General features: G+C 45.4%; 1 protein-coding gene and 19 non-coding genes across 20 annotated transcripts; 1 reads left to right on the top strand and 19 right to left on the bottom strand.

The window, feature by feature from the left end:
* Positions 1–816: 816 nt before the first annotated feature.
* LOC130198359 (contactin-associated protein-like 4) lies at positions 817–75,235 on the bottom strand. The gene is given in 25 exon segments (XM_056421512.1): positions 817–1,540; positions 4,578–4,678; positions 7,160–7,231; positions 9,586–9,804; positions 10,942–11,029; positions 12,637–12,770; positions 15,463–15,687; positions 16,261–16,500; positions 22,987–23,205; positions 26,157–26,327; positions 27,441–27,568; positions 28,832–28,994; positions 29,108–29,311; positions 36,032–36,151; positions 39,296–39,402; positions 42,840–43,011; positions 43,121–43,270; positions 48,080–48,283; positions 48,286–48,352; positions 55,849–55,989; positions 56,115–56,270; positions 60,202–60,431; positions 61,647–61,794; positions 65,164–65,357; positions 75,088–75,235. Coding segments are annotated over 25 exon segments (3,804 nt in total). The 3' UTR covers positions 817–1,537.
* trnal-uaa (transfer RNA leucine (anticodon UAA)) lies at positions 45,736–45,818 on the top strand. Its single transcript has one exon. It is a non-coding gene; the product is annotated as a tRNA-Leu (tRNA).
* A 7,234-nt stretch (positions 75,236–82,469) lies between the features above and the next one.
* trnal-uaa (transfer RNA leucine (anticodon UAA)) lies at positions 82,470–82,552 on the bottom strand. Its single transcript has one exon. It is a non-coding gene; the product is annotated as a tRNA-Leu (tRNA).
* A 491-nt stretch (positions 82,553–83,043) lies between these two features.
* Positions 83,044–83,126, bottom strand: trnal-uaa (transfer RNA leucine (anticodon UAA)). The gene has a single exon. It is a non-coding gene; the product is annotated as a tRNA-Leu (tRNA).
* Positions 83,127–83,637: 511 nt separating this feature from the next.
* On the bottom strand, positions 83,638–83,720 carry trnal-uaa (transfer RNA leucine (anticodon UAA)). Its single transcript has one exon. It is a non-coding gene; the product is annotated as a tRNA-Leu (tRNA).
* Positions 83,721–83,892: 172 nt separating this feature from the next.
* On the bottom strand, positions 83,893–83,975 carry trnal-uaa (transfer RNA leucine (anticodon UAA)). Its single transcript has one exon. It is a non-coding gene; the product is annotated as a tRNA-Leu (tRNA).
* Positions 83,976–84,801: 826 nt separating this feature from the next.
* On the bottom strand, positions 84,802–84,884 carry trnal-uaa (transfer RNA leucine (anticodon UAA)). The gene has a single exon. It is a non-coding gene; the product is annotated as a tRNA-Leu (tRNA).
* Positions 84,885–86,976: 2,092 nt separating this feature from the next.
* On the bottom strand, positions 86,977–87,059 carry trnal-uaa (transfer RNA leucine (anticodon UAA)). The gene has a single exon. It is a non-coding gene; the product is annotated as a tRNA-Leu (tRNA).
* Positions 87,060–88,418: 1,359 nt separating this feature from the next.
* Positions 88,419–88,501, bottom strand: trnal-uaa (transfer RNA leucine (anticodon UAA)). The gene has a single exon. It is a non-coding gene; the product is annotated as a tRNA-Leu (tRNA).
* A 223-nt stretch (positions 88,502–88,724) lies between these two features.
* trnal-uaa (transfer RNA leucine (anticodon UAA)) lies at positions 88,725–88,807 on the bottom strand. The gene has a single exon. It is a non-coding gene; the product is annotated as a tRNA-Leu (tRNA).
* A 226-nt stretch (positions 88,808–89,033) lies between these two features.
* Positions 89,034–89,116, bottom strand: trnal-uaa (transfer RNA leucine (anticodon UAA)). The gene has a single exon. It is a non-coding gene; the product is annotated as a tRNA-Leu (tRNA).
* A 1,012-nt stretch (positions 89,117–90,128) lies between these two features.
* trnal-uaa (transfer RNA leucine (anticodon UAA)) lies at positions 90,129–90,211 on the bottom strand. The gene has a single exon. It is a non-coding gene; the product is annotated as a tRNA-Leu (tRNA).
* A 220-nt stretch (positions 90,212–90,431) lies between these two features.
* On the bottom strand, positions 90,432–90,514 carry trnal-uaa (transfer RNA leucine (anticodon UAA)). Its single transcript has one exon. It is a non-coding gene; the product is annotated as a tRNA-Leu (tRNA).
* A 172-nt stretch (positions 90,515–90,686) lies between these two features.
* Positions 90,687–90,769, bottom strand: trnal-uaa (transfer RNA leucine (anticodon UAA)). The gene has a single exon. It is a non-coding gene; the product is annotated as a tRNA-Leu (tRNA).
* A 918-nt stretch (positions 90,770–91,687) lies between these two features.
* Positions 91,688–91,770, bottom strand: trnal-uaa (transfer RNA leucine (anticodon UAA)). Its single transcript has one exon. It is a non-coding gene; the product is annotated as a tRNA-Leu (tRNA).
* A 226-nt stretch (positions 91,771–91,996) lies between these two features.
* trnal-uaa (transfer RNA leucine (anticodon UAA)) lies at positions 91,997–92,079 on the bottom strand. The gene has a single exon. It is a non-coding gene; the product is annotated as a tRNA-Leu (tRNA).
* A 354-nt stretch (positions 92,080–92,433) lies between these two features.
* Positions 92,434–92,516, bottom strand: trnal-uaa (transfer RNA leucine (anticodon UAA)). The gene has a single exon. It is a non-coding gene; the product is annotated as a tRNA-Leu (tRNA).
* A 1,628-nt stretch (positions 92,517–94,144) lies between these two features.
* trnal-uaa (transfer RNA leucine (anticodon UAA)) lies at positions 94,145–94,227 on the bottom strand. The gene has a single exon. It is a non-coding gene; the product is annotated as a tRNA-Leu (tRNA).
* A 606-nt stretch (positions 94,228–94,833) lies between these two features.
* trnal-uaa (transfer RNA leucine (anticodon UAA)) lies at positions 94,834–94,916 on the bottom strand. The gene has a single exon. It is a non-coding gene; the product is annotated as a tRNA-Leu (tRNA).
* Positions 94,917–95,717: 801 nt separating this feature from the next.
* trnal-uaa (transfer RNA leucine (anticodon UAA)) lies at positions 95,718–95,800 on the bottom strand. The gene has a single exon. It is a non-coding gene; the product is annotated as a tRNA-Leu (tRNA).
* Positions 95,801–119,710: the final 23,910 nt, after the last annotated feature.

Raw genomic sequence — 119,710 nt, 5'->3', positions numbered from 1 at the left:
TACACGATAATTATCCTCCAAATACAACCATGTTGAGCCTTTGGTACGATACTTCACCATCTCCAATCTGGCAACACTGAGCACCTTGCCGCCTCCACTAGTTCATTGTTGTTTGTGCTCTACACTACGACCAGCGACACCGCTCCCATAGCGCACTACGCGCTGTGCGTAGGGCACCACGTCCTGAGGGGGCTCCACAAAATAGGCAACTAAAAAATCCTCAGTTATAATAATTATAATGCCGATATTATTTCAGTCTAGAAATATTCGGCAGCTTTTAGGCATGTATAGTTAATTTTAGTTTAGTTCATATGGCAGAACATTTAAAATAGAAGTGCGCTATACACTACTTTTGAATTAATTATGGATTTTGCGGATACAAATGTGATTAATCGGGATTAATCGTGATTAATCAGGGAAATCATGCGATTAATCGCGATTAAATTTTTTGATCGTTGCCCAGCCCTAATATATATATTATATATATATTTACATATTCCCTTTATCCATGGTCTGCAGAATGTGACCACATTAAACATGGGAGCAACCCCCAGATAAGGTAATTATACTCACACACTCTGATTCACACACACACACACACACACACATATATATATACATACATATTTATAAAAATATTTAATATATATATATATATATATATATTTGTTTAAACACTGACGATTTATATTCAACGACAGAATGTGTCCCAATATCTTTCAGGTTTTTACAGCAAACTACATTTATTGTGTATTATCGCATGACTGCAAAACATTTTAATTTTGTATTCACCCAAGTTAAAAATCACACCCAGTCTCTGGAAAAAACAAACAATTTATTTCATTCAAAACAGGATTTAGACTGTAACGAAACAACCAGAATCATGATTAAAATGTTCTGGTCTTTTTTTTTTTGTCTCTCAAACCCACCGACATCAATGTTAATCACCAACACTAGAGACCATTACATCATCATTGCACATTGGCAGAAAAAAACTGTCTGCTAAATGTCCCAAGATATAATTTGAGGTGTACAGATCCAACAATGAAGCCGCGTTGACAACCAGGGTCTGCCAGAACACTGCATTACAAATAAATACACAATAAAAGGTCTTCCCATTGACTGCCATGATTTACTTTCTTAATTTTTTTAAGCTTCCTGGTGAGATCTGGGCGATTGTTGTCCTTTGTCCCCTGAAAGATGAACAAATACAACGTTTCCTGTCTGTTTTTTTTTTGTCAAATGTGAAACAACTTGATTGAGATTTATTTTAATACATGAACATGCTTCAATATAAATAAATAAAAAGGAATCGCTGCAGCAGAGATATCCAGAACGTAACACAAGCCGCCATCAGCTGCTCACTTCCTGCTGCTGTCGGGTTATAAAAATACAAACGCAGGCAGTTTAAGTGTTTTGAGGCCAACTTTGAATGTGACCAACTTTCCGTCGTTAGAGTTTGAAGAGCAGCTGCAGGCGACGCTCGTCCCGCCTCTATCGGCAGCACTCTTCACGCTCTCGGGTTATCCATCCCGTCTCACTGAGGAAACGAAAGCGGTGGAGTGAAGGAGACGAGCAAAAGGAGATAAGACGACGGACGAGGAGCTGAGTGCGAATGAAACAAAGTTGAGTTGGAACCACAGGAAGGGGAGGAGTCGCGTTTCTGTGGGAGGAATGTCTCGGAAAAGGTATTTCTCGGGCTGCGTTAGCTCATGAAATGGTTTAGATATCACTTTGTTGCTTCAGTTGTCAGTGCAGGGCTCAAGAGTTGCCTAGTGGTGGTGTGAGGGGGTCAAAGGTCAAAGGTGAGCTGGCAATCTCCCATCAGAGAGGCTTCTCCTTGTCATTTTCAAGATGAATCCAAAACTTTATTTAAGGACTTAAAAAAAAGAAAATGAAACCCGATCGACAGCGAGCTGTGATACCGTTTACGCAAAACATTTTGGTAAACTCTTCAATTACGTCGACCGGATATTCCATCAGATTTTCCATGAAAGCAAATGCATTTAGATTTTTTAATTATATATCTCTGGATTTAAATGACCTCCTTAATCTGTTATGCAATATGAATTAGTTTGGCTGCACGGAAACAACAAAGTACCAGGATGTTGAGCGTCAGCGTCACAATAAATCAATCGTGTGATATGTGGTCTCACATTATGGATTTCATATCTTAATACGGCATTGGTGATGGTTTTAAATGGCTGATGCACTTTTCTGAGCATCTTCCAGACTTTTTTTATTTTTTTAATAATCCAAAACATTAAAAAAACAATTGGATTTTCCCCACTGTTGCCCAGCCTTATTAAATGTAAAATAGCTGGTATTGTGTTGCCTTTAAGGATTTTTCTATTTAGTTTTTGTTTAATTGTTGTATTAATTTCAAGACATAATTAATAGCAATATGATTTTTCTGTTTCCGGTTAATCACTTCCGGTCTGGCCACTTCCAGATCCAGTTATTCTGGTTATTCCGGTTAAATAATTACCGACTGGGGGTGACCTTGAAAAAAAAGAAGAAAGAAGTATTGGCCGAAATAACACGATCACAATCAAGAGGCGTGACAACTGAGGATATACAGTGCATCCGGAAAGTATTCACAGCGCTTCACTTTTTCCACATTTTGTTATGTTACAGCCTTATTCCAAAATGGATTAAATTCATTATTTTCCTCAACATTCTACACACAACAACCCATAATGACAAAGTGAAAACAGTTTTTTGCAATTTTTTAAAAATCTGTTAAAAATAAAGAACGAAAACATAACATGTACATAAGTATTCACAGCCTTTGCCATGACACTCAAAATGTAGCTCAGGTGCATCTTGTTTCCACTGATCATCCTTGAGATGTTTGATTGGAGTCCACCTATGCTAAATTCAGTTGATTGGACATGATTGAGAAAGGCACACATCTGTCTATAGAAGGTATCACAGTTGACAGTGCATATCAGAGCATAAACCAAGCCATGAAGTTCAAGGAATTATCTATCGACCTCCGAGACAGAATTGAATCGAGGCACAGATCTGGCGAAGAGTAGAGAAAGATTTCTGCAGCATTGAAAGTCCCAATGAGCCCAGTGGCCTCCATCATCCGGACATGGAAGAAGTTTGGAACAACCAGGACTCTTACTAGAGCCGCCCAGCCAGACTGAGCGATCGGGGGAGAAGGGCCTTAGTCAGGGAGGTGACCAGGAACCCGATGGTCACTCTGACAGAGCTCCAGCGTTGTTCTATGAAGAGGAGAACCTTCCAGAAGGACAACCATCTCTACAGCACTCCACAAATCAGGCCTGTTTGGTAGAGTGGCCAGACGGAAGCCACTCCTCAGTAAAAACACATGACAGCCCGCCTAGAGTTGGCAAAAAAGCACCTGAAGGACTCTCAGACCATGAGAAACAAAATTCTCTGGTCTGATGAAACAAAGATTGAACTCTTTGGCCTGAATGCCAAGCGTCATGTCTGGAGGAAACCAGGCACTGCTCATCACCTGGCCAACACCATCCCTACAGTGAAGCATGGTGGTGGCAGCGCTCTGGACCTCAGACTGGGGCGACGGTTCATCTTCCAACAGGAGAACGACCCGAAGCACACAGCCGAGATAACAAAGGAGTGGCTTCAGGACGACTCTGTGAAGGTCCTGGAGTGGCCCAGCCAGAGCCCTGACTTGAACCCGATTGAACATCTCTGGAGAGATCTGAAAATGGCTATGCACCGACGCTCCCCATCCAACCTGATGGAACTTGACAGGTTCTGCAAAGAAGAATGGGAGGAACTGGCCAGAAATATGTGTGCCACGCTTTTGGAGTCATACCCAAGAAGACTTGAGGCTGTAATTGTTGCCAAAGGTGCTTCAACAAAGGCTGTGAATACTTATGTACATGTTATATTTTCGTTCTTTATTTGTAATAAATGTGCAAAAATGTGCAAAAAACAGTTTTTTGACTTTGTCATTATGGGTTGTTGTGTGTAGAATGTTGAGGAAAATAATGAATTTAATCCATTTTGGAATAAGGTTGTAACATAACAAAATGTGGAAAAAGCGAAGCGCTGTGAATACTTTCCGGATGCACTGTATATAAATGTAAATATATATATATATATGCCTCTAAATACAAGTAACCATCTCCTTCTACAGAACACCCAACCACAAGAGGGCCTATAGCTCCACACATTTTCTTCCCCACGGCCATCAAAATACTGACAGCTGCATTATTTTCAATATGACAAAAAGTGACATTCGGCAGATGTTACAAAGACGTGAATTCCACATTTACATTGTCGAGTACTTACAGTTGAAAGAAAGGATGTCTACACCTCATGAGTCTAACGCTGTTGCCCGTTTTGTTTCAGCGTATTCACAATGTACAGGAAAGTGTCCGAAGACAAAACTGATTGGTCCTTTTTATTTGAAATTTTTTTAAACAGCCTCTACCCCCCCCCCTCCGCCCCGTCTGTGCCCCGGGCCTCTCCGGTCAGATGAAGTACTCCTTTGGGTTTGCGGTAGAGGCGTTGTGGGAGTCCGTCCGGCCGTTGAAAGGGAACCCTTGGCCGTCCTCCCGCGTGGTTTCTCCTACCTTCGCTTCCCGGTTTCCGTACGTCTCTTTTCTGCGGTAGAGGAATCTGGCTGTTATCGCCAGGCCAGCCAAGGTCACAAAGATGGCCACCGCTATGACGCCTGCAAAAAGGCAAAGAGGACACTCACGGTCAGGTTTCAATATGCAGAAATATAAAATGTCTTCTCCCATTTACTGCCAACCTATTTTCCTTATGTTTTGCTAATCTAACTTTAAAGTACATTAAACCCAATTTTAAGTATTTTTTGGAAACTATCTCCTGCTCTGTTGAGCGCATTTGGGAATATGAGAGCAAGTTTCCTTTAATTGGAATTCTAAAATACGACTAAAATCAATTTAATACTCCATTGAGCGACAAAGAACCCAAGCTTATTTTCAAGATAAACGGCAAATAAGTTTTCCCATCAGCGAGCGATTCCTTTTACAGGTTTAATTAGGTGTGTCAGGCCAGTTTAATGGACAGTTTTAATTGACTTTTATTTTCTTTTTTTCGGGTCCTCACCTTTTCTATCCACACGGTAATATATCGAGCCTTTTCGGTCTTCTCTTGAAATCCATCGGCGCTGGCAGAGCAGCAACGTTTTAAATTAGTTTTCGTAGGAATCACTTCACTCCCTCTCTGAGCTCATCATCTAGCGTGTGTCATCCCGACGTGTAACCTTTATACTTAAAATCTTTGTCACTCAAAAAAAACTCATCAAACTATTGCAATAAAATTACTATGAAGACGTCTTTTTCCCCCATGTGGATTTTGGCCCCCCTGTGGACAAAGGCGGTAGTCTTTATGAGCGTGACACTTTTTTGGTTGAATTATATATTCTGTCGGCTTGATTTTTTAAAATCTAAATTGTTTCTTTCTTTTTTACTGCAGCATCTTTTACAGTGTATTGTACTTTTGCTCTTTTAACTGTTGACATGTTTTCTGCGCCTGTTTTTGCCAAATTGTTTTAATTCACCACTGAACTGCACTTTGTGACACTTTGTCTGTGATAAGTGCAAAATATAAATAAACTTTACTTACTTACTTTAGAAAAACTTAATTTTATTATGAGAGGCCTGGTTCTCATGGCACTAGCTCCCTTCTAGAGGGCCCAGAGAGGCAGCCGGAGGAGACTCTGGTGAGCCTGCATCATGTGGTCTGACTTTGCACAAAATCTAAGAGTTGTTCAGAATAAATGCGTCGCTCGTACAGAGGAACAAGTATTTAACTGAGATTGTTTTAGAACATTTAAAGTACGGTTGACTTGATTATCGTTTTTTTTTTTTTTTTTTTTTTTTTTTTTTTCTTTCTTCTTTGGCTCTCTTCGAAGGCGGTCGCTTTTTCTCTCCCTCTCCTCCCCATGACCTTCCCTTCCCTGCTTGGCTTCTCTCGTCATGTCTTGTCTTGTTTTATACTTGAGAGACTCTCTCCTCATCGCTCTTCGAACTAAAAACCATGGACCGATCAACTGATCATCTGATCAACTGGTCTCTCAACGCAATTGACACCGTCTTCTCGACGAGAAGCTTGGGTTCGGGGGAACCTGCCCGTCCTGCCGGGACGTTGCAGCTGGTTACACGATGGACGTGTCGTGTGTCTAGCAGCCCTTTCCGTGGAGGACGTAGATGACATCTACCTATTCGGAACTATGATTACAGGATTTCTGCTGTTTGGATTTGGCGTTGCCCTGGTTTATCGGAAAATTAAGGAAACGGGGACAGCCGTTAAAAGCCCCCCGACAAGGCTGCCCGACGAAATTGGATCGATTTGAATTTTTATGGGAGGAAAGTGGTGGAATAGCAGGTGCGCAAATTGGATGTAGCTGCTGGAAGACCAAACAATCCCAATCTTATCTGCTTTCGGCTCCCTCAACCAGAACGGGCCTTGGTCAAGGCCGTTACTGGAACAACAACTCCCCTGAAGATCGCTGAAGTGAGAACCTCTCTCATTCCCTTCCCCCTATCCACAGACACCTGTGGTTGTTTTTCTCCCAGGACCTTTCAAGGCTATCTCCATGGCAACGACCATCTTGCGGACTGAGAACTTTGTCTGTTGTGGCCTGGGGGAGGACGACATACCAGAACACGCACACACGAACTTTCAATAATACTGATTGCATTCACTACCCCCCTCCCCCCATCCCACGCCTTCGCCTGCTTTTAACCCCCAGTGTGACCGGACGGGCTGTGCTGGCGCTGCTGTGTTGGCGCGGACCGCTGGCTGCTTGTCGGTGCTGGTTACCTTCTGCCCCCAATGGATGGGCTTAGATCACCCAGTTGTTGGATTACCTCCCCTCCCCCCTTCCTACTCGTTGCAAGTTATGTCTAAATGTATGTGCTTATGTGCTAAGGTGTTTTTTTCCTGCTCCCACACTGTACCCCTCTCGGGGCATAGTCGGGGGGTTGGTGTTTTTTTCTCGCCTTCTTCTTCCCTCATGTTATGCTGTAATCTTTCATCCACCCTTTCTTGTAATTTCGATGCTTTTGTACCTGTACTCTGGCAAACGACAAATAAATATATCAATCAATCAATCAATCAATCAATCAATCAATCAATCAGAAGCCGGTCCTTGGTTCCCGTGCAGATGAAAAGGGTCCAGTACCTCCGATCAGAGCTGAGTCAGTCCTCATGGCGTTGACTAGAGGTTGACCTGAACCCACCGGACCAGACTGGTCTGCAGCAGAGAGAAGGAAGACAGGAGGAAAGAAACACATGAGAAGTCTAGAAGAAAGAAATGGAAAGACGAGAATCACAGCAACAAGATCTGAGAATCAGAGAAAAATGAAGGAATAAATACCCAAAAGAAAGAGAGAGAGAAACAACAAGATCAGAACATAATCATTCAGAGGAGACGGGGAACGGCAGCTCGTTAAGGCAACAGGAGACGTTAAGGCAAGAGGAGACGTTAAGGCAAGAGGAGGCGTTAAGGCAAGAGGAGGCGTTAAGGCAAGAGGAGACGTTAAGGCAAGAGGAGGCGTTAAGGCAAGAAGACGTTAAGGCAGGAGGAGGCGTTAAGGCAAGAGGAGACGTTAAGGCAAGAGGAGACGTTAAGGCAAGAGGAGACGTTGAGGCAAGAGGAGGCGTTAAGGCAAGAGGAGACGTTAAGGCAAGAGGAGGCGTTAAGGCAAGAGGAGACGTTAAGGCAAGAGGAGACGTTAAGGCAAGAGGAGGCGTTAAGGCAAGAAGACGTTAAGGCAGGAGGAGGCGTTAAGGCAAGAGGAGACGTTAAGGCAAGAGGAGACGTTAAGGCAAGAGGAGGCGTTAAGGCAAGAGGAGGCGTTAAGGGAAGAGGAGGCGTTAAGGGATGAGGAGACGTTAAGGGATGAGGAGACGTTAAGGCAAGAGGAGGCGTTAAGGGATGAAGAGACGTGAAGGCAAGAGGAGACGTTAAGGCAAGAGGAGGCATTAAGGGATGAAGAGACGTGAAGGCAAGAGGAGACGTTAAGGCAAGAGGAGGCATTAAGGCAAGAGGAGACGTTAAGGCAAGAGGAGGCGTTAAGGGATGAAGAGATGTGAAGGCAAGAGGAGACGTTAAGGCAAGAGGAGGCATTAAGGCAAGAGGAGACGTTAAGGCAAGAGGAGACGTTAAGGAAAGAGGAGGCGTTAAGGGATGAGGAGACGTTAAGGCAAGAGGAGGCTTTAAGGCAAGAGGAGACGTTAAGGCAACAGGAGACATTAAGGCAAGAGGAGGCGTTAAGGCAAGAGGAGACGTTAAGGCAAGAGGAGACGTTAAGGAAAGAGGAGACGTTAAGGCAAGAGGAGACGTTAAGGCAAGAGGAGGCGTTACGGCAAGAGGAGACGTTAAGGAAAGAGGAGACGTTAAGGAAAGAGGAGGCGTTAAGGGATGAGGAGACGTTAAGGCAAGAGGAGGCGTTAAGGCAAGAGGAGACGTTAAGGCAACAGGAGACATTAAGGCAAGAGGAGGCGTTAAGGCAAGAGGAGACGTTAAGGCAAGAGGAGACGTTAAGGCAAGAGGAGACGTTAAGGCAAGAGGAGGCGTTAAGGTAAGAGGAGACGTTAAGGGATGAGGAGACGTTAAGGCAAGAGGAGGCGTTAATGCAAGAGGAGACGTTAAGGGATGAGGAGGCGTTAAGGTAAGAGGAGACGTTAAGGCAAGAGGAGGCGTTTAGGCAACAGGAGACGTTAAGGCAAGAGGAGGCGTTAAGGCAAGAGGAGACGTTAAGGCAAGAGGAGACGTTAAGGCAACAGGAGACGTTAAGGCAAGAGGAGGCGTTAAGGCAAGAGGAGACGTTAAGGCAAGAGGAGACGTTAAGGCAAGAGGAGACATTAAGGAAAGAGGAGACGTTAAGGCAAGAGGAGACATTAAGGCAAGAGGAGACGTTAAGGCAATAGGAGACGTTAAGGCAAGAGGAGGCTTTTAGGCAAGAGGAGACGTTAAGGCAAGAGGAGACGTTAAGGCAATAGGAGACGTTAAGGCAAGAGGAGGCTTTTAGGCAAGAGGAGACGTTAAGGCAAGAGGAGACATTAAGGCAAGAGGAGACGTTAAGGCAATAGGAGACGTTAAGGCAAGAGGAGGCTTTTAGGCAAGAGGAGACGTTAAGGCAAGAGGAGACGTTAAGGCAATAGGAGACGTTAAGGCAAGAGGAGGCTTTTAGGCAAGAGGAGACGTTAAGGCAAGAGGAGACGTTAAGGCAAGAGGAGGCGTTAAGGGAAGAGGAGACGTTAAGGAATGAGGAGACGTTAAGGAATGAGGAGACGTTAAGGAAAGAGGAGGCGTTTCTGATGCTCTGTGGGATAAGACATTGGGGGCGTGGCGTCCTGTCGAGCTCTTTTCTGTAGGATCAGTTCATTTTTCCTTTTGTTCTTTATAATCTATAAAACGATCTCATCCTTTAACGACGTCGTCCAGTTCCTGAACTCCTATGTTTACGTGTGAAAGGGAATGTGAGTTTAATAATTACAATTGATTCATAATTTTTCTACGCTACGAATACTTGTGATTCTTCGCGTCTCGCTCTCATCCACATCACTGCATTAAACCGAGCTGGCTCCTCCCCCTTCCCATACCTGACAGGCGGCGCGTGTCCTCGGCCGCGTCGGGATCGGCCGCCGCCGAGGAGCCGCAGCCGGACCGGGCCAGCGGCCCCGAGACGACCACGGGGCCGGCGTGCGGGTGGAGCAGAGCGGCCTTCAGGGGGCTGATGGCATTGAAGCGCACCGCCGAGAGGCAACCGGTGAAGCCGAGGGACGCCAGCCGGGACAGCTCTGGGTCCGCCTCCTCGGAGCCTGGACGCGGAGGATAAAACAAAAAAAGATGATTAGCTCCGCCTCTAAAGCAGTGTGGGAGTTAACCTTTTACACCTCAGCTGATTTTGAGCCCTCGGGAAACACGATTCGTTCACCGGTCCGTACGGACGCTGACCGTTGCCACGGCGACGCCCCTCTGCGCTCTCACCCCCCGCGTGTCAGACCCCTCGATCGACTCACGCCCCGCCCGTCCTTCGTCCTTCGCCGCAGCTGTGAGAGCCGACGTTACCGCGGTAACCAGCCGCATCGGCCTTTTTAGATGAGAGGTGAGACGCATCTGTGTGTAGATGAGAGCAGCAGGAAACAAGCTCCTCCCCCTCCCCCTCTCTCCCTCTCTCCCTCTCTCCCCCTCTCCCTCTCTCTCTCCCCCTCTCCCCAACTCTCTATTCCTTCCCGGTCCATTAGTGAGGCTGATGGACGACGCGGTTGGCAGGTAAGCGACAGAACAATCCACTTTCCCTCCGCTCCTCTGGTCCTGATCCGACTCTCTTGCCTCCCTGACACGACAGAGAGGAGGAGCATAGACTTCTATACAACCAGAGGAGCCGCCCCGTGGTGGCCAGTTGAGAGAATGCAGCTTTAACTAATGAAGCATAGACTTCTATACAACCAGCAGAGCCGCCCCCTGGTGGTCAGGAGAGAGAATGCAGCTGTAACACATGAAGCATAGACTTCTATACAGCCAGAGGAGTCGCCCCCTGGTGGTCAGGAGAGAATGCAGCTGTAACACATGAAGCATAGACTTCTATACAGCCAGAGGAGTCGCCCCCTGGTGGTCAGGAGAGAGAATGCAGCTGTAACACATGAAGCATAGACTTCTATACAGCCAGAGGAGTCGCCCCCTGGTGGTCAGGAGAGAGAATGCAGCTGTAACACATGAAGCATAGACTTCTATACAGCCAGAGGAGTCGCCCCCTGGTGGTCAGGAGAGAGAATGCAGCTTTAAAACACAAATCATAGACTTCTATATGATCTGAAATATGTAAGCGACCGGAGGAGTCTCCCCCTGCTGGTCAGGTGAGAGAATGCACGTTTAAGTCATTTCTGCATCACTCAGTAGAACCGGAGTCTGCCGTCTTGAGTGTAACACAATAACAATACCCCCCCCCCGCTCACCGTGCACTCGGCCCAACACCAGCGACTTGATGGCGTTGAACTCTCCTCCAGATGTCAGGTTGAAGTCTTCTCTGGGATTCTGGTCAATCTGAAATAAAACAACGCATGTTTCATATTAACTGAGTAAAACGTATTTGTGTTGCTTCAAGAAGACGAATGAAATAACTTTATAACTCTTGTCTTTCGACGAGGGCCGCTCTCCAGTTTGGTCACGTGGCTGTGCAGAAGAAACCTCGACAGAACCTCAACTCAGGTTTAAACCCGAGCTTCATCCGTTCCACTGCCAGCCTGAAGAGATCGCGACCCACTCTAATATTTTAGTTTCGGCCTCATTTGACTTTTCGAGGCCTCGCTGGTGAAAGTACACAGCCGCACGCCTTAAGCATTAACCCATTAACCCATTAATGTCCCTCTAACACCCCCCCGTGTCAGTTGTGAAACTGAATCATCGAGCGAAAGGATGTTTTCGATGTATTGGTGTGTACTTCCTGTCATGTAATTGTGTGGTTTGAAATGATAGATGGAGATAAGTCACGAGAATATCTGTGACAGGAAGTGGCTAATTAAATTATGAGGTGGTGAAAAAAGTATTTGCACGTGTTTAAAAGATGACAACGTTTTTCCCTTGAGGCTAGAGACATTCTCTAGCCTAAATGTAGGCTTTGAGCTAAAACGTTAACATGCTGATGATCATAATTAGCTAATATTACAAAGAAAATACAAACTCCAGAGGAGGAGGGAGGGAATGGTATCGCTGTTGCCTTGGACAAAAAATGTATGCATTACTGTAATAAAGTTGTTTACGGGGGTTAGAAGGGGTTGTTAGAAACAAAGATGGACTTTCCATTTTCCAAGACGTGTAAATGTTCCGTGAGTTGTGGCTAACGGCTAATGTTAGCATTGAGCTAGTACCTAAAACAAGAAAGAAAGAAAAAAAGTCTACCCTGTGGATGGAAAGTGGCGCCAGGTCGCTGAGCCAGATAAACTCGAGTGATTTGGGATCCGGGGAGTCGTCTGTTCCCCGCGGCGCGGCGGGAAACGACGTAATGATGCGGGCGGCGGCGGAGCGAGAGTCTCCCAGCGTGGATCGGGAGGCCAGCTGCACCTTGTGCTGCACCTCGGGGCGTTGATGATGACACACAACGCTGATGGCGTTCAGCTCGTCCATCGCCCGGACGAGAGGAGGCAAGAGGATCCAGATGCGATTCCAGCGCCTCGTATTTCAGTCTGACGCTCGGGGAATGTGTGTCGTTTGTCCCCGACGCTCTGCCAGAGCGCCGCCGTCCCACCGGGGGACCTGATCATAATAAAACTGTCTGTCTGTGGTTCTGTGTGTGTGTGTGTGTGTGTGTGTGTCTGTGCGTGTATGTGTGTGTGTGTGCGGGTGTGTGTCTCTGTTTGTCTGTGTGTGTGTGTGTCTTTGTGTGTGTCTCTGTGTGTGTGTATGTGTCGCATGTGTATCTTTGTGCGTGTGTGTCTGTATGTGTGTCTGTGTGTATATGTGTGTGTATGTCTGTGTGTGTCTGTGTGTGTGGGTGCGTGTATGTTTGTCTCTGTGTATATGTGTGTGTGTGTGTGTGTGGGTGTCTGTATGTGTATATTTGTCTCTGTGTATATATGTGTGTGTCTTTGTGTCTGTGTGTGTCTGTGTATATGTGTGTGTGTGTGTGTGTGTGTGTGTGTGTGTGTGGTGACCTGCAGGGACACGGAGCCGCTCCGCCTCCTGACGGTGACGCTGTGCAGTCGCCCGTCGGCCAGACTCTTCACTCGGCTCCTCAACACGTCGGCGTCTCTGCCGCCGTCCAGCTTGTACCTCACCTCCAGCTTATCTACACACACACACACACACACACGCACACACACACACACACAAAAAGTTGTTCCATTTTCAATCTCATCTCAATTAACACAACTTTTTAATTTTCATAAAAATCTCTGGATTAAATGAAAATAAAATAAAAATGTAAAGCCGTGTGACGTATTTGTGTTTTTTAAAGATTATTACAAAGGCACAAAAAAAAAAACATTGCACGAAATAACATATTTTTTAAACTTTAAGTGTAGTACTCCCTTCCATAAAGACACACTGTGTTTCCAACACGCAGGAGCATGAACAAGATGACTGGTGTAATGTGTGTATCCTTGTGGCACATCTTGTCTAATCAGGCACATCTTGTCTCAAAAAGATGCAGAAAAATTGGTTCACGCGTTCGTTACTTCGAGACTGGATTACTGCAACTCCTTATTATCAGGCTGCTCTAATAAGTCTCTTAGGTCCCTCCAGTTGATCCAGAATGCTGCAGCTCGTGTTCTCACTAAAACTAAGAAAAGAGATCACATCACTCCTGCACTAGCTGCTCTGCACTGGCTCCCAGTCAAATCAAGAATCACTTTTAAAATTCTTCTCTTAACCTACAAAGCCTTGATTGGTGATGCACCATCATATCTTAAGGAGCTTGTAGTACCATATTGCCCCACTAGAGAGCTACGCTCACTAAATGCGGGACTACTTGTAGTTCCTAGAGTCTTAAAAAGTAGAATGGGAGCCAGAGCCTTTAGTTATCAAGCTCCTCTTTTATGGAACCAGCTTCCAATTTCAGTCCGGGAGGCAGACACAGTCACCTCGTTTAAGAGTAGACTTAAGACCTTCCTCTTTGACAGAGCTTATAGTTAGGGCTGAATCAGGTTCACCTGGTCCAGCCCCTTGATATGCTGCTATAGGCTTATAGCTGCTGGGGGACGTTTAGGATGCACTGAGTACCTATCTCCTCTTTTTTCTCTCCTTAAGGATGAATTTTCATCTCTCAATCACACGTTACTAACTCTGCTTTCTCCGCGGAGTCCTTTTGACTTCACGTCTCATGGGGTCATCGGACCCTATGAGACGGCATAGATCCTATCTGCCTGATGGATCATCGAGGTCTGGGTCGTGGAATATGCCTACTATGAACTATTCATACACTCTGTCATATTCATTGAATGTATTTAAACTCTAAATCTGTCCTTCTGTACACATTACATCTATTGCACCTGTCCATCCTGGAGAGGGATCCTCCTCTGTTGCTCTCCTGCAGGTTTCTTCCCTTTTTTTTTCCCCCTGAAGGGTTATTTGGGAGTTTTTCCTGGTCCGATGTGAGGTTTTGGGGCAGGGATGTCTATGTGTACCGACTCCTGACTATGTGGCCGACTCCTGACTGAATCATGATTATGATGTTTTAATGATTATTTCAGTTGGTTTTTTGAGTTGTGTTGAAATGGCTTTTCTGACTCTCATAGCCTAAGTTGTGTTCTTTAATTCGATGTACAACATGAATATATTTGCTCATGTTTATTATAATGTTTTGGACAGTTTAACCACAATGTACAACAAGTCCCCCAATTGGGGGACTTGGGGCTTAAGGGACGGACGTGGGTTTGAAGAGGTTTAACTGCAGCAGAGGAAATAAATAATAAATGAGCCGAGCGATAGAAAAGCTCTCGTTGGTTTAATTGAAGGCATCAGTTTCAGAGCATTTACCTGACGACTCCACGGTCAGCATGAACCCTTAACGCTCTGCTGTCCGTCAGCTTCTCAGAGGCATTAACACCAGAAGAAGAAGAAGATAAGATTGCTAATCAACCAGCAAAGTGCCAATTATATTGGACTTAAAAATGTAATCTTAAAGTCAAAGTGCCTCTTCCTGAAAAAGCCACAAGATAATGATGTCACACTACAGTTTATAAAACACATCAGCAACTTTTCTGCTGTTTCTGCTTCAGATTCAGCAAAGTCATCGGGTCTCGGAGGTTGAGTGGTGGATGGAGGAAGAAGAGATCACAGAAGGAGGAGGAGGAGGAGAGAGGGAGGAAGAAGGTATTGAGATTATGTCGATATCATGGAGAGGATGGCATGAGTGAGAGGAGGAGGAGGGAGAGGGAGGAAGAAGGTATAGAGTAGAGGAGGAGGAGAGAGAGGGAGGAAGAAGGTATAGAGGCGACATTGATACCGTGGAAAGGATGGCATGATTGAGAGGAGGAGGAGAGAAGAGGTGTAAGATGAGGAGGAAGGAGAGGAAAGTGGTTGAAAATGGTTGAGGGAGGAAGGTGAAGACGGGCGTGAAGGGTCTTGAGAAGAAGAATATAAAAGAATTAAGAGTGAGTAGAAAAGGAGAAGTAAAGAGACGTAATTAATGAGAATGGGAGCGATGGAGGGTGAGAAAGGATTTGAAAAAAAGGTGTGAAAGAGTGTGAAAGAAGAGGAGGACGAGGAGAGGAGGCGGAAAGGAGGGAAATAAGCTTGTGAGAAGATAGAGGACGTTCAACCTCAAGAGGAGAGAAGAAAGGAATGTGAAAAAGGCCTGAGAGAGAGAGAGAGAGAATAGGAGGCTTGTTGAAAATAAAAAAATAATCTAATTAAATAAACGCTGCAGGGAAGAGAAGTCGAGGTAGATGAGACGATAAAAAAAAACAAGACTTGAATCTTTTGCATCTGCCACGCACACACATCCCCTTCAAAATAAAAGTCCCCCCCCCCACACCCACCGAGCTTGTTGACGAGCAGGGCCAGGGACTGCCGGTGGGAGGAGCTGACGTAGAGCAGCAGAGCCGGACTCCGATTGGTCCTGAAGCTCAGGGACACGTTCTCGGCCCTCGGCGTGGCGTCGGAGGAGACGGAGGCCGGCCGGCCGCTGGCGTTCCCGCCCGACTCGTGCGGCCCCTTGAAGGTGTAGCTGACGGAGGTCCCCGGTGTGAAGCTGGCCGACACCTCTGGAGAAAAGAGAGGTGACAGCGACGGGCTCTTATTTTGGCGGTATCCAAAATGGTAAGAAAAAGAAGAAAAAAAGTGACCAAAACTACATTTTAATCTAAACCAAGGCTTTTCTTTTTACATTTTCAAATCAAGTATTTGTCTTTCTGGTTTCTACATTATCTTTTATATTCACTCCCTTTTTTATTTTAAAGACGATGTCATACCACAAATACACCACTGTTATAAATCTTTTTTTTTACTTGGTCTGAGGAAATATTAAAATTTTATGAGATAGGATTTTAGAGTTTTCTTAAGCTGTAAGCCATAATCAGCAATATTAAAAGAATAAAAGGCTTGCAATATTTCAGTTGATTTGTAATGAATCCAGAATGCATGACATTTTTGTTTTTTTAATTGCATTACAGAAAATAAAGAACTTCATCACAATATTCTAATTTTCTGAGACAGTCCTGTATACATATGATTATATATATTTATATATATAAATATATATATATTGATCTATTGTGTGCATGTGTATGTGTGTGTGTGTGTGTGTGTGTGTGTGTGTGTATCTACATATGGCCTACCTGTATGGCAGAAGACTCCGGTGTAGGCCGAGCGGCTGCAGTCGCAGTGGAAGCCGGCGGCTCGCTCCACGCAGCGGCCCCGGTTCCGGCACAGCGGCCCGTAGCTGCTGCAGTGCCCCGGGCAGCCGGGCCGGACCCCCGGCGTCACCGTGGCCCTCTCCTCCAGGTCCAGGGCCACGCCGTTCAGCTGCAGGGAGCGGATGCAGCCCCGGAAGCCCTTCTGCCGGGACGCCGTGCCTCCTGGAGACAACGGCAGACAGAGACGGACATTTGGTTTTAAGTGAGGTTAAAGCTTAAAAACTGTATCTTACAGAGAACTCAATCCCATCCACAACAACCACATGTTGGTATTTATGATGTGTTTTACACAAGAACACCGATGTGTTCAGGACATAGTGAACATATCATCATGGGAATTTTATGGTTACCCAACAAATCAGGAAAAGTCATGAAATATGAAGCAAAAAAAAAAGATGTCAATTATTTATTTCTTGATGTTAAACATTGAATGGGGGAGATGTCATGAAGGAATCAAAGATATCACTTCCAGAACAAAGACTGGTCCTTTGGTGGACATTATTTCTTCCATTTCTCCTCCTCCTTGTCTCCTCTCCTCCACCCTGAGGCTCTAAACTGTCACGACTCCTCTTAGAAAATGACACGATGGTGAAACGGCAGCGAGGAAAGAAGCTCTAGGTGGAAAGAAAAACCTTGAAAATCGAGAACAAACGTTTCCACGTCCTCCTCCGTCCAAAATGGCCACTTTCCTTCCCTTTCAATCACTTTCCCCTCGCAGCCTTTCACCGTCTCCAGCACCCGACGCGGCAATCTGTCAAGATGTCTTTTCATAGTAGCTGCAAACCTGAGCACGTAAAGATATATAGTAATGTCCACACACACACACACACACACACACACACACACACACACACATATAGATAGTCCTCATATGTGATGGCTCTTATCAGAGTTCAAATGTGTCAATGCTCCAAATGTCTCGCTGCAGTCGGCTTCCTGTCTGCCACGACGACAGCGGAGCAGCTCAAGGCGTCGCGTGAAAAAACTCATTTGGGCTCAAAAGTCGACTTTTAGAAGCTTGTGTGTCGACACGATGCTCAACTCACTGACTTCTCACTGCCAAGGCGTCAAGTCAGTGTCGAGTGTTTTATCCAAAAACTCCTCCGAGTTTAGGCAAGTCAGACCATGATACTAAAAAATATATTTGGATGACATTTCTTATAAAATAATATAATAATATATGTATACTGATATCATAATATATATAATCATATGTATATATATATTGATATATATATATATACTATTAATATATTATATATATATATATTATACATATAATGATATATAATATATATGCATAATACTTGTATATAATATATATATACTGTATATATAATTATGTATATATATTCTCATATCATATATAGAATCATATATATATTGATATATATGTATAATATTAATATATTATATATATTGATATATTATATATTTAATTATCTATAATATACAGTATATACATAATAATTATACATAATATATATAATATAATTACATATATATTCTAGAGAAAACAAAGAAGAAGAAGAAAAGCACAAGGGGTGTGTGTGTGTGGGGGGGGGGGTTAAAGTAGCGAGGTAAAAGGTCAAATATAATAGATACATCAGCGCAGCAGCAACTACTGGTTCTCTATCCGAGTAGACGAGCAATGTGAAATATTGCTTTGCAGAGAATGCAGACATTGAAAGGGCTGCGTGTGAATATGTTCCACCTCCACATATCAGGCGATAAAGAAAGTGTAAAAGCAATCGCGTGGCTCGTAACTCCAGCGACGCAATAACACGGGTTATTAATCAAAACCATATAATCCACTGCCTTGTGAATCTGCACAAAGAATATTAAAGGCTCATAAATACAGTGTTTAATGGATTATGTTTGATGAATCCGTGGGAGACGACACTGAGCGGGCTGCCGTATGAATCTATAATCTCGCATGTATATGCACGGTGTGTGTGTTTATCGAAAATTAACTAAAGGATTAGGAACCCAAACTAAAGTCAACATTTTTCCTCGTTATTTCGTCGAAGGCTCATGAATAAAATGGTTTATGATTACATGCATCTGAGCAGATATGAATAGTCATTTATTCATAAACATATATTATGCACTTTACAGTCAACGTGTCCTTCAGAGAGCTAATATATTCACAGTAAACACTTTGGACTTGTTTTTATTGTCACGCTACATTAGGAGAGGTGGACGTTCTTCATTCCTGCCAAATCTAAACCATCAAGCCACATAATGAAGAACCAGAACATTCTGGAAAATAAGCCCAGCATGAGAAAGCCCAGCATGAGAAAGTGGTCGCAAATCAGTTGTGCGACTTTCTACATCATAATAGTTTATTTGAGAAATTTCAATCAGGATTTAGAAAACACCACAGCACCGAGACGGCACTGGTGAAAATTACAAATGACCTCTTAATGGCAGCAGATAAAGGACTCCTCTCTGTCCTGGTCTTGTTAGACCTTAGTGCTGCATTCGACACCATTGACCATGACATCCTGTTACAGAGACTGGAGCAGTCGATTGGCATTTCAGGCACGGCACTAATTTGGTTTAAATCCTATTTATCAGATCGATCTCAGTTTGTATTTGTAAACGATGACGCCGATAACCACCAACGTTAATCACGGAGTTCCACAAGGTTCTGTGCTTGGACCAATTTTATTTACCTTATACATGCTTCCTTTGGGCAATATTATCAGGAAACACTCCATAAACTTTCATTGTTATGCAGATGACACTCAACTATATTTATCGATAAAACCAGAGGAGAGCAACCAACTCTGTAAAATTCAAGCATGTCTTAAAGACATAAAAACATGGATGACCTGCAACTTCTTGATGTTAAACTCAGACAAAACCGAAGTAATTTTAATCGGCCCTGAGCACCTCAGAGATCAATTATCTGGTGATGTGGATTCTGTAGACGGCATTGCCCTGGCATCCAACACCACTGTAAAGAATCTTGGCGTTATCTTTGATCTTTACTTGTCCTTTAACTCCCACGTAAAGCAAATCTCAAGGACTGCATTCTTTCATCTACGTAATATTTCAAAAATCAGGCACATCTTGTCTCAAAAAGATGCAGAAAATTGGTTCACGCGGTCGTTACTTCGAGACTGGATTACTGCAACTCCTTATTAGCAGGCTGCTCTAATAAATCTCTTAGGTCCCTCCAGTTGATCCAGAATGCTGCAGCTCGTGTTCTCACTAAAACTAAGAAAAGAGATCACATCACTCCTGCACTAGCTGCTCTGCACTGGCTCCCAGTAAAATCAAGAATCACTTTTAAAATTCTTCTCTTAACCTACAAAGCCTTGATTGGTGATGCTCCATCATATCTTAAGGAGCTTGTCGTACCATATTGCCCCACTAGAGAGCTACGCTCACTAAATGCGGGACTACTTGTAGTTCCTAGAGTCTTAAAAAGTAGAATGGGAGCCAGAGCCTTTAGTTATCAAGCTCCTCGTTTATGGAGCCAGCTTCCATTTTCAGTCCGGGAGGCAGACACAGTCACCTCGTTTGAGAGTAGACTTAAGACCTTCCTCTTGACAGAGCTTATAGTTAGGGCTGAATCAGGTTTGCCCTGGTCCAGCCCCTTGATATGCTGCTATAGGCTTATAGCTGCCGGGGGACGTATTAGGATGCACTGAGTACCTATCTCCTCTTTTTCTCTCCTTAAGGATGAATTTTCATCTCTCAATCACACGTTACTAACTCTGCTTTCTCCCGGAAGTCCTTTTGACTTTACGTCTCATGGGGTCATCGGACCCTATGAGACGGCATAGATCCTATCTGCCTGATGGATCGTCTGGGTCGTGGAATTCCTGCTCATGACTACGCCACTGTCCTGTTGAGACTCCGCCCACCTCCTCCCCACCGCCATCTGCCTGATGGATCGTGGAGGTCTCCATCGTGGAATATGCCTACTATGAACTATTCATACACTCTGTCATATTCATTGAATGTATTTTAACTCTAAATCTGTCCTTCTGTACACATTACATCTATTGCATCTGTCCATCCTAGGAGAGGGATCCTCCTCTGTTGCTCTCCTCCAGGTTTCTTCCCTTTTTTTCCCCCTGAAGGGTTATTTGGGAGTTTTTCCTGGTCCGATGTGAGGTTTTGGGGCAGGGATGTCTATGTGTACAGATTGTAAAGCACTCCGAGACAAATTTGTAATTTGTGAAATTGGGCTATACAAATAAACTGAATTGAATTGAATTGAATTGATTGAAACCTATGCATATGGTGTCATGACCCGGAGTTTCTGTCTTGTTTTGTGTCTTATTTTGAAGTCCTTGTGTCATCTGTGTCCCTGTGGTTATCTGCCCTGGTCCTGATTGTTTCCTTCTGTGTGATTGCTGGCCCCGCCCTCATTGTGTCCACCTGTGTCTCGTTCCCCAGTGTCCAATCAACTTCACCTCCCTGTGTATTCAAACCCTGTTTGTCTCATTCCCCAGTGTGGCATATAAATATATATATATATATATATATATATACATATATATAAATAAATATATATATATATATATATAATAAACAGAAAGACTGAAAAGGTAGAAGAAAACATGGTTATATATTCCTATCCTTAATTATTACAATCAAATAAATCAGAAAATAAAGAAAAATCATAAAGAAAATATTTTTATTATTATTATTTAAAAGAATATATAGTTCCTTTCTTTCTATATATATATATATATATGTATAGAAAGAAAAGAAAAATAATAAAGAAAAGAAAACATTATATATATAGAATATTATTTTATATTAATTTTCTGATTTATTTGATTATAAGAATTTACGATAGGAATATATAATCATTTATTCTTCTACCTATACCTTTTCAGTCTTTCTGTTTTGTATATTTTATAGAATATTATTATATTGTATTGCAATGATTGACTGAATAAAATACACAACAGCACATTGTCATTCAAACACACACACATGAGTCCTGGATCACCCAGAGGTAAACACACACAGGCCCTGTTTGCGGGATTGTTTTCCCCCTACTACAGTGTGTGTTTGTGTACTGATACCAAGCAGCATACATAATATTTGCACAATGAAAATACCTGATACCTTGAATACCTGTTTTCATCATCCCCCCCCCCCCCCCCCCCCTGTAGCTCCGGTGAGAGGTCACATGGATGAATTCATAACCGATGGAAGTTGAGAGGGAAATCAAATCTGCAGTATTGATGAAGTTTGTGTTGGAGGTTCTCGGCTCGCTGACGGTTATTATTATTATTAATATTATTATTATAACTGCCTGTAGAGTCACGTACAGGTCCAGGTTTCATGTCCGACATTGCGAGCCGGTCTACAGATTAACATACGTAGAGAGAGAGAGGATGTGTTCCCCCTCTTCTGAGGAGCCCAGTCTGACGCGTCGTCTTTTTGTTTGATGAAGGAACAGGGACGTTTCTGTCCACTAGTGGCGCTGTAGAGCAATGTTTCTTTAACAATGTTTTCGTTGTGAAACAGTGAACGTCAATTTTAAAACAATGGAGGGTAGAATGTAATTGTTCTCTGTGGTTGTAACGCCGCTTGGCTCGCTGTGATATGAACTGACGTGAACAGTAAACTCTCTACTCCCTCGTGAAGATGACTGAAAGCCTCCTTATGTAACATATACACTTAAAGCTTCGAGCCACGAGACAACGCACTGTTCCTGTCTGTGTTTCGCTGCTGCCTGGTGGGAACTCGGGAAAGAAACTCATGTTTTATTTTTTTTTGTCTGCCCGGGAGAGACTAAAAAGATATTTGACTTGAAGTCCTGTGATCCAGCTGCCAAGACAGGACGAGCAATTCTCTGGAGAGTGATAAGAGAATAAGAGATGAGAGAAGTGAGTGTGTGTGTGTGTGTGTGTGTGTGTGTGTGTGTGTGTGTGTGGAAGTTAGTGCCTGAGAGATGAGAGAAGGCACAGAACGAAACATCCAGAAGACTTGAGAAGTGGCCTTGAACTGAGCACTGAGACCGATGAGGACAAAAGTCAAATAGAAAACACACACGACTTTACTTTTATATTGTGTAACTCTTTTACATTCCTAAACAGCACCGCCAAGTTATATGGAGGACATACAATGTCTTAATTATGAATACATTTTAAAAATGCATGAAAAAATACAGGAATAAGTAAATGCTTAAATAAATGTATAAACAAATAAATAATACAGGAATAAATAAATACATGCTTAAATAAAGGTACAAATAGATAAATACAGGAATACATACATAAATGCTTGAATAAAGGTATAAATAAATAAATAATACAGGAATAAATAAATAATACAGGAATAAATAAATAAAGGTACACATAGATAAATAGAGGAATAAATACATACATAATTAAATAAATGTATGAATAAATAAATACATGAATAAATAAATGCTTAAATAAATGTATGAATAAATACATAAATACAGGAATAAATAAATAAATGCTTAAATAAATGTATAAATAAGTTATACCTAAACAGGACATCATTAAATAAATCTATTTCTACATTTCTGTATTTATTCATTTATTTATGTCTCTTTTTATGTGTCCACACGTATTTCTTCATTTATTTATGCGTGACATTTATGTGTCCTACAAGACAACAAGAAAGAAAGTCCTCGCTCCTCACCTACGAACAGCTGGCTGTTGAGCTGCAGGTGCAGGTGTCCGTCGGCGGGGGCGTCCCGCGCGGCCACAGGAAGTCGGTCCAGACGCAGCGACGCCTCCTTGACGTTGCGCTCGGCTCGGACTCGATGCCACCGGTCGTCGTTCAGGGGAACGCTCGACTCCACGCCGACCTCCAGCGGCCCGTTGCCGACGTCGAAGGAGAAGACCACCCGGGTGGGGGCTGATGGAGGGAGAGGGGGGGGGGGGCAATTAATGCAATGTGTGAGTCATAATTAGATCATCATTCATCCTATCTCAACCGCACATCTCGCTCTTTGTTTGACGAACAGAACACTGTGAAGTTACTCGGTTGCTCGGCAACCAGATGTGTTTCATTTTCGTGCAATAGATATTTTTACAAATCAAGCAAAAGATTCTCAAAATACGAAGTGTTAATTAAACCATCATAAAAAAACACATTGAATAAAGGAGATGGATTCAAAAAAGCTTTTCATTCGCCGATTCTTCTTTGATTGAGCAATGCAAAATAAAATATTAAAAAAGTGTCAGTTGTATTTTAGTTTGGACAGAAAACTAATTAATTGTTGGTGTTAAGCAGAAAATTATCTTCATCTGGACCCAAAAAAGACCTCAGACTTCAAAACAGTAATTAATTAATGAGATCAAGATTGATAGAAACCTTCATTTGTGTTTAAGGCTAAATAAATAGTCATATATATTTTTTACATACAAAATCTGAGCGCAATCGTCACTTTATTTTCCATATCAAACCTGCGGATGACACACACGGTTATCAGAAACATCTTGTTGATCAATTATTGAAGAGTTCAAAACTTTCACACCTTTAATATTTGGAAATTGTCACTTATAATGGACAATTTTACTTTCAGAACCACAGACAGCACCATGGACCCGTTCAGTACCACAGACAGCACCATGTACCCGTTTCAGTACCACGGACAGCACCATGTACCCGTTTCAGTACCACGGACAGCACCATGGACCCGTTCAGTACCACAGACAGCACCATGTACCCGTTCAGTACCACAGACAGCACCATGTACCCGTTCAGTACCACGGACAGCACCATGGACCCGTTCAGTACCACAGACAGCACCATGTACCCGTTCAGTACCACAGACAGCACCATGTACCCGTTTCAGTACCACGGACAGCACCATGGACCCGTTCAGTACCACAGACAGCACCATGTACCCGTTCAGTACCACAGACAGCACCATGTACCCGTTTCAGTGCCACGGACAGCACCATGGGCCGTTTCAGTACCACGGACAGCACCATGGACCCGTTCAGTACCAAAGACGCCTTGGACCTGTTTCAGTAGTACGGACAGCGCCTCGGCCCTGTTGGCGCCGCCCTGTTTCAGCACCACGAACAGCGCCTCAGTTCTCAACGTCTTATTCTTCCTCCTGCTCAACTTTTCTCTCTAAACCAACCGAGAGAAAAAATCAGATTTAGGAGAGCGCGGGCGAAGCAAACCTCCGCCGCTCACGCCGTGCCGGTGGAAGCCGAGGACGAGTTACTGGGCGGCGCCGGATGAAACGGCAGCTCAGCCTCCTGCAGGAACTCCTCACAGGATTTGTTCTCAGCCTCCAAGTTGCGAAGCGATCCGCGTTAAACCGGCAGCAGAGCAGCGGCGCTCAGAGCCGGAAACGACCACGGCGACTGTGATTTCCCCCGAGGAGAGGGGGTCCCTGTATTATTAGATTCCGTGTGTATGTCCCTTTGAATCCAATTCCTAAAACAACTTCCTCCAGAGTAAAAAAAAGCAATCCGAACCAAACTAGGAAGGCAAAACGAGGTGAACGAACTCATGGATGACGGTAACAACTGATTGGAGGCGTCCACACAAGCTGTTTGTGAATGACGCAGACATCTGCTGCCCATAAAACGGCACCGCAGTCATAACCGTATAAACACAAGGACACCTTGTTGGGTAATACAGCTATAATTTAAATTACACAATATACAGCCGGCGGTAAACATACGCCTCACACCCTGACACATTTCCACGGCACCACAGAAGCTAAATAACAGCCTGTTGGTTATTACTGTAATAATCTAAACGACACACTACGGCCCCCTAAACGCGGGCATTACGCAATAATAAATCGGCAGGAACTTTAACGGTGGGTCACGGCTGAAGCGACCCAGAGAGATCGTAAAGCAACTGTCAAATTAAAAAACAAGAGGGCTTAATAAATAAATTAAAAAACAGCTCTGCAACAGATTTAAATTCATTTTTATGGCTTTCACCTTGGATTCATTTAATTTGTTTGTGAATCGTGGTCCCGTGAGGGCCGGCGCTCGTTATCTACGAGCTCGAACTCACCGGCGCTGAGACCGATGAGGCCGAAAGTCAAACAGAAAACAAACACGAGCGTCCGTACTTTTACGTTGTGTAACTCTTTTACATTCCTAAACAGCGCCGCTAAATTATATGGAGGACATCAAATGTCATAAATAAATGCATGAATAAATAATTAAATAAATACAATTAAATAATTAAATAAATGTATGAATAAATCTATAAATAAATAAATCCAGGAATAAATTAAATAAAATAAATGAATAAATACAGGAGTAAAACAATTTAAAAAAAAAAAATACAGGAATAAATGAATACATGTTTAAATATATGTATCAATCAATATATAAATACAGGAATAAATTAAATAAAATAATTAAATAAATGTTTAAATAAATTTATAAATAAATACAGGAATAAATAAATAAATGCTGAAATAAATAAATACGAGAATAAATGAATAAATGTTTAAATAAATGTAATAATCAATATATAAACACAGGAATAAATAAATGCTTTACAAAAAAGGTATAAATAACAGGATATCATTAAATAAATCTATTTCTACATTTCTGTATTTCTTCATGTATTTATGTACAGCCGACGTGCTGCGTTCTGTGGGGGAAGGAAGTCGATCGCAAAAAAACGAAGACACAGCAGAAAACCGTCAATAAAATAATAATCAGAGTGATACATCAGGGGAGATGTTTTCATCCTCTACTGTAACACACTTAGAGAAACGCATTGTCTTTGTGAAGTGCAAAAAACTAGCTAAAAATACAATTATACATTATTATACACACACACACACACTCTCGTGAACCTCCTGCTCCGACACTCACAGCTCAGCTCGATGCGGATGAAGTCTTCGATGCCCAGGTTCTCCAGGAAGACGCCCGAGGGCGCCGTGGTCTTGAACAGGAAGGAGATGTCGGCGCTCAGCTCCCCGTGGAAGGTGGGGAAGTGGAGGTACGACGTCTCCGTGTCGAAGGATGCCGCGTTCCACAAGTTCTCTGAGAGGACGCACGGCGACGCGTCACTTCAATCACATCGAGGAACTCATTAACAAAACTGTGATAGTTAATTAGTTAATTCCATTGTAGGGTAACTCTGGCTGTACGTGTGTCTATTTAATGAGGTCGTTAAAAACTGCAATTACTAAATGTTTTGAAAGGAAAGAGTTGTAATGTTGCCCGGTGACAGCTGTCATCAAATACAATCCAAACAACTCTCAGGGGTTTATATCCTCTTGCTTTCACCACACACAAACATAATGGTTCTGAAACGGTTCTTTAAAGGCTTTGTGGTTCTACCAAGAAAGATCACCTACTGGAGAACCGCTCTTTCATTTGAGACACTTTTATAGGTTCTTTCAAGAACACTTTGAGGAAATGGTGCCTTAAAGAACCATAAATGGTTCCTTAAAGAACCATGTTTTAAGGTTATCTCTGGAACCAAAAATGGTGACTTAAAGAACCATAAATGGTGCCTGAAAGAACCATGTTTTTAAGGTTCTTTGAGACACCTTTATAGGTTCTTTGAAGAACCATTTAAGGAAATGGTTCATTAAAGAACCAGAAATGGTTCCTTAAAGAACCTTGTTTTTAAGGTTATCTCTGGAACCAAAAATGGTGCCTTAAAGAACCATGTTTTTAAGGTTCTTTGAGACCCTTTTATAGGTTCTTTGAAGAACTCTTTAAGGAAATGGTTCTTTAAAGAACCCTGGTTTGAAAGGTTCTTTAAAGAACCAGAAATGGTGCCTTAAAGAACAATTTGCTGAAGGTTCTTTGAGACACTTGTATAGGTTCTTTAAAGAACTCTTTGGTTTGAAAGGTTCTTTGAGGAACCAGATATGGTGCCTCTACGGTTTCGCTCTGAAGAACCATGTTCGGTTCCGGATGCACCTTTTCTGTGTGTAAATACAGAAGAACTTCAACGTGTTAAATGGATTAGAGAAACAATCTATCATGTGATTTCTGGGTCTCAACTAAGAACTGCATTAGAGTGTCACTAGTTTGTTGTGTGAGGACTTATTATGGGATGTTTGACAGAATAATACAACTTAATTTTCCTAACAGGAAGGTTTCTGTGACAACAGGCCCCGTGAGGAACTGGGTTGGACTCACTGTCTCCGTGACAACGCAGCGGCCCCACCCTGTAGGCGGCCTCTGACTCCGCCCTCCGGACGTCCCCCAGCACCAGAGACCTGACCGGGAGGTTCTCCCCGTGGGTGAGCAGGCCCGAGTCTTCGGCCCTGCAGGAGGAAAAAGACGTGAGCAAAAAAAGAGGAATAAAACGCTCTGCTCTGGAGGAGTCATGGTAACACACACTATGCTAGTGGGGTTGTTGTTTGTTTTACCACGTGGTAACTAGATGTAAACAATGCAGCGAGGACTTATTTATTCATTATTCATGGATCCTGAGTCAACATCGTCCACCGGCAGTTACCAGAACCGCTACTCTCAAAACAAGACGCCTCCAGCCACGCCCAAACGCAGCTTCACGAGACTCAAGATACGTGTGTGTGTGTGTGTGTGGGGGGTTAAAAATACATCGGGGGCTGGAAGGACTGAGAGCGAGGAGAGTGTACACGGCACTTTGTGAGCACGATGAAATATTGAAGAGCGGCAGCTCCGCTCTGTAAAGATAGAGCTGCAAAAACAGGCCTGGGCTGGGAAAGGAAGTGAGGCGGGAAGTGAGAAGGGAAGTGAAGAGGGAAGTGAGATGGGAAGTGAAGCGGGAAGTGAGGAGGGAAGTGAGAAGGGAAGTGAGGATGGAAGTGAGAAGGGAAGTGAGAAGGGAAGTGAGGAGGGAAGTGAGAAGGGACGTGAGAAGGGAAGTCAGAAGGGAAGTGAAGCGGGAAGTGAGGCGGGAAGTGAGGCAGGAAGTGAGGCGGGAAGTGAGAAGGGAAGTGAGGCGAAAAGTGAGAGGGAAAGTGAGGTGGGAAGTGAGGCGGGAAGTGAGAAGGATTGGGAGAAGGGAAGTGAGGCCAGGCGAGGCAGGAAGTGAGGCAGGAAGTGAGGCAGGAAGTGAGGCGGGATGTGAACTGAACCCAAAATGAAAGAAAAACATTGAAATGAGTCTCATTGCAAAAAAACTTTTTCTAAACCATTTTTTTTTAAACACGACATAACAAATGAAATAATGAATGAATCAATTAAAAATGTCGTTATATATTAATGTACGCACGACCCCATTGTATCTGTTACTTTTTTTGTATGAGCTACTGAATAAATTGCTTTATTGAAATAATTCACATTACCACCACAGCCAGGCGTCGTCACATCGTCACGGTTACCGAACAAGACGGAGGAAATGAAAGAGAGTTGCTTTTGACTAAATTGTCTTTAAATTATAAAACAACACTTTTTCTCTCGGTTTATCTCCCGCTGTTTTTTCCCTGTAAATGGCGGTGAGCTGATGGCAGATCCTCAAACTGAGACGTGGACATTCACAACAGCAGGACATCCCTGAAAAGACCCGTAAACAAACAAACAAACTAATAAAAGTCGAGCACCACTCCTCGCGGTCGGCGTCGCAGTTGCAGTAGTGATGCGGCTCCACGCAGTCGCCGCGCAGGCCGCAGGCGCACTGCCGGCTGCCGGGCTGGGCGCCGCCCCAGTACGTCTGCACGCCGCCGGCACCGGCACCACCGAGCCACCAGCTGAAGGGAGAGCCCTCTGATACACACACACACACACACACACACACACACACACACACACAAGGTCGACGTGAAGAGCCACAGGGAGTTTTTCTCAAGCGGCTTCGTTTGTGTTCGACATGCCCTTACCTGGCGTGTTGAGGAGGCGGGACTTCCTGCAGTGGTAGGACAGCTCCTGTTCGCAGTGCTCTGATTGGCTGATGGCGGCCGACAGCTGCTCCTCCCCCGTGGAGTAGTCAAAGTGGACCGAGTGCTGCTCGACACCCGGAGGCGGGGGAGGGACTCTGGTCCGCTCCGTGTTGTTGTGCTGGATCACCGTCCAGGTGTTCTCCTCTGCAGAGGGAGAGAGAGGCAGAGAGAGAGGGAGAGAGAGAGAGAGAGGCAGAGAGAGAGAGAGAGAGAGAGAGACGTTACTATGATGCACGATGTACTTTATGATTAAAGGTTTGAGAAAATTAAATGAACAATGTTCTCTTTCATTATGATAAGAAACTCTATAAACTACCAATACATATTTAACGGGGAGAATAATGTGAGAGAGAGAGAGGGAGAGAGAGAGAGGGAGAGAGAGAGTGAGAGAGAGAGATTTGATTTTTGAAAAACACTTTATTTACATTTTTTCCATCACAAAGTTTTTCTACAAATAAAGTGTTTTAAAAATCAGGTTATTTAAAATAAAAGCAAACAAACAAAACATTAAAAACATTAAAAAAGAAAAACATGTTTTACCGAATAAAAAGTGGTGCAAACTCCAGCTCCTCCTCTACCACAGAACAAACAATATCTTTAAAACACCAGCGTTGTTTAAAAGCATCCAGGTCTCCAATGTGCTTGTAAAACCTGAACTCCAGCCAGAGTCTGGCTCTGATGTTACAGAGCCACACTGCCTTGGCCTCCTGCCCCTCTCTGTTTTCCACCCGGGACTTCCTAGTTAAATAAATTGCCATTTTTGCTTCACCGGATAAAAAATTTAGGAGCTGCCACTTTTCTTTTTCTGTTTTTTTGTAGGCAGCTCCCATGATAAAAACCTTCTGTAAAAACCACATTAAAAAGACTAAAAACCACTGTTAAAAGAGCGAAGAAACTCAAAAGTCTCTTACACTCGTTAAAAACATGGTAAATAGTCTCCCGGAGGTCACAGAAGGGGCACTGGCTCAGGACAGCGGGATTGATTACCGAAATAAAAGCGTTGGACGCGACAGCACCGTGTAAAATCCGCCACTGGAGGTCAGCGGTCCTTTCCTTAGGGAGGCTTGTATAGGACCCCCCACTGCGGGCCAGGGCCTCCATGCCCAAGTCTCTCTGACCACACAGTGGGCGGTCTGTTGCACAGTCTGGACCTGTTGATGCTCTTCACGAGGTTAAAATACAAAGTCTTCTTGTCTGCTTTGTTCAGTGTGCAGTTTTCTGGGTGGCTCGTTCTTAGCAGGGGCGGTGAGTCCCCAGCCCCGGGCTGAGGGAGATGTTTGGGAAGGGGTCTGCAGGGTCCGGCTCTGCTCTCTGCTGGCTGTAGTCGTTGAGGAGGCTCCTCTCCAACCCGGTCAGCCTCTGCCTCCACAGCTCCAGGAGCCTCCTCGCCACCCGGTCGGAATGCATCCCCAGCAGGAGCCCAGGGCCGGGGGTCGCTCAGCGTCGGCCCCACTGCATCCACCAACTGCTGCAGGAAAGGGTCTTTGTTCGCAGCAGCGCCGTTAGTCCAGGGTGAAGCTGCTGCTAATGTACAGTAGAGCATTATAAATTAATGATTCTCTCAACAACCAGAACAGAGAGTCAGACTGTGGGCACCTTTCGTGCTTAAAAGGGCCCACGACTTAAAAACACCCTGATAAAAGGAGGCAGCCCACTTAGTTTTAAAATGCTGGAGTCTATTAAAACAGAGCAGTATCCAGCCCCAGGTTGTCAGCACGTCTGAGGATGCAGCTGGCCACGTCTCGCCACACTAAAACCCCGGACTCGTTAAAACTTCTGAACAAACTGTAATCTAAAAGTGGCCGTCCGGCTGGCCAGGTGGACAAGGCCCTGTCCCCTCCTCTCTGGCTAAAACAGCACCCCTGTGGCACCCAGTGTAGACCCTCCCAAAAGAAATCCACCATCTTCTTTTGTATGTTAGCTAAGAAGCCAGAGGGAGGGTCTAACACGGTCAACCTGTGCCACAGTTGGGATGCAATAAGATTGTTTAAAACCAGTACTCTACCTTTAAAAGACATCTGGGGAGCAGCCACTTCCACTTGGAAAGTTTCCCCTCTATCTTCTCTGTGACGCCCTCCCAGTTCTTCTGGACCATGCTCGGTTTCCCCAGGTATATTCCTAAATATTTAAAACCGTCCTTTTTCCATATGAGCTTTTGTGGAAGAACCGAGAGGCCGCCACGCCACTCCCCCACAGCGAGGGCTTCGCTTTTCTTCCAGTTCACCCTCGCTGATGATGCCGTGCTAAAATCATGTACTATTTGATTTAAAAGGTTTACATCATTTTGATTCTTGATAAAAACAACAACGTCGTCGGCATATGGCGATAAAATCATTCCTTTACTAAAACCAGGTAAAACCAAACCATGTAGGCTAGAGCGTATTTTAATGAGGAGGGGCTCGAGGGAGAGTGCGTAGAGCATCCCGGACAGAGCACAGCCCTGCCGGACCCCTCTACTCACTCTAAAAGGAGCACACAGCCTGCCGTTTATCTTCAGCACACTCTCAACATTACTGTACAACACCTTGATCTTAGCTATGAAACCAGCGCTGAACCCAAACTTCCCCAGAACTTTCCAGAGGAAGCCGTGTTCAACGCGGTCAAAAGCCTTTCCTGATCTAGAGAAATCAGACCAGTATCCATACCCAACGAGCTGGAGACCTCCAAAACGTCCCGAATGAGGTGGACGTTGTCCACCATGGACCTGCCGGGCACACAGTAGGTCTGGTCCCGATGGAGGACCTGCTCCATAGCTCCCCTCAGCCTGGAGGCCAGGACCCTGGACAGAAGCTTGTAATCCACACACAGCAGAGACACAGGGCGCCAGTTACCGATGTCCTGCGGGTTTCCTTTTGGCAGTAGCGTCAGCACTGCCTCCGCAGGACATCGGCATGGAACCAGAGGCCAGACTCTCATTGAAGACGTCTAGGATGTCCCTTCCGAGGACATCCCAGTATTTCTTGTAGAATTCAGCGGGGAGGCCGTCGATTCCGGGGGCGCGCCTCCTGCATTCCTGCAGGGCAGCTTTCAGCTCTTGGGGGGTTATGGGTCTGTCGAGCTCCTCATTAGTCTCCTCGGAGACCTGAGGCAGCTCCCCACAGAGCCCCTCCGCCGACTCTCGCTCCTCCCTATACTCAGTGGCATAAAGGGAGGAGTAAACCCCACCGCTCGCTTCCGGATCTGGCTTGGCTCCACAACCGACTGCCCTGCGTCCGTCAGCAGTGAGTGGATCACTCGCCCCTGCCCACTCCTCTTCTCCAGGCCGAAGAAGAAGCTAGAGGAGTGTCCATCTCCGCGATGGTCTGGAATCGGGACCTGACCAGTGCGCCTTGCACTTTACTTCGAACAGGTCGGCGAGAGCCGCCTTTTTACTTCAGAGGACTTCAATATGTCCTCGATCTCCTGTGGACTCGCTTAAACTTTCTAGGTCCACTATCTCAGTCTCCAGGTCCTTCATAGATCTGGTGACGTCTCTAGTGACGTTGAAAGTGTGCTGCTGACAAAGGAGCTTAATTTCCACCTTACCACGGTCCCACCACTGCCTAAGATTATTAAAATCACTCTTCCTCAGCCTAAAACTGCCCCAAAATAAAACAACACCTCTCTAAAATTCCTATCGAAAGTTAAAACTGTATTAAAATGCCAATATGCGCTCCTGGGTAAAAATTCCTAATAAAACATGACATAAAACCAAAGAGTGATCAGTAAAACCAGCGAACAATGCTGCACATTTTAAAATATTAAAATGGTGCTTAAAACATAAATACGGTCTAACCTGGCTGAGGAGATCCTTCCCTCCCTAACGTGGGACCATGTGTACTGTCGGCAGTCCGGATGCATCCTTCTCCACACGTCCACCAGGCCGTGAGAATGGACCAGCCTCCTCAGCACCTGCTGTGAAGCTGGATGTGGCTCTGTGTGGTTTCTGTCATTAAAATCATCCTCTGTGCAGTTAAAATCCCCTCCCAAGAATAAAAAATCCTCCGAGGCACAGTCATTTAAAACATCATTAAGTTTGGATAAAAACAGCTGCCTCTCTGTCCCAGTTGTTGGAGCATAGATATTTATAAAAACCACGTTAAAAAGGTCGAACCGTGCTTTCACAAAGAACAGCCTCCCCTCCACGATGTGTTTGACCTCCAGTGACTGCGGGCTGAAGGCCCTGGAGAAGAGGAAGCCCACTCCTCCGCTGAGGTTGGTGTTGTGGCTCAGAAGGACTTCCCCCCCCACTCCCTCCTCCAGTCCGCCTCGTTGGTGCTGTCGCTGTGCGTCTCTTGTAAGAAGAGAACATCGTTGGCCTTCATCTTGTTAAATTCATAAATTGATGTTCTCTTCTTACTGTCCCTCGCTCCATTTACGTTTAAAACTCCGACTCTGAATGTGTTCATTAAAAGAAAAGAGTTTAAAAAACAAATAAAACTTAAAACCAACAAATCAAATAAAACACACATTGGAGCTCTCCACCTCCCCCTGCTGGATGCACTCCTTCACTTTGGGTAAAAACTTTTTGATCCTAAAAACCTCTTGTCTGTCTAATTTTTTTCCCCTCATGTGGAAATGGCACGAGTGTACAAAGGCCACGAGGTCAGGGAAGTGATCCTTGACCTCTACTTTCTTTTTCCCTTTTGTTTTGTGCAGAAACAGACTTATCTCATCAGCAGTGTACAGCTTTTGCGTTTGACTACTTGTTAAAAACAGAGGAGAGTCGCTGTCCTCTGACCCCTCCTCGTCACTACTGTCCTCCACCGGCCCCGCCCCCTGACTCCTCCTCCTCACTTCCACCCTGCTGGCCTTGGCCTCGCTGCCGGCGCTCTCGCCACTCTTCTTCCTCTTTGAGGCTCCTTTCTGCTCTCCTGCTTCCTCCTCGTCCATCTCCACCTGCTCCGCCCCCTCCTCCCCTGCACCGTCCTCCTCCACCTCTTCGCCTCCCCCCACCTGTCCTACCCCCTCAATGGGCTTCTCGCCACCCCTGTCCTCGTCTTTTTTTTCCTTTTCCTCCTCTTTCTCACTTTCCTCATTATTCTCCACCCCACTCCCCACTTCCACCTCTAAGCCCGTGCCACCATCACCACCACCACCATCACCAATATTATTTTTTGTTTTTTTAATCTTTTTTTGTTTTTTCCCCTTCTTTTTCTTGTTTTCTTCCTCCTCCCCACTTCCCACCTCACCCCAGCCTCTACCCCACTGCTCTTGGCAGATCCCCACATCCCTCCATTTTTGGTCCACTTTTCCTTCTTTCCTTTCCTCTCACCGCTCCCGACTCCACCCACAGCCTGCCTTTCACTGCCCTGTCCAGCATCCCCACCCTCATCCCCACCCTCACCACCCTTGCCCGCATCACCCCCATCACTCACTCCTCATTCATACCCACCACATGTGTGTCGGGTGCAGCAGCAGTGACGCCGCCGCTCTCCGTTGGAATCGGCGGCACCGCCGCAGCGCCAGCCGCCGCGCGCGCCTCCTCTCAGAGACGCCGCCGCGAGCCCCGCAGCCGCGGCAGCGGCAGCCGCCTCACCTGCTGTTCCCCACGCTGGTGTAGCACGTCGTGACGCGCCGGACGGACCCGAGCCGCCCGGACCAGCTGGCGCAGGGTCGCCTCGCTTCGAGCAGGCCTCGCGGTGTGCCCCTCCTCCCGCAATGAAAGCACTTCATCGCCGATGAAGACGCGTAGACGTTATAATTAACATCATCTACTCTGACGCTGAAGCGCAGGTTTAACTCCGCCCGGTCGTTGAGTATCATATAAACCGATCTACGGTAACTCATGATATGCTTCATCGAGCTCTCCTTGAACCCCGATGAGATCTCTCTCATCGGGGAGACCAGCTTTCCGTGCCGGGAGAGCTCTCTGCTGAGAAACTCATCGGAGATGAGCGGAGGGACGTTTGAAACGAGGACTCTGGTGGACGGCTGGTCCAGCGGAAACACCTGTACAAACAAATCTCCCACCGAGAGACCCTCCTCTACCACGCGGCTTACCTTCCCCACCTGATCCAGGAAGATCACGACCGAGCCGTTCATCTTGGCGGCGGACTTCACGTTGCTGAACCCGACTTTCTTCCCGACTGCCCGAGCCAATTCCTCCACGCTGCACGAGGAGTCACCGGAGATCTTCATCCCGTGTCTCCTCGTGAGCAGCGGGGGGGGAATCGGGGCAAACATTTCCGCCTCGCCCCGAGCCCGGTGAGGCACCGGCAGCGGGAAGACACCCAGAGAAAAGCCCAACTAATCACCAAACAAATTAAACTACTGTGAAACCCAACTAATAAACCACATAAACTAAATACACACAACTATGAAAGAACAGAAAAGAGAGAAACACACAGACAACGCTCCGCAGCTCCCAAACACACACCCTGTCGCTCTGACGCTCAGCGTGAACTGAGAGACAGAGAGAGAGAGAGAGAGAGAGAGAGAGAGAGAGAGAGAGGAGAGAGAGAGAGAGAGAGAGAGGAAGAGAGAGAGAGGCAGAGAGAGAGAGAGAGAGAGAGAGAGAGAGACGTTACTATGATGCACGATGTACTTTATGATTAAAGGTTTGAGAAAATTAAATGAACAATGTTCTCTTTCATTATGATAAGAAACTCTATAAACTACCAATACATATTTAACGGGGAGAATAATGTGAGAGAGAGAGAGGGAGAGAGAGAGGGAGAGAGAGAGAGGGAGAGAGAGAGGGAGAGAGAGAGTGAGAGAGAGAGAGGGAGAGAGGGAGCCTTGTTGAAAGGCTCTGGTCACAACGACAACATCGTTTACAATTACGTAAATTAAAATCATAGAAACATGAAGTGATGATACGAGCATGAGGGGCAGTGTGTGTGTGTGTGAGTGTGTGTGTGTGTGTGTGTGTGTGTGTGTCACCTGTCATGTTGCAGTAGACCAGCTGCCGTCTGATTGGTCCGCTGCCATCCACGTCGATGTAGAAATGTCCCGACGTGTTGCCGTTGTGTTTGAACGCCTCACAGGACCGCTCGTACTCCGCTGGGGGTGGGGCGACATCAGCTCAACGTGAATCACCCACACGGGCGCCGCCAGGGGAGGAACACACACACACACCGCAGGAGTGTGTATCACTCTCCCGTGACGAGGGAGGAGACGATCATCTTCAGTAAAGTAACGATTCATCCAGCCGGAGAGGACAGAGACCCAAACACCGGAGGCCTTCATCAGCCTCTTCCTCTTCCTCTCTCAAACACACACACACAAACACACTCACACACACACACACACACACACACACACACACACACACACACACACACACACACACACACACACACACCAGAGCTTCTTCTGCAGTCAAAGACTCAAACCTTTCTAGTCAATCCATATCTCAAGGTTCCCTGGGGGGGGGGGGGGGGGGGGGTGAAGCGTGAAGGGAAACTCTCGTCCTTTCTCCTTTGGTTTGAGGGACTCGAGGGAATCGGCTCAGAAGCTATAAACCTCACCGCTGATCTTTAATGTTTATATTCACTATTTAAAACAGCGTCATTCATATATATATATATATATATGTATTTATATATATTAATATATTTATATATAAATATATTTATATAAACATATTTATATATTTATATATATTTTTATATATATAAATATATATATATATATATATAAAACTATAACTGAGCCTCTTTTCTTGAGAACTCTCTTCAATATTGTTAAGAATATAAAAATGCATACATAGTACCCCATGTCCCTCACTTTGCATTAAGGCCCCGAAGCACCAAACCGTGTGTCCTCCTATGGCATTCGGGCTCTGACCAGAGAGAACAGCTCATACTCATGCTCACCCACATGTTTTGGAACATACTGTCACTGCTGGATAAGAAGCACAGATACTGTAGGTACAAACACTTCTGGACCTCGGCCAGAAGATGACACATCCACACAGGGAAGATAATCAGGAACTCTGTGCAACCCTTGGCTCTGACCTCACCCTGACCGCTCAGTCGTAGAATTGAGATTTAAATAAGAGCCGTACCTGTCACCGTCAAAGAACTTGTTTATGTAAGCAACAGATAGTTTTAATGCCTTTTTAGTTTCTATTATATTAAAGAAACTGCACAGCTCCTGCTTTAGATGGAGAACAACATACACACACACTGATTATGATGATGGCGAGAAGATCGTGAGCCAAGAGGGTGGGACCACCCTGAGCTCCATCAGAAGGTGTTCAAAGTCTAAACCAGGAACACCTCCATCTGTTTTAACCAACCAGTGCTGCTGTCGTGAGCCCAGAGGGTGGCACCACCCTGAGCTCCAACGATGAGACGGACAAAGATTAAACCGAGTGACGTCTCCATCTATATTATCTAATCACGCTGCTCTTAAAGATATAAAGAGCCATGTTCTCCTGGAGAACTCCAGTCTGTTATCGAACGATGCTTTGAGCTGACTTCATCCAGGCCCGTGCTGCACGTTAAATGTTTTGTGTCTTTGAGACTTTTGTTCTACCACACTTAATTAAATCCACTTTGTTTTGAATTTTACTTTGCCGTCCTGGTCATCTTTGGCTGTTTTGGAATTATCTGCTGCGATTTTCTTTTCATTCTGAATCTGTAGTCTCAGTAGCTCTAACTTTAGAGCTTCTGCATTAGTAGGCTCTGGGACCTCTGGAGCTACGTTTTCTAGGAAGTGCATTATATTATCAGTCCACACTTCATGGGACGAATTTTTTAGTCCCACTACATTCTTTAGCTGAGCCTGCACCGTGTCTGGCAGTCCCTTATGACCATGGCTCGATAAATTTTTCTGGTTGGGGGTGTTTGTGTATGTTCCTCTCCAAATGCCTTTCTCCATATAGCTTCACTCCTCGCCATGAATGCAGCTGGGGACTCTTTTGTGTTCCAGGAAAAATCCTCGACTGCGGTAGTTGTGTGTTTACTGGGGTATTTTCCTCGTAATGCTTCGTAGAGTGCTTCTTGGAATCTATTCTGACTTATGTTATGCGGGTGTTTCTCTGTAACCCCTATCTTATCCCAAATTGTTTGTGCGGCCGCTGTACCCACACATCCTGCCAAAAAGCGGCGAAAGTCGCCTAGAGCCAAATCTGTTCCAGTAGTGGTCACCTTAAGTGCTGCGATCCACTCATCAGCCCCGTTTATCAGGGGGGGTAATGTCGCCAGTACCGCTGTTGTGTCTACGGGTGAGTATGGAACATAATCCATGACCCCAGCGGCGTGTCCGGGGGCTTGCACCAATGGGAGTTGTGTGACAGGTGAAAGGTCAGAAAAAATGGGGTCCCTCCATACAGGTGCGCCCTGTGAGCGTCTTCTTTCATACTGGTGACCTGATCTGGTTCTGAGGGGGGAGGTGTCAGTGGGAGGGGAGAGTTCAAGTCTGCCGCACACATTGCAGCTGATGGCATTATCTAGTGGTGAGTCACCTGCTCCAGAGCGGTCATCCTGCTCTTCTGGCTCACTGTCTCCCTCCGCTGAACTAGTTTCGTCACTGTTGTTTACGTCACTATCTGGTTTCTGCTGACTGTCTATCTTTTCTCTGGTTTTTAGGTGTGGGTATAAGCTGTTGTCCTGCTGCTGAGCTTTCTCTACCCTGTCGTCTCTCATTGATTTTATTTTATGTTCCAGTTCCTCGAGGGCCCATTGTTTGACCTGCTCCTCTTCTTCAGCCTCTGTTATTTCTACTTTAGCCTTTCTACGGGTTGAAGTCATACACTCACCCTTTTTTATCTTGTTATATCTGTCTTTTGCATCTTCTACATCTTTGTCTATGCTTTTCCTCATGTTTTCTCTTTCTTCCTCATTGGGGAGAGAATTGTTTGGTCTTAACCATCCCCTTTGTATCCAACCTTCGACAATATCCTCGACACGAATGAACTGGCAATAAATTAATGTTATTGTTGTTGTTATTTTACAAATTTGTCGATTTTCTTTTATATTAGTTCCTCCTGTTACGGAAATTTGAATAAATATAATAGTAAATGTGTGGAAATGGGATTTCATTATTTGCCTTTCTTCCACTTTTGCCAATCTCCTGCTCCACAGACTGCTGACTGTTTACTGGGGGGGGGGGGGGGGGCTGGTGGCTGACAGCGCTCTAATGGTTTGGCCCTGTGGTCACGATAGACACTGTGTGTGTGTGTGTGTGTGTGTGACTCACAGCTGTGGCAGGTGGCGCCGCTGTAGCCGCTCGCAGAGCAGTTACAGTGGAAGACGGTCCAGGACTGACTGCAGCGGCCGCCATGTTCACAACGACTGGGAGAACACCTAAGGGGGGGGGGGGGGGGGAGAGAGATAGACAGAAGGGGGGGAGAAAGGAAGAGAGAGAGAGAGGAAGGGGGGGTGGAGAGAGGGAAAGAGAGAGCATTTAACATCCAATCACAAAGACAACATCCAATATCCTGAATGCAGCTTTAACACATGAAGCATAGACTTCTATACAACCGGAAGAGTCGCCCCCTGGACCTCATTTTGCTGCAATGAGGAGAAGAGAAATACAGAGGATGAAAACAATCAGATGAAAACCATCTGAATGTGTTTTTAAGGCAGCTGGAAGCACCTTGTAAGTGTGGCTCGGCCTGAGGAAACACGTCGCTACACTTCAGCCTCTGTTGTTTGCTCTGTGTGATTAGGAGTTGACTTGTGGGCACCAAGAGCTTTACACCTGTCTTCTGTATTCATCCTGTCTCTTCTGAAACGGCTTTCTCTTGTTGCATCTGACACAGATAACACTGTTGGTATCGCACAGATTGTTTCCTTAGCCGACTCCACAAAACAGAACAACAACCACTTTACTCCGGTCCAACGTCTCACTGTGTGTGTGTGTGTGTGTGTGTGTGTTTGTGTGTGTGTGAGGGGTGGGGGTCTATCCATGACACTCATTACAGCGTAATAAAGAGAAATGTTTATTTTGAATGTAAACGTATGTGACAGCGTTTAATTTTTAGTTTTTACCCCAAAAAACCACGGCGGGAATATTGAGGAGAAACCAGACGACTGTACTGAATCCACTTCCTCTCCCTTTATTTGGGTAAAAGCGTCGACTTTTCTCCGTTGATTTGCTCCGTGAAAACAGTTACATGTCCTTCATCCACCATGAACAACTCAACACTAGTTCTGCTTTATACTATATTCATGCCAACTATTTCAATAATTGATTTTGTCGATGCGTCGTTGCAGCCCTGAACTATTGTATGACACAGATAACACCTCCCCCCAATGCACAGCCCTCCCCGTCGAGTCCAATTCAGACGACCGCCGCCCTCTTTTAAAAACACGGACGCTGGAACGCCACTCAGGAAACACGGCGCTCACACTCGGCCCCTGAGGAGCCCATAAAAACAGACCCTTTAAAAACACACAAACTCAGGGTCCACGCGGGCTCTGGATCGCGCGATTAAAAAGTAAAGAATAAATATTACAAGTAAAAAAGTAATTAAAAGTAAAAAAAGTAATATAAAGGTAAAAAAGGATATACAAGTAAAAAAGTAATAAAAAACAACAAAAAATAATGTCATAAAAAGTAAAAGAATAAAAAGTAATAAAAAGTAACAATGTAAAAAGTAATGAAAAAGTAAATATGTAACAAAGAGTAAAAAAGAAAGACAAAAGTAAAAAAGTAATAAAAAGTAAAAAAGTAATATAAAAGTACAAACTAATGAAAAGTAAAAAAAGGAATAAAAAAGTAAATATGTTATAAAACGTTAAAAAGTAATACAAAAGTTGATTAATCAGTGGGATTACAGTGAGACGGCATGAGGTACAAGTTATGAGAATGTGTTGTTGTTGTTGTTTCAGTAAGAAATCAGATGTCTGCTGAATTAATGCAGGAACAAGGTTCATTAAAACCACTCAAGATGATTCTCCTTTTACAGCAAGGACATGTGGTCAGTTCAATACCCGTGTGTATGTTGGTTTCCTGTGTGTGTATGTTGTTTACCTGTGTGTGTGTATTTTGGTTTGCTGTGTGTGTGTTTGATGGTTTCCTGTGTGTGTGTGTGTGTGTGTGTGTGTGTGTGTGTGTGTGTGTGTGTGTCCTGGATGTTGCGGGCTCTCTGTTAAATGCTGAAGCGCTTCACAAACTTATCTATCCGTCAGCAATAAGACAAACCACAAAGTTTGCTTCTCAAAGAGAAATGTTGTTTGACAACACAATGGAGAGAAGAGAACATAACAATGGAGGAGAAAATAGAAAATAACAATGGAGAGAAGAGAACATAACAATGGAGGAGAGAAAATTATAGATTCTGCCCCTCTACTACACGCGATGTATCTCTCCCATGTACATTCGAAATTTCAAATTTTGTTATGATATATAATATCTATATATATAACTAGAATACATAAACAATATAAATAAATATATATAAATATATATATATAAAATAAACTATATAATATATATATATTTATTAATATAATATATCAAATTATATATATAAAATAATATAAACGTATATATATTTAAAAGAAAAAAAAAAAATATTAATATATATATATGATAATGTAATATGTAAAATAATATATATATATATATATAATAATATAAATATTTATGTAAAATAAAATATATAATAATAAAAATAATAATATTTCTAAAATATTTTGGATGTTATGATGTTCCAATGATGCTCATCAGACCTGAATAAAAGGAATAAAATGCCTCCATGAATGATCCATGAATCCGTGTTCCACTGGACATATTTAAATGTGTCGTCGATCATTCTCACGTACGTGGTTGAAGGTCAAGACCCCGATGTGATGAATGCAGTGGACAGATAACGGCTTCTGGACACTTATTGTTCTCCAACTTGCGTTAATTATTTTAATGGCGAAACCTCTGGTGGATTCAAACCCAGTCCTGGTAATTACCACGGATTGAATCAGGTAATCTCAGCGGTGTGTAGACACGGGGTCCAAAAAAAATCCAATGACGTATTGACTTGTTTTCTCTAGACCTCGTTATCTTCACGAGATTGCTTTTTTTGGGGCCCGTTAAAATGACTCGAGAAGCAACGGACCTCGGGGGTTCAAATCCCAAACCTGCTCGGAGTGTTTCAACAACAGGTTTGTTGCAGAGTGACGTGTCGGCTCCTGGAAACATTTGAATATGTATTTCAGTCACTGGATCCAGAATCCAGTGAAATATGGAGGCGTTGTGACGTCTCGTTGTCCTCCGACCGAGTGCACGTCCGTTACTTCGGGTGGTGAAACGTGCCGACATGAAATTCAACTCAATTCAGTTCATTTGTAAAGCCCATTTTCACAAGTTATAAATGTGTCTCGGAGTGCTTTACAATCTGAACACATAGACATCCCTGACCTTTGACCTCCCATCGGATCAGGAACAACTCCCAAATAACCCTTCACGGGGAACAAGGGAAGAAACCTTCAGGAGAGAACAGAGGAGGATCCCTCTCCAGGATGGACAGAACAATAGACGTCATGTGACCAGAAGAACAGATTTAGAGTTAAAACACAATCAATGAATATGACAGAGTGTATGAATAGTTGGTAGTCGGCATATTCCACGATCCATCAGGCAGACGGAGGTGGAGAGGAGGAGTGGGCGGAGTCTCAGCAGGGCAGTGGCGTAGTTGGTAGTCGGCTTATTCCACGAGCTTCCTTGAGAGCTCGGCGAAGGCCAGGGCGCTTTGCAATGAGTCTCCGTGCGTCAGATGAAGGCGGAGCCGATGGAGACCGACCTGTCGATGATGCCACACATGTCGATCTGCAGGTCGCCGAACGTTCCTCGCTGCTGCCGCTGCACGAGGATCAGGTCCACGACGTGCCGGTCCAGAGTCAGGAGCCGCATGCAGCCCTGGAACGCACTGAAGGGGTTCCTGCACCGCGGCCGCTCGTCGTCGGCAGGGCAACCTGAGAGTCAGACGAGAGGGAGGAGCCACGGCGGTGTCAAAGATAAACAATTCAACTATCGCCATCAGATCAGTTTGCACGGAGGCGGTCCCACCGGCTCCGTGCTTACCCCCGAAGAAGAGGTGACTTTCTACGGCCACGGGAAACGAGTGGCCGGCTTGGGCGCCGCCTCCTTCCTCTTCGTCCACGCTGATGCTCAGACGACCTCGTCTGGAGTTCAGCTCCACCGAGTGCCACTGACCGTCATTCAGGGCCGAACCTGGGGGCCCAAATACCCGTCTGCATCAACACAAGCATCACTCAACAATACAGTATATGCCACATATATACAGGACTGTCTCAGAAAATTAGAATATTGTGATAAAGTTCTTTATTTTCTGTAATGCAATTAAAAAAACAAAAATGTCATGCATTCTGGATTCATTACAAATCAACTGAAATATTGCAAGCCTTTTATTATTTTAATATTGCTGATTATGGCTTACAGCTTAAGAAAACTCTAAAATCCTATCTCATAAAATTTTAACATTTCCTCAGACCAAGTTAAAAAAAAGATTTATAACAGCTGAGTGTTTGTCAAGGCTCAGGAAACCCTTGCAGGTGTTTCGAGTTAATTAGACAATTCAAGTGATTTGTTTAATACACTACTAGTATACTTTTTCATGATATTCTAATATTTAGAGATAGGATATTTGAGTTTTCTTAAACTGTAAGCCATAATCAGCAATAAATCAGAATAAAAGGCTTGCAATATTTCAGTTGATTTGTAATGAATCCAGAATGCATGACATTTTTGTTTTTTTAATTGCATTACAGAAAATAAAGAACTTCATCACAATATTCTAATTTTCTGAGACAGTCCTGTATATATATATATAAATATATATATATATATTTGGATATATATATATGTATATATACACATATATAAGTATATATATATATATATATTTGTATTTATATATATACATATATATATATAAATGTATATATACATAAATATATATATGTATATATATACATATATATACATATATATACATATATATATAAATATACATATATATATATTTATATGTATATATAATTGTGTATATATATATATATATGTATATATATACATATATATGTATATATATACATAAATATATATATACATATATATGTTTATATATATATATTTATACATATATATATATATCACACCGTGATGCACCACAGCTTGGCATTGTACATCTTGAGAAGGATAAAATCAAATGAGGCCAAAAATCATCGTTGGTAGATTCAGATGGATTTACAGAGACGATCGGGGGGAGGGGGGGGGGGCAGGTGTCGACCGAGCACACCTGCTTCCTGCTTCCTCTTTGTAATTGATCATAACACGTACCGGCGACGCCGCGTCGGCCCCGTGAGTCGGTGTCTCGTTAGGAGTTGAGGGAATGAATCAATATCTCATTATCTTTATCTCTTTCTCCTGCTGACATAAAAGGCTGCAGTCATCTCCCAGTGGCACTTATAATATGGACCAGACAACAGATTATAAAGTAAACTAGACGCTAATATAATTGCATGTGTGAGACTTTGTTCCAGAGCGATGTGCTTCACTCCATATCTGTTAGAAATACGGTTAGAGCGGACCGTTCCCCAGAGAGCATCGGTTATCAGCTTTTAATATGGTTAAAAACACAGAATATTTCACCAGGATGGCCGAGTGGTTAAGGCATTGGGCTGAAGACCCAATGGGCGTGAGCCCTTGTGGATTTGATCCCCACTCCTGGTAGATACACAGAGATACTCTAGTGTTATTAAAAAGATGTAGATATAGTGGAGTAATGTCAACTTGATCAGACGTTTCTCTTATAGGAGATTCTACTTTGTTGAGAAGATGTGCAGCAATTTTTGGATCCAGGTTTTAAAGAAGACTTTCTCTATTTTCTCTGTAAAAAGTATGTTTTAAGTGAATAGTTTGACATTTTGAGAAACATGAAGATGTTTTACAGAAACTAACAACATGTGATGAACTTGAAACTGAAGATTCAAACAGTGAAAGTCTTCAACTCTGTCTCTACGCTCTCTCTGTGTCTTCATGTTGTTGTTACTTTAAAAATCAATAATGATGTCACACTTTCCACCAGGATGGCCGAGAGGTTAAGGCGTTGGGCTTAAGACCCAATGGGCGTCAGCCCTCGTGGGTTCGATCCCCACTCCTGGTAATTAAGATATATTACCGTCATTATTAAAAGTGGAACCAGGACACCTGCAGTAGTCTTGCAATGGTAAGAGCTGGTCCACGGTTCCAGTACCAAATCTGTATTGCTCGTCTTGAATCTGAGATCCATTAAACGGTCAGAGCGTTCACTTCTAGCACCCTGGCATAAGGTTTCCTCAGAAGATGAGTAGTGGGATGCCACGATAGTTCCATCACACTCTCTGGTCCCCCTTTTTGATAAATTGGAACCACCACCCCGGTCTGCCAGTCCATGGGCACTGTGGCATTGTGGCCCAACCCTATGCAACATTAAAAGGCGTGTCTGCCAAGACAACCCAACAATCACCAGCGCCTTCAGCATCTCAGGACGGACCTTATCCAGCCCTGGCACCTTGCCACCAAGGAGCCTTTTTTTAGTGGCCTCTGCCAGGGACGTTGTTTGACAACCACATTCCACGCCCAAGCTTTCTTTTAATTATATGATGTAAAATTGGAATAATGATCTAACAAATGTCACCAGGATGGCCGAGTGGTTAAGGCGTTGGACTTAAGATCCAATGGGCGTCAGCCCTCGTGGGTTCGATCCCCACTCCTGGTAAATATTATATATTACTGGCATTAAACTGAATGGAACCAGGACACCTGCAGTAGTCTTGCAAGGGTAAGAGCTGGTCCACGGTTACAGGATTGGCACAGATCCCCACTGCTAGTCTTGAATCTGAAACTGGCATAAGCTTTACACGAAAGGCTGACAAGTGCTATAGGACGATAGTTAGAGCAGTGTTCTTTTAAATATCTGATGTAAATTAGTAATAATGATTTGAGAAAATGAACCAGGATGGCTGAGTGGTTAAGGTGTTGGACTTAAGATCCAATGGGTGTAAGCCCTCGTGGGTTCGAACCCCACTCCTGGTAAATCTGATACATGGTTCTTTATACAGAAAGGAACCAGGAGCCCTCTAGGCGACTTGAAAAGGTAAGAGCTGGTCCATCGTTCCACGACCAGGACAGACTCCCCACTACTTGTCTTGAATCTGAAACTGGCATAAACTTTACCCGAAATGGTGCCATACCACGATAGTTTCAGCAGTCTTCATTTAACTTTCTGATTTAAAATTGTAATAATGATTAGAGAAATGTCACCAGGATGGCCAAGTGGTTAAGGCGTTGGACTTAAGATCCAATGGGTGTCAGCCCTCGTGGGTTCGATCCCCACTCCTGGTAATTAAGATATATTACCGTCATTATTCAAAGTGGAACCAGGACACCTGCAGTAGTCTTGCAATGGTAAGAGCTGGTCCGCGGTTCCAGTACCAAATCTGTATTGCTCGTCTTGAATCTGAGATCCAACAAACGGTCAGAGCGTTCACTTCTAGCACCCTGGCATAAGGTTTCCTCAGAAGATGAGTAGTGGGATACCACGATAGTTCGATCACACTCTCTGGTCCCCCTTTTTGATGAATTGGAACCACCACCCCGGTCTGCCAGTCCATGGGCACTGTGGCATTGTGGCCCAACCCCTATGCAACATTAAAAGGCGTGTCTGCCAAGACAACCCAACAATCACCAGCGCCTTCAGCATCTCAGGACGGACCTTATCCAGCCCTGGCACCTTGCCACCAAGGAGCCTTTTTTTAGTGGCCTCTGCCAGGGACGTTGGTTTGACAACCACATTCCACGCCCAAGTCTTCTTTTAAATATATGATGTAAAATTATAATACTCGTTATAAACATCTCACCAGGATGGCCGAGAGGTTAAGGCGTTGGACTTAAGATCCAATGGGCGTGAGCCCTCGTGGGTTCGATCCCCACTCCTGGTAGAATACAGAGATACTCTCGTGTTATTAAGAAGATGTAGATATAGTGGAGTAATGTCAACTTGATCAGACTTGTGTGATATCAGAGATTCTACGTTGTTGAGGAACTTTGCATCAATTTTTTTATCCAGGTTTTAAAGAAGACTTTCTCTATTTTCTCTGTAAAAAGTATGTTTTAAGTGAATAGTTTGACATTTTGAGAAACATGAAGATGTTTTACAGAAACTAACAAAATGGGATGAACTTGAAACTGAAGATTCAAACAGTGAAAGTCTTCAACTCTGTCTCAACACTCTCTCTGTGTCTTCATGTTGTTGTTTCTTTAAAAATCAATAATGATGTGACACTTTCCACCAGGATGGCCGAGTGGTTAAGGTGTTGGGCTTAAGACCCAATGGGCGTGAGCCCTCGTGGGTTCAAACCCCACTCCTGGTAGAATACAGAGATACTCTAGTGTTATTAACAAGATGTTGATATAGTGGAGTAACGTCAACTTGATCAGACTTGTGTGATATCAGAGATTCTACTTTGTTGAGGAGCTTTGCATCAATTTTTTTATCCAGGTTTTAAAGAAGACTTTCTCTATTTTCTCTGTAAAAAGTATGTTTTAAGTGAATAGTTTGACATTTTGAGAAACATGAAGATGTTTTACAGAAACTAACAAAATGGGATGAACTTGAAACTGAAGATTCAAACAGTGAAAGTCTTCAACTCTGTCTCAACGCTCTCTCTGTGTCTTCATGTTGTTGTTTCTTTAAAAATCAATAATGATGTCACACTTTCCACCAGGATGGCCGAGAGGTTAAGGCTTGTGAAACAGCCTCGTGGGTTTGAGTTAGTGAAACAGTTTAGTAAATGTATTACAGGAAGAAAACTCTTCCTCTGATACTAATAGTTTACAAATTAACGGTCAAGATTCAATGGATCTATTTCCTGGTCGGTCACTTTTGCTAACATGGTGTCACGGAAGTACGTTGGTCATCTTGTCTTCCTCCCTTCGGGTAGCGGTCCATGTGACCTGCGTCTGGAGGTGTACCTGTACCTGCACTGAGCTCCAGCAGCGCCCGGCCGGCTTTATGGATCTGCAGCCGCAGTCGGGCCTCGCCGAGGTACAGCCAGGCCACGCCCCCTTCCCGAGGCAGGTCGAAGGTGAGCAGGAGCCCCGCCTCGTTCCACGTCCGGAACTGGAACCCGACGGACACGCCCCCCGACGACGGCGACGCCCTCGCCCCCGACAACCGGGGAGAAAGCTGCGGGGGCCCGGGAACATCACGGCGACGGAAACCGACTCAGCACAAGAAAAGGTCACATTGCCCTGAGAGAGAGAGGGAGGGAGGGAGGGAGCGAGAGAGAGAGAGAGAGAGGGAGAGAGAAAGAGAGAAAGAGAGAGAGAGAGAGAGAGAGAGAGAGGGAGGAGGGAGAGAGAGAGAGAGAGAGAGAGAGAGAGGGAGGGAGGGAGGGAGAGAGAGGGAGAGAGAGAGAGAGAGAGAGGAGGGAGGGAGGGAGAGAGAGAGAGAGGGAGAGAGAGAGAGAGAGAGAGAGGGAGGGAGAGAGAGAGAGAGAGAGAGAGAGAGATTTTTTTTGATTTTTGAAAAACACTTTATTTACATTTTTGCCATCACAACGTTTCTCTACAAATAAAGTGTTTTAAAAATCAGGTTGTTTAAAATAAAAGCAAACAAACAAAACATTAAAAACATTAAAAAGAAAACATGTTTTACCGAATAAAAAGTGGTGCAAACTCCAGCTCCTCCTCTACCACAGAACAAACAATATCTTTAAAACACCAGCGTTGTTTAAAAGCATCCAGGTCTCCAATGTGTTTGTAAAACCTGAACTCCAGCCAGAGTCTGGCTCTGATGTTACAGAGCCACACTGCCTTGGCCTCCTGCCCTCTCTGTTTTCCACCGGGACTTCCTAGTTAAATAAATTGCCATTTTGCTTCACGGATAAAAATTTAGGAGCTGCCACTTTTCTTTTCTGTTTTTGTAGGCAGCTCCCATGATAAAAACCTTCTCTGTAAAACCACATTAAAAGACTCAATACCACTGTTAAAAGAGCGAAGAAACTCAAAAGTCTCTTACACTCGTTAAAAACATGGTAAATAGTCTCCCGGAGGTCACAGAAGGGGCACTGGCTCAGGACAGCGGGATTGATGACTGAAATAAAAGCGTTGGACGCGACAGCACTGTAAAATCCGCCACTGGAGGTCAGCGGTCCTTTCTTTAGGGGAGGCTTGTATAGGACCCCCCACAGCGGGCCAGGGCCTCCATGCCCAAGTCTCTCTGACCACACAGTGGGCGGTCTGTTGCACAGTCTGGACCTGTTGATGCTCTTCACGAGGTTAAAATACAAAGTCTTCTTGTCTGCTTTGTTCAGTGTGCAGTTCTCTGGGTGGCTCGTTCTTAGCAGGGGCGGTGTGTCCCCTAGCCCCGGGCTGAGGGAGATGTCTGGGAAGGGGTCTGCAGGGTCCGGCTCTGCTCTCTGCTGGCTGTAGTCGTTGAGGAGGCTCCTCTCCAACCCGGTCAGCCTCTGCCTCCACAGCTCCAGGAGCCTCCTCGCCACCCGGTCGGAATGCATCCCCAGCAGGGAGCCCAGGGCCGGGGTCGCTCAGCCGGGCCCCACTGCATCCACCAACTGCTGCAGGAAAGGGTCTTTGTTCGCAGCAGCGCCCGTTAGTCCAGGGTGACGCTGCTGCTAATGTCCAGTCGTGCATTATAAATTAATGGTTCTCTCAACAACCAGAACAGAGAGTCAGACTGTGGGCACCTTCGTGCTTAAAAGGGCCCACGACTTAAAAACACCCTGATAAAAGGAGGCAGCCCACTTAGTTTTAAAATGCTGGAGTCTATTAAAACAGAGCAGTATCCAGCCCCAGGTTGTCAGCACGTCTGAGGATGCAGCTGGCCACGCCTCGCCACACTAAAACCCCGGACTCGTTAAAACTTCTGAACAAACTGTAATCTAAAAGTGGCCGTCCGGCTGGCCAGGTGGACAAGGCCCTGTCCCCTCCTCTCTGGCTAAAACAGCACCCCTGTGGCACCCAGTGTAGACCCTCCCAAAAGAAATCCACCATCTTCTTTTGTATGTTGGCTAAGAAGCCAGAGGAGGGTCTAACACGGTCAACCTGTGCCACAGTTGGGATGCAATAAGATTGTTTAAAACCAGTACTCTACCCTTAAAAGACATCTGGGGGAGCAGCCACTTCCATTTGGAAAGTTTCCTCTATCTTCTCTGTGACGCCTCCCAGTTCTTCTGGACCATGCTCGGTTTCCAGGTATATTCCTAAATATTTAAAACCGTCCTTTTCCATATGAGCTTTTGTGGAAGAACCAGGAGGCCACGCCACTCCCCACAGCGAGGGCTTCGCTTTTCTTCCAGTTCACCCTCGCTGATGATGCCGTGCTAAAATCATGTACTATTTGATTTAAAAGGTTTACATCATTTTGATTCTTGATAAAACAACAACGTCGCCGGCATATGCCGATAAAATCATTCCTTTACTAAAACCAGGTAAAACCAAACCATGTAGGCTAGAGCGTATTTTAATGAGGAGGGGTTGAGGAGAGTGCAGAGCATCCCGGACAGAGCACAGCCCTGCCGGACCTCTACTCACTCTAAAAGGAGCACACAGCCAGCCGTGTATCTTCAGCACACACTCAACACTACTGTACAACACCTTGATCTTAGCTATGAAACCAGCACTGAACCCAAACTCCCAGAACTTTCCAGAGGAAGCCGTGTTCAACGCGGTCAAAAGCCTTTTCCTGATCTAGAGAAATCAGACCAATATCCATACCCAACGAGCTGGAGACCTCCAAAACGTCCCGAATGAGGTGGACGTTATCCACCATGGACCTGCCGGGCACACAGTAGGTCTGGTCCCGATGGAGGACCTGCTCCATAGCTCCCCTCAGCCTGGAGGCCAGGACCCTGGACAGAAGCTTATAATCCACACACAGCAGAGACACAGGGCGCCAGTTACCGATGTCCTGCGGGTTTCCTTTTTTTGGCAGTAGCGTCAGCACTGCCCTCCGCAGGACATCGGCATGGAACCAGAGGCCAGACTCTCATTGAAGACGTCTAGGATGTCCCTCCGAGGACATCCCAGTATTTTTGTAAAATTCAGCGGGAGGCCGTCGATTCGGGCGCGCCTCCTGCATTCCTGCAGGGCAGCTTTCAGCTCTTGGGGGGTTATGGGTCTGTCGAGCTCCTCATTAGTCTCCTCGGAGACCTGAGGCAGCTCCCCACAGAGCCCCTCCGTCGACTCTCCCTCCTCCCTATACTCAGTGGCATAAAGGGAGGAGTAAAACCCCACCGCTCGCTTCCGGATCTGGCTTGGCTCCACAACCGACTGCCCTGCGTCCGTCAGCAGTGAGTGGATCACTCGCCCCTGCCCACTCCTCTTCTCCAGGCCGAAGAAGAAGCTAGAGGGAGTGTCCATCTCCGCGATGGTCTGGAATCGACCTGACCAGTGCGCCTTGCACTTTTACTTCGAACAGGTCGGCGAGAGCCGCCTTTTTACTTTTGAGGACTTCAATATGTCCTCGATCTCCTGTGGACTCGCTTAAACTTTCTAGGTCCACTATCTCAGTCTCCAGGTCCTTCATAGATCTGGTGACGTCTCTAGTGACGTTGAAAGTGTGCTGCTGACAAAGGAGCTTAATTTCTACCTTACCACGGTCCCACCACTGCCTAAGATTATTAAAATCACTCTTCCTCAGCCTAAAAATGCCCCAAAAATAAACCAACACCTCTCTAAAATTCCTATCGAAAGTTAAAACTGTATTAAAATGCCAATATGCGCTCCTAGGTAAAAAATTCCTAATAAAAACATGACATAAAACCAAAGAGTGATCAGTAAAACCAGCCGGAACAATGCTGCACATTTTAAAAATATTAAAATGGTGCTTAAAAACATAAATACGGTCTAACCTGGCTGAGGAGATCCTTCCCTCCCTAACGTGGGACCATGTGTACTGTCGGCAGTCCGGATGCATCCTTCTCCACACGTCCACCAGACCATGAGAATGGACCAGCCTCCTCAGCACCTGCTGTGAAGCTGGATGTGGCTCTGTGTGGTTTCTGTCATTAAAATCATCCTCTGTGCAGTTAAAATCCCCCCCCAAGAATAAAAATCCTCCGAGGCACAGTCATTTAAAACATCATTAACTTTGGATAAAAACAGCTGCCTCTCTGTCCCAGTTGTTGGAGCATAGACATTTATAAAACCACGTTAAAAAGGTCGAACCGTGCTTTCACAAAGAACAGCCTCCCCTCCACGATGTGTTTGACCTCCAGTGACCGCGGGCTGAAGGCCCTGGAGAAGAGGAAGCCCACTCCTCCGCTGAGGTTGGTGTTGTGGCTCAGGAGGACTTCCCCTCCCCACTCCCTCCTCCAGTCCGCCTCGTTGGTGCTGTCGCTGTGCGTCTCTTGTAAGAAGAGAACATCGTTGGCCTTCATCTTGTTAAATTCATAAATTGATGTTCTCTTCTTACTGTCCTCGCTCCATTTACGTTTAAAACTCCGACTCTGAATGTGTTCATTAAAAGAAAAGAGTTTAAAAAACAAATAAAACTTAAAACCAACAAATCAAATAAAACACACATTGGAGCTCTCCACCTCCCCCTGCTGGATGCACTCCTTTACTTTGGGCAAACACTTTTGATCCTAAAACCTCTTGTTTGTCTAATTTTTTTCCCTCATGTGGAAATGGCACGAGTGTACAAAGGCCACGAGGTCAGGAAGTGATCCTTGACCTCTACTTTTTTTTTCCCTTTTGTTTTGTGCAGAAACAGCCTGATCTCATCATCTGTGTACAGCTTTTGCGTCTGACTATTTGTTAAAAACAGAGGAGAGTCGCTGTCCTCTGACCCCTCCTCGTCACTACTGTCCTCCACCGGCCCCGCCCCCTGACTCCTCCTCCTCACTTCCACCCTGCTGGCCTTGGCCTCGCTGCCAGCGCTCTGGCCACTCTTTTTTCTCTTTGAGGCTCCTTTCTGCCCCCCTGCTTCCTCCTCGTCCATCTCCACCTGCTCCGCCCCCTCCTCCCCTGCACCGTCCTCCTCCACCTCTTCGCCTCCCCCCACCTCTCCCACCCCTCAATGGGCTTCTCGCCACCCCTGTCCTCGTCTTTTTTTTCCTTTTTCTCCTCTTTCTCACTTTCCTCATTATTCTCCACCCCACTCCCCACTTCCACCTCTAAGCCCGTGCCACCATCACCACCACCACCATCACCAATATTATTTTTTGTTTTTTTAATCTTTTTTTCTTCCTTCTTTTCTTGTTTTCTTTCCTCCTCCCACTTCCCACCTCACCCCAGCCTCTACCCCACTGCTCTTGGCAGATCCCCACATCCCTCCATTTTTGGTCCGCTTTTCCTTCTTTCCTTTCCTCTCACCGCTCCCAACTCCACCCACAGCCTGCCTTTCACTGCCCTGTCCAGCATCCCCACCCTCATCCCCACCCTCACCACCCTTGCCCGCATCACCCCATCACTCACTCCCTCATTCATACCCACCACATGTGTGTCGGTGCAGCAGCAGTGACGCCGCCGCCGCTCTCCGTTGGAATCGGCGCGCCGCCGCAGCGCCGCCACCGCGGCGCCTCCTCAGAGACGCCGCCGCCGTGAGCCTCGCAGCGCGGCAGCGGCAGCCGCCTCCTGCTGTTCCCCACGCTGGTGTAGCGCGTCGTGACGCCGGACGGACCCGAGCCGCCCGGACCAGCTGGCGCAGGGTCGCCCGCCGAGCAGGCCCTCGCGTGTGCCCCTCCTCCCGCACGAAAGCACTTCATCGCCGATGAAGACGCGAGACGTTATAATTAACATCATCTACTCTGACGCTGAAGCGCAGGTTTAACTCCGCGCCGGTCGTTGAGTATCATATAAACCGATCTACGGTAACTCATGATATGCTTCATCGAGCTCTCCTTGAACCCCGATGAGATCTCTCTCATCGGGGAGACCAGCTTTCCGTGCCGGGAGAGCTCTCTGCTGAGAAACTCATCGGAGATGAGCGGAGGGACGTTTGAAACGAGGACTCTGGTGGACGGCTGGTCCAGCGGAAACACCTGTACAAACAAATCTCCCACCGAGAGACCCTCCTCTACCACGCGGCTTACCTTCCCCACCTGATCCAGGAAGATCACGACCGAGCCGTTCATCTTGGCGGCGGACTTCACGCTGCTGAACCCGACTTTCTTCCCGACTGCCCGAGCCAATTCCTCCACGCTGCACGAGGAGTCACCGGCAATCTTCATACCGTGTCTCCTCGTGAGCAGCGGGGGGGAAATCGGGGCAAACATTTCCGCCTCGCCCCGAGCCCGGTGAGGCACCGGCAGCGGGAAGACACCCAGAGAAAAACCCAAATAACCACCAAACAACTTAAACTACTGTGAAACCCAACTAATAAACCACATAAACTAAATACACACAACTATCGATCCCCGCTCTCCCCATTAGTTGCAAGTCGAAGTGTCCTTGAGCAAGGCACTGAACCCCCAGTTGCTTCCCGGGCGCTTCACCGCAGCTCACTGCTCCTTAATAACTAAGGATGGGTTAAATGCAGAGAACTAATTTCCCCTTGGGGATAAATAAAAGTGTATATTCTTATAATTCTTATTCTTATGAAAGAACAGAAAAGAGAGAAACACACAGACAACGCTCCGCAGCTCCCAAACACACACCCTGTCGCTCTGACGCTCAGCGTGAACTGAGAGAGAGAGAGAGAGAGAGAGGGAGGGAGGGAGGGAGAGAGAGGGAGGGAGGAGGTGGGACAGAAATAAATGATGACAAGAGAGATTAAACGACATTAAACATGAATATTAATCGGCGGGGCCTCCTGGTCCCACCGGCCCGGTAGAGGACCCCTAGTTACCATGACGATAACAGCGACGCTCAGGATTAGATCAGGGAACCGAAGTCGCCGAGGTGAGAGAGACAAAGAGGGAGAATAAAGCCGGAGTGCGTCCCGTAGCTGGACCTCTGTGCTCTGAGCGGCGCTGACCCCGGGTCAGAACGCCACGGCCTCATGACGCTCTGACCACAGGTCATGTGACCGCTCTGCGTGGAGCTCAGTCACTACGCCGGTGAGAGGGACACACTGGACTAATTTATAATCCTCCAGCAGGACGTCAGCGCCCCCCCCCCCCCCCCCATGTGGAGGACGCTTCCCCGCCGCCTCATCTGAAGGTCCTGATGGCATCGGGGGGGAGATGACCCCCGTCTCCAGCCTTCATCAAAACAACGTGGGGAAGACAATACCACCGAGATGGGACCGCCGAGGAAATCAAGATTATTAGAGAACTTTATTAATCCCCAGTGGGGAAACTCACTTTCTACCAACTGTCATGATCCGGAGTTCCTGTGTCTTATTTTGTCTTATTTTGAAGGCCCACGTCTCTCTGTCATCTGTTTCCCTGCACTTCCTGTCCCTGTGATTGGCTGCCCCGGTCCTGATTGTTTCCTCCCGTGTGATTGCTTGCTAGCCCCGCCCTCATTGTGTCCACCTGCGTCTCGATCCCCGACGTCCAATCACCTGCAGCCTCCCTGTGAGTTTGAAACCTGTTTGTCTCGATCTCACAAAAATTAGACACAACAGACAAGAAACACGACAGGGAACAAATAAAACCAGAAGACGCCCCGTAAAACGTGACCGACAGGAAGATGATGCATCTAAAAGAAGAAAAAAAAGCAAACCCGCATGTGACGTCAAACACAATAAAACATGGCCGCCACCGAAGGCGAGCTCGCCGCTCTTGGGTTCGTCTCTTGGGTTCTATCGATCTCGGGGTTCCGCGCTGAGCTCGTCTTACCCTGACGGCGACCTGCGGGTCTTTGTCCTTGGCCAGCCGGATCAGGTGGAGGCCGTCGTAGCGCAGGTTCTCCAGGCAGCCGTGGAAGTCCCTCTGGGAGACGACGGGTTTCCGGAAGCCAGGGCCGACGCCAACGCTCAGCTGCGAGGGCGAGACGGTCCGGAGGGAGGGGAGGAATATGAAGACGCCGCCTTCTGGGGCCATTTTGGAACATTTGGTGGTTGGAGAACGAGGATGTGTGTGTGTGTGTGTGTGTGTCGTCCCACCTGCTCCACGTCCCAGCGGGTGAACTCCTCGGGGATCTGAACCCTCTCCGTGTGTCGGTCCACCGTGAGGTTGAGGTGAGCGCCGCGCCGCTCCACCGCCAACCGGTGCCATTGCTGGTCGTCCAGCAGGTTGCCGAGGGACGCCAGACGCCGGGGCTCAGAGGAGGAGGAGGAGGAGCCTGGAGGAGGAGGAGGAGGAGCAGGAGGAGGAGGAGGGTGGGTTTGGATAGGAGGAGAAAATAAGGCGTGGCAGGAAAGAAAAAGGGAGGGGAAATATGGAAGATCAGGAGAAAATGATGTGACAAGGAGGAAAGAGAGACCCCGGGCCTCGGAGGAGGAGGTGCACGGTGGGATCGGATAGGAGGAGGAGGAAGAGAAAGAAAATTAGATGTGGCAGGAAAGAAAACCAGACAGGTGGACGAGAAGAAAAGAGGGGAACATGGAAGATCGGGAAAAAGTCATGTGACAAGGAGGAAAGATAGGGAAGGAGGAGTAAAGAAGGAGGGGAGGAGGAGGGAAGGTGTGGGGCAAAGGATGAGGATGAAGGTGAGGAGGATGAAGGTGTGGGGCAAAAGGAGGAGGATGAAGGTGTGGGAGAAATATGAAAGATCAGGAGAAAGTTATGTGACAAGGAGGAAAGAGAGACGCCAGGACTCAGAGGAGAAGGAGGAGGAGGAGGAGGACAGCAGTCAGGTGACATGAAGATAGTTTCCCATCAGCTGAGCTGGTGGAAGACAAGAGAATCACAGCTCCGATAACATCTTGAATATTTAACCCCCAGTGACCCCCCCCCCCTCTGAAGGGACCCCTACACCTGGGGGCCACATGTGAGACAACAGCCTGAATACGAGGAGAAGAAATATGAAGAGACATCATTAAAGATAGATGAGCCGGTCCAAAGCAGCCGGTCCATCTCTGAACCCAGACAGCGCCGGGAGAGAGAGAGAGAGAGAGAGAGAGAGAGAGAGAGGGATGACTTCAAAGAGAGGAGGAGGAGGGAGGCTGACGATGAAGGACACATGTATTTCTGATAATGCAGACGGATTATTAGTGTGCAGCTTCGGATGAGAGGTAAACAAAGTTATAATTTATATCCAGAGAGAGAGAGAGAGAATGATACGTCCCAACATAGCGGAGAGAGAGAGAGAGAGAGGAAGAGAGACGGGGAGATCGATATGTTGGAGAAAGAGAGAGACTTTATGATCAAGGGTTTCATTGAATGGAAGAGAAGAGCAAGAATCGATATTAAGGGTCAAACAAATACTTAATAATAAATAACTTTATTGTTTTTTAATATAAATCCTTTTATTTATTTATTTCATCCTTTTTTTTCGTGCAGTGTCAATAAAAAATTTAAAAAATACACAAGTCTTATATTTCTTTTGAAAGAAGTAGCAGCGATCCTCGCATGGTGATCGTCCTCTGTGTGAGCTGCCAGAGCCCTTGAGCAAGATGTGTATGCGGGTCACCCGGAATCAATAGGTTCACTTCCCAAAGGGAAATGATGAAATAGATGAATAAATAATAAACTATGCTATGAGGACGTGTCCCAACCCGATGCTCCCTGAAGGCACCGGCGTGTCCCTGAAGGCATTGGCGTGTCTCAGAGCGACCGACTCCTCCCACGTGGGCGTTGTCGCGGTGTGGGTGGAGCTTCACGTCAACACACAAGAGCGTGTAACCATGGAAACCATGTGTCTACACTCCCCGTTAACCCCTCGCTCAGAGCGCTTCTCAAAAACGCAAGAGAAATGCGCCGCGCGGCGTTTAAAAGGCGACGTATCGTAAGGGAATCAACGTTTTTTTTGTGCAGCCAATAGGATCAAGCAGGAGGCCCAAGGCAGCCAATAGGATCAAGCAGGAGGTCCAAGGCAGCCAATAGGATCAAGCGAGAGGTCCAAGGCAGCCAATAGGATCAAGCAGGAGGTCCAAGGCAGCCAATAGGATCAAGCAGGAGGTCCAAGGCAGCCAATAGGATCAAGAGAGAGGTCCAAGGCAGCCAATAGGATCAAGCAGGAGGTCCAAGGCAGCCAATAGGATCAAGCAGGAGGTCCAAGGCAGCCAATAGGATCAAGCGAGAGGTCCAAGCCAGCCAATAGGATCAAGCGAGAGGTCCAAGGCAGCCAATAGCATCAAGCAGGAGGCCCAAGGCAGCCAATAGGATCAAGCGAGAGGCGGGCTTTCCTTCCTGTTTTCCCGACGAAAATTCCACTTTTTGTTGAGCCATATTTTGGGGAGAGGGATAGTTGAAGGTTGACAGAAGTGTTGCGTGAGACTGTCTCTGATTACCCGTGTTCACTCAGGTGACGACATCCACTTCACGCTCTTATTCCACCTTTTCAAACACGTCGAAACCGAGAACTCAGGTGTCCCTGTCTTTGTTTTTTTCCACCCTAAATATGACATCATTCAGAGGACCATGAAAAGACTTTTTATTTGCATTCTGTGTTTAATTCAAATATTTTTCTGTACATTCTGAGTGCGGTGCATTTGGAGGCGGATTTCAACCTGACCCCAAAAAAATAAGAAAAAAGACCTATGAGTTATCCTCCCATCACGCTCATCTCTCTGAGTGTTTCGTATCCGCTGCTGTTCCCGTTACTCCGAGTTGCTCGTGAGCCTCGCCTGGTTCAGACCTGGAGGTGTTCACGGAGCGCCGGGTCAGTGCACGCGGGAGATGACCTGAATCACACAGAGTGGAACCTAAAAAAAGACTTTTCCTTTGTCGGGAGGGAGGAAAACAAACGAGAGACAACAATGAGGAAGAGCGTCCAACGGAGAAAAGAAATGGGCCGAGAAAACAGCCGAGAGCAGAGGAGAGGAAGCCAGAACACAGAAAACATCACGGGGTGTATGAGACACAAACATATATATATATATATAAATGTTGAATATATATACACAATATATATTAAATATATATATATATATTAAATATATATATATTGTATATATATGTGTATATTTATAAATATATGTATTTATATAAATATATATATATAAATATATGTATATATATAAATATATGTATATATATAAATATATGTATATATATATGGATATATATATATATATATACATATATATATATATATATATATGTGTATATATATAAATTGAATATATAAATATATATATATATATTCAATATATAGAGAAGTCAAACAACAGTAATAAATGAATGTTGTAGATCTCAACTGCATCTAAAATGTAATTTGTCCGAATAATAATCCAACTACATGTTTGTTTTCATCCGGTCCCTCTCTCCTCCTCTTCCCTCACCGACAACTGTGTCTAATTTCCTAATCCCCGTGTGTTCCGGCTGTCTGCGTTTGACCTTTTTTTGACTGTTTTTCTGATTCAGTGAAGCAAACCTTTTTTTTAATTGTATCTCCTCCTCCCGTCCGTCTGGGAGTTGTGCTTTTGGGGATTCACACCTCCTGGTTGTTACGACACCGGCTGCTGCTGAGCGTCACACGTCTCCGTGTCCACGCCCTCAAGTACGAGGAACCAGAGGCGGCTCAACGCCGAGTCTTAGAGTCCAAGAGAACCCCGAGACGACGAGAGACCCAAAAAAACGGGATGGACGGAGGGAAAGACGAGGAAACGGTAGATGCGAAATGTAGAACGAAAAGGTGAAGGAAAGAAGGGAGGGATGGAGGTAGAGAGAGAGATGAAAGGGGGGAGTGGATGTAGCGAATGAGAGCCCTTAAGCGTTCACATGGGGCTCCTGATAAGAGGCGAGCCATATGGTGATGATTCAGCACGGCAACCTATGGTCTCACTTCATTTACACACACACACACACAGCTCCCTCTGCACAGACCCATGCATCACGTCCGGCAGGGTCCCGCCCCAACACGTGCCGCGGTGGGACGGGAACCATCCATCACACCCGCAACTAAACTGGAGATGCAGCGGCGGGGGGCGGGGCCACGGTTTAGACCAATCGGGCGACAGCGTGCGTGTCGTCCATCCCAGCCCGACCACAGAGACAATCTAAAGTTATCTCACAACCTTTTCATACAGATATCAGCTCTCCAAGGTAGTTTGGGTAATGCACTTCTTGAGTCCTCCATTGTAGTACATGTGTCTGTCAGCAGCGTGCAGTACCTCGTCTGACCACCAGCAGCAGCAGCTTCCCTCGCTCCAGCTCCAGGCTGAGGCCGAGTCCTCCGGCGCCCTCCGCGTGCAGCAGCCTCCCAGAATTCCTCAGGGTTTTAAACTTCATGGAGACGACCTCTCTGAAGGCCGCCCGCGGCCCGGGGGTCAACCTGTACACCAGGCCGCCGCCGCCCAGACTCACCACATCCGAGGCTGAAAGGCAAAGGGGAGGATGGTCGTTGCGTAACACTGGAAACGTGAAGTGAGGCCTTCGGAAAAACGGCGTGGACTAAATCAACGTCTTTAAAACCAACCCTCAGGCTCCTCCTCCCCCTCAGGCTCCTCCTTCACCACAGGCTCCTCCCACTCAGGCTTCTCCCTCTCAGGCTCCTCCCCCTCAGGCTCCTCCTTCACCACAGGCTTCTCCCTCTCAGGCTCCTCCCCCTCAGGCTTCTCCTTCACCACAGGCTTCTCCCTCTCAGGCTCCTCCCCCTCAGGCTTCTCCCCCTCAGGCTCCTCCCCCTCAGGCTTCTCCTTCACCACAGGCTTCTCCCTCTCAGGCTCCTCCCCCTCAGCCTCCTCCCCCACAGGCTTCTCCCTCTCAGGCTCCTCCCCCTCAGCCTTCTCCCCCTCAGGCTCCTCCTCCCCCTCAGGCTCCTCCTCCCCCTCAGGCTTCTCCCCCTCAGGCTTCTCCTTCATCCCAGGCTCCTCCCCCTCAGGCTCCTCCTTCACCACAGACTTCTCCCCCTCAGACTCCTCCTCCACCCCAGGCTCCTCCCCCTCAGGCTCCTCCTTCACCACAGGCTTCTCCCCCTCAGGCTCCTCCTTCACCACAGGCTCCTCCCCCTCAGGCTCCTCCTTCACCACAGGCTTCTCCTCCTCAGGCTCCTCCTCCACCCCAGGCTCCTCCCCCTCAGGCTCCTCCTTCACCACAGACTTCTCCCCCTCAGACTCCTCCTCCACCCCAGGCTCCTCCCCCTCAGGGTCCTCTTTCTCCCAAGGTTCCTCCTTCACCACAGGCTTCTCCCCCTCAGGCTCCTCCTTCACCACAGGCTCCTCCCCCTCAGGCTCCTCCTTCACCACAGGCTTCTCCTCCTCAGGCTCCTCCTCCACCCCAGGCTCCTCCCCCTCAGGCTCCTCCTTCACCACAGGCTTCTCCTCCTCAGGCTCCTCCTCCACCCCAGGCTCCTCCCCCTCAGGCTCCTCTTTCCCCCAAGGTTCCTCCTTCACCCCAGGCTTCTCCCCTTCAGGCTCCTCCCCTCGGCGTTACAGCACTTTGCACTATTTCAATATGCAGTTGTAAATACATTATTGTTAATCTCTAAATACCAGACAAATGATGATGGTCTGAGTTGTAATGATGGTATAGACGCCCCCCCCCCCCCCCCCTCTGTGCATCATTATATAAAAGAAGGAAGGAGGACTCACCGTAAGGACACCCGTAGGCCTCCAGCCGGAGTCCGATCCTCCCGCTGGGGTTCCGGTCCAGAGGGACGAGGCGGAGGAAGCGAGCGACGGCCGGCTGCTGCAGCTTGTGCTGGACCACGCTGTCTGCGTTGCTGTTGCCGGGGAAAGACTGGAAAAGTATATTTATTCATCTATTTAACCGAGTGTCCGGGAAATCATCAAAATGAATCCATGAAGATTAGGAGCCGGGCTCATCTACACAAACTGTTGGTATTTATACATTCAAAGTACTTTATTTTCATATCATATTCTCCTGGATCCACGATGAACATTTTCTACAACATCTGGAGTCCACATGTAGTGTGTGACGCGCTCTATCCATCCTCATTACACTCCTCCCTTGAAGTGGACCTGCAGGTTCACTGGCCTGAATAAAAGTTTGGAAACACATTAATTCGCTTTTTAATCCCTGTGAAGTCACTTATAATCGTCTCGTGTTGTAATCTTTTAAAGTTTTGATCCTGCAGTTTTTATTACAGCTAAAAGCTCCCTGCTGGATGCACGAGCACATATTACTTTGCTGTGTGTGTGTGTGTGTGTGTGTGTGATTATACTTCTGTGTGTGTTTTCTATTATACTCGTGGGAAGGGAGTCTATTCGCACAGAATGTTTAGGAGGCATCCATTTATCTATATAGATATATTTATTTTATTTATTCATTTATATTTATATATATAGTTAAATATATATATATATAAATATATATATATTTATATATGTATATACATATACGTATATATATATATATATATATGTATATATATTTATATATATATATTTATATATATATATATATGTATAGTTATTTCGTGAATTCACACAACAGGTGGGGTTGGATGTTGCGTATGTGTTACTCAAAGGAATAAAATGAACCTTAATGTTCATCTCGCTCTTGACTCGCGCGGGGGTGTGGGGGGGGGGGCTAACTAGTCCTTTATTTTAATTCACAAATTATTTATTTAAATTTTAAAAAGCCCTAAAAGCGTGAAAAGCTTCGCCTCTCCTTTCCTCTCCGGGGTCGGAGGCCGTCCTCGCGGCGGGCGCAGCGCCCCTCCAGCAGCTCTGTGCCGACGCCATGCTGTGGGCTTCATTTTTATTAACATTTTTTGGGCTTCATCTACAAATAAAAGTGCTCAGCATTCCTAAAACCTGTGGACTGAAGCACAGCGGGGCGAAGACGAGGCCGACGCCACGCTCTGTGCGAAGGCCAAACACCCGGAGAAGAGCTCCACGCCGACGAGGAGGGGAAGCCTCTTCTGCTTTTCTTTTCTTTTTCTTTTCTCTTTGATTTATTTTATTGGGGACATTAATTTAAAAGGAATTGTGAATGTGCCAACGTTTTTCGCCAATAGGCTATTTTTCATCAGTAATCCCGGGAGGCAGACGTCACAAAACAAACCTAAAATAATAAAATTACATATATAATGTAAAATATTTACGCTTTCCCAATGCACAAACGTGTAATAGTGAGACTAGTGAGTCCTCTTAGACGACGAGAAGACTCATTGAAAACGGACGAAGACAATAAAATCAATCGGCTCTGCAGACGCCGGCCGACATGTCCGACTTTAGGATTTAAAGGCGCAGTACGCCCGTCTCACACGCCGTGCTACCGCCACTCTGATAATCCACTCTCACGATAATCCATGTTTCACATCGCGTCACTAGATCTGCGGTCGACCCAAAGAGCAGGTCACATCGCCGCAGCTGAACGACTGAACTTCTTTGACTTGAATTTTGAAAAACTCTAACGCTAACTTTTCTGTTGTGAAAAGACGTCGCAGGATGTCGGCCGGTCGCTAGGCGACGAGGCCGTGCGTTACATAACTGTGACGATGTTTTAGGGAACGCACTTTGCTCTCTTGGCGTGAGTTAGAGGAGAGGACTGAATCAGTCTGGACGCCAGGTATGAAGCTATCAGCCGGCTAAATTAGCGTAGCATAACTTAGCGTAGCATAACTTAGCGTCGTATAATTTAGCGTAGCATAATTTAGCGTTGCATGAAAAATGTGCTTTTGCACATTTATGGGGATAAATTATGAAAAACAAATGATCCGGTCACAATGTATTCAGTCAAAAAAGTAGTCCTCCCATAACCCCATGAAGCAGCTCGACTCTTTTCTTCTTCTCTGGTTTTATCTCACGTCGGCGCTTTAACTGCAAACGGAGCCGTGACGGCATCTGGCGGCGAGGCGACGCTCGGCCGCCGCTCCGTCTCGCTCGCCGCCCCTCGGCGGCGCCTCAAAGTGTTTTGGCATCGGTAGTGCGCCCGTCAGCAACGGAGCGCTCTCATTGGCTCGTCCATTATTAATGAGGAGTGCAAACGGCTCCTGATGACTGTGATTATGTCCTCAGGCCGATCCCTGCAGCAAACCCTCTGTCCACAGCACTGTGGGGGGAGTGAACTGTAACGACCTGTAAGTGGGCTTCATTTCTAAATCCATCACCTGGAACTGGACTCACTGGACGGTGAGAGCTTCAGGGGGAACCGGCTTTAAAGAGTCGGGGCTATTTCTCCCTCCTTGTGGATGCATTTTCATCTCTCTATTGCATATTACTAACTCTGCTTTCTCATAGCGTCCATCGGATCGTGGAATATTCCTACTACCAACTACGCCATGGCCCTGCTGAGACTCCGCCCACTGCTGAGACTCCGCCCACTCCTCCTCTCTACCTCCATCGGCCTGATGGATCGCGGAGGTCTGGATCGTGGAATATGCCGACTACCAACACTTCATCCTCTCTGTCATACTCATTGTGTTGTTCCTGTGTTTTAATTTGTGTGTAATGATTCCTTCTGGTCATATGACATCTATTGCACCTGTCCATCCTGGAGAGGGATCCTCCTCTGTTCTCTCCTCAAGGGTTCTGACCTTGTTTCCCCTGAAGGGTTGTTTGGGAGTTCTTCCTGATCCGATGTGAGGTCAAAGGTCAGGGATGTCTATGTGTACAGATTATAAAGCACTCTGGGTGGAATTTGTAATTTGTGAAAATGGGCTCTACAAATAAACTGAATTGAATTGAATTGAATATTAGACCCCAAAATACACAATGAGGTGTTTATTTGACTATAACTGTCAGGTGTCTATGTCCATCTGTGGATTTATCCGATATCCACACAAAAAGCGTTATAATACTTCTTCTGCAGAATTTGAGCATCTAACATTTCAGAAAACTCGCTCACTTAATAAAAAATAAAATGCTCACCAAAGATTGTTCTGGTGTCTTAGTTATAGTTATAATGCATTTAATGAGAGGGAAAGTTCTTCCATGTTCAGGAGGCGTTCAGAGCGTGTGACACACATTTAGTGACTTCATCGACACGTCTCTCTTCTATGTTAGTTTGAGATTAAACGGAATTTCTGCTCCCCAGAGAAGCATAGGTGTGTTTCGTGACTCCCTCACGGATGCATAGGGTATGTGTAACGTCGTGGTTTCCTGCGTGGGGGGTGTATTCCACACCCCCCCGTGGACTCACCCCGATGCTGTCCTCCTGCCTGTACTGCCTCCAGTTGTGCCCCGTGTCACTGAACATCAGCAGGTACGACGTCAGCCAATCGGAGCTGCCGTAGCGGCCCTGGGTCGCGACCCCGGAGACCTCGGTGCGCTCGCCGAGGTCGACCTCCAGCCACTGGCGCCCGTCCGAGGTGAGAGGAGACCAACCTCCGGCTCCTGCAGGGAGGCAGAGTTGATGAAGCGAATCAGAGACGAAGCACGAAGAAGAGTTCAAGCCGAACATAATGGACTCGGAGTTATTCTGCATTACGGAGATATTTATGTTGGATAAATCAGATAATTAATATAAAATAAAGAAAAAGAATAAAGAAAATAAAAAATTATATATAAATATATATATATCATTTTTTATTTTCTTTAAATATATATTATTTTCTTTATATATATATAGACTATTTTCTTTATATATATTTTCTTCATACATTATTTTCTTTATATATATATAATTTTATTCATATATATTTTCTTTATATATATTGTAGAAATATAATGCAATTCAAAACACATATTTTGAATTGCATTAGAGTCCATTTGTCTTTTTTAAAAGCCTCTGCAGTAATTTGTTGCCCGTTTCCATTTCACAACCTTCCGCCTCTTCGCCTCCTCATCCTGTTTTTTTTTTTACCCTCGTCTTAAGAAGGCTATTGTTCTCCTTCTTGGACGCACTTACTTTCTTCCCACTCACTTTCTCAGCACATGAACGCACCATCACACGTGCACTTAATCATTTTAAGCATCAAAACAAATGTCATTGTTATCGCAATAATTTTTTTATCGCACCACGCACCATATGTGTGTGCCAAAATAACATTTAAATTAAATCTATTCCTGCGGCTGACGTCCTGGGCCCACGACATCATCATTTCAGTGTTTTTCATAATAATATATGAAGATATACCATCACCGCTCTCTCTAATATTGCAACTTCAATATTACAGCTCACATGTTTATTATAAAATAAAGCAGATGTACAGAGCTAAAGCAAAGTGACTGCAGACTGTGTACTCAGGTGGTTTTCAACACATGAGTGTACATATGAGAGATGTTTGTAAGTTTACTGGACAAAAGGCTAAAAAAGGGATTTAAAGAAGATGCATTTCTATTGTTGGAGTCCAATTATGGAACAACGTTAAAATAGATGTAAGAATGGTCAACTCAATTTTGGTTTTCAAAAGGATTATATATAAAACAATTTTTGAGGGTAGTGTGATTGAAACATATGTATAGACATGGAAGATATATATATATATTTATATATAATGAAAAGAAAATAATATATATGTAAAGAAAATATATCTAAAGAAAAATAATATATATATAAGAAAATAAAAAATGATATCTATATTTATATATTTATTTGTATTTCTTTATTCTTTTTCTTTATATTAATTATCTGATTTATTTGATTATAATAATTTAGGTTAGGAATATATAAGCATTTTTGCTTCTACCTATACCTTTTCAGTCTTTGTTTTATATATTATAAATAATAATATTGTATTGTATTACAGTGATTAACTGAATAAAATACACAACAACAACTTGTATTCCAACTCCATTATCGGTCAAAATAATCACTTCTTATTGTTGATCAGCTGCACAGGAACATCCTGTACAGAGTATCCTGCACAGATTCTGGAGTAGATACATGATCAATATGCGGTTGAGGTGCCGTGTATTGATCCGCTGCAAAAAAATGCAAAACCAGCGTTGCTAAGAGGCTTAGGTGTGATCTATTGATCTATTGATCAGTGCTGTGCAGTTTGCTATACGAGCAGGGGGAGCATTGATTAGTTTTTCATGGCACCCCGGTCCCGTATTAAATACCACCAATAAAGATCAGTGTCAGAGGATCAGTGTCAGAGGATCAGTGTTAAAGGATCAGTGTTAGAGGATCAGTGTTAAAGGATCAGTGTTAAAGGATCAGTGTCAGAGGATCAGTGTTAAAGGATCAGTGTTAGAGGATCAGTGTTAGAGGATCAGTGTCAGAGGATCAGTGTTAAAGGATCAGTGTTAGAGGATCAGTGTTAAAGGATCAGTGTTAGAGGATCAGTGTTAGAGGATCAGTGTTAAAGGATCAGTGTCAGAGGATCAGTGTTAAAGGATCAGTGTTAGAGGATCAGTGTCAGAGGATCAGTGTTAAAGGATCAGTGTCAGAGGATCAGTGTTAAAGGATCAGTGTTAGAGGATCAGTGTTAGAGGATCAGTGTCAGAGGATCAGTGTTAAAGGATCAGTGTTAGAGGATCAGTGTTAAAGGATCAGTGTTAAAGGATCAGTGTTAGAGGATCAGTGTTAAAGGATCAGTGTTAAAGGATCAGTGTTAGAGGATCAGTGTTAGAGGATAAGTGTTAGAGGATCAGTGTTAGAGGATCAGTGTTAAAGGATCAGTGTCAGAGGATCAGTGTTAAAGGATCAGTGTTAGAGGATCAGTGTTAGAGGATCAGTGTCAGAGGATCAGTGTCAAAGGATCAGTGTCGGAGGATCAGTGTTAAAGGATCAGTGTTAGAGGTTCAGTGTTAAAGGATCAGTGTTAGAGGATCAGTGTTGGAGGATCAGTGTCAGAGGATCAGTGTCAGAGGATTCGTGTTAGAGGATTAGTGTTAGAGGATCAGTGTTAAAGGATCAGTGTCAGAGGATCAGTGTTAAAGGATCAGTGTTAGAGGATCAGTGTTAGAGGATCAGTGTCAGAGGATCAGTGTTAAAGGATCAGTGTTAGAGGATCAGTGTTAAAGGATCAGTGTTAGAGGATCAGTGTTAGAGGATCAGTGTTAAAGGATCAGTGTAAAAGGATCAGTGTCAGAGGATCAGTGTTAAAGGATCAGTGTTAAAGGATCAGTGTAAAAGGATCAGTGTCAGAGGATCAGTGTTAAAGGATCAGTGTCAGAGGATCAGTGTTAGAGGATCAGTGTCAGAGGATCAGTGTTAGAGGATCAGTGTTAGAGGATCAGTGTTAAAGGATCAGTGTCAGAGGATCAGTGTTAAAGGATCAGTGTTAGAGGATCAGTGTTAGAGGATCAGTGTTAGAGGATCAGTGTCGGAGGATCAGTGTTAAAGGATCAGTGTTAGAGGTTCAGTGTTAAAGGATCAGTGTTAGAGGATCAGTGTTGGAGGATCAGTGTCAGAGGATTCGTGTTAGAGGATTAGTGTTAGAGGATCAGTGTTAAAGGATCAGTGTCAGAGGATCAGTGTTAAAGGATCAGTGTTAGAGGATCAGTGTTAGAGGATCAGTGTCAGAGGATCAGTGTTAAAGGATCAGTGTTAGAGGATCAGTGTTAAAGGATCAGTGTTAGAGGATCAGTGTTAGAGGATCAGTGTTAGAGGATCAGTGTTAAAGGATCAGTGTAAAAGGATCAGTGTCAGAGGATCAGTGTTAAAGGATCAGTGTTAAAGGATCAGTGTAAAAGGATCAGTGTCAGAGGATCAGTGTTAAAGGATCAGTGTCAGAGGATCAGTGTTAAAGGATCAGTGTTAGAGGATCAGTGTCAGAGGATCAGTGTTAAAGGATCAGTGTCAGAGGATCAGTGTTAAAGGATCAGTGTCAGAGGATCAGTGTTAAAGGATCAGTGTTAAAGGATCAGTGTCAGAGGATCAGTGTTAAAGGATCAGTGTTAGAGGATCAGTGTTAGAGGATCAGTGTCAGAGGATCAGTGTTAAAGGATCAGTGTTAGAGGATCAGTGTTAGAGGATCAGTGTCAGAGGATCAGTGTTAAAGGATCAGTGTTAGAGGATCAGTGTTAAAGGATCAGTGTTAAAGGATCAGTGTTAGAGGATCAGTGTTAGAGGATCAGTGTTAGAGGATCAGTGTCAGAGGATCAGTGTTAAAGGATCAGTGTTAGAGGATCAGTGTTAAAGGATCAGTGTTAGAGGATCAGTGTTAGAGGATCAGTGTTAAAGGATCAGTGTAAAAGGATCAGTGTCAGAGGATCAGTGTTAAAGGATCAGTGTTAAAGGATCAGTGTAAAAGGATCAGTGTTAGAGGATCAGTGTCAGAGGATCAGTGTTAGAGGATCAGTGTCAGAGGATCAGTGTCAAAGGATCCGTGTTAGAGGATCAGTGTTAGAGGATCAGTGTCAGAGGATCAGTGTTAAAGGATCAGTGTTAGAGGATCAGTGTTAAAGGATCAGTGTTAAAGGATCAGTGTTAGAGGATCAGTGTTAGAGGATCAGTGTTAGAGGATCAGTGTCAGAGGATCAGTGTTAAAGGATCAGTGTTAGAGGATCAGTGTTAAAGGATCAGTGTTAGAGGATCAGTGTTAGAGGATCAGTGTTAAAGGATCAGTGTAAAAGGATCAGTGTCAGAGGATCAGTGTTAAAGGATCAGTGTTAAAGGATCAGTGTAAAAGGATCAGTGTTAGAGGATCAGTGTCAGAGGATCAGTGTTAGAGGATCAGTGTCAGAGGATCAGTGTCAGAGGATCAGTGTTAAAGGATCAGTGTTAAAGGATCAGTGTCAGAGGATCAGTGTTAAAGGATCAGTGTTAAAGGATCAGTGTAAAGGGATCAGTGTCAGAGGATCAGTGTCAGAGGATCAGTGTTAGAGGATCAGTGTTAGAGGATCAGTGTTAGAGGATCAGTGTCGGAGGATCAGTGTCAGAGGATCAGTGTCAAAGGATCAGTGTTAAAGGATCAGTGTTAGAGGATCAGTGTTAGAGGATCAGTGTTAGAGGATCAGTGTTAAAGGATCAGTGTCAGAGGATCAGTGTCAAAGGATCCGTGTCAGAGGATCAGTGTCAGAGGATCAGTGTCAGAGGATCAGTGTTAAAGGATCAGTGTCAGAGGATCAGTGTTAAAGGATCAGTGTTAGAGGATCAGTGTCAGAGGATCAGTGTTAAAGGATCAGTGTCAGAGGATTCGTGTTAGAGGATTAGTGTTAGAGGATCAGTGTTAAAGGATCAGTGTCAGAGGATCAGTGTCAGAGGATCAGTGTTAAAGGATCAGTGTCAGAGGATCAGTGTTAAAGGATCAGTGTTAGAGGATCAGCTTTATTTTAGGTGAACAGGTTGAAAATAAGTGAAAAGAAGATTTGATGAAAGTCAAATCCCCAAAAACACTTTCTGTGGTGTTATTGATTTAGCTGTAACAAGCTCACTAAATGTGTCTGGTGTCTTTAGTGAGTCCACTGTGGAGACAGAATGTGTGTGTGTGTGTGTGTGTGTGTGTGTGTGTGTGTGTGTGTGTGTGTGTGTGTGTGTGTGTGTGTGTGTGTGTGTGTGTGTGTGTGTGTGTGTGTTGTAAAGTGCTGTGTCAGGTCGAGGCACTGCCTCAGAGCTCCACACCAGATGGACGATTCTGCAGGGGGAAGGCTGCTGACCAGCGTCCCACTGAGACAACACACACACACACTCACACACATCGGGAGTCAATGAGCTCTTGTTAAAGCCTTCTTTGTTGCCGTGCTGTCGTCTGCTGGTTGTTGCAGCAGCAGGACGCTAAACGTCTTCAAACAGATGCAGCCGATTGGATTCACCCTCGGCCTCCAGGGGGCAGTACTGAGCTGTTCTGAAGGGACTCCGATGGATCCCAAAGCGCCCGACTGGACGTTCAGGATCGGGGGACAACCAGCAGGGACATGGAGGACATGTCAGAGCTTTTCACTGCATCCAATGAACAAATATCCACTCATCCTCCCAGAGCTTCAGCTTCCAGCTCAGCTTCCTCTTCCTCACACGTAGCGCCTTCGTCCTGACCCCGAACCAATCGGCCTGCGAGGCTCAATCCTACCCGACTCCGTATTTAAACTCCCCCAATCACTCCCAACCTGAACGGGGGCGCTCCGCCATGTTCCAGCAGAGCACTTTAAGTAACTAAAGTTTATTTATTTTGCACCCATCACAGATAAAATGTCACAAAGTGCAGCTTCACCAAGAAGGCCCAGCAGAGGATGTTCTTCCTGAGGCAGCTGAGGAAATTCAACCTGCCAGGGAGAATGATGGTACAATTCTACACGGCCATCGTTAAGTCCATCATCTGCTCCTCCATCACCGTCTGGCACCCTGCAGCCACAGCCAAAGACAAGTGCAGGCTGCAGAGCATCATCCGCTCGGCCGAGAGGGTTATCGGCTGCAATCTGCCTTCCCTCCAGGTCCTGTTCACTTCCAGGTCACTGAAGCGGGCCAGAAAGATTGTCGCTGACCCTCCCACCCTGGACACTCTCTGTTCGAGTCCCTCCTCGGGAGGAGGCTGCGTCCATCAGGACAAAGACCTCCCGCCACACCAAAGTTTTTTTCCGTCGGCAGTCGGGCTCATCAATGGACCCCGGGACTGACTGACTGTCACCCCCCGGACTACCACCTCTTCTTCCACCTTCCTCTCTCCTCCTTCTTCCCGCTCCTTCCTCTTCCTCCTCCTCCTTCTTCCTCCCACCTCCTCCCTCCTCCTTCTTCTTCCTCCTGGAGGCCTCCACACACGTCACTTTAACATGCACTTTAACTTGAGGCCTCCTCCACACACATGCCACTTTATTTGCATGCACTTTAATTAAACACTTAAACACACGCCACGTGTAACATACACTTTTAACTAAAACACACCACTTGAAGCACACACCCAAACACTTTCACATTATTTGTTGTCTTTCTGTCGTGTTGATTGTTGTTTGTTTGTCATGTCCAAATGTTGCACCTTCCGCCAAAAAAAATTCCTCGTTTGTGTAAACATTCCTGGCAATAAAACTGTTTCTGATTTTCTTCAGTGGTCAATTACAACTATTTGACAATAACAGGAGCCGAAAAACATGTCAACAGTTAAAAGAGCAATAAGTACAATACACTGTAAAATAATTATACAGAAGATTAGGAAAAGCCATAGAATACTCAAATGAACCAAATGTCAGTGTAAAATACGTACTTGTTTTGGCTTTAAACTCCATTTAAAACATTTCAAATCGAGTTTAAAGCCAAAAGAATGACGTATGGCTGCATACGGTGAGAAAAGATGGCTCTTATGTAACGACGGAGGCTTCAGGGAGAGATATCTGGTCCAGTAAAAATCTGAAATACTGGAATTTAGAGTAAAAGGTCAGATCATCGCGATTAATCGCAATTAAAAGTTAAAAGTTAAAAGTTAATTCTTTTTAAAGACCAAACTTCACACAGAGCTGTGTTTTCAAAGAGGCTCCTACCTATAAAGTGCCAGCGAGGTATTTAATATTGTGGATGATAAATTGTTTCTTCAGTGAAACATCAGATTATTTTAAAAAAAACAAGTATATTGAGACCCCATTGGTCCTGTCATCTTTAACACTGAACAGCAGAACCAGTGGCCTTGGTAACTGACTGACATTCACATATGTCACGTTAACCCTCTGGAGGCTGGGGGCATTTTATACATTTTACAAGAAAATGTAAATTCACCTTTTAAAGGTGTTTGCATATGACACATACCCACGTGTTATACATCAAACATTCCAGAACAATCTCAGCTCTATTCAATGAGGCTCAGTTGTCCTCGTGCCATGTTCTCTGTTCTCTGACTGACAGGCTGCTAATGAGCCTCACCTGTGAGGTGGGAGGTCCTTTGTGATTTACTGAATGTTCATTGGTTGTTTTTTTCCCAAAATGTTGACAGACAAACGGATTGACCAATCACGGTGAAGGTTTCGTGTGACGAGTTCTTTCCGCGCCGCGTCACCCGACACGTCGCCCTCCGTTCCTCTGTGTATCAGAGGGGGAGACGGGAGGAAGGAGGAGCAGGAGGAAACCCGACTGATTCATCCACGAGTTAAACTGATTTCTGCTCCTTATTTTCGCGGAGAAATAATTGTTTTAAAAACGGAAACAGTGTTAAACCGTACTGCCGCGGTTTGACACTCGGTTTGAGTGTAAAAACTTCAACGAACACCGGAAGTAAACAAAGTTGCGTTAATTGCGTTAAAATATTTTTGTGCATTAACGCGGCCAAATTAATCGCATAGATTAACGCGTTAACGCTGACAGCCCTAGTATATATACATGTATATGTACAGTATGTATACATATATATATATATATACAACATTGAATTTAAAGATTATTACTAGTTATTATATATCAAAATGTGCTCAAGATTAAGATAAATAAACCATAAATAAAAAAATGAATGTGATTCATATATTTATATATATATATATATATATATATATATATAAGTGAATTTAAAGATGACAACAAGTTATTTTCTATGTGGTCAAGAATAAAATAAATAAAACATTAATAAATGTGATTCAAACAAAGCATAATTTCAATGCTCAGTGGAGGTTAAATGTCAGCACATCGATCACGCTGCACCGTCAGGTGGAGACGGTTCTTCTCCGTGAGCTCCTTAATGAATTAATTAATTTATGTATTCATTTACGTATGTATGTATTTATTTATTTATTCATTTATTTATTTGTGGGTCGTTATTAAAGCAGTTTTCTTTGTCTCCTGATACACAGAGTGTATACTTTAAACAGGTTTGACGGCTCTCTCTTCTCGTCGATACCTCTGTGATCCACATCGCCCGCCGTGACACCCGACACCAGCTCAATGTGTCCGGTCATCAGAGCGGTCCAGGTAGAGGACGTCTCAGGTGAGGACACGAGCCGCTCTCATTCTGCTCGGCCACCGAAGGGAAACCAAGCTCGACGCGAGTCCGCCCCGAACGCCACGCTTCAACCGTGGAGGACCGGAACGGAAGGATGGAGCGAAGACAAGACTGCCGAGTCATCAATAATGCACCGATATTCCACCCCGGAGGACAGGCGGGCGCACGCACAGAGAAAAGAGGGGATGAAGAGTCAAGCGGAATGGAAAAGGTCAAACAGGCAGAGGATTTGGAGGAGAGCTCCTAGTCTGCATGAGAATACCAAACATCACGGATGATGATGTCGTCAATCTGACGGTGAACATACCGGGAGCTATGTCTTCTTCCTGCTTTTATTCTGTAGAGGAACTATCCTGAAGCTCCGCCTCCCTCTAAGCGAGTCGCTAGCGTCTGCCAGTGTTTCCTGATCCAGGAACATTCTTCTGAGGTTTATGATTTGCGTCCCCGAGCGTCCACAGAGTGAATGTGTCCTCTTTAAAAGCTTCACAAATAGAACTAAAGAGTTTAAACCGTCACGGTGAGCTGCACTCACTATATAGGAGAAAGAGTTTCTTTTGGGTTTCACACTAAAATAAAACAAGACGTCAACCTGTCAAACAATGCAGACGTTTAGAATCAAGCAGAGATGAAATGAAACTGTCTCTACACTGTCGACTCTTTAATAAAGACTAAAGAACTGACACGTTTCCACAGCAGCACCGAGCAGATCCATCCCTGCACTATCAGAACCGCTGGTCCTATCAGGGTCGCTGGCAGGTGACATCCCACCTGGACCGGTCTCCAGTGCATCACAGGGCTCAGACATGGACACACAACCATTCACACCAATTTAGAGTCCAATAAACCTGAGCCGCATGCCCTGCCTCTTCATATACAGTACACACGAGCAGAACGTCTCACTCTTTTAAACACGGCCTGAGAAACTGGCATTTTAGCAATCACACGTGTGAGCATGAAACGTGACACCCTCCTCAGTGATTGGGTGTATGTTTCTTGCATTTTCTGATGTTTATTTTTTTATTTTTTTATTTTTATTTTTATTATTTTTTTTTAAATATTTATTCATTTATTTTTTATTTTAATTTGTGATTTGTCATTTTTTTATTATTTTTTTTAATTATTTTATTTATTTTATTTTATTTATTTTATTTATTTTATTTATTTTATTTATTTTATTTATTTTATTTATTTTATTTTATTTATTTTATTTATTTTATTTATTTTATTTATTTTATTTATTTTATTTATTTTATTTATTTTGATTTTTGATTTTTTAAAATCTCTTCCTCATCCTCACGTCTTTCTCATCCTCACATCTTCCTCACCGTCTCTCCGGTTGAGTTTGGCGAAGCCCGCCGCGTGGCTGCCGGACAGCTGGGAGGAGCTTCTGAAGGACGACGGCGGGAGATTGGACACCAGCGCGCTGTCGCACGCCTCTGTCGACCAATCACAAAGCAGAAGAAAAAGAGACATGGTTAGGCTTGGAAAATACACCGACCGATCACCTTGTAGCCCCGCCCCTAAAGCACCCCCTGCTTTATGGTCTGTAGACTGTAAATGACCATGAAGTACTAAATGATGACATCATGCTGTATAGAAGAAGTCTTGAAACTAGAGACTGAGACATAAACTCATGTTTACAATGAGTTTACATCAAGAGAAGTAGAGTCACTATATAGACTTCTATACAACCAGAGGAGCCCCCTGGTGGGCAGGGGAGAGAATGCAGCTTTTACACATCGAGACTTCTATACAACCAGAGCAGTCGCCCCCTGGTGGTCAGGAGAGAGAATGCAGCTTTAACACATGAAGCATAGACTTCTATACAACCAGAGGAGTCACCCCCTGGTGGTCAGGAGAGAGAATGCATCTTTAACACATGGAGCATAGACTTCTATACAACCAGAGCGGTCACCCCCTGGTGGTCAGGAGAGAATGCAGCTTTAACACATGAAGCATAGACTTCTATACAACCCGAGTAGTCACCCCCTGGTGGTCAGGAGAGATAATGCAGCTTTAACACATGAAGCATACACTTCTATACAACCAGACTTCTTTCTGCGTCCAGAGGAGGACAGATGGCCAACAGAAGGACCAGAACACTTAACCCGAGCCACAGAGCAGAACACCCGACGCACCGGGTCAGATGTATTATTTCTTTCAGCCTCAGCAGCGGAGGAGAGGCGGAGGAGAGGTGGAGTTGAGTCGTCGAGCTGCAGGTTTAACGTCAGCCCAGTGGAAACAGGCCTCTGACCTTTGACCCCCGCTGCAGCCTCTTAGTGGGTCAGCAGCTTCATGACCGCACAGGGAATCCCACTCTGAGGACGGAGGTTTTATTATCCTCCATCACAGAGAGAGAGAAGCTGAAGCTGAGACATGAAGAGCGTCAACTTGACCATCAGGCGCTTCAGATTTGAACCGTTGTGATTTTTAAAAAAGTTGTGAGGATGAAAAAGCACAAAGAAGAAGATGCCTTCAAATCCTCAGGAATAAATATGTTTCCACAGCTTCATCTTCCTGTCTTCTCTCGGAGTGTCAGAGTGTCATGGTGGAGGAGCAGGTGTCATGGCCCCCAGCTGGGAGCAGGCCCTCCACATTCGATGAATGAGCAGTGTAACCATGGAGATGAACGGCTGGATCAGAAGCTCCGCCCAGCTGTCCGGCTTCACCAAACTCAACCGGAGAGACGGTGAGGAAGACGTGAGGATGAGGAAGACATTACAACAACAAAAATATTTTTTTAAATAAAATAAAATAAATGAAATAAAAAATAAATTTAAAAAAAGTAATTAATATTAAAAATAATAATAATAAAAATAAATAACAATAATAATACAAATGAATAAATAAAAAAGAAACAAAGAGACCTTCAGGTTTCACTCTTTCATTGTTTTTCGGATGACTGGCTGCAATAAAACATCATTAATGATGTGCCGCGCAGTAATTATCATTTTAATTGACTTGTACCCAATAAAAAAACTGTACATGATAGATTGAAAGGTGTGTGGACATGTTAGTTGTCATCTTGAGGGTACAGGCCTCTCCGATAATGTTCAAATCATCTCTTGAAGCCTCATGAAAGAATTGTCTCGTCTCCTCTGCAGCTACAACGTCATAATGTACCGATGGAGCCTGAACGCCTCGCGGCCCGGTCCCACAGCTCGGACCGCGAGGCGTTCAGGCTCCATCGGTCCGTCAAAGCTTCCTCTCAACACGAGGTCCTCGTCTGCCTCGTGGAATAAATACGTCACAGGTCAGAGCTTCATCTGTCCTCCTCGGACATGTTATGTGAGTCTGTCTCTGTGTTGTGTTTTCATGTTGTTGTTTCTTTATCGGGTCAATTTGACCCGATTAAATGTTTAACCCTCCTGTTACCTTTATATTTACTGACATATTTTACCCTTGGTGTCAATATGACCCCAGCTATTAAAATCTCCAGAAAATTATTAGAATTAATATTGTTTTCCAAGTTTAAGTGTGAGGTACTTTATGTTTGTTTGTTGACTACCGAAAGAACACCAACATTAAATATTGAATCGGGTCAAATTGACCCGAAGGCGACAGGAGGGTTAATTAAAAATGTATAACGATGGAGTAAAAGTCACCAGGATGGCCGAGAGGTTAAGGCGTTGGACTTAAGACCCAATGGGCGTGAGCCCTCGTGGGTTCGATCCCCACTCCTGGTAGATACACAAGAGCTATAAAGAGCTAAAGATGTAATTATTTAGTGAAGTGAAGTCTCCTTGAACAGATGATCTTCCTCTTGTGTGTTCAACAACAGCTCCATCCACTTCCCCACCTGCTCTCTCTCTGATGGAGAGAGTTTGAGAGAGATGTGGTGAAAGGCAGACGTAGTGACTCACTCATGGTGTGTGGTTCATGGTGTGTAGTTATTTGTCGTATAGTTGTTTGTGTGTTGATGTTGAAGCGCTGCACTCAGAGCCTTCAGAGGCTTCATCTCTCACATGTTTGAAGGCCTTCAATATTCAGAGCGCCTCCAGCGTTGCCACGGTGACACTGGACTAGTTCCTCTGTGGTGGCGGAGTGATCTGGTTCTGAGTCTGAAGTCCACTGAGGACCGTTTGTTCCATCCGTTATCGATCAGAGTCCTGATGGAGTCACACCACCCAGACTTTAAGAGTTACATCATCAGAACCAGAGCCAGGAGGCCTCGAGCTCTGAGGCCTCTGAACCTCCTCCTGATGGTCTCTGAGGTCCTCTGAACCTCCTCCTGATGGTCTCTGAGGTCCTCTGAACCTCCTCCTGGTGGTCTCTGAGGCCTCTGAACCTCCTCCTGATGGTCTCTGAGGCCTCTGAACCTCCTCCTGATGGTCTCTGAGGCCTCTGAACCTCCTCCTGATGGTCTCTGAGGTCCTCTGAACCTCCTACTGGTGGTCTCTGAGTCGTCTGAACCTCCTCCTGATGGTCTCTGAGGCCTCTGAACCTCCTCCTGATGGTCTCTGAGTCCTCTGAACCTCCTCCTGGTGGTCTCTGAGTCCTCTGAACCTCCTCCTGATGGTCTCAGAGTCCTCTGAACCTCCTCCTGATGGTCTCTGAGTCCTCTGAACCTCCTCCTGGTGGTCTCTGAGTCCTCTGAACCTCCTCCTGATGGTCTCTGAGGTCCTCTGAACCTCCTCCTGGTGGTCTCTGAGTCCTCTGAACCTCCTCCTGATGGTCTCTGAGGTCCTCTGAACCTCCTCCTGATGGTCTCTGAGGTCCTCTGAACCTCCTCCTGATGGTCTCTGAGTCCTCTGAACCTCCTCCTGATGGTCTCTGAGTCCTCTGAACCTCCTCCTGATGGTCTCTGAGTCCTCTGAACCTCCTCCTGGTGGTCTCTGAGGTCCTCTGAACCTCCTCCTGATGGTCTCTGAGTCCTCTGAACCTCCTCCTGATGGTCTCTGAGTCCTCTGAACCTCCTCCTGATGGTCTCTGAGTCCTCTGAACCTCCTCCTGATGGTCTCTGAGGTCCTCTGAACCTCCTCCTGATGGTCTCTGAGTCCTCTGAACCTCCTCCTGATGGTCTCTGTGCTCCTCTTCACAGGTGGTGCTGTGGGTGGTGTTCGAGCCCTCGGTGTGCAAAGCAGGTGAAACACAGTCATCTGAAGAGGTGAAATGAGAGGGACGGCTCTCCAATGCTGAGTGCTGTAATCTCTGAAGAGATAATGTGTATTGAGAGCACCGAGAGAGAGAGAGAGAGAGAGAGAGAGATTCTCTGTGGGCCTTTCCGAGCCGGCGTCCCTCACGTTGACCAGTGAAGCACAAACTCCGACGCCTCCGAGGGAGAGGGAGCTAAGTGTTGAGTCCCTGCTGCCTCTGCAGCCCCTGGACCTCGACACTGAGCCGGCGCGTGAGGAAGAGATCCCGGCTGAGCGTCAAACCTCCGCAGCTTCGTCCTCGCCACAAACCGCAGCATCCAGGCGCAGCTCCTCTCGGTCTCTTACAGTCTCAACGTCCAAATTACAGCAGAAAAGACATTCATTGGGCTCCGGGGAGCTGTTTCGCTTCAAGAACCGAGCGGATGCAATTACAGGAGGAACATATGGCGGGAGAGGAGTTTGACAAGCAGGCGGCGACGTGATGTCTTAAATCTAATCAGAACACAGCGGTGTCGACTGACCTAATACTGGGGCCCAGGAAGACGTTTCTTCCTCAGGTGAAAAAATAAAAAGAGAAGTGTAATGCAGAGCTTCACTGACAAGAGCAGGAAAGCATTTCATTGACATCTGGGTGATGCGACGTGGCTTTGAAATGTTTCACGAGGATATCCTCCCATAGCATGGACGTTGCCTCGTTGCTCCCGAGGAGGATTTAGAGTGAGAGAAAGAGTCCAGCGCCCTCCTGCAGTCCATCTATCCTCCGTCCACCGTGTCACTTCCATCATTCACGGGGTCAATAAACCGTGAATCTCACGGCAGTAAAAAATATAATCTTTGCAGCGTTGAAGCATCGGCGCCGCAAGCTCGATGAATGAGGACGGGCGCGATGGAGAGGGAGGCCACAGCTCATTCACCGGCATCGCCCACTTCTCTGCACCGCTTCGCAGGGTTAACGGAGTGACCGGCGGAGTCCGGGACACGGCCCTGAATACCGATGAGCTCCATCCATCACGTGCACACGCGGCGGCGAGCAGGAGGGCCAGAGCTCCGCGAGGCGCCGCGGCCCCTCAGAGCCACCGGGGGGGTGAGGCGAGCCCCCTCCGCTCAGGAAGCAGGGTAACGAGGCTCCGGCCGACGCTTGTTGCGGCTCCGGAGCAACAACAATCATCCTCCGGCGGCAACACGGCAAGATGCATGTTGCTGTTTTCCTTTGACCTCCAGCCGAAGAGATACTGCCAGGATGTAATGAAGAAAACTGTAAACAAAAATAGTGCCGTGCAACTATTGATGAGGACGGACCGGCACTGAGACTCGACTTTAATTGGGAGAAACCAAGTTGGGCTGACACACACCAACCAAGACGTGACCCCCGCCTCCTTAAATGGTTTGAGCCGGTTACCAATGCACTGAATGGCGCGGCGGTGCTTTTGGAACGACCCACCGGAGGGGATGAGGCTCTCAGAATCAGGGACTGCTTTTAAATCACTTCTTAAAACCCATTTTATAGAACAGCTTTGAAGTGATGTCGTCCTTTTATGCCGTTCTTTGGTTCCTCCTAATTTAGTTTGTCTGTTTTTTCTTATTATTTTACATTTGTATCGTACCATTCTATTTGTTTTGCCTTGATTCTCCGTAGAACACTTTGTAAACTCTGTTTTTAAAGGTGCGATATAAATCAAGTTGTTATTATTATTTGTATGCTTATCAACATTTTTCTTCCCTGTTGATGTTGCACAACAGTCGATGCTTGTTTTCCCCGTAACAACGTTACAATGACAACAATGAAACAATGAAAACAATGAAAACAATGAAACAATGAAAACAATTAAAACAATGAAACAATGAAAACAATGAAACAATGACAACATTGAAACAATGAAAACAATGAAACAATGAAACAATGACAACATTGAAACAATGAAAACAATGAAAACAATGAAACAATGAAACAATGACAACATTGAAACAATGAAAACAATGAAACAATGACAACATTGAAACAATGAAAACAATGAAACATTGACAACATTGAAACAATGAAAACAATGAAACAATGAAACAATGACAACATTGAAACAATGAAACAATGAAACAATGAAACATTGAAACAATGAAACAATGAAACATTGAAACAATGAAAATGGATCCAGAGTTAAAGTTAAATGAAGAGTTATAAAAGTTGAACACAGTGCTGACGTTGACATATAGGAATAGACCATATGTGTGACTCTATGAGGTGGGCTGGTGTGCAGCAGTGGTAACATGAATAAACAGGATGAAATGAATACATCTAATTGAAATGTGGATCCACGCCCCTCGACGTGACCATACGGCTGCTTCATTTAGATGGTGACCCTCACTCGGCTGGTTGGTGGACTACAAATAATGAGAAAAACACAAATAACAACCTCATTAAAAGAAAATCTGTGACAACGTGCGTTAGCTGTAAAGATGAACAGCTAGCGGCAAAAAGAATCAAGTGAAACGTTGTTGTTTTTATATTCCTTTATCGCACACGAGGTGTTGGGTTTATTTGGTAGCCATGAGAGATTGAACAAGCTGATTACAACTGCTGAATTATTCAACGGCAGCCAGTATCTGTTCTCAAGCTGCCTGTGGCCCGACTTAATTGATTAATTGAAATGCAGAGCTGCATACTGCGCTAACTAATACCCCGAAGGTAAGGACATGGCAGCAGCTCTCCTCTCGTGGTTTAATTAGCATTGCTTTGACACGTAATTAATAGCACAGGATGAGAGAATCTGATCGGGCTTCACACCAGCATATGGCACGCGGGAAACACCTTGAGAGCCTTTCAATGCCGTTCCCTCTTTGTATGAAAACTGACACCGGGGGGACGCTCAAACAACCATAATTGCACACACACAAAAAAGAGAAGGATTTATCCGCGAAGGAATTGCACAGAAAGCAGCTTCTTATAATGAAGGGGATTTGACCGCAATTGTCAAGAACCAATAAGTGTCACAAGAAAGGTAATATATCAAATTGAATGCTGAAGGAAACATTACACAGACGAAGACACAAAGAAGCGCATGAATAGGCTTCAATGCATAATACAGAAACACCTTCGTAATGGTTACACATTTACATTTTAATAGGACTTTTGCTGAGGAGAAACGGTAATAAAAGTAGTGTGTGCTCTTGAAAGGTATTGTGTGAAAGGAGGACTGAAACTACCCTGTAAAGAGAAACATCTGAAAGAGGATATGACTGTAATAGTGACGGATAGCATGGCCCGCCATTCCAAGACTACTGACGCCGACAAAGGCGACGCACCTGAGAAGTTTTTGTGTTCAGAGATCTATCGAAAAATGACGTGGACTTGCAGAATTATGCTGCATTTCAGCAGGATGAAGGGAAAAATAAATTTAATTGAGAAATAACACAGTTGCAATGTGTAGCAGCCCCTCTGAGATCATATTATGCTACGGCAATGCCTCGCTAATTGAGTTCTGAGGGAAACTGTTTCAGATTAAAGACAAGTAGTGGGGAGTCTGTCCTGGTTGTGGAATGATGGACCAGCTCTTACCCTTTCAAGTCACCTGGAGGGCTCCTGGTTCCTTTCTGTATAAAGAACCATGTATCAAATTTACCAGGAGTGGGGTTCGAACCCACGAGGGCTTACAACCATTGGATCTTAAGTCCAACGCCTTCACCACTCGGCCATCCTGGTTCATTTTCTCTCATCATTATTACTAATTTACATCAGATATTTAAAAGAACACTGCTCTAACTATCGTCCTATAGCACTTGTCAGCCTTTCGTGTAAAGCTTATGCCAGTTTCAGATTCAAGACTAGCAGTGGGGATTCTGTGCCAATCCTGTAACCGTGGACCAGCTCTTACCCTTGCAAGACTACTGCAGGTGTCCTGGTTCCATTCTGTTTAATGACAGTAATATATAATATTTACCAGGAGTGGGGATCGAACCCACGAGGGCTGACGCCCATTGGATCTTAAGTCCAACGCCTTAACCACTTGGCCAACCTGGTGAGATTTCTTATATAATTATTACAATTTTACATCAGATATTTAAAAGAATACTTGGGAGTGGAGAGAGCTGTCACACCCCGATCCCTGGCAGAGGCCACTAAAGTAGTCCAAAGGCTCCTTCGTGACAAGGTGCTGGGGCTGGATGAGGTCCCCCACGATATAAATCATATAATACCAGGAGTGGGGTTCGAACCCACGAGGGCTTACGCCCATTGGATCTTAAGTCCAACGCCTTAACCTCTCGGCCATCCTGGTGACATTTCTATAACCAGTTTGATAATTATACATCATATATTTAAAAGAAGACTTGGGCGTGGAATGTGGTTGTCAAACCAACGTCCCTGGCAGAGGCCACTAAAAAAAGGCTCCTTGGTGGCAAGGTGCCAGGGCTGGATAAGGTCCATCCTGAGATGCTGAAGGCGCTGGTGATTGTTGGGTTGTCTTGGCAGACACGCCTTTTAATGTTGCATAGGGGTTGGGCCACAATGCCACAGTGCCCATGGACTGGCAGTCCGGGGTGGTGGTTCCAATTCATCAAAAAGGGGGACCAGAGAGTGTGATGGAACTATCGTGGCATCCCACTACTCATCTTCTGAGGAAACCTTATGCCAGGATGCTAGAAGTGAAAGCTCTGACCGTTTAATGGATCTCAGATTCAAGACGAGCAATACAGATTTGGTACTGGAACCGCGGACCAGCTCTTACCATTGCAAGACTACTGCAGGTGTCCTGGTTCCACTTTGAATAAAGAAGCATGTATCATATTTACCAGGAGTGGGGTTCGAACCCACGAGGGCTTACACCCATTGGATCTTAAGTCCAACGCCTTAACCACTCGGCCATCCTGGTGAGATTTCTTATATCATTATTACAATTTTACATCATATATTTAAAGTATACTTGGAAGTGGAGAAAGCTTTCACACCCAAATCCCTGGCAGAGGCCACTAAAGTAGTCCAAAGGCTCCTTTGTGGCAAGGTGCTGGGGATGGATGAGGTCCCCCAAGATATAAATCATATAATACCAGGAGTGGGGTTCGAACCCACGAGGGCTTACGCCCATTGGATCTTAAGTCCAACGCCTTAACCTCTCGGCCATCCTGGTTCAGTTTCTTTAATCATTATTACAATTTTACAACAGATATTTAAAAGAACACTGCTCTAACTATCATCCTATAGCACTTGTCAGCCTTTCGTGTAAAGCTTATGCCAGTTTCAGATTCAAGACTAGCAGTGGGGATCTGTGCCAATCGTAACATGGACCAGCTCTTACCCTTGCAAGACTACTGCAGGTGTCCTGGTATCTTTCTGTGTAAAGTCAGTAATATATCATATTTACCAGGAGTGGGGTTCGAACCCACGAGGGCTTACACCCATTGGATCTTAAGTCCAACGCCTTAACCACCCAGCCATCCTGGTGACATTTTTATAACCAGTATTATAATTTTACATCAGATATTTAAAAGAAGACTTGGGCGTGGAATGTGGTTGTCAAACAACGTCCCTGGCAGAGGCCACTAAAAAAAGGCTCCTTGGTGGCAAGGTGCCAGGGCTGGATAAGGTCCGTCCTGAGATGCTGAAGGCGCTGGTGATTGTTGGGTTGTCTTGGCAGACACGCCTTTTAATGTTGCATAGGGGTTGGGCCACAATGCCACAGTGCCCATGGACTGGCAGACCGGGGTGGTGGTTCCAATTTATCAAAAAGGGGGACCAGAGAGTGTGATCGAACTATCATGGCATCCCACTACTAATCTTCTGAGGAAACCTTATGCCAGGATGCTAGAAGTGAAAGCTCTGACCGTTTGTTGGATCTCAGATTCAAGACGAGCAATACAGATATGGTACTGGAACCATGGACCAGCTCTTACCATTGCAAGACTACTGCAGGTGTCCTGGTTCCACTTTGAATAATGACAGTAGTATATCATTATTACCAGGAGTGGGGATTGAACCCACGAGGGCTTACACCCATTGGATCTTAAGTCCAACGCCTTAACCACTCGGCCATCCTGGTGAGATTTCTTAGATCATTATTACAATTTTACATCATATAATTAAACGAATACTTGGGAGTGGAGAGAGCTTTCACACCCAGATCCCTGGCAGAGGCCACTAAAGTAGTCCAAAGGCTCCTTCGTGACAAGGTGCTGGGGCTGGATGAGGTCCCCCACAATATAAATCATATAATACCAGGAGTGGGGTTCGAACCCACGAGGGCTTACGCCCATTGGATCTTAAGTCCAATGCCTTAACCTCTCAGCCATCCTGGTGACATATTTATAACCAGTATTATAATTTTACATCAGATATTTAAAAGAAGACTTGGGCGTGGAATGTGGTTGTCAAACCAACGTCCCTGGCAGATGCCACTAAAAAAAGGCTCCTTGGTGGCAAGATGCCAGGGCTGGATAAGGTCCGTCCTGAGATGCTGAAGGCGCTGGTGATTGTTGGGTTGTCTTGGCAGACACGCCTTTTAATGTTGCATAGGGGTTGGGCCACAATGCCACAGTGCCCATGGACTGGCAGACCGGGGTGGTGGTTCCACCATCAAAAGGGGACCAGAGAGTGTGATTGAACTATCATGGCATCCTACTCAATCTTCTGAGGAAACCTTATGCCAGGGTGCTAGAAGCTCTGGACCGCCGTTTGTTGGATCTCAGATTCAAGACGAGCAATACAGATTTGGTACTGGAACCATGGCCCAGCTCTTACCATTGCAAGACTACTGCAGGTGTCCTGGTTCCACTTTGAATAATGACATATATCATATATTACCAGGAGTGGGGTTGAACCCACGAGGGCTTATTAACCCCATCCTGGTGAGATTTTATATCATTATTACAATTTTACATCATATATTAAAAAAAGAATAAAGTGGAGAGAGGAGTTTCACCCCAGATCCCTGCAGAGAGGCCAGTAGTCAAAAGGCTCTTTTGTGGGCAGGTGCTGGGGATGGATGAGGGTCCCCAAGATATAAATCATATAATACCAGTTGAACCCACGAGGGCTTACACCCATTGGATCTTAAGTCCAACGCCTTAACCACTCGGCCATCCTGGTGAGATTTCTTTAATCATTATTACAATTTTACATCAGATATTTAAATTACATCATATAATAAATAGAATACTTGGGAGTGGAGAGAGCTTTCACCCAGATCCCTGGCAGAGGCCACTAAAGTAGTCCAAAGGCTCCTTCGTGACAAGGTGCTGGGGCTGGATGAGGTCCCCCACAATATAAATCATATAATACCAGGAGTGGGGTTCGAACCCACGAGGGCTTACGCCCATTGGATCTTAAGTCCAATGCCTTAACCTCTCAGCCATCCTGGTGACATATTTATAACCAGTATTATAATTTTACATCAGATATTTAAAAGAAGACTTGGGCGTGGAATGTGGTTGTCAAACCAACGTCCCTGGCAGATGCCACTAAAAAAAGGCTCCTTGGTGGCAAGGTGCCAGGGCTGGATAAGGTCCGTCCTGAGATGCTGAAGGCGCTGGTGATTGTTGGGTTGTCTTGGCAGACACGCCTTTTAATGTTGCATAGGGGTTGGGCCACAATGCCACAGTGCCCATGGACTGGCAGACCGGGGTGGTGGTTCCAATTCATCAAAAAGGGGGACCAGAGAGTGTGATTGAACTATCTTGGTATCCCACTACTCATCTCATCTTCTGAGGAAACCTTATGCCAGGGTGCTAGAAGTGAACGCTCTGACCGTTTGTTGGATCTCAGATTCAAGACGAGCAATACAGATTTGGTACTGGAACCGCGGACCAGCTCTTACCATTGCAAGACTACTGCAGGTGTCCTGGTTCCACTTTGAATAATGACGGTAATATATCATATTTACCAGGAGTGGGGTTCGAACCCACGAGGGCTTACACACATTGGATCTTAAGTCCAACGCCTTAACCTCTCGGCCATCCTGGTGAGATTTCTTATATCATTATTACAATTTTACATCATATATTTAAAAGAATACTTGGGAGTGGAGAGAGCTTTCACACCCAGATCCCTGGCAGAGGCCACTAAAGTAGTCCAAAGGCTCCTTTGTGGCAAGGTGCTGGGGATGGATGAGGTCCCCCAAGATATAAATCATATAATACCAGGAGTGGGGTTTGAACCCACGAGGGCTTACACCCATTGGATCTTAAGTCCAACGCCTTAACCACTCGGCCATCCTGGTTCAGTTTCTTTAATCATTATTACAATTTTACATCAGATATTTAAAAGAACACTGCTCTAACTCTCGTCCTATAGCACTTGTCAGCCTTTCGTGTAAAGCTTATGCCAGTTTCAGATTCAAGACTAGCAGTGGGGATCTGTGCCAATCGTGTAACCGTGAAACAGCTCTTACCCTTGCAAGACTACTGCAGGTGTCCTGGTTTCTTTCTTACATCATATAATAAAAAGAATACTTGGGAGTGGAGAGAGCTTTCACACCCAGATCCCTGGCAGAGGCCACTAAAGTAGTCCAATGGCTCCTTCGTGACAAGGTGCTGGGGCTGGATGAGGTCCCCACGATATAAATCATATAATACCAGGAGTGGGGTTCGAACCCACGAGGGCTTACGCCCATTGGATCTTAAGTCCAACGCCTTAACCTCTCTGCCATCCTGGTGGCATTTCTATAACCAGTATTATAATTTTACATCAGATATTTAAAAGAAGACTTGGGCGTGGAATGTGGTTGTCAAACCAACGTCCCTGGCAGAGGCCACTAAAAAAAGGCTCCTTGGTGGCAAGGTGCCAGGGCTGGATAAGGTCCGTCCTGAGATGCTGAAGGCGCTGGTGATTGTTGGGTTGTCGTTGCATCGGGGTTAGGCCACAATGCCACAGTGCCCATGGACTGGCAGACCGGGGTGGTGGTTCCAATTTATCAAAAAGGGGGACCAGAGAGTGTGATCGAACTATCGTGGCATCCCACTACTCATCTTCTGAGGAAACCTTATGCCAGGGTGCTAGAAGTGAAAGCTCTGACCGTTTGTTGGATCTCAGATTCAAGACGAGCAATACAGATTTGGTACTGGAACCGCGGACCAGCTCTTACCATTGCAAGACTACTGCAGGTGACCTTGTTCCACTTTGAATAATGACGGTAATATATCTTAATTACCAGGAGTGGGGATCGAACCCACGAGGGCTGACGCCTGCGCCACGCGACGACGCGCACACACACACACACACACACACACACACACACTTACTAATTGTTGTGTTTTTTTTGTAAAAGTGTGTGTACTTGTTGTGCACATTCCTCCTGGAGATTGCCATTTTCTTTTTTCACTCACACCTGTGTGTGTGTATGACAAATAAAACATCTTGAATCTTGAATCTTGAATTGGGTCTTAAGTCCACTTGGCCATCCTGGTGAGATTTCTTATATCATTATTACAATTTTACATCATATATTTAAAAGAATACTTGGGAGGGGAGAGAGCTTTCACACCCAGATCCCTGGCAGAGGCCACTAAAGTAGTCCAAAGGCTCCTTCGTGACAAGGTGCTGGGGCTGGATGAGGTCCCCCACGATATAAATCATATAATACCAGGAGTGGGGTTCGAACCCACGAGGGCTTACACCCATTGGATCTTAAGTCCAACGCCTTAACCACTCGGCCATCCTGGTGACATTTCTCTAATCATTATTACAATTTTAAATCAGAAAGTTAAATGAAGACTGCTGAAACTATCGTGGTATGGCACCATTTCGCAGCTTTATGCCAGTTTCAGATTCAAGACAAGTAGTGGGGAGTCTGTCCTGGTCGTGGAAGGATGGACCAGCTCTTACCCTTTCAAGTCGCCTGGAGGGCTCCTGGTTCCTTTCTGTATAAAGAAGCACGTATCATATTTACCAGGAGTGGGGTTCGAACCCACGAGGGCTTACACCCATTGGATCTTAAGTCCAACGCCTTAACCACTCGGCCATCCTGGTGACATTTCTCTAATCATTATTACAATTTTAAATCAGAAAGTTAAATGAAGACTGCTGAAACTATCGTGGAATGGCACCATTTCGGGTAAAGTTTATGCCAGTTTCAGATTCAAGACAAGTAGTGGGGAGACTGTCCTGGTCGTGGAACGATAGACCAGCTCTTACCCTTTCAAGTCGCCTGGAGGGCTCCTGGTTCCTTTCTGTATAAAGAAGCATGTATCATATTTACCAGGAGTGGGGTTCGAACCCACGAGGGCTTACACCCATTGGATCTTAAGTCCAACGCCTTCACCACTCGGCCATCCTGGTGAGATTTCTTATATCAATATTACAATTTTACATCATATATTTAAAAGAATACTTGGGAGTGGAGAGAGCTTTCACACCCAGATCCCTGGCAGAGGCCACTAAAGTAGTCCAAAGGCTCCTTCGTGACAAGGTGCTGGGGCTGGATGAGGTCCCCCACGATATAAATCATATAATACCAGGAGTGGGGTTCGAACCCACAAGGGCTTACGCCCATTGGATCTTAAGTCCAACGCCTTAACCTCTCGGCCATCCTGGTGACATTTCTATAACCAGTTTTATAATTTTACATCATATATTTAAAAGAAGACTTGGGCGTGGAATGTGGTTGTCAAACAACGTCCCTGGCAGAGGCCACTAAAAAAAGGCTCCTTGGTGGCAAGGTGCCAGGGCTGGATAAGGTCCGTCCTGAGATGCTGAAGGCGCTGGTGATTGTTGGGTTGTCTTGGCAGACACGCCTTTTAATGTTGTATAGGGGTTGGGCCACAATGCCACAGTGCCCATGGACTGGCAGACCGGGGTGGTGGTTCCAATTTATCAAAAAGGGGGACCAGAGAGTGTGATCGAACTATCGTGGCATCCCACTACTCATCTTCTGAGGAAACCTTATGCCAGGGTGCTAGAAGTGAATGCTCTGACCGTTTGTTGGATCTCAGATTCAAGACGAGCAATACAGATTTGGTACTGGAACCGCGGACCAGCTCTTACCATTGCAAGACTACTGCATGTGACCTTGTTCCACTTTGAATAATGACGGTAATATATCTTAATTACCAGGAGTGGGGATCGAACCCACGAGGGCTGACGCCCATTGGGTCTTAAGTCCACTTGGCCATCCTGGTGAGATTTCTTATATCATTATTACAATTTTACATCATATATTTAAAAGAATACTTGGGAGGGGAGAGAGCTTTCACACCCAGATCCCTGGCAGAGGCCACTAAAGTAGTCCAAAGGCTCCTTCGTGACAAGGTGCTGGGGCTGGATGAGGTCCCCCACGATATAAATCATATAATACCAGGAGTGGGGTTCGAACCCACGAGGGCTTACGCCCATTGGATCTTAAGTCCAACGCCTTAACCACTCGGCCATCCTGGTGACATTTCTCTAATCATTATTACAATTTTAAATCAGAAAGTTAAATGAAGACTGCTGAAACTATCGTGGTATGGCACCATTTCGGGTAAAGCTTATGCCAGTTTCAAGACAAGTAGTGGGGAGTCTGTCCTGGTCGTGGAAGGATGGACCAGCTCTTACCCTTTCAAGTCGCCTGGAGGGCTCCTGGTTCCTTTCTGTATAAAGAAGCATGTATCATATTTACCAGGAGTGGGGTTCGAACCCACGAGGGCTTACACCCATTGGATCTTAAGTCCAACGCCTTAACCACTCGGCCATCCTGGTGAGATTTCTTATATCATTATTACAATTTTACATCATATATTTAAAGAATACTTGGGAGTGGAGAGAGCTTTCACACCCAGATCCCTGGCAGAGGCCACTAAAGTAGTCCAATGGCTCCTTCGTGACAAGGTGCTGGGGATGGATGAGATCCCCCACGATATAAATCATATAATACCAGGAGTGGGGTTCGAACCCACGAGGGCTTACGCCCATTGGATCTTAAGTCCAACGCCTTAACCTCTCGGCCATCCTGGTTCATTTTCTTTAATCATTATTACAATTTTACATCAGATATTTAAAAGAACACTGCTCTAACTATCGTCCTATAGCACTTGCCAGCCTTTCGTGTAAAGCTTATGCCAGTTTCAGATTCAAGACTAGCAGTGGGGATCTGTGCCAATCGTGTAACAGCTCTTACCCTAGCAAGACTACTGCAGGTGTCCTGGTTTCTTTCTTACATCATATAATAAATAGAATACTTGGGAGTGGAGAGAGCTTTCACACCCAGATCCCTGGCAGAGGCCACTAAAGTAGTCCAATGGCTCCTTCGTGACAAGGTGCTGGGGCTGGATGAGGTCCCCACGATATAAATCATATAATACCAGGAGTGGGGTTCTAACCCACGAGGACTTACACCCATTTGATCTTAAGTCCAACGCCTTAACCTCTCGGCCATCCTGGTGACATTTCTATAACCAGTATTATAATTTTACATCAGATATTTAAAAGAAGACTTGGGCGTGGAATGTGGTTGTCAAACCAACGTCCCTGGCAGAGGCCACTAAAAAAAGGCTCCTTGGTGGCAAGGTGCCAGGGCTGGATAAGGTCCGTCCTGAGATGCTGAAGGCGCTGGTGATTGTTGGGTTGTCGTTGCATCAAGTTAAATGCCACAGTGCCTGTGCCCATGGACTGGCAGACCGGGGTGGTGGTTCCAATTCATCAAAAAGGGGGACCAGAGAGTGTGATCGAACTATCGTGGCATCCCACTACTCATCTTCTGAGGAAACCTTATGCCAGGGTGCTAGAAGTGAACGCTCTGACCGTTTGTTGGATCTCAGATTCAAGACGAGCAATACAGATTTGGTACTAGAACCGCGGACCAGCTCTTACCATTGCAAGACTACTGCAGGTGTCCTTGTTCCACTTTGAATAATGACGGTAATATATCTTAATTACCAGGAGTGGGGATCGAACCCACGAGGGCTGACGCCCATCGGATCTTAAGTCCAACGCCTTAACCACTCGGCCATCCTGGTGACATTTCTCTAATCATTATTACAATTTTAAATCAGAAAGTTAAATGAAGACTGCTGAAACTATCGTGGTATGGCACCATTTCAGGTAAAGCTTATGCCAGTTTCAGATTCAAGACAAGTAGTGGGAAGTCTGTCCTGGTCGTGGAAGGATGGACCAGCTCTTACCCTTTCAAGTCGCCTGGAGGGCTCCTGGTTCCTTTCTGTATAAAGAAGCACGTATCATATTTACCAGGAGTGGGGTTCGAACCCACGAGGGCTTACACCCATTGGATCTTAAGTCCAACGCCTTCACCACTCGGCCATCCTGGTTCATTTTCTCTAATCATTATTACTAATTTACATCAGATATTTAAAAGAACACTGCTCTAACTATCGTCCTATAGCACTTGTCAGCCTTTCGTGTAATGCTTATGCCAGTTTCAGATTCAAGACTAGCAGTGGGGATTCTGTGCCAATCCTGTAACCGTGGACCAGCTCTTACCCTTGCAAGACTACTGCAGGTGTCCTGGTTCCTTTCTTACATCATATAATAAAAAGAATACTTGGGAGTGGAGAGAGCTTTCACACCCAGATCCCTGGCAGAGGCCACTAAAGTAGTCCAAAGGCTCCTTCGTGACAAGGTGCTGGGGCTGGATGAGGTCCCCCACGATATAAATCATATAATACCAGGAGTGGGGTTCGAACCCACGAGGGCTTACGCCCATTGGATCTTAAGTCCAACGCCTTAACCTCTCGGCCATCCTGGTGACATTTCTATAACCAGTTTTATAATTTTACATCAGATATTTAAAAGAAGACTTGGGCGTGGAATGTGGTTGTCAAACCAACGTCCCTGTCAGAGGCCACTAAAAAAGCTCCTTGGTGGCAAGGTGCCAGGGCTGGATAAGGTCCATCCTGAGATGCTGAAGGCGCTGGTGATTGTTGGGTTGTCTTGGCAGACACGCCTTTTAATGTTGTATAGGGGTTGGGCCACAATGCCACAGTGCCCATGGACTGGCAGACCGGGGTGGTGGTTCCAATTCATCAAAAAGGGGGACCAGAGAGTGTGATCGAACTATCGTGGCATCCCACTACTCATCTTCTGAGGAAACCTTATGCCAGGGTGCTAGAAGTGAACGCTCTGACCGTTTGTTGGATCTCAGATTCAAGACGAGCAATACAGATTTGGTACTGGAACCGCGGACCAGCTCTTACCATTGCAAGACTACTGCAGGTGTCCTTGTTCCACTTTGAATAATGACGGTAATATATCTTAATTACCAGGAGTGGGGATCGAACCCACGAGGGCTGACGCCCATTGGGTCTTAAGTCCACTTGGCCATCCTGGTGAGATTTCTTATATCATTATTACAATTTTACATCATATATTTAAAAGAATACTTGGGAGGGGAGAGAGCTTTCACACCCAGATCCCTGGCAGAGGCCACTAAAGTAGTCCAAAGGCTCCTTCGTGACAAGGTGCTAGGGCTGGATAAGGTCCCCACGATATAAACCATATAATACCAGGAGTGGGGTTCGAACCCACGAGGACTTACGCCCATTGGATCTTAAGTCCAACACCTTAACCTCTCGGCCATCCTGGTGACATTTCTATAACCAGTTTTATAATTTTACATCAGATATTTATTTAAAAGAAAGACGTGGAATGTGGTTGTCAAAACCAACGTCAAAGAGGCCAAAAAAAAAAACAAAAAAGGCAAGTGCCAAGGCTGGAAGGCAGTCCTCCTGAGATGCTGAAGGCGCTGGTGATTGTGTTGGGTTGTCGTTGCATCAAGTTAGCCACCATGCCACAGTGCCCATGGACTGGCAGACCGGTGGTGGTTTCCATTCATCAAAAAGGGGGACCAGAGAGTGTGATCGAAATATCGTGGCATCCCACGACTCATCTTCTGAGGAAACCTTATGCCAGGGTGCTAGAAGTGAACGCTCTGACCGTTTGTTGGATCTCAGATTCAAGACGAGCAATACAGATTTGGTACTGGAACCGCGGACCAGCTCTTACCATTGCAAGACTACTGCAGGTGACCTTGTTCCACTTTGAATAATGACGGTAATATATCTTAATTACCAGGAGTGGGGATCGAACCTACGAGGGCTGACGCCCATCGGATCTTAAGTCCAACGCCTTAACCACTCGGCCATCCTGGTGACATTTCTCTAATCATTATTACAATTTTAAATCAGAAAGTTAAATGAAGACTGCTGAAACTATCGTGGTATGGCACCATTTCGGGTAAAGCTTATGCCAGTTTCAGATTCAAGACAAGTAGTGGGGAGACTGTCCTGGTCGTGGAAGGATGGACCAGCTCTTACCCTTTCAAGTCGCCTGGAGGGCTCCTGGTTCCTTTCTGTATAAAGAAGCATGTATCATATTTACCAGGAGTGGGGTTCGAACCCACGAGGGCTTACACCCATTGGATCTTAAGTCCAACGCCTTAACCACTCGGCCATCCTGGTGAGATTTCTTATATCAATATAAAAATTTTACATCATATATTTAAAAGAATACTTGGGAGTGGAGAGAGCTTTCACACCCAGATCCCTGGCAGAGGCCACTAAAGTAGTCCAATGGCTCCTTCGTGACAAGGTGCTAGGGCTGGATAAGGTCCCCACGATATAAATCATATAATACCAGGAGTGGGGTTCGAACCCACGAGGGCTTACGCCTATTGGATCTTAAGGCCAACGCCTTAACCTCTCGGCCATCCTGGTTCATTTTCTTTAATCATTATTACAATTTTACATCAGATATTTAAAAGAACACTGCTCTAACTATCGTCCTATAGCACTTGCCAGCCTTTCGTGTAAAGCTTATGCCAGTTTCAGATTCAAGACTAGCAGTGGGGATCTGTGCCAATCGTGTAACCGTGAAACAGCTCTTACCCTTGCAAGACTACTGCAGGTGTCCTGGTTTCTTTCTTACATCATATAATAAAAGAATACTTGGGAGTGGAGAGAGCTTTCACACCCAGATCCCTGGCAGAGGCCACTAAAGTAGTCCAATGGCTCCTTCGTGACAAGGTGCTGGGGCTGGATGAGGTCCCCACGATATAAATCATATAATACCAGGAGTGGGGTTCGAACCCACGAGGGCTTACGCCCATTGGATCTTAAGTCCAACGCCTTAACCTCTCGGCCATCCTGGTGACATTTCTATAACCAGTATTATAATTTTACATCAGATATTTAAAAGAAGACTTGGGCGTGGAATGTGGTTGTCAAACCAACGTCCCTGGCAGAGGCCACTAAAAAAAGGCTCCTTGGTGGCAAGGTGCCAGGGCTGGATAAGGTCCGTCCTGAGATGCTGAAGGCGCTGGTGATTGTTGGGTTGTCGTTGCATCGGGGTTAGGCCACAATGCCACAGTGCCCATGGACTGGCAGACCGGGGTGGTGGTTCCAATTCATCAAAAAGGGGGACCAGAGAGTGTGATCGAACTATCGTGGCATCCCACTACTCATCTTCTGAGGAAACCTTATGCCAGGGTGCTAGAAGTGAACGCTCTGACCGTTTGTTGGATCTCAGATTCAAGACGAGCAATACAGATTTGGTACTGAAACCGCGGACCAGCTCTTACCATTGCAAGACTACTGCACGTGTCCTTGTTCCACTTTGAATAATGACGGTAATAAATCTTAATTACCAGGAGTGGGGATCTGACCCACAAGAGATGACGCCCATTGGATCTTAAGTCCAACGCCTTAACCACTCGGCCATCCTGGTGACATTTCTCTAGTCATTATTACAATTTTAAATCAGAAAGTTAAATGAAGACTGCTGAAACTATCGGGGTATGGCACCATTTCGGGTAAAGCTTATGCCAGTTTCTGATTCAAGACAAGTAGTGGGGAGTTTGTCCTGGTCGTGGAAGGATGGACCAGCTCTTACCCTTTCAAGTCGCCTGGAGGGCTCCTGGTTCCTTTCTGTATAAAGAAGCATGTATCATATTTACCAGGAGTGGGGTTCGAACCCACGAGGGCTTACACCCATTGGATCTTAAGTCCAACGCCTTAACCACTCGGCCATCCTGGTGAGATTTCTTATATCATTATTACAATTTTACATCATATATTTAAAGAATACTTGGGAGTGGAGAGAGCTTTCACACCCAGATCCCTGGCAGAGGCCACTAAAGTAGTCCAAAGGCTCCTTTGTGGCAAGGTGCTGGGGCTGGATGAGGTCCCCCAAGATATAAATCATATAAAACCAGGAGTGGGGTTCGAACCCACGAGGGCTTACGCCCATTGGATCTTAAGTCCAACGCCTTAACCTCTCGGCCATCCTGGTTCAGTTTCTTTAATCATTATTACAATTTTACAACAGATATTTAAAGGAACACTGCTCTAACTATTGTCCTATAGCACTTGTCAGCCTTTCGTGTAAAGCTTATGCCAGTTTCAGATTCAAGACTAGCAGTGGGGATCTGTGCCAATCGTGTAACCGTGGACCAGCTCTTACCCTTGCAAGACTACTGCAGGTGTCCTGGTATCTTTCTGTATAAAGTCAGTAATATATCATATTTACCAGGAGTGGGGTTTGAACCCAAGAGGGCTTACACCCATTGGATCTTAAGTCCAACGCCTTAACCACTCGGCCATCCTGGTGACATTTTTATAACCAGTATTATAATTTTACATCAGATATTTAAAAGAAGACTTGGGCGTGGAATGTGGTTGTCAAACCAACGTCCCTGGCAGAGGCCACTAAAAAAAGGCTCCTTGGTGGCAAGGTGCTGGGGATGGATGAGGTCCCCCACGATATAAATCATAAAATACCAGGAGTGGGGTTCGAACCCACGAGGGCTTACGCCCATTGGATCTTAAGTCCAATGCCTTAACCTCTCGGACATCCTGGTGATAGTTCTATAACAAGTATTATAATTTTACATCAGATATTTAAAAGAAGACTTGGGCGTGGAATGTGGTTGTCAAACCAACGTCCCTGGCAGAGGACACTAAAAAAGGGCTCCTTGGTGGCAAGGTGCCAGGGCTGGATAAGGTCCGTCCTGAGATGCTGAAGGCGCTGGTGATTGTTGGGTTGTCTTGGCAGACACGCCTTTTAATGTTGCATAGGGGTTGGGCCACAATGCCACAGTGCCCATGGACTGGCAGACCGGGGTGGTGGTTCCAATTGATCAAAAAGGGGGACCAGAGAGTGTGATCGAACTATGATGACATCCCACTACTAATCTTCTGAGGAAACCTTATGCCAGGGTGCTAGAAGTGAACGCTCTGACCGTTTAATGGATCTCAGATTTAAGACGAGCAATACAGATTTGGTACTGGAACCATGGACCAGCTCTTACCATTGCAAGACTACTGTAGGTGTTCTGGTTCCACTTTGAATATTGACAGTAATATATCATCATCACCTGAAGTGGGGATCAAACCCACGAGGGCTGACGCCCATTGGATCTTAAGTCCAACGCCTTAACCACTCAGCCAACCTGGTGAGATTTCTTTCATCATTATTACAATTTTAAATCAGAAAATTCAATGAATACTGCTGAAACTATCGTGGTATGTCACCATTTCGGGTGAAGCTTATGCCAGTTTCAGATTAAAGACAAGTAGTGGGGAGTCTGTCCTGGTCGTGGAACGACGGACCAGCTCTTACCCTTTCAAGTCGCCTGGAGGGCTCCTACTTCCTTTCTGTATAAAGAAGCATGTACCATATTTACCAGGAGTGGGGTTCGAACCCACGAGGGCTTACACCCTTCCCTTTTTTTCCCCCTGAAGGGTTATTTGGGAGTTTTTCCTGGTCCGATGTGAGGTTTTGGGGCAGGGATGTCTATGTGTACAGATTGTAAAGCACTCCGAGACAAATTAGTAATTTGTGAAATTGGGCGACACAAATAAACTGAATTGAATTGAATTGAATCTGATCTTAAGGCCAACGCCTTAACCACTCGGCCATCCTGGTGAGTTTAAGAATACAGTGAGACGTGTCTTTACAGAATGTAGATTGAAATACCATTCATACCGTCCATCACTTGGCCTGGTGGTACTCCAAGCTCCTAAACGAACAGACAGTGTGGCATCGACCACATTGAACACATGTGCTGCAGTCTTGCTGTTGCTATCGTGCGTCTTCACCTCCGAGCCGTGCAATAAGAAGGCCACTCTGCAGAGACACGGTCGAATAAAAGCTTTTCTGTTCGTTGTCTAAAGATCTGACAGATGGTTCATGATTGCTTATGTACAGTGAGCAGCCCACACACACAAAAACAGTGAAATCAGCACAGTACTAATCTACCGCTGCCTTTAAAAAAGGATGGAGGGATCCTCCTCCCCCTCACCGAGGCTCGTAACACTGAGCGGCGACGTGGGCGAGACAGACGTCAACCAAATGAAGTGATCAAAAACAGCGATGAGGAACGTTTTAGAATCCCTTCATCTATTAAACTGCCATATTTAACTCTCATAAAGGCAGGCGATTGAGTTGAAAGAAGCTGTCGAGAAACAAGATTTTCCTTTTCTTTTCTTTTTTTGCCGTCCAGGGTGCAGCAAACACTGCCGAAGCCCCTAAACATTCACTGTCAATCATAACAACACAATTATGCAGCTTCAGAGGGAAGGCTGCAGGCTACATCACTCGTACTAATAGCTCCAGAGGGAGATATCGTAAAATATCTACTAATCTACCAGCTGCACTAAGTGTTTTGAATATCTTTGCGTCTTAATTGAAAAACATCAACACATGTCTTGAAATTCAGGGGAGAGGAAAAAAACCACGCTAACATATTCACATCAGCCAGGCGGCTTAGCACAATTTATTTATTTCACGAGCGAGACATTAAATCAAATGGGACATTCGGTAATCATAAAGTTAAGGCGGGAAAAAATCCGAACCGCTTCAGTTGAAGGAGTTTTCAAGGCAAAAAATACTGATGCTAGAACAGCAAATTGAGAAGCTCTTTTCTTGTCACTCCACTGATCTCAGGGTAATGTGTTCCTAATGGAGATAGAAGGACGGTCTGTCGAAGACTCGTTGCAACCCGTCTCCTCTAGAGTGAGTTTATGTGAGAAACCAGTGCCGCTGTCGGTAGACGGGATCGAACCCTCGACCTCCACCGATATTTACTGCCAGTGTGAGTGTGTTATTTCTTATTTTCAGTGTCTACATTTGGAACGAGAAAAAATAGAGATTTTTATTCTGAAGTGTCGGCACAGCAGAGAGGAAGGATAAAAAATAAGCCAATTTAAACAAAATCATTGAAAAAAATAATTACCAGTAACTACACACAAAAACATGAAGGTGCCATCTGGAACGGAAAATGGTTCTTCAGAGTGATGCCATAGAAGAGCCATGTTTGCTTCCACAAATAACCTTTTTAAACCAGGGTTCTTTAAAGAACCATTTCCTTCAAGAGTTCTTTGAAGAACCTATAAAGGTGTCTCAAAGAACCTTTAAAATGGTTCTTTAAGGCACCATTTCTGGATCCACAAAGAACCTTTCAAACCAGGGTTCTTTAAAGGACCATGTCCTTCAAGAGTTCTTTGAAGAACATATAAAGGTGTCTCAAAGAACCTTAAAAAATGGTTCTTTAAGGCACTATATCTGGTTCCACAAAGAACCTTTCAAACCAGGGTTCTTTAAAGAACCATTTCCTTAAGAGTTCTTCAAAGAACCTATAAAGGTATCTCAAAGAACCTTAAAATCATGGTTCTTTAAGGTACCATTTCTGGTTCCACTAGGAACCTTTCAAACCAGGGTTCTTTAAAGAACCATGTTAAAACCTCAATAAACAGCGGCCTCAGTCCAGGCATCGACTTGTTTTACTCTAACGGACGTCTTCATTCGTGGATAAGTGCTCTTTAAAAGAAAACTTGAACTTCTCTGCAGATAATTTGATGAGCTCCATCTTTTCTCCCGCCAATCAAACGTTCGGGAGCTCGACTTTTTATTTTTACGAAACTCAATGAAGACGTTGAGTCCCTTTCCAAAAGTCGTGGGGATGAGCGTCGATGAGCTACGGCAAAAGCTGCCGATTACGACCCAGACACGCGAGATCCGATCGTCGGTCACGTCTCCGTCTCTGAGTGTTTCGTGAATTGGAACTGCATGAAGAGACATACTTTTTTGCTTTTTTTAAATCCCGAATGAAGCAGATTGAAGACACCGCGGGGCGTCCTTCAGAACGCAGCCTTGTACCACAGAGAAGACGCTAAAGAGACACACCGTGTTCTTCACACCACCAGAGCCTCTCTGAAGAGGCTGCTGCTGGGTCGGGGAGCAGAGGAGGATTCACATGCCCTGGTATGGAGGGTGTTTTGTTGTTGTAGAAAAAGTAGAAAAATGTCATTGGAGTAAGTAAAAAGTTCATTTCTGGATAAAATATGTGACGTGTCGGTCTTTCTAGACAAACATACGTCCTGAAAGTAGCTGTGAGAACTCATTTTGAGCTCTATATATCTAGTATTAGGACGTGTGTCATCATAAGCCGGCTAAATGAGTTTTCCCCTTAACGAGATATTCCAGATGTACAATACTGTGACTCGTAATTAAAGTAATATGCTTGGTAAGAGTTTGCTTCTTCTTTTTTGCAGCGTTTGTTCTCTGCCTGCTTTCGATTCAATAATTTAATATGTTGGAGGCGCTTCAAGCGTTTCATCTCGATGTTAATAACGCTTCTTTTTTCTTTTCGTGCAGCTCGGTACGCTGGGAGGGATGAAATTCATCACGATGTCACAGCGCTACGTCAGGTCGAGACCTCCATCAGCTCCACTCCAATCAGACTGCGCCCAGGGTCCAGTTGCAGTTCATCTGTTTTACCTGACGATGACTGATTGAGGATGAATCCCCGGAGGAACATCGTCTTCTCTGCTCGACGGCTTAGGGTGGAGGGCAGCGTGTCGTTGGTGGGGATTTGGTGTCATTACAGACACAGGAAGGGCCTTCGGTAGCGTTTTAGTGGGGGTGACTGAGGGTCAGCGGTTAGCAGGTCCGTCTTCCAATCAGAGGATACGTGGTTCAATCCCCGCCCTCGTCGATGAGTCCTTGAGCAATACACTGATTTGCTCCCTGTAGCTGTGTGTAAGATGTATAATTGTAACATGTAAAGTGTCTTTGAGTACATTATTATTATTTTAAAGCACTGCACAAATAAAATGTATTATTATTATTATTATTATTAAATCACTTTACTTTTGCCTTATGTCGAACTGAACGTACTGAATGTGGCGTATTATGCGGGCAGGTGATGTAACTATGTGAAAGAAAAAAACCTTCTTGTGTCTAATATATTGTTTTCTTTAAGCTAAAGGCATAATTCAGGAGTATAACTTCTGTTATTCTGTTGTTCTAGTCAATAATGAGTTTGATGAAAATATGAAGAAAACTCGCAAAGACAAACAGTTCTGTCATTGATAAAGGTTCAAATATTTCTCTTCAGGGATGTTCCATTTACAATAACGTTGTTTGAATAATATATAGATTTACTTATATATCTATATATTTTTGGAAACTTATATATATATATTATATATATGATTAAAAACAAGAACCACACGAAATGGAAGCTTCAAGTATATACAAAAGGAAAAAGGCAGTCTGAATATAATATTTATATTTATATATATATATATAAATATATAATATATATAGAAATATCAAAAAGACAGTGTGAATATATTATTTATATATATATAAATAATCTATAAAAAAATACAAGAAACACGTCAAATGGAAGCTTATATACAAGTAGTATATACAAAAGGCAGTATGACAATAATATTGCCTTGTTGTGATGTTTTATGTGGAATTAGCAATTAGAAGTTGACTTAAAGAATCTTCTCATCCTCAACTCACAACCCGGTCCTGTTCTGCAGCTGACTTGAAAGACGGAGAGCAGCAACACGGAGTTTGAAAAGCGTTTCCTCAAATATCACGTATCAGTAGAATCTGTTTTTTATGGGCCAGGCATTAATATTAATACTGCTGCAATCTTGCAAAAATAAAATATAAAAGCACAACTTGCAGGGCTCTGCAAAACCTCTCTCTCACACACACACACACACACACACACACACACACACACTCATACACAAAAAGCAAGCGATGAACTTGTATAAATTGAAAATGTCACGGCAGAAATGTGCAAAATTCTCTGAGAAAAAAAAACCTCTCTCACTACCTCACGTTTATCCTCTCGCCGCATAATTCCTCCTCTCCCTTTTCCTCGCTCTCTTTCACACTTTACATCTTTCTCCTCCTCGTCTCAGAGATGTAAGGCAAAAGGACACACACGCACACACACACACTCGCACACACACACACACACAGCAAAGTCATTGAGGGATAAAATGGGAAAGGCAGCAGAAAATGTCACTGCAGCTGTGAGAAGAGCTCCAGACCGCCCGGCGACTCTGACCCCCTAAACGTCACCCTCTCCTACTTTACATTGCTCTTCCTCCAACTTCTTTCCTCCCCTTATCAACCTTCAACCCCCCTCCCTCATCTTCATCCCTCCCCCTCCTCCGTTCCGCCTCAATGTGCTTAGCTTTTGATTTAGCTCCGTCTCGCTTGCGTTGTAACTCAGCCTCAGCCGCTCGGCCTTTAATGGCCACTGACTCAGCGCCGCCCTCCTCCTCTGATGCCGACGGGCCGGGCCGCTCCGTCCCATCAGCAGTCTGCAGGGCCGAGGTCACCCGCTGACGGCGCCCGGCTGGGATCGCCGGCTCTGTTGGCGCGTAACGAGGTCGCGCCGTGGGGATACGAGGCTGTGTGGACGGAGACGTGACAATTACCGTTGGCCGAGATCAGTCGAGTCCCCGGTAACTTATGTGAAGTCGCTTCTTCGGATTTTCAAGGTGAAACGTTTTTTTTTCGAACACGTGGAAGACATATGAAAATGTGACATTAACATTCCCACGACCATCTGAGTCTCCAGAGCTCTGCCTCGCCCACCTCTCTCTCTCTCTCTCTCTCTCATGGAGCCTGTGTTTCATCACTTTCAGTACAGGCTCAAGTGAGAGTGCAATGCATCAGTAGCGTGCTCCTTATGGAAGCTTAAAATAACTGAACATTCGGTATCAGCAAACCTCCACGAGGCGAGTCCAATCAGAGGAGAGGAAAAGATCATTGTTTGTTATTGACTGACGATGAAGTCTCTGACCGGCTCTTGGACTCGGCGGGGAGGTTAGTGATGGAGGGCGTCTGATGAGGCTGATGGATCAGCGAAGGTAGAGACTGAAGAGAGACAGACAGCTGCCAGATGATCGGCTCGCCGTGCTGCTGTCAACAACTGATGTCACAGATGACAGCTGAGCTCAATTAAGAGTACGTGAGGAGTGAACGGCTGTTAACGCTGTTAGCGCTGTTAACGCTGATAACGCTGTTAACGTTGTTAACGCTGTTAGCGCTGTTAGCGTTGTTAACGCTGTTAACGTTGTTAACGCTGTTAACGCTGTTAACCTTGTTAACGCTGTTAGCGCTGTTAGCGTTGTTAACGCTGTTAACGTTGTTAACGCTGTTAACGCTGTTAACCTTGTTAACGCTGTTAGCGCTGTTAACGCTGTTAACGCTGATAACGCTGTTAACGCTGTTAACCTTGTTAACGTTGTTAACGCTGTTAACGCTGTTAACCTTGTTAACGCTGTTAGCGTTGTTAACGCTGTTAACGTTGTTAACGCTGTTAACGCTGTTAACCTTGTTAACGTTGTTAACGCTGTTAACGCTGTTAACCTTGTTAACGCTGTTAGCGCTGTTAACGTTGTTAACCTTGTTAACGCTGTTAGCGCTGTTAACATTGTTAACCTTGTTAACGCTGTTAACGCTGTTAACGTTGTTAACGCTGTTAGCGCTGTTAGCGTTGTTAACGCTGTTAACGTTGTTAACGCTGTTAGCGCTGTTAACGCTGTTAACGCTGATAACGCTGTTAACGTTGTTAACGCTGTTAACGCTGTTAACGCTGTTAGCGCTGTTAACGCTGTTAACGCTGATAACGCTGTTAACGTTGTTAACGCTGTTAACGCTGTTAACCTTGTTAACGCTGTTAACGTTGTTAACGCTGTTAACGCTGTTAACGCTGTTAACGCTGATAACGCTGTTAACGCTGATAACGCTGTTAACGTTGTTAGCGCTGTTAACGTTGTTAACCTTGTTAACGCTGTTAGCGCTGTTAACGTTGTTAACCTTGTTAACGCTGTTAGCGCTGTTAACGTTGTTAGCGCTGTTAACACTGTTAACCTTGTTAAGCTATTAACGTTGTTAACTCTGATAATGCTGTTAGCGCTGTTAACACTGTTAACCTTGTTAAGCTATTAACGTTGTTAACGCTGTTAACGGTGATAGCGGTTATAACGCTGATAATGCTGTTAATGTTGTTAACGCTGTTAGCACTGTTAACCTTGTTAAGCTATTAACGTTGTTAACGCTGATAACGCTGTTAGCGCTGTTAACACTGTTAACCTTGTTAAGCTATTCACGTTCTTAACTCTGTTAACCTTGTTAAGCTATTCACGTTCTTAACTCTGTTAACTCTGTTAATGTTGTTAATGTTGTTAACTCTGATAACTCTGTTAACGTTGTTAATGTTGTTAACTCTGATAACTCTGTTAACGTTGTTAATGTTGTTAACTCTGATAACTCTGTTAATGTTGTTAATGTTGTTAACTCTGATAACGCTTTATCTAGTTTTTCCAGCGATGTGCGAATGCTGAAGCAAAACAAGTCTCAACTGAATCTAAATCGTTCTCCTGTGAACAAATAGTTTCACAGTCGGTCTCAACTGAAACCGGGAAAAACAATCACAGAGAAAGTTGCGTCCCTCAGCATCTGAGTGACGGAGCACCGTGACCTCCACCGACGGAAACGGAGTCGGACTTCGAGTCATCTGAGTTGATGACAACCTCACATGATGAATGGCTTCATGTTTTGGGGGGAGACGGACTCCTTCTGGGGACGGCCTTGAACAAATAAGTCCAGCAGGTCCCAATATCAAACAGATGGACCCCCCCCCCCACCACCACCACCACCGCCACGTCAGCCCTTCACTTAACTACCTGTTACTGGATTAATAAATCCAGATTCACGACCGGTGGCTCCACATCCCATAACCTTGACTTCATCAGGTCCCGCTCATGGCTCCGTTTTTGCCTGCACACATTTCCATAAATGACATTACGGAAGAAATATGAAGGGGATTTATCCTCGGCTATACTTTCCCCTTTCTCCCTCCTCCTGGCTCTCGCTGATGTTTCCCTCCTATGAATCAAAGAGCTGATAATGTCAATAGTTTATATCCACACGTCTTACTGGAAAGCAGAACTTGAAACTGCGAAAAAAAAAGAACTGGAACAGGTGAGGGCTAATTCATGAACTCAAAGATTTACGACAAATGATTTGCGATTCATGAGATTTAATGAAGTACCAATAGTATCCCCCGGAGCCGGGACTCACATAGCCTCCAATGGGGAACAACAGCAGCTCCAGCATCTCAATAATCACCCCTCAATTTCATACCTGAGATATTCTGATCGCCTGCCTTTCATCTCGTTGTGGCAGAGAAGTTGAAAGTCGTCGGCTGATTTTGACGCACTGCTAAACTATAGACGTTAAAATCCTGAGACTCAGAGGAAGCGGCGACCCGCCATCGTCTCCACGCCCACGAGCGAGGCTTAAAAAATGCTAATCAGCACACACACACACACACACAGTACATGTGGTATTATCTGTCATTAAACTCAGATTAAAAGTCATTAAGTGTTATTGATTTTATCTGCCATCAGGCCGTGATTATAGCTCACACTCCAGTGGCTCTAAATCTAGATCAACGCCTCCCAGGAAGACTGATGAGGCCGAGAGGGAACGTGAAGGAAAGGAGGCGAGAAGCATTTCATTTCACCGCCAGAGAACGCCGTGTTTTGATAGGCCGAGGGTCGTCGAAGCTTCTCCGCGCATCGATCCCAACACGACCCGCTCAGCTTGGCTCAGAAGAATTCCTCTTAAGGGAGATGGGCAGCTCTTTGGAGCACAAATCAAATTTGTTTTTCCATTTTGAAGTTAAGAATACCTCTTTTTTTGGGGACTTGTACATATGCACATCATAAAATTGCTTTATCAATATAATGCCCAGCCCCACTTTTTGAAGAAATACCGTCTCGCTGACTCATCCGCCAACCCGAGTTGCATTTGACACCCGTGGATGTCACAAAATGTCATGAAATGGTGGTTATTACCATATCATAGTCATCATATCCGCAGCAGCAGAGGGACGCTTTTGACAAATTCAAAGAAATTCCCTCCCGTTGCTTTTGAGATATCTCGAGAATGGGTTGAACATATAGTCATATATATATATATATATATATATAGTCGCCAGTATATATATATATATATAGTCGCCATACATATATATATATGGTCGCCATGTATATATATATATACTGGCGACTATATATAGATATTTATATATATAGATATGGCGACTATATATATATATATATAGTCACCATATATATATATATATATATATATACATTCTTTAATGCAGCTGATGTCCGTTGATACGAATGTAATATGATGATCAGCGGATTTCTTTTTATATATTCTGCTTGTATATATATATAATATTTCAGTTATTGTGGCTTCTTACTGCGGGTTTAATTGCTTATTTGCTCATTTATAACACTTGTTTTAATGTTCTTTCTTTTTCCCCACGTCTCTTGTTTACACTTTGCTGCTGTAACCCCGTAAATGTCCCCACTGCTCGACTAATAAAGGATTATCGTACTGTACTTCTTATTTTACCTCCGTCGCCCACTAGGTGGCGTTCTGATAGAGTAGCTTTAATGTAGGCTGTCGACAATATTTTCACCCATTGTTTTCAAACGGGACGTATATTCTCTTGTGTTATACGCTGCTTATTTCTTATTTCCCTGTATTCATCATAATGAATGAATATAATCCCAGTTTTAACTGATTCTTCCGTGTTTTCTTCGCGGTTCGTCATCTTCGCGGTTTTAGTACCCCCGGAGGAGCTTTCATGTGCATTAGCGGCGCTGCTTTCTGCCCCCTCTACTGCACTTAGGCAAGTGTTTTACAGTGTGAGTGCTTTCTAAGTAGGACAATGAGGGAGGCCCCTCCTCCTCGGGGCCACGCTCTGCAGCAGGTCAGAGATGTCTCTCCCACTGAAGGCCGACACGTCTTCACACTAATGCGCTTACATCAACTTTAACCTCATGTTTGCTTTAAACACCCCGGGGCCAATCCAATTCATTTAAATCTACACACACACACACATGTTCAAAGAGGGGATGACAGCCCCCTCCAGCTGGATATTTGCACACAGTTTCATGTCTAGTTATGGGAAACTAAATTTTCTGGATGCAATCAAACTGCAATATTATTTTTTTTAAATCTATTTATTTACATAACTGCAATGTCTATGACAATGGTTCTCAAAAGGGGTATACGTGACCCCTGGGGGTGTATGTGACCCCTGGGGGTACGTGAAGGCCCTCTAAAGCAGGGTTGTCAAACTCATTTTCACCACCACTTCAGCATCATGGCTGCCTCTTAAAGGGCCAGTGTACCTTGAAACTGTATAAACTACTCCCGAACATATAGTTAAATAACTGTCTTTGCATTTGATTAAAGTTTATTTGAGTGTAGAAATATTGTACATAAGAACATTTCTCTAATATTATAATATTAATTTGAAACCTTCAAAATAAAAGTATAAGATTTATTTTATTATTTTTTTAAAGAGAAGGTGATCTTTTGTCTTTCAAGTCGTCAGGGGCCACATCAAATGACGAGGCGGGCCGGATTCGGCCCCCGGGCCTTGTGTTTGACACCTCTAAGGGGTACGTGAAATGAGCATCCATTAAAAAAGTCTTGGAAAAATAGTTATTTAATAAAACTTTCGTAAAATATAAGGATAAGTTCCGAAAACTGAAATGGATATATAATAAATTATATGAAAAATGCTCCATATTACATGTGTTTTTCAAAAAGCTTTGCACTGGTCAGGAGGTACATCACGGAAATAAGATGAGTACCACCGTGAGCCACAAGGCTTTCATAATGATTATGGGATGTATTTCTGTTTACATAAAGATTGATTTGACCACTTTACAGCCCAGTTGCTCGACAACAAGGCAAAAAAAGAGAGAGAAACGTACACAAAAGCATAAACGTGTGGAACAAGTTCAGATTCCGACTGCCGAGAAACATCGTGGAAAGAAAAGAAGTGTCATTCGAGCGGCCTCTCGTGCTTCTTCAATCACGGGCCACAACGAGCCAATCAAGCGCCGCGGATTAATAAGTTCTCCGTGTCTTAACGAGCCTCCGTGTTCGCGTCACGCCGCGGCGGCGGTACATCGCCGGAGCGTCGCGCGAGGCTCGGCGCGCTTCATTTATGCTTTTGAGATATTGTTTTTCAGAAGTATCGCCCGAGAGCCCCGGAGCCGCTTATTAAACGCTCCGCTGGCGAAGCACCGGAGGCGGAGTCGTACCGACGCGCTGCTGATGAGCAACGACTAAATATAGCAGCACCACATAACTCACCTTGAAGGCTCAATTAGAGACGCAGCGGGACGCCGGCGAAGAGCCGCGTGCTCGGGGGGGAGGAGCTTTATTGTTCACGATATCAGAGATGTTCAGGGGCGGCTCGGAGAGAACAAAGGGCGACCTTTGACCTTCATGTTTACGTCAGTCGCACATTAAAATGATAGGTTTAAATATGGTCGTGGTGAGTGGTCCCAAAGGGAACGTCTCTGATCTAACACGAGATCAAAAGCAGCCGGAGCGCTCCTCGGCCCTGCTGAGACTCCGCCCACTGCTGAGACTCCGCCCACTCCTCCTCTCGACCTCCATCTGCCTGATGGATCGTGGAGGTCTAGATCGTGGAATATGACATCTATTACACCTGTCCATCCTGGAGAGGGATCCTCCTCTGTTCTCTCCTCAAGGGTTCTTCACTTTTTTCCCCGTGAAGGGTTATTTGGGAGTTGTTCCTGAACCGATGTGAGGTCAAAGGTCAAAGGTCAGGGATGTCTATGTGTACAGATTGTAAACCCGTCAGCTGGCTGGGATCCAGACCTCCTCCGCGGGTTCCTCGTTTAATACGCCGCTGTGGTTTATGGTCCGTGGACGATGAGCGTCTGGGTCAGGAGGGGCGAGATAAACAGAGAGATGGACAGAGGCCACAGAGAGGAGGAGAGGAGGAGAGGAAGAGAGGAGAGAGGAGGAGAGAAGAAGCAGAGGAGGGCGTGGCCGAGGATGGAAACGAGACCACTGATTGCAAGACAAGCAGAAAGAAGAAGAAGAAGAAGAAGAAGAAGAAGAAGAAGAAGAAGAAGAAGTTCGGTGTCCCGCCGCGGTCTAAACGCCGCTTTAGAGGAGCGCTGACGGGGGACCACTGGAGCGTTGAGCCTTGGGGGGCTCAACATCTCACGTTATTTCGAGGAGGATGAAGAAGAGGAGGAGTGAGAGGAAAGGAAGCAGAGGGAGTTAGAAACGAGCAGACGTGGCGAGGAAGCAAGGACGCACACGAGGGAAATGGGGAAAGGAAAAGAGCTCCGATTCAGCAGAGGAGTGAGATCCAGGTGAGAGGGGAAAGAGAGGGGGGGGGGCATTGCAATGAGGGGGGGGGGTGACGGGGAGTGAGGAGGATGAGAGGAGCTGACAGAGAGAGACGAGCAGAACGATGCGTCGGGGAGGAGAGGAAGGAGAGAGAGTTTGGCAGCAGATCTGAGTCAGACAGGAGGAGGAGGAGGAGGAGGAGGAGGAGGAGAAACACTTTTGTTGGGATAAAGTCGGTGATGTTTCTGTCAGGAAAAGGAGGATGACCCCCCCCCCCCACACACACACACATCACCCCTGGTCTCCGGTGCGCTGCAGCACACCTCCACCTCCACCTGGTGGGGTTCTATAGTCTCATCATGATTTATGGGAGACACGTCAAAGATTATACCAGAAGAGCAAAGGGGCGTGTCGCCGTGAGTCAATGAGGGCGAACGCAGAGAGAAGAGCAGCTGGCCGTGAGCTGAGAGGGGAGGACGGAGAACTTTTACAACCATCTGAATCCACCAAAGGATGTCTCCTCCTCTCCTCCTCTCCTCCTCTCGTTCTACCCATCTATTCTTAGATGTGTTTGGGGCTCCGAGATTGAAAAACCTCTTCCAGCCTTTAGAATACTTTTATTGTCATATTAAATATAGTTATGTACATGTATGAAAGCAGCAATGGAGCGCACGGGGAGCAACTGGGGGTTCAGTGCCTTGCTCATGGACACTCGCAACTATAATGGGGGTAGCGGGGATCGAACCGACTACTATAAGTGCACGTGAGAAAACTCCCGATGTGAGGGAACACGCTCATTCAACCCTGGAGGTGGACAAATGAACTCATTAAAATGCGGGAAAGAAACAGCGTTAAGGATGTGGGTACCAGAGTGACGTCATCGGCATCCACCTGAAGCCTCTTAAAGTCTCACACCGCCTTTACACACACACACACACACACACACACACACACACACACACACACACACACACACACACACCATGAACACAGCAAGTACACGAAACACACAGCGGAGGACCCTCCGGGCGGCGCAGCCCGGGCTCGCTGCGCCTCCTCCGGGGGGGAAAGTGAAGGAGCCCGCTCACCTTCACCGGTTGTCCCGCCCGAGCTGGAGAGAAGCAGAGCGACGAGAGCCATAATCCAAGAGGCTCCTCTACTCCTTACATCCATGATGAGGGACACCGAGAGAGGGGGGGGGGGGGAGAGAGAGAGAGCGCGAGAGAGAGAGAGAGAGACCGTCAACCTCTCTTCTCCAGCTCCGAGAGAGATATACTTAAAACCCGACAGGAGGAAGAGAGAGAGGGAGAGGGAGAGGGAGAGAGGGAGAGAGAGACTGGAGAGAAGCTGCTGGGGGAGAAGGAGAGGGAGAGAGAGAGAGGGAGACCGTCAACCTCTCTTCTCCAGCTCCGAGAGAGATCTCCTTAAAACCCGACAGGAGGAAGAGAGAGAGAGAGCAGAGAGAGGGGAGAGAGAGAGGAGAGAGAGGTCAGTGAAGTCTGCTGTGCAGTATGTCTGTTGTTTTCTGCAGCTTTGTGGTTGGAGCAAAACTGAAATGCGCGCAGGTTCTCCCTCTCTCTCTCTCCCTCTCTCTCTCCCTTTCTCTCTCCCTTTCTCTCTCTCTCTCTCTCTCCCTTTCACTCTCTCTCTCCCTTTCTCTCCCTCTCTCTCTCCCTTTCTCTCTCCCTTTCTCTCTCTCTCTCTCTCTCCCTTTCACTCTCTCTCTCCCTCTCTCTCTCTCTCTCCTTTCTCTCCCTCTCTCTCTCCCTTTCTCTCTCTCTCCCTCTCTCTCTCTCCCTTTCTCTCCCTCTCTCTCTCCCTTTCTCTCTCTCTCTCTCCCTCTCTCTCCCTCTCTCACTTTCGCGTTGTCATTTGAAACCATCGCTGAATCTTCAACCAAAGAAAACTGCAAATTGTATTTTGTTTTTGATAAATGATGGAAAGTAAAATAAAACAATGACATGGGGACAAACAACAACAACAACAAACAAGTCAACCCCTTCTCATTCGCTATCTGACACATTTGGCCACAGACACAAACCCTTCATGAGCACTCCACCCAGAACCCGACACAGAGGGTCGTACATAGATCCACCTATGTAGAGTTCACACAGAACCCCCATGAGAGGTTCTACGGGGAACCCTCTACGGGTCCACAGCTCCACCCAGAACCCACTGGAGATCTGGAACCATCCACCTTCTAGAGGCGCTCACACGAGGGAAACGTCGTACACAGTCCAAGGGTTTCATCTAGAACCCACCAACCAGAGAACCCTGTAGCCCTGTACCAGGGGAACCACCTCCGGCAGCCTCGGCAGGCTCTTAAAGGGCCAGCGCTCATGTGGCTCAGGAATTTTTTTTAAAGAAGAAGAGTGCTTCATAAATAATCAGTGACGTGAACACCTTCCGCCCCTCAGAAAGAACCCTTTGGAGAACCCTTTGGAGAACCCTTCTTTGTAAGAGTGGCGTCTAGATTTCACGACAATTGGAGCGACCTGCCGGAGCCAGATGAGAAGGTCGCGGGGGTCGCCGTAGCCCATCGGAGTTATCCTCGCTGGATCGCGAACGTCCGCGCGAAATGTCACGGCGATCCATTCGACACGTGTCGAGGTTTTTTTTTAGTCGAGCACCAAAACGACCGCCATCGGCTAGAAAACCACGGCGTGAAAAATGACGAGGTGCAAAACGTGTCCCTGAAGTAGACGTAGGAGAAGCTTTGCACCCGTCGACATCGTGCCACACGTCGTCCGCTCCTACTTTCATGCTCTGCTGAAGGTCGAAGGAGTTCGGCCCTAAGCTGTCTGACGGACAGACGGGCATCTGCGGTGGAGTAAAGACGACAAACAAGAATAGAAATAGACGGACGAGGCAGCGGATAACGAGAGCTTCTACGGCGGTAAATAAATGAGGAGAAATCGGCATGAAGTAGACGAGTTCAGTCAGCTTGAATCGGTTTGATTCCATCGGAGAGACTCAAGCAGCTCCTGCGGCACAACGCGCCTCTTCGTCATCAATCTGTCAGTTCAATACAACAATGGAGAGGTTGCTTCCAGCAGAGCTCTAAAAAGAACAATAGCATCTCAGGCAGCCAGGAGGCCTGTGTTCAATCCTCAGAATATGGATTTGGGGAAACCTCGCCCTTTGAATTGCAGGTTTCGGATAGCAGCGTTGTGTATACCTCGTAACTTAAAGCAACTCCAAGAACGATGGTAAGTGGGCATGGTAATTTTAAAAAAAGCTATTAAAAAAAATGCATGAGAATGCCTCATGTTGCGCAATATAAAATTAATTGGACTCTAAGGAGGAAGCACCTCTGCGCAAAGGCTTTCATCCTTTCTGTTGTTGTCTAACTTGGGGACACTCTCTTGCATATTTGCTGACATAACTCAAAAATGAAAGAGTTACAAATTCAGATAAAAATGCTGTGATCAGTTTGTGGAAAGTAAAAAAAGTTTGAAAAAAAATGCCTTCCTCGACTTCCATGACTTAAATTATGACGGCGGACATTGCAACGCAACACTACGAGAAATCCTGGAGTATTTTTTATACATATTAGTGAATTTAGGTGACTTGTAAGAACTTAAAGGGACCTCTGAATGGCCGACACCCGATGCTGCACAAGGTATCGGAACACCTGAATAATAATGCGTTAGCTAGGATGCACACTCCTGCCAGTCGACAAGGGGGGCAGCAGTAAACCCATGCCGGAGAGGAGCTGTTGGTATTAATCAGCAGGATTTGTTCATTAAAAAAGCGACGGGAGAGGAAAAGAAAGGAGGGGAATGAGGTGAGAAAAAGAGAAGCTGTTGATAGCTAACGCAACGGGGGGATCAGATAACACAGAAGCCAAGGGTCTGTGACACACACACACACACACACACACACACACACACGCACACCTCGGGGGGGCCTACACGGAGAAACCAGCTGGCTGTTTAATGTTCAAATCAGACGGGTGAGAGACTTTTAAAACTCCGTGAACCCGGGAGAGACACCGCGGGGCGTCCCGGAGGTCTCGCTGGAGATTGGTTCTCCCGCCGGCGCCATTGTGCCGGAGCTCGAAGCTTCCGCCGGTGGAAAGGTAGAACACCGCGACGTCTGCTCGTGTTGAGGGAAGATTACTCGGTTTTCACAGAAATGCGCCTGAAGGCATCGTGGACTGAAGGCCTCGTCGTCCTTAAACTGATGGGAGTACTATTGTGTGTTGCACCAAAGACTCTTCTGAAACTCTGGATTTCTAAAGATACCTCTTCTACGGATGATTGGTACAAGGGGATTTCGGAAAAAATGACCCAGACCCTCCATGACGATGTCATGAGATTTGTCCAGATATGGAAACCGGTCCTAGACGTGGTGGACCCCTCTGGGCTGTGTTTGCTTGTAATAGTTTATTTTAGATTTTGCACCTGGAGGAAGTCTTGTACTTTAAATGAATACATCTAGAAAGATATTATAATATGAAATATTAGGGAGAATATTATTATGACTGTATTGTGAATTACTTGTGAAGCATTAGGGAAAGACAGTGTTTACTGGATTGACTGTATGTGATGATAACATGTGAATTAATGGCAAGAGGAACTGTTTACATGTATGTTGCATGGGGATAATTGTTAGTGTTTTAGAAGTTATATTAATCCCGAAAGTAACACATTGGACTTTTATTGTGAAGGGACTTTTTTAGTAGTCTGACCGGAAGTGACGTCGTGACCCGGGGTCGTGACGTTTGACCCCTCCATTTTGATAGCGGACTTTTAGTCAACGAGAAGGTGTGGCTTGACTGAATAACAAAGGAATAACTTTTGAGGACAGCTGATTGGCTGCTGACTACGAACACCTCTTTGTGCTGGGAGAAATCGCTCTTTTGTTCTTGACCTCCGTTAGCCAGCAACACTCGCTTGCGTTAGCTTGTACCTGTGGAGCCTGGATCCCCACGAACCCACCATCCTGAGCTTTGATTGTTTGTTAAACTTCTTGCCATTAAATATTGTTAAACTCAATCCATAGCATTCTAGTCCTGATTTCCATCGAGCGCGAGACGTCCGGCTAAAACAACTCTTTACCTGCCAGATTAAAAACACAGGTACGGATGCTGATGTTGATTTGATGATAGAACCGAGATGTTCTCAGGTCAGACTGGTGACGTGCGAATGTGTTGTGTTTTTTTGTTCTGTTTTTTTGTATTGTATTTTGAATCGTACCCTTAAAGTCCTGTGTTTGTTCATTTGTATTTTCTACAACAGAAGTCCTCGTGGTCGTGACATCATGTGACTCTTGGCTATTCAAAGGGCCCGAGGTTGACGCCCGAGGGGGAACGCTCCGATCCACAAAGCACCGGTTCGGGCATCGAGCCTTCGAGCTTCTCTTGACTACGCCGCGCTGCCGTTCTCTCGGAGGTGGAAATGAACCCGACTTTTCAGGTATCCCTGTTAATTAGTGACTTCATAGTTGCTAAATAAGTAAATGAGTCTTATGTTTATTGAGCAATTGACTCTATAACCGCTAAACAAACACGTTGAATGTATTTCTTTGAGGGGCAGCCGGAGGAAGCCGGTTTTTTGAATACAAACGATGTGAGGAGAGTGTCGTCGGGACAACGGGTAATTAGGATTTCATCCTGGTTGATTCCTCCGTCTGCTTTCAGATTATTCTCAATTATCATTTTTTTTTTCCAAACACATTTTGTCGCCGCTGCGTGCGGATTTCGGGAACATTTCTATAACGAGAAAGAGATGAATATTTCCCGTTCAGTGTGAACGCTCGAGGAAACATTGACTCTGGGATTGCTTGATAATGCCCTTTAATTACGCGGATAACTGGCGATGAGAAACAGAAGCTTTTCATTTGAAGCAGTTTACTCTGATCATAATTGTGTCCAATATTAAATCTGTCGTCGTGTCTGTTTATAATAATGAAGACCGGCGCTTTCAAACCAACACACGGTGTAAAGGAGGAACGTGGTCGAAGGAAAAAAACATTATTATTCTTCTCCGCGTGCACAGTTTCATATTTATCTTCAATATCGCTAATAGCAAATGTTTTTGAATGACTTGACTGGAGAGAAAATTATACAGGGTGTCCAAGCCTCCGAGAGCTGTCTGTGTGCGGTTATTGGGAGATAATGGAGTAAACTGAAGCATTAGAGGCTCAAAGTGTCTCTTTTCTCATTCACTCTCGTATTTATGTTGAGAGCCAGACGGAGCGGGCTGGAGATCGATGCTCCCCCACTCTGCTTTATATTCACAGCAGCCGGCGGCCGGCCGACCGCCCGTTAGCTAGAGCGTGGAGTATTAGTGGAGAGATTGTTTGTTGTGTTGGGGGTGATCCCTCAGTCCAGCAGGCTGGCGACTGACCTCAAAAACTTTAAAAAACGTCACACGAGTACAGAAAACACGTCGCGAACACCACCAACGTAGCGTGAAGATGACTCGGCGTCACTTCGGGGTCACCGGTCTCGGTCACAGCGGTCGGTCGTCACGCTCCGCTGTCACACTCCCGGAGCTGATGGGTTCACGCTGAAGTTGCTCTTGTAGACGCCATCGGGTGCTTTTTCCGCGTCCGTCTCGGAGGCCGGGGAGCGATGACAAAGCGTCGGTAGTGGACCCCCGTGGGCATGAGAACGGGCTGACAAACCACAAACACAATTTAGAAATCTAAATGTATAAAATATCCTCCAAGCGCCATGCTGAGAGAATCCCCGGAGAAAGAGCACGGTAAATAATCCAGTTTAAAGAGACATTTTGTTTGTTTTTGTTTTGTTGGACCTCCCACCACTAGGGGGCGTAGGCCACTATCAATTAAGACCAAGGCCAATATAATCAGGGCGAGCGCTCGGGTCAGGTGTTGCTAGAATGGCAGGAGGACACTGTCTTCGGACAACAGGTGACAATGTGTTCTGATTTCTTTAATTTTTTAGGAACATACACATGTGTTTGGACAAGGGAGCATATATTTGAGTTTCGAACTTTATAAATGAATCACCTTTCACATTACATACTGGACATGGCATGTGTTTATTGCACTATTGTACTAAACCTCGAAGCAACCACAGCGACCTGTTTTGATAGGCAACGGGGTCAACACACTAGTAAATGTACACATTTACTCTTATAAATGATGCTCACATTCACACCTTCAGGGGCGACATGGAGTCACCAATTAATCTGAGCTGCATGTCCTTAAACTGTGGGAGGAAGCCGGAGAACCTGGAACCTTTAATAAATGAAGTAGACTCAAAGACTCGGAGGCTTTTAATGCACTTGATGAAATATTAACAATCGGGCGAGCATGCTAAAAAAAGTGAATTTAACAGCTGCCAGACACACGAGCAGCGACATGCCGAAGCTCAAGAAGATAATGAACTGCGAGCGGCTGACAGACGGCGTGGAGAGGCCCCGATAACGACGCACATCCGACTGTATTTAAGGCCGTGTGACGGCGGAGGGGCTCGAGGGGCACAGAGCGCTGAACCTGCAGCAGCTGAGACAAACGAGCTGGAAGCCGCGTCACATCTTCAGATTCCCTTCCATGTTCCTGCATTTCCTTTCATCACATGTTGTTTGTGTTTCTGAAGGTAAAGACTTCTTGTTTCTGTCAACGTTGCGTAATGACTCACAGAAACATGAAGGAGCCATCTGGAACCGAAAACGGTTGTTTAGAGTGATGCCATGGAAGAACCGTTTTTGGTTCCACGAAGAACCTTTCAAACCAGGGTTCTTTAAAGAACCATTTCCAAAGAGTTCTTGAAAGAACCTATGAAAGTGTCTCAAAGAACCTTCAAAAAATGGTTCTTTAAGGCACCATTTATGGTTCCACAAAGAACCTTTCGAACCAGGGTTCTTTAGAGAAACTGTTAGGATCTGTGTGTTTCCTGTTTTATGTTGAAGTCCCTGTCTCGTTTCCTGTTTCCCCTCTTCCCTCCCTGTGCTTGTCTGTTTCTTTCCTGATTGTTTCCAGCCACGCCCTGATTGTCTCCACCTGTGTCTCGTTCCCCTGTGTATTTAATCTGTGTCCTTCTGTTTGTCTGGTGTCGGATCGTCCTTTTTGTTCCTCTGTGGTGTTCGTCCGTGTTCCTGTCCTGGAAATAAAGCTGATTTCTCGTGAAAATGGTTCTTCAGTAGGTGATGGTTCTTCGTAAAACCACAGAGTCTTTTAAAGAACCATTTGAGGAACATTATGTTTCTGTGTGCAGTCTGGTTGGTGGAAAAAGCCACCAGGAGGTCATGAAGTACGGGTTGACGTCGCGTGCGGATCGAAACTGGATACGACTCACAATCTGCTGCATCGCTCTGCAGCTTCATGAGAAAAGTGAGTTATCAATTAACTCACAAGGAGTCAGAACGATGAGCTGAACCCTCCTGCGTGGGCCGGACCACCGCCGAGTCGACGTAACAGGAGACCGATAAACGCCGGCGGGGGAGAGACAACAAGATCTCAAATTTAAGGGACATTTTTATGAATTCTACACTATCCAGAGTCTCTTCAGTGACCCTGAATGTGTCATTGGCCGAGCATTGTGGGCTTAGGGGAGACGACCTTTGTTCCCACTGTACTGACACAAAATCTGTGAACTCCTCCACCGTTGACACCAGTCCTTTCTTGTTGCAACACATTTCCAACTCATCAATTTTACAAAACCAACAGACTAAGTTTGGGGATTTGAGGCCAGTCAGAAAAACTACAATGTCCGTAATCGAGCACTTCAGAGAGATATCTCATTTCCTTCAAAAGTCTCTCTCTAATGATTTTACCAGAGACACATGTTTACTCAACTGAGAATATTTATCTATCATCTTAACGTTGCTTTTTCTATCCAATCTGCGCTTATATACTCTACGAGAGCAACAATATTTCCTTTCCAACAATCCGGACAACATTCGTCTTAAATCCTCTACATTACCCCGACTAGATTTATCTAGCTCTCGCAACAAAGAGGTGCCAGACGCCTCTCTCTCTCTCTCTCTGCCGAAAAAGGAAGCGAGCGAAGCCTTCCCTTCTCCAGACGTCGCCTCTAAATGTCAGACGGCTGCCGAGCCTTGAGATGCAGCGGAGCGCCGGCGGCATCGACACATCCGTGAGTCATAAGTTGTGTTTGCTGCGTTCAAACTAAATCGTAAAAAGCTGTAACCGTTTCATTCGTCGCCTCCTTTGGGGAGTTAATGAACTGCACCTTTTGAAACCCGAGAGCCGCCCGTCATTCGCCTGTTAGCGTCCGCGCTGCCCAGGCCTCGGCGTCCTCTGAGCCTCCAGCCGCGGCGTCGCCGGTCCGTCGGCCCACTGAAATATCTCAACAACTTATAAGAGGAACTGAAACAGGGCACTTCGCAGATGATGGACATCAGGCTCCGGATGCACGTGAATTAAGTTTAACAATATTTAATGGCAAGAAGTGTAAACAAAGAATCGAGGCTCAGGATCGTGGGTTTCGTGGTGATCCGGGCTCAACAGGAAGCAGCTCTAAGCCCGGGTCAAGACGAAAGAGAGCGATATTTCCCCAGTACAGAGTATTAGTCGCAAAATCAGCCAATCAGCTCCTCTCAAAGGTAGTCCAGCCTCTAACACCTTCCTGTTGGCTCAAAGTCCACTATCAAAATGGAGAGGTCAAACGTCACGACCCCTAGGTCAAAACGTCACTTCCGGTCAAGTCGCTAGACAAGTATTTCCACAATAAAAGCCCCGTCTGTTATTGTCCGCATTAAAGTCACTTCACGGGCTTCAACCGGCTTCGACGATTCTGAAATATTAACTAACATTCACTCTCATGCAACACACATTAATTCTTGCCATTTATATTTTGCATAGAGTAAACAGTCCCCCTCTGCTTCATAACACATTCAGAATAATAATATTCTCCCGAATATTTCCTATTATAACATCTTTCTATATGTATTAATTAAAAGCTCAAGACTACAGAATCAATATAAACTATTCCAACCAAACAAACTCTTTGACGTATTTCCATTTCATGTTTTTTTTGGGGACTTTATTTGCAACATAGGAACCCGATAAACGTCCACAGTCTTGCAGGATGCACATAAGTACCAGGGAAGGACCCGTCTACGATCAAGCCGTCATGAAACCCGGCAACGAGAACCCATCGCTGACTCTTGACGTCCTCTCTTCTCTCCGAATGCGATGCTCTCTAATCGCTCCTCCGCCCGCTTTTAAGATGGTTGGGTGTTGTTTTGTGTGATGCTTTTTGGACTGTGGCAATGTGTCAACAACACATTTAAGATCGATCATCTATCTGCACAGAGTCAAAAACAATCATCCGTCTTCACGGGAAGTTTAGGCAACATCTACAAATTATACCCCTGAACTTTTGAATTCCGTGCCATCGGGAGACTTTTCCTCGCGTATTTATTCCTTGATTCAAGACCATCGTCCTCTGCTAAACCAAGATGGTGGGCATTA

The sequence above is a fragment of the Pseudoliparis swirei genome, chromosome 8 (genome assembly GCF_029220125.1).
Source record: "Pseudoliparis swirei isolate HS2019 ecotype Mariana Trench chromosome 8, NWPU_hadal_v1, whole genome shotgun sequence".
In the NCBI taxonomy this organism is placed as follows: domain Eukaryota; kingdom Metazoa; phylum Chordata; class Actinopteri; order Perciformes; family Liparidae; genus Pseudoliparis; species Pseudoliparis swirei.
The sequence above is the reverse complement of the archived record's forward strand: the minus strand, read 5'-3'. Positions and strand labels throughout refer to the sequence as shown.